The sequence below is a fragment of the Aulostomus chinensis genome, chromosome 20, assembly GCF_037954235.1.
Source record: "Aulostomus chinensis isolate RoL2024-O1b breed Wild chromosome 20, RoL_Achi_v1.0, whole genome shotgun sequence".
NCBI classification, from domain to species: domain Eukaryota; kingdom Metazoa; phylum Chordata; class Actinopteri; order Syngnathiformes; family Aulostomidae; genus Aulostomus; species Aulostomus chinensis.
In genome coordinates, this window is record NC_141339.1 from 23168230 (window position 1) to 23310030 (window position 141801).

General features: G+C 47.4%; 8 protein-coding genes and 3 long non-coding RNA genes across 18 annotated transcripts in view; 5 read left to right on the plus strand and 6 right to left on the minus strand.

Annotated features, from left to right (window-relative positions):
- Nucleotides 1-7777: 7777 nt before the first annotated feature.
- Nucleotides 7778-10668, minus strand: LOC147243304 (uncharacterized). Its single transcript, XR_015110677.1, has 3 exons — nt 10392-10668; nt 8772-9101; nt 7778-8106 (listed from the first exon to the last, which is right to left on the minus strand). It is a non-coding gene; the product is annotated as an uncharacterized LOC147243304 (long non-coding RNA).
- A 2332-nt stretch (nt 10669-13000) lies between these two features.
- On the plus strand, nt 13001-22998 carry plg (plasminogen). Its single transcript, XM_086190005.1, has 19 exons — nt 13001-13120; nt 15180-15315; nt 15765-15871; nt 16221-16335; nt 16418-16557; nt 16828-16948; nt 17032-17150; nt 17491-17653; nt 17778-17902; nt 18063-18222; nt 18994-19187; nt 19265-19413; nt 19511-19604; nt 20299-20413; nt 20561-20635; nt 20714-20854; nt 21606-21712; nt 21962-22107; nt 22461-22998. The coding sequence occupies exons 1-19, from the start codon at nt 13072-13074 to the stop codon at nt 22620-22622; spliced, it is 2418 nt and encodes an 805-aa protein (XP_086046131.1). The 5' UTR covers nt 13001-13071; the 3' UTR covers nt 22623-22998.
- A 2829-nt stretch (nt 22999-25827) lies between these two features.
- On the minus strand, nt 25828-32415 carry slc22a2 (solute carrier family 22 member 2). Its single transcript, XM_086189128.1, has 11 exons — nt 31747-32415; nt 30958-31061; nt 30547-30701; nt 30304-30472; nt 28779-28893; nt 28500-28600; nt 27724-27938; nt 27521-27629; nt 26999-27111; nt 26541-26640; nt 25828-26179 (listed from the first exon to the last, which is right to left on the minus strand). Exons 1-11 carry the CDS (start codon nt 32146-32148, stop codon nt 26089-26091), a joined length of 1674 nt encoding a protein of 557 aa, XP_086045254.1. The 5' UTR covers nt 32149-32415; the 3' UTR covers nt 25828-26088.
- A 1161-nt stretch (nt 32416-33576) lies between these two features.
- On the minus strand, nt 33577-69353 carry igf2r (insulin-like growth factor 2 receptor). Its single transcript, XM_086189674.1, is given in 58 exon segments — nt 33577-37956; nt 39205-39477; nt 39552-39621; nt 39701-39850; nt 39930-40116; nt 40275-40459; nt 40878-41024; nt 41381-41498; nt 41860-41996; nt 42391-42625; nt 43038-43190; nt 43302-43512; nt 43953-44111; nt 44191-44340; nt 44549-44682; nt 44814-44895; nt 45264-45372; nt 45458-45617; nt 46753-46884; nt 47004-47130; nt 47523-47719; nt 48073-48206; nt 48800-48903; nt 49182-49312; nt 49398-49607; nt 49810-49897; nt 50131-50180; nt 50183-50234; nt 50237-50308; nt 50400-50467; nt 50470-50547; nt 51089-51124; nt 51127-51264; nt 51371-51533; nt 51716-51817; nt 51926-52021; nt 52555-52577; nt 52580-52640; nt 52642-52725; nt 52832-52991; nt 53126-53235; nt 53505-53662; nt 53665-53678; nt 53970-54120; nt 54420-54557; nt 54645-54797; nt 54972-55118; nt 55267-55431; nt 56042-56145; nt 56637-56814; nt 58088-58247; nt 58334-58442; nt 58651-58762; nt 58977-59109; nt 59841-59939; nt 62206-62324; nt 67844-67983; nt 69106-69353. Coding segments are annotated over 58 exon segments (7449 nt in total). The 5' UTR covers nt 69240-69353; the 3' UTR covers nt 33577-37797.
- A 712-nt stretch (nt 69354-70065) lies between these two features.
- LOC147243308 (uncharacterized) lies at nt 70066-89867 on the minus strand. Its single transcript, XR_015110616.1, has 3 exons — nt 89063-89867; nt 86580-86692; nt 70066-71096 (listed from the first exon to the last, which is right to left on the minus strand). It is a non-coding gene; the product is annotated as an uncharacterized LOC147243308 (long non-coding RNA).
- On the plus strand, nt 70300-73231 carry LOC147243309 (hatching enzyme 1.2-like). Of its 2 annotated transcripts, none has more exons than XM_086189673.1 (13): nt 70300-70399; nt 70484-70534; nt 70599-70646; nt 70759-70803; nt 70987-71034; nt 71103-71147; nt 71220-71290; nt 71491-71572; nt 71648-71762; nt 72077-72249; nt 72649-72730; nt 72855-72976; nt 73084-73231. In XM_086189673.1, exons 1-13 carry the CDS (start codon nt 70366-70368, stop codon nt 73095-73097), a joined length of 930 nt encoding a protein of 309 aa, XP_086045799.1. In that variant the 5' UTR covers nt 70300-70365; the 3' UTR covers nt 73098-73231. The 2 variants fall into 2 exon arrangements, with proteins under 2 accessions (XP_086045799.1, XP_086045798.1); XM_086189672.1 differs by having other exon boundaries at nt 70301-70399; nt 70756-70803.
- ttll2 (tubulin tyrosine ligase-like family, member 2) lies at nt 73389-78669 on the plus strand. Of its 2 annotated transcripts, XM_086189669.1 has the most exons (5): nt 73545-73581; nt 73882-73953; nt 74458-74692; nt 74948-76275; nt 77094-78669. In XM_086189669.1, the coding sequence occupies exons 3-5, from the start codon at nt 74471-74473 to the stop codon at nt 77413-77415; spliced, it is 1872 nt and encodes a 623-aa protein (XP_086045795.1). In that variant the 5' UTR covers nt 73545-73581; nt 73882-73953; nt 74458-74470; the 3' UTR covers nt 77416-78669. The 2 variants fall into 2 exon arrangements, with proteins under 2 accessions (XP_086045794.1, XP_086045795.1); XM_086189668.1 differs by having other exon boundaries at nt 73389-73581; nt 73737-74692; nt 77094-78646.
- On the plus strand, nt 89190-93628 carry gpr31 (G protein-coupled receptor 31). The gene is made up of 2 exons (XM_086189671.1): nt 89190-90039; nt 91970-93628. Exons 1-2 carry the CDS (start codon nt 89497-89499, stop codon nt 92429-92431), a joined length of 1005 nt encoding a protein of 334 aa, XP_086045797.1. The 5' UTR covers nt 89190-89496; the 3' UTR covers nt 92432-93628.
- LOC147243312 (uncharacterized) lies at nt 93462-104163 on the minus strand. Its single transcript, XR_015110615.1, has 3 exons — nt 102935-104163; nt 94311-94486; nt 93462-93844 (listed from the first exon to the last, which is right to left on the minus strand). It is a non-coding gene; the product is annotated as an uncharacterized LOC147243312 (long non-coding RNA).
- On the plus strand, nt 98703-103998 carry LOC147243313 (12-(S)-hydroxy-5,8,10,14-eicosatetraenoic acid receptor-like). Its single transcript, XM_086189670.1, has 3 exons — nt 98703-99171; nt 100755-101160; nt 103162-103998. Exons 1-3 carry the CDS (start codon nt 99002-99004, stop codon nt 103624-103626), a joined length of 1041 nt encoding a protein of 346 aa, XP_086045796.1. The 5' UTR covers nt 98703-99001; the 3' UTR covers nt 103627-103998.
- A 17648-nt stretch (nt 104164-121811) lies between the features above and the next one.
- msraa (methionine sulfoxide reductase Aa) overlaps nt 121812-141801 on the minus strand; it is a 23502-nt gene continuing 3512 nt past the window's right edge. The window contains exons 2-8 of one of the 6 annotated variants that reach the window (XR_015110535.1): nt 133128-133196; nt 132546-132665; nt 132104-132223; nt 130027-130131; nt 128736-128842; nt 122835-123016; nt 122222-122366 (exon numbers count right to left, since the gene is read on the minus strand). Coding sequence is in view for 3 of the 6 variants with exons in the window: in XM_086188838.1 (XP_086044964.1) it covers nt 122197-122367; nt 128736-128842; nt 130027-130131; nt 132104-132223; nt 132546-132665; nt 133128-133196 (692 nt within the window). In the remaining 3 variants the exon portion in view is untranslated. Of the gene's footprint in view, nt 122368-122719; nt 123017-128735; nt 128843-130026; nt 130132-132103; nt 132224-132545; nt 132666-133127; nt 133197-141801 lie in introns of all 6 variants that reach the window. The other 5 variants (XR_015110534.1, XM_086188838.1, XM_086188836.1 and 2 more) reach the window with 5 other exon arrangements.

Below are 141801 nucleotides of genomic sequence, written 5' to 3' on the forward strand. Positions count from 1 at the left end.
CGTCTCCGTCGATTAAACACTCCCTCCTGCCTCGGGGAGCGATTAAAAAAGACAAAACGAAGCGAGTGGCTCTTTAGACAAAGCCCCGAGAGGTAATTTGGCTCTCCCACAGAACGGGAGCCGTGCTAATTGTGTGAAACAAGAGGGCTGAGGTCAAGGACAAGAGCTGCTCTTTTAATCAAAGCACATAAAAAGATGAAGTGCGTTGATTCATCACTTTATAGAAGTAAGTTACGCCCAATTGAATCACCATTTTGTGCATTTTTAACAGGAAATTTGAGAGCAATTGTTTTCTGAATAGTTTAGGTTTTTTTTCTTAGAAGCTGGAATTTATGTCTTTTTTTTCCTGTCTGTGCCTCTCAGGAAAAAGAAACTGGCAGGTTGACCCTTTGAATGTGCAATTGCCATAAACAGGGCTTTTGTTTTGTTGTTCTGCCTCTCCTTATTTACTGTAAAAACACAAATACATTGTAGTGTAGCTGAGTTTTAGTGGCTCTGTCTAGGAAGTGAAGACAAGAGTCGGACGTCCATGTGACCATGCAGTTTTTTTAATCGAGGAGGTTTATCGTGCGCGCCTTCATCTTCCTCTCCATGAAAAGGATCTGCTGTGGAGGCCAAACATCGCCCACCGTGTCACGAAAGATTAACTCGGCAACTCTTCAAGTCCTCGAGGTGAACGGAGACAGAACTGTTGGAGGACCTCGTCATGTCACTCGTCTGTCAGGTCCCGCTGGCGTGTGAAGCCCGTGAACGCCTCTGAGCTCCAGAACACCTCACTGCCACTTAAACGCTTCTCACGTACTGCGTATTAACAGCCCGTTAACTCCCCACGCTCAGATGAGCCGAGGAGCTGCCAGCTACGTGTCGTCGGGGAGGAGGGACAAGAGGTGAGAGTCTTCGCGCCGCTGGGAGGAGAAGCTCCACGTCCACGTTGTCTATTCACCGGCGACGCCTCAGTCCAGAGGTGAGTGGAGTCCATTTTCTGGAGCCTTCTTTGAGTTTAATCTGTAAGTGTGGTCATCCTGTTCCGGCGATGGAACTGCTGTCACAGTAGAATTCAACACTGACCTTCAGCCTGCCCAGGAGCCTAGAAGACAAGTGTCATCAAAACCGGTTTCACTAAAGTTCTCCCAGACCGAATGCCGATCCAGAGCGCGACGCGTGCCGCCTCGTGGAGCTTAGAGGGGGAGTTCAGATCATGATCAGGTCGAATTCTTCCAGCCATTTCACGCAGGTTTAAGGAATTCAATCAAAAGTCGCCAACGTCCATCACACGTAGACGCTGTATCCTGCTAACGGCCAGTAGCCGACCTCAAGGTCCAAGAGTTAGAGTTCTTAACCCAGATCGCCTCCAGGACCACTTGACTCTTGTAACGTTTCCAATCTTTTAAACACAGAATTCTGGCTTTAAATACAAAATTCTGAGGGGGCAAAAAAACCCAACAACAAACAAACACGTCTGAGTTTGAATTAAGTCATCGATTTAAAGACGTGTTTTTTTTCTTAATCATTAAAACAGGAAAAACTGCGGTTTCTCAAAATCAGTCCATCAAACATGAGTCGCTCTACATTATTCTAGTTGGCGTGTTGGCACCGTCACAGCAGAAGGTTCCACGCCTCCTGAGGTGAAGTCGTTCCGCAGCTCTGCTGAGAGCCCTCTGACCCTTTCAGCGCTGTGTTTTGGTTCATGGCACATTAGCAGCGTGGCTCACTCTCACCACTCTCACCAGCAGCTGGTTCCCTCCTCAGAACGGCGGCTGGATGCGGCGCATGTTCAGACGTGCTCTGCGGCGGTCCAGAGCGTTACTGAGCGCAGGGACCAATCTCAGTCTCAAATATGGAGAAAAAAAAACCCCAACAGATTAGTAATTGAAATAATTGAGTGGTTTATTTGAAAACGACTGATTTTGCAGTTGTACGTCTGCTGTCTTCTTTGTCTGCCAGCGTTTTTGTGTTTGTAGTTTTATAGAGAAACCGTGTTGAAACTGTGGGGGAAAAAAGTGGAGCAGAAGTGATGTTTAGACGGACGGTTCAGTTTCTTCATCTGACGCACAGGACTTCTCTGCTTTGCGCACGGTGTTCGTTTTATGTTAAAATGACAACGAAAAACGTCCCGAGGTTTCTTCGGGGGGGGGGGAGAAGAGAACCGAGTTCACAGCCTCAGTCTATACCGCCGTCTCCTCGCCATCCGTTCCTCGGTCTAAGATCTCCGCCGTTAAAGCAGATCGCAGCTAAGTGAGGCTATCAGATTTCGACTGTTTACAGGAGAGACGGAGCGAAACAGCCCTTTAACAATGGAGAGTGAATCATCGCGCTCTGCTCCACCGCATTCCCCACATTTTTACCACGGTTTGCTACAGTTCCTGTGGCGAGAAGAAAGACATGAGGGAACAAGGGGAAGAATGATGGACATTTTGTTGCAAACAAAAGGGAGAGAGGATGACACAATGAGAGAAAACGAGGCCTGTAAAATCCTCCCTATTAGAGAGAAGGACTTTCCTGGTTGCCTTGAAAATTCCAGAATAATTGAAATGTGACTTTCTATCTTTCTTTTTTTGCAACAGTTTGTCATTGTCACTTGTAACCGAGGGATGATCTTGTGTTGCTGCTGCAGGGTAAAGTTCAAAGGAATAATAAGGTTATTCTCTCATGAAAGGGCTGGTCCAGCAGTTTGGACTCACACTTGGCGCAGGCCGTTCAGTTGCAGTTCAACTAGCATGACAGCACAATTAAGCCTTTAAAATGGAATATTATTAACGGAGTTTGTCCCAGTAAACAGGAACCGCCTCCCTGTTTCAGCTGGTTTCAGTCAGACTTTTCCGGTCCCTCGTGGTGTCACGTACCAAACAGCAGACCTGTGAGTGGAGCAGGACCATGGAGGCAGGAGCTGTGTGAGCGCTGGAATTAAATCTAGAAGAAAAACTTACAAAACGTCAACAACGGTGAGTCCGTCTTTCCCGGGACTTGAATGCCGTCTGGCAACACCGAGACTTGCATCAAGGACTCAGCGACAGAGCGAATTATGAACCGCTGAAAGTGTCTGAAAAATCTCATCAGAGCTCACAATGAGCCAGCCGAAGGTGCGTTACGTCAGATGGAAACACAGCTGCGGTTCTTGTTAGCCGCAGTCCCACTGCCAGAAACGTCAGCTGTAGATTAAAACAAATCCTGGTGGTCAACACGCGCTGACTGAGGAGTGTTTACCTCTCACGTGCCTGATACCCGTCGTCCCAACTGGAGGAAACAGGGCGGACTGAGCTCTGCTGCTGGGACGCTTCAAGTTTAATCCCACTAAAAGAACATTTTCAGAATATCCTTGAATATAAAATGTCACTGTTCCAAAACTAGACCCCAAAAAGACTGAATAACAAGTGATGAAAGGATAACTGGGTTCCTTGATAGGAGGACGACAGCTGAAGATCCCTCCACCACCTCCTGAATGTTCCCAAACTCATCCTCGCATAAACACACGGCAGCGCCGCCGCCGCCGCCGCCGCCTCCCAGCTCAGCTGCCTCTATCTTTCTCACACGCAGCCTCTCGCTGACACGTCTGATCTGGAACCAGAGACAGAGCCAATCAATTGTGGTGATTTTAGTTTCAAGAGAACAAACGCTGCAGCTGAGCGTCTGGTACGGATTCAGAGTTCCTCGATCGCCTGCTGAGGGAGGAAAATACTGAGGTTCACAGGAAACGTCTCACTTTAAACTCTTTTGGAAAGAGTGTGTGTGTGTGTGTGTGTGTGTGTGTGTGTGTGTGTGTGTGTGTGTGTGTGTGTTGGAGGGATGACTGTTTGAGGTACTGTTGACATTTGGAATGGGTGCTACTTAATCCAAGTATTATAGAACAGAGATTCTACTGACACACACACACACACACACACACACACACACACACACACTTGAAATGAGAGCCCTCCATGATGTGTCTCAACCTGGACCTCCAGATTTTGGGAGGTAACACTAAACAAACACAGACTTACCTGGACAGGTAACCTGAGAGGAGACCCACCTTGGCCCCCCCAACCCACTTCCTGCCTGAGCCGCACAAGCATGAGCGAGCCTCGAGCTGTGTGTGTGTGTGTGTGTGTGTGTGTGTGTGTGTGTGTGTGTGTGTGTGTGTGTGTGTGTGTGTGTGTGTGTGTTCCTAATGGAGGGCCTAACAGGTAGAGAATAGACGCAGAGGGGATGAAGACTGATTGTTGAGGTGTGAAGACGAGCAAATCTGGTTGGACAGATGATCAATGGCCGCAGTTGAGAGGGAATAAAAGCAGAGTAAAAGAGGTGTTTGGAAGGATTTGGCCTCTCTCTTGCGGAGGAGACGAAGGCGGCGGGAGCCTAAAGGCTCGTCATCAGAAGATCTCTGGTTCAAGTCCTGCCAATCCCACACCCGGTGAGGAATGTACAAGGATACAGAAAGAACTCCAATATCCTCAGTGAACAGAGACCACAGGATGAATCCAAATCTAGTTGTGGTGAAGGTCCTTCATTGCCTACCATCTGCTTTGTACTACTACTACTACTACTACTACTACAGCTAATATACTACTACTACTACTGTTAGTATTACCACTACCCATTGCATCCAGGCTTCCAGCATCATCAGAGGGTTCATTAGTGAAGATGATCTTGATGAACTCAACCTGGGAGATCATCAACTTCTGTTCACCAGAGCTGATTTACTGGTTCAATCACCACAATCACATGGAGCGATCCTATTGGCTGCTAGGGGAGGAGCCAGGAGATGACCACTTCCTGCTGGTGGAGGAACCAAGAGATGGCCACTTCCTGTTGGACTACAACAATACCTCATCCCTGAAATGATCACTTCCTGTTGGACGACGATAAAACCTCCACCCCGCGGCACTCTGTAGTGTTTTAATAATTTGTCTTTGAAATCTTCAAAATAAAATGATCCTCAACGTACATCAACGGTTGAATACGCTTCATTCAAAGTTCTCTAACTGTCGGATTGTAGAGGCATAAAAGAACCTGACTTCCTGCTGGAATCCCTCCACTGCCAAATGGGAACTTCTTCATCCACTAATGTCAGTGTTTTTTTTTCTTCTGAAGCTTCTTCACCGAGCGGTTAAGACTTTAAATTAGCAGAGATGTCAGGCTGAAGTGGACGACACATTCTACGGCCATCACGCCGAACCTGCAGCCTGAGTCGCACGTGGAGCTTCAGCCTGCGTGAGGACTGTGGGAGAACAGGTGGACATAGTTTCTGTCACGGCGAGGGAGATTGATGGAGCGGGTCGGAGCGCCGGCCGGGGTGTTCTCTTACAGTCATTGCAGAGACAGAGACAGCTGGACTCAGTACATTGGACGCTGTGTGTGCATGTGTGCATATTTGTGCAGCGTTGTATATGTGCTGGTCTATATGGAGATGCATTGTGTTCCCTGAGACAACAGGAGACAAGAGAGGAGGAGCCAAGAGAACGGACTGGGGAACAGGAGAACCCTGTGTGCTAATTTGGGGGGTTTGTCCCAACAAGTCAGTGAATTATTTCCAATTTGTCGTGTATTTTGTCAGATGAGTCAAGTATTCATGTTATGCAGCACGCAGCCTTACTGGACAACTGGCTCAGTCTCATTGCATCCACCTCCAATGTGATGTTTGGAAAAGCAGCATTCAAAAGGACACTGGTTCTCTCGTCCGGGCGACTAAGATGCATCGCGGCTCAAATTGATGAGAACACAAAACCAAACGCGGCCAACGAGATCATTGAACGTCGTCTCCAACTCATTCAGGTGAAGTAAGTGACTCCTGTATTTGTCGGTGAGGAAATTCATCAAGAATTGTAGCATCTGCTGTTTTATACATAAACGGAGGAAAAATACCAACGGAAAATCCCAAATGTATCCAGATTAAACCCGGAACTTCCGCCTAATGTACACCTGAGCAACACCCGCCCGTCCCAGTGGCTTTGACCTTTGACCATCAACTGTTTTCAACTATTTGTAAGTTCAACCTTCAGTCCCAGTGGACATTTGAGCCAAACAGGAAGGAATTCTGTCCCTCACTGTCTCTTAACACGATAGCTCCACGATAGCTTCTTCAAATTTGGCACAAACGTCCACTTGTGGACGAAAGGTGGTCAAACGTAAAGCGAATAGAAAATGAATTTTAGAAATGTTCTGAAACATGCGACCCCCCCCCCCCCCCCCCCCATCACCAAGTCACGTGGTAGGTATTTCTGTCACAAGATGGCGGTACACATGAGGTCACAAAGGCTGGAACCTGAGAGCGCGGGAGAAGAAAACCCTGAAGTGCAACAGGTGGGCCCGTTGTTTACCTGCAAAAAATGGAGGGAACTTTTGTGGAAATTACCTTTGGTTGGACAAGTTGCTCTTTGGGCGGGTTTGTGGTGGACATGTTGCTGCTTCTCCGGAGACAAAGTTTTAGAAAAAACACAAATAAGAAGACGATGGCGGAAGCAGCTGCTCAGCCACGTGTCCAAAATTCGGTATGGCGTTTATTCAAACTAGATTATTCAACCTCATGGGGGGAAAAAAAAAAAATCGCCTTAAGCCTGGTCACATGATCAGGAAACCCTCCATTAATGTTCACTGCTATGCAGACGACACTCAGCTGAACTCATCAATGATCCACATGGAACAAACCAGCTGACTGAACTGGAGGCCTGTCTGAAGGACAGGAAACATGGAGGACCATCATTTCCTTTATTAAACTCTGATAAACTGAAGTTCTTGTGCTGGGCCCAGAACACCTTAGGACCACCTCATCTGATGAGACAGGAACCCTGAATGGCACCACCCTGGCCCCCAGCACCACCGTCAGGAACCTAGGAGTTCTCTTTGACCAGGATCCTTTAACTCCCACACTAAACAAACCTCCAGGACGCCTTCTTCCATCTACGTAACATCGCTAAGATCAGACACATCCTGGCTCAAGAAGATGCAGAAAAACTAGTCCCTGCTTCTGTCACTTCCAGGCTGGATTACTGCACCTCCCTCCTACCAGGCTGGACTAATAAGTCCCTAAAGACTCTCCAGCTGGTCCAGAACGCTGCTGCCACATGTTGACTAGAACTGGTAGCAGAGACCAGGTCTCTCCTGGACTGGCTTCTCTGCATGGCTCCCTGTCAGACTCAGAACAGAATTTAAAATTCTTCTTCTACCATCAAAGTCCTCAACAATCAGGCTCCTTCATCCCTGACAGAGCTCCTAGTCCCCTATGATCCAGCTAGAACCCTTCACTCCCAGGATGCAGGGTTCCTGCTGGTTCCTAGAGTTCTAACAGTAGAACGGAGCCAGAGCCTTCAGCTATCAGGCTCCCCTCCTGTGGAACCGTCTCCCAGTTTCAGTCCAGGACCCAGACCCCCTCGCGAGGTTTAAGAGCAGACTTAAGACCTCCTTGTTGATCAGGGTTATAGTCAGGACTGCTTAGGCTGGCCCTTAGACTGCTGCTATAGGCTCAGACTGGTGGGATCTCCCATGATGCACTGGGCTTCTCTCTCCTCCTCCTGGTGCTGCTGGAGGAGGCTCCAGACCTGAAGAGGCTCCAGCTGCCACCCGTAGCTCCACCTGCTCACGTCCCCGTCTGTCCATCAGTCTCTCCTCCTTTCTCTCCCTCTTTCTCTCTGTCTGCCTGTTTGCTACTTCTGATAAAGAGAATTCTGTGAGGAGCTCTCGCCCAGAGAGGAAGTACTTCCCTTCCCAGCTTGAGGACTTCCTGTCATATCTGATGATCCGGGTTTGCTGGACACAATCCGTTATGATTCACTGACTTTGTCTTTACCCAGCAGCCCCTGTGGTCAGGAAAGAAACCAACGCGGGAGGTCAGAAGTACGAGTTTCACTTCTGCAGCAGCTGGAACATCTGCAGCTACAGGGAGCAGAAAATACCTGATACCTGAGTCTAGTTCAGAGGCACCGCGCTCAGTCGCGCAGCCTTCAAACCCTGGCGCGGTACAATGGTCCAGTCAAGGGCAAGTCACTTAAGTAAAGCTTTAATCAAAGGAAAAATGCACTCAATTTAAGGAACAATGTTGTGGTCTTTAAAAAAAAAAAAAAAGTGTTGTGGTTTGCCATAGTGGCTTCTAATCCGCCGTCATTCAGCTTCCCTGGCCGGGGCTTTCTGAGTCTATAATTGAAAATACACAAAGAGAGGACAGAACAATGAACACACTTTTCTTTTTTTCTATTCCATAACACAAAATGACCATGACATGTTGCCAGGGTTTGATCGTGGTCTCGGCGAGCACAAAAACCCAAACTGATTACTTGGCCAGTGGTCAGATTTCTTAATCAGTGTGATTATTAATACGAGTAGTGGTGGTGTTAACTCCGCTAACAAGTGAAGCTGTTGATCTCTGTGACCCGCAGCGTTAATAAACGCCAGCAATTAGAAAACAAAAAACCTGCGCGACAAGCAGACGTCTCAGGGCCCGGCAGACGTCTGCCGGGCCCTGAGACGTCTGCTGCTCCGGGGGCTTTGCTCTCCTGCAGGATTTCTGGCAGAATCCAGAATAGAAATAAATCATTTTCTCTCATTGACCGCCACAGGTTTCCACCGTGTTCCTGTTCCTAAGTTTTACAGAGCATTCAGTTTAGTTAGTTAGTTAGTCAGTTAGTTGGTTGGTGAGATGGTTATCAACAGGAAAGTTGAATCACAGAGGAAGTGCTCCGACGCCTCCCCTGACTTTAGTGAGGCTCCCAAACTCCGCTTCAGGTCAGTCTCATTATTCGCTCTAAAATCTTTTTCAGTCCAATCAAGGACAACAGTGCCATGCAGGCACTCTTCCATACCTGTGTGACATGACCCTTGACCTTTGACCATGAAAACCTTTTCGGTTCATCCTCGAGTGCTGGCAGACATTAGAATCACATTTGGAGGTGAAAGGTGCTCAAAGAACAGGGCGTCAGGTTCCAGAATCCCATGACACGGATTGAATCCACTGGACGGACGGACGGACCTCAGCTTTACAACAGCGGCAGAAGCAGCAGAAGAGATCTGGAAAAGAGGCATGGAGGTCCAGGTGAGGGAGGCTGGTGGGGGCGCACCGTGGAGGGGAGGATGCAGGCAGTGTCCAGGTGGCGACGCGCCGGAGGTTCACCTCAACACTGGTGGAGTTTCTCCTGCAACGGGAGGTACATGTGTGAACTAATCATGAACACAAAAACAGATGCACAGGACAACGTTGAGTTTTGTAGCAACAATATATTTCTATTATATTCTATTTCTTTCTATAGAAAAAAAAGTGTGTGTGTGGGGGGGGGGGGCTGTGTAAGACACTGAGATATTCCAGGTCATGCTTTCACTTTTTATTTATTCGCGGGTGAAAATTCAACACCCGAGCGGTCCGATTCAAGTTTGTTCATCTAGTTTTGACTTTAAGGTCGTAGTTTCACCCCCAATCCTTAGGCTGCTCTCGAGTGACAGACAGACTGGCGAAGCAGGACATCACCAGAAGGCAGGAGGGGTCCCATAAAGGACCTCAGACCACCCCTAGGGAGGGGCCCCACCCACATCAGGGGACTCTCCCCCTCCTACAGCCAGGGAGCCGGGCTCAGTGACCGGAAGCTTTGTTCAAGCGTTTTAGTTCATAATGTTTGTGACGTTGTGAATGTCAGTGGGGGTGAGGAGGGGAAGAGGGAGGAAGGACAAGATGCATCGTAACCAAGTCAAAAGTACAGGAAATTAAAGGGTTAAATGACCCAACGGGGAACCCTGGGAAGCGGGGGCTTCCTGGCCGAGTGGAAGAAAGTGTTAAAAAAGGGCGTCGGATGCTGTGAGCATCATTCAATGAAACCTCAAAAAAAAAAAAGAAAGGAGCCTCAGGAGAGAATGACAGAAATCCCAAAGGAAAGAAAGGACAGAGAATTCTGTGAAAAGGCCAAGGTAACAGAGAGGGACTTCTAACAATGGATTCAAAACAGCACAACAATCAGGGAAAAATGAAAAACTTTCCAAATTTGAGGAGCCTGGAGGACGACGACCGGTTTAGGAACTGCCAAGTCGGGGATTTCTTCGAGAAATAAAGCCGGATCTTCCCTAGGACAGTGACTGTGGCAGTGTACATAGGGAGAGTGAGTCCTGCGTTGTACCAGGGTCCAAAAAAGAACAGAGGAACCTCTATATTGTTCGTTAGACACGGATGGATGGAAGAAAGTAGAACACAACTGACTGGAGAAGACTGGTTCGACACTTGTGGTGTGCAGCGCACCGCTACCAGCAGGGAATTCTGCTGGAGAAGTGCAACCAGGTCCTTCATTACTCCCAAGACGAAAAAACAAATTCACACCAACACAAGAACCCTGCTGGAGAAGGTGTGGAGAGCAGAACGTGGTCACGTTCTCCGGGAATGTATTTGAACGAAGGGAACAAAGTACGGAGGAAACTGAAAACCACGCGGCGGTGTGACGTACCAACGTCATGTGAGACTCCATACCTGCGCAGTTTGACTAGCAAAAACAGGCAGCGTGAAGACGGGTGTTTGGGGAAAACCCTGTTAGCTGCGACCAGGAGGGGGCAGCGTGAACCCTCCCACTCTGAAGCCCTGGCTGGACGCAGTGGAGGAGATATTTGTCATGGAAGGACTCACGCACGTACGGAGGCTGCGTCCGAATTGCACGTAGCAACCTACGTCCTCCTGCTGCGTCCTACCGCTACAGCCTACAACCTAAACACGGCGGCACCATTCAGACATCCTAGAAGACTGGTGGTGAAGCACGACCTCTGCTGGCAGAGCACAGATACTGCAAATAGGTAGACAGCACCAACGAAAGCCCCACCTGCTGGCCAGACTGTGGTACTGCATTCTCTGTTATTAAGCACATTAACGCACCTGTAAAGGTGTGTTAAGGCACCTTTAGTCATCAACAACGACTATAAATGTTGGTGTTGCATAAGAATGGGAGACTGTTGGTGGCGCAAACTTGGCTTGCGCGTCCACAAGTTTTTAGGGGACGAAGAAGAAGTCCGCGGTGCATTGTGGGCCATAGGTTGCTCCGTAGGATGCACCTGAACCGACCTACAATGTGGGCGTGTTTAGGCTGGAATTTAGGTTGCGAAGTAGGTCGCTACTCGCGCCAGTTGTGGTGTCGGACAGCCTCCGACCTACGACCTGACCTACATGGCAATTCGGACGCAGCCGGAGACTCCAGCGAGCCGAAGCCAACATGAAATGGAACAAAGTGGACAGCGTATAAACCCCAACATGGAGACACCACGGTGGGCTCGGAATGAACCCAGGGATGTGGAGATGACCCGTTAAGGAAATATGGAAACCACTGGCACTGTTCTGGGCTTTTTTTCTCCTATGTTTGAAATTGATTTAAAAAAAAAAAGATATTAAAAAAAACAAGAGAGACACTTTTGGAGAAGTTCCGTCAAGGTGCTCCTGACAAATCAGGCTTATGAGAATGGACACAGCAACTAATTTCACCAGACGTTATACTGAAATCAACGGAGTAGCCATTTATTCTTTAGAATAGGACCGGACCCAGTTCAATTCCTGACCCGACAAACCGTCCGGGGAGCCTGAATGAATGAGTTACAGCTCATTCACAGCTGTGGCGTCGCCCCCAAAACCCTTGAACCTCCCGCCACGCGACCGTGACTCGTGAGTGCTGAGCAGCGATCGTCCACCGACCCCCGAGCAGTTCGTTGTAACGGTGGACGTCAGCAGCAGCTCCACGCCACCTCTCGTTGCTGACACGACAAAAGCTAGAGGCGAGAAAGTGGCGCAGCAGCTCCGAGTGGTGGGTGACCTGTAGCACCCTCTGCAGGCCGCTACCGAGCACTACATGTTTTCTCAGTAGGATAAAAGCAATTTGGAAGAAGTGTAATCATAAACAGACTAAAGGACAAGATACTGTGTTTAGAGTTAATTGCAGAGCTTGCTGGTTTTCTAAAGGTGCCTTGAAAGCAGATTTTACATCCGTTGAATAAATCCTGTGTTGTCAAAAGTTTGAGACCGAACAAATCAAGCTCTCAAAACGGTGGCACTTCTTTTTAAACATTTAGATTTCTTCTGAACAAACGCTTACCAGCTCCTGTCATTGATATGAATTCATTTGTTCATTTTTATTTTTTCTATTTGTATTTCTATATTTTTTTTGTACCGCTTTATGTTGTTTAAAAGTGCTACACAATTAAACTGCGTGTAATATCAGCGATATGTGACATTCATCTTATAAAAAAATACAATAAGGTAGACGTTAACATGTCACAGCAGAAGCAAAGCAACTTTGTTTTTGAGGCACGTGTTTTTCTGCACAGGACAAACAGAAGACCGCAAACACAGAATGTAGAATGAGTCGGATGAGAGCGATTAAAAACACTGAAGTAATCCAAGTACACACGCACAAGAACAGCGTTCTCTCTCCTACCGAGTACTGAGGTCTAAAGTAGGTTCTTTTGTAATCTCGCATGTTTGCTGTGGAGGACGTTGGTCCCTTTGTGGGTGAAGATTAACTCTCTATATTGATCTCATGTTATCCAGATCACATTGCGTTCAACAGTGGCATAAACATCAGCTCTGTAATACAATATCTCACACACACACACACGTCATGACTGAGGAGGACTCAGCTTGTGTTGTGATGACGTCTTCACGCGGGTTAAACACCCTGATGATCAGAAATAATTGGCATATTGATCGGGCAAATCAAAAGGTCACATTGTCTCAGAAGGGGTCAAAGGTCAAGAAAAGCACCCTAAATCTACTGTAGCTGCAGAGGAAGGAGCGCACAACATCAGCGGGCCTGTTAGTGTCACAACACAGACAGCGGCTTCTTCTCCGTTCCCCAGCCGCCGGCGTCTCACAGCTGAAGAACAACGAGTGTTGCACACGTGTGATTTGATGCAACATAAATAATGGGAAGGATGGGAGTCGGCGATGCGGCGCAACATTTAAGGTTTCAAAATCTCCTACAAACAAGGTTTTTGACCCCTCGCCCTTTCGCCGTCCTTGTTGAGCCAATGATTGACTAACAATTGAGCTGTCCTATTTGTCTCCCCGGCGCGCTCAAAGGGACCCAATGATACACCACCAGGCACCTCTGTGAGTCGGTCAGCTATGAGCTGCTAGAGCAAGGCCTCGCCATGGACCCGTACAAAGCAGCTCTCCTCCTGGGAGCCCTGATCTGCACCGGTAAGACACAAAACCACCTCCCAGCTGGGATCTGCTGTAGCTGTGAAATAGTTTCATTGGAGTGGAAGTAAAAATTGTGTCTGCCATCAAGCCTGTGAGAGCGGACGAACTCTTTGCTCAGGAGTACTCCCACAGAACAGACAAAAAGGACGAAAATCTAGTATTTCAACAGGACTGAAGTAAATGTATTTGAATTACTTTGTGTCAAAATAAAAGCAAGTATACCCTCAGGTCTGAACTGGCCTTAATTACTTTTTAATCCCCGAAATTGTGAACCAAACAATATCAGAAGAAATTTGGATTTGAAGTGTAACGTAAAGCAAAAAAAAAAAATGGAGCCAAACGAAAGAAAAAAAAATCTTTTTTTTTCAAAATTCATCCCAAAAAGTATCTCTGCCTTCATAAATTGACCTTTAAACTTCTGAGGGCTTCCAGATTACACCACTGTGTATACAACCGCTTTAGAAACTGCTTTAAAGAGCTCAACTCTCCCTCTATTACTCAACAAAGTAGTTTTGCAGTGATTCAGAGTGTTCTTATGAGTACTACCTTTCAAAAGGTTTATTTGCCTAAAGGTGAACTTTGCCTTGGATGGTGTTTGTTGGCTAATTTACAGATATTTTTGGGAAGATGTAAACTTACTCGGCCAGGATATTGGAATTGGCAGACTTTAAATGTGGTGTACCCCAGGGTTCAATCTCAGGCCCTCTCTTTTTGAATATATATTCATCCACCTGCGGCTGCTCAGTGTGTCAGTAGTTTTTTTGTACAGATGCCGCACAGTTTTGCCCCTGCAGTGGCCGAGTGCGCGTCTGCTGGAGAGTAAAAAACTTCAGAAAAGATCAACAGCTAAAACAGCACAGGCTGTTCATTGTTAACAGGTCCTGCAGCATAAATGTTTCTCGGCATTTGTTTTTGCTGCTTATTCAGTAGAATGAGTCCAAGATTGATCTGTTTTTTCCTTTGGCTTCATCTAAAGTCAAAGGTCTCTACTCCATTTGTCTCCCACATTTCTCTTTCTGTGCCAGTTCGAACATTCGTCCTGGTTGTGTGTCTGACAGCTAGGATTCACCTTTGAATCGATAGTTCAGGGTTCCATCACCGTTTGAGTAACGTTAGTCAAACTGGCCTCCACGGGTTTGCTGGTACCCTGGACAGCAGTGTTACAGATAAGCTAAACCACACACTGTTGCCGTATCATCACACACTGCGTCATTATGTGTACAAAATAGAATGGTTCCAAAAAGCGATTATCATATTTAGTGTTCACTATGGGGCGCCACGGGGGAGCAGTGGTCCTCACTGTGGCCCCCCAGCAAGAAGGTTGTGGGTGGAGCCCCGGCTGGAGCACGGGGTCTTTCTGGGTGAGTCTCCATGTTCTCCCTGTTCCTGCTGGGTTCTCTCTGGTACTCCAGCTTCCTCCACAGTCCAAAGACATCAAGAGGGACCAGGTTAATCCAGACTCTAAATTGACCGTAGGCGTGGCTGGGAGAGCCAATGGTTGTCTGTCTCTATGTGTTGGCCCTGCCATGGACTGGTGATGGACGTGTTCACCATGTAAATCTGTAGCAACTACAGTTCTAGATTTAGTCTTTGTTATTTCATTCTGATTGCTCATAAAACTTTAAGATACACCGTAGTTTGAAGTATAACTCTGGTTATGAGGTCAGTTTGTAGTAGCTGTGGGTTTATCTTGCCTCTCGTTTCCCATCTTTCACTTTCAGCCCTTAATTTGATAAACGTTCCAAATATCAATAACGTGATCTACTTTCAACATCGCCTTCAGTTGGAGAACCGTGGTTCCACTCACAGCCTGTCTGATGCTCCGCGAACACTCCCGCTTATCACTTTGTCTTCATCTCTTACTTTTGAATGAATCACTGTTTTTTTTTTTTGTCGGACAATTCGTCATTCAACATATTTGTCTTTTATATGAAAGATTGTGTCTTGCGACTTGCATTCTGCGGAACACGCAACGCATGTTCACGTTTGACTGATAACTGCTGAATGATTAATGGTGAGTTACATTTTTCTTCTTCTTCTTCTTCTTCGGTTTCAGTTCGTGGCACTGAGGTGGACGGTTACGCGAAAACTGAGGGGGCCTGGATAATCTCACTGCACAAACGAGAGTACTTGGTAAACTCTGTGGAACAATGTGCTGTTAAATGTAACAGCGAATCTGCCTTCACGTGCAGGTGACCTCACTTTCAGAATCCGACTTCAGACATGAAAATTGAATTCGTTGTTTTGAAATAATGTGTTTAGTTCTTGTCATTATTCGTCTGTAAATGTGAAAAGGTGCAAGTAAAAAATACAGGTTAAGAAACACGCAGAACAAATGTAGGCATCAAATTCTCACATTTGATGACCCTTGAAGGGCAAATTTAGTTTATTTCTTTCGCTGACTGAAGGAAAGGAGACACAATGTGAGAGTTCCCAAATGCTTCATAAAACGGAGCAGAGAGGAGAAAAACTGGTTTCGTCTGCCCCTTATTTACAAAGAGCAGGATGTGAGAGACATCAGTGGACACGCTATTTGAAGAGGTTTATGACAGAGTTTATTTCGGCCTTAACAAATAATGAACGGTTCCAGGACTCGGTGTTGGGCTGTCTGCTCAGTTTGAACCCCGATGTGCTTCCTCAGGTCTTTCATCTATGTTGAGAAGGACCAAGAATGTTGGACGGTGGCGGCAAACTCCAAAACAGAGTCGGTCCTGCGCAGAAGCAGCACGGCTTTATATGAAAAAGAAGGCGAGTCCTTTTCTCTTCCAGAAAGCGCTTACGTTCGACTGTTCAACGATGGCAAAATGTGGTGTCTGAATGGTCTTTCCAGGCTTGATTTCTTTCGCCTCCGTTCCGCTGGAGTTAATGTTTAGCTTGTTTTGAAGGATGGCTCACGTTGGGTCCGCTAACACAGTGAAGAGCAGGCAGAGGTTAAACTCTTCCCTCTCAGATTTTGGACACAAGAGTGAGATTAGATAAAAGATTCCCAGGTAGCCTTGTCAAACAGGTAACAAGGCATGAATCTAAGTAGCGCGTGCAGCTGAATGCTAGAACTCCAATGATGCTCTTCTCTTGTCTTTTTCTGAATCTTCTTTAGAATATCTCCTGGAGTGTGTCAACGGAATAGGAACAGACTACAGAGGCACGAAGGCCAAAACAAAATCAGGGAAGTTGTGTCAGAGATGGGAAGCAAAAGTCCCCCACAGGCCCAAGTAGGTTGTAAATTCATGTCGTTGGTGTCACTGTGACCCCGTGTGTGGCTTCATGTAATTCCTCTCCACGTGTCGGCCGCAGCATCACGCCACAGACTCATCCCCGGGCAGACCTGGAGTCCAACTTCTGTAGGAACCCTGATGCAGACAGTGGCGGGCCCTGGTGCTACACCACCGACAGCAACACCCGCTGGGAGCACTGCAACGTTCCCAGCTGCACTGGTAACCTGGGACAGGCGATACTGGTTGTTCTGTTTTTCTTTGCTGAAATCCAGTGGGCTACAGGAAACTTAGAGCATAGCGTCGTAGGGAAGCTTTTGCATTATTTATGTTTTCATTTCTCTGCAAGAGCAGGAAAGTATTGAGAGAATTATCAGTCTCGAAAGATGTTCTGCTGCAGCCAGAAACATCTCTGAACCTTGATAATGACAGCAATGATAATAATTTCATGCAGTGAATGGGCAGACGGTAAGTACAGTGTGGTGTTTGCAGAGGAGTGTATACACTGCAGCGGTGAGGACTACAGAGGTAAAATCTCCACCACTGAAAATGGCTTCACCTGTCAGCGCTGGGACTCCCAGAAACCTCACAATCACGGCTACATCCCCAGCGCGTAAGACCGCCAAACGCCACATGACGTTACCCAAAAGCAGAACTTCATAGGAACACTGTTTATTCTCCTTCTGCATTCTCCAGGCTTCCTGAGAAATATCTGGAGGAGAATTACTGCCGGAACCCTGATGGAGACCCCCGACCGTGGTGCTTCACCACCAGCCTGTCCAAACGATGGGACTTCTGCTCCATACCACGCTGCAGTGAGTCTCACCTGTCGTCATCACTCATGCTTAACCTGGCCTTGATTCACGTGCAGATTTGGGTAAACGTAGAAATTGTGTTGCTCAAGAATGCACCAGCTGGTCATGCTTGTTCTCAGCAGCGCCAAAGTGGACGTGGGAAGGAAACACTTGACTATAACAGGGAGGGTGTAACACGGAGCAGGGTGTCTAGACATGGTTTTTCTGCTTTTGATTATAAAATATAGATTTCAAGAATACAGGGAGTATATTTGATAGCAAAAGACCTGATTTCCGTTGCACTACTCGACTGCTGGTCCTCCACAATCCTTTAACTGTCTGTCTCCTTCTGAATCTTCAGCCTCGGAACCCCCCACCATCATCCCGGAGCTGAGCTGTGCCACCGGTGAAGGCGGAGCATACCGCGGCACGATCGCTGTAACAGAGTCTGGCAAAACATGCCAGAGCTGGTCGGCCCAAACGCCTCACAAACACAATCGCACCCCTGATAACTACCCCTGCAAGTAAGCGCACAAGCGCGTCTGTCAACACAATCGTGCACCCTAAGAATGTTGGATGGGCTTGTGAGCTTGTTGTGGTGTCTCTGCCCCCAAGTGGCCACAAAACAAACTATGTTTTATTTGTCAGAGGACTAGACAACAACTACTGCCGTAACCCTGACAACGAGAGGATGCCCTGGTGTTATACCACAGACTCTGAGACTCGGTGGGAGTATTGTAAGGTGCCAACCTGTGGTAACGCCCCTGGGCCAGGTACTTAATAAGAGACTCGACCATGGTTATGATCTTACAGCTGCACATGAACCTAAGATTATTTACAATCTGTCCCCAAAACTCTACTTTCACATTGCTAAAACAACAATTTTGCAGTAGAATAATTATGTCGTATCTTACTTCCTGTTTGCTGCTGCAGATGAGCCAGTGATTCCCCCAGAGGAAGAAGACTGTTACGAGGGCGATGGGACGAGTTACCGTGGGATCACGTCAGAGACCATCAGTGGAAAGAAATGCCAATCCTGGAGCTCCATGACTCCTCACAGCCACGCAAAAACTCCACTCAACTACCCCACAGCGTGAGTCAAGTGTTTCTAACATTTCTGAACACTTTTGAAAGATAAGGCTGATCAAGCTGCATCAACATTGGCATGACAGCTTGTCACAAGCTCGTTCTGCGTATTTTTGCCTGAATATTGATGGTAAGTTTACAAAGTTGCATGCAAAAGCTGAATGAAATCCTTTGATTGTTCCCAGATTGATTGTCAGAATCAAACGCTGATCGTTTCAATGATTCAACATGAGGATGTTAAAGTTATAAATCGTAAAGACGTTAGCATGCCCAGCTAGCATTGCTAGCTTACCCCAATGGGCCTTTCTTTCACTTCTGGAAAATAATGTTTTAAGATGTGTCAAGACAGTTCAGGTCCTGTTGGGTTGGTGGAGGTTCGGAGAGCATCGTGGCTTCGGTTAAAGTGGACACGCTGTCAAAAAGGACTTGAAGAGGGCTTGGTGTGTTGCGTCTGGTGTTTTTAGGCACCGACCACTGGGCCACCACCATGCAACGAGGCGTCAGGATGTTGTCCGAAGCTATCGTAGCAAACAAACCAGGGGAACTTACCTTCCAACTTGTAGACACACATGATACAGAGAAACATTCCAAATGGCAACAATACAATCCACTTTGGTCATATTTTCTGTTTTCAGGCCCTGTAATTGCAGTTTTATAACTGAGAAGTTAGCAAATCAGTTATTGATATGTTGTGAATGAGTTTGAGGGCCAGCTCTTACACATAACACCTTTAAATACGGACGCTTCGCTAAAGTTCCAGGTCTCTTGTGAAAAACAGGGACCTCAGGAGGAATCTGTGCAGGAACCCTGATGGAGACCGAGCTCCCTGGTGCTACACCACAGACCCCCGAGTTCGCTGGGAGTACTGTAACCTGGAGAAATGTTCTGGAATTCCCTCAGGATCTACACCAACTGTTAGACCTACAACATCCCAGAAGCCCCTCCCCCCCACGCAGAGCCCACCACAGAAAGGTAAGTCATTCAACTTGTTCAACTTTTGCCAGTTTGACCCTTCACTCACCCACCTGCTTGTGTGCTGCTGTATTAAGACTGTAAGATTGGGAGTGGAGCTACATATCGTGGCTCAACCTCCATCACCATACTGGGAGTGACTTGCCAGGCTTGGAGTTCTCAGAGTCCTCACCAGCACAGCAGCTTCACCCCACAATCTCACCCGGACAAGGGTCTGGAGGGCAACGTAAGGCTGGGGCGCCGGACGTTTAGGGGAAAAACATTTCATTCTAGTGCTGAAAGTTGGCCTGAGTTGGATCGAGTCTCTTGCCTTTTGTTGTCAGAGCTGCAGAAACCCAGACAACGATGTGAACGGACCCTGGTGCTACACCACTGACAGGAACAAGAAGTGGGATTACTGCCAGATACCCGACTGTGGTAAGGAGTTAATGTGCCATCAAAAGGGTTCTGAAGTCATTGTCCATCCTTTTTCTCCTGCTTATCCTGTTGGGGAGCTGGAACCAGTCCATGGCAGGGCCAACACATAGAGACAGACAACCATTGGCTCTCCCAGCCACGCCTACGGTCAATTTAGAGTCTGGATTAACCTGGTCCCTCTTGATGTCTTTGGACTGTGGAGGAAGCTGGAGTACCAGAGAGAACCCAGCAGGAACAGGGAGAACATGGAGACTCACCCAGAAAGACCCCGTGCTGCAGCCAGGGCTCCACCCACAACCTTCTTGATGGGGGGTCACAGTGAGGACCACTGCTCCACCGTGGCGCCTGAAGTTGTTGTATTCATTAAAATAGTTGCACATAATGGAAGCAGGAAGTGGTTTTTTTTTAGGCATTAACCTCCTTCCTTTTGCTCACCTTGTCCAAAGTTATTGTTTGTAAAAAGCACTTCAGTCCACGCCCTCTGCACGGGTTTATGTGGCGTTCCCTGGCGCTCACTTGAGATCGCTATTTACAGATGAAACATCAACAGCCTCAGGCAGAGAGGAACAGATTTGTGTTTTGTCAGTGCTTGATTGTAGTTGAGATGTGGTCAAACCAACAGCTTCGTTGTGCTGTGTCATTTACATTTCACCGTCTTTTCTGTTGTGTATTCATGCCTGAACTTCTGTTGCAGCGGGGCTGAACTGCGGGACCCCCGTCACCAAACCAAAGCGATGTTTCGGTCGTATTGTTGGAGGCTGCGTGTCTAAACCTCATTCGTGGCCCTGGCAGATCAGCGTCAGGACCAGGTGAGTACAACAACACGAGAACTTGGTATCAGAACTCAAACTCCCTGAAAAGAGCCTTTTTCGCTGCCACAGCTCAAGAAGTTCATCCTGAAAATGATAAACAACTGCACCCACTTTAATACACCTCCCTCTGTCTCTCTCCACCAGTACGGGAATCCACTTCTGTGGAGGAACTCTGATTCATCCTCAGTGGGTTCTTACTGCCGCGCACTGTCTCGAGAGGTCAGAGGATATAAGAGTAAAAAACACAAAAAGAAACAAAAACTAAAAGAACTAACTTTATAAGTGTGTTTGCTGCAGGTCCAAGCGCCCCTCTGCCTACAAGGTAGTTCTGGGTATTCACACAGAACGAGCCAGCGAGCCGTCCAAGCAGGAGAGGAGGCTGGAGAAGCTGGTGCTGGGACCTAACGGAGCCGACATCGCCCTGCTGAAACTGGAGAGGTCAGTCCTGGAATCAGCCGCGACACAGACAGGCTCAGGTTGAGTGTCACCCACCAGAGGGGGATGACGTAGTTTTGTAGGCCTCCTGGACATTCGTACCATCATGGGTTCCACTTTTATAATTTTGAAAGACGTGGAACTGCCAGTACAAAGTTAACATGGGGTTCGAGATCCTCCCCGACCTTTGTAGTCTCCTACAGATACGAAAGACGGATAAAAGCTTTGAAATTCACAACTGTTTGACACTTGGCCAGTATTTAGTGTTGTAGAACACAAAGTAGTGAGATGTCTAAACCTGGCTTGAGCTGCAAACCTCAGTTCAGGCATTGAAAAGAAAAGCCACCGATTTGGAGACGAGCGAGCGGAGTCCAGGACTGGTTCCTGCACCATCCTGTTACTGCATCAGAGGTTTGGAGTCGGGCTCTGTTCCTCTGCACGTTCCTGACAAGCCAAAGCAGCCAAGATGTTCTAACAATTTATCACACACTGGAACGTTGTGCTGTAATGGGATCGCTCAGGATTCAGTGTTTTACATGGAGATAATTTCCTGTAAGCAGACAAAACAAAACCTCCCCATCAATCAAATATAAAAACCTAACACCTGATGCATCTGAATCAAATCCAGGAACTCATCACCTTCTGACTTCTGTTTGACTTTTGGTACAAACATCCTGAGGATTCTTGATCAGTCTTGCCGTGATTTCTAGATTGCAGAACGTCCATGACTGACGTGGTTCTTGTGTGTTCTCAGGCCTGCGTTAATAAATGACAAAGTCCTGACAGTTTGTCTGCCCGAGAAAGATTATGTTGTTCCCAGTGGAACAGAGTGTTACGTTACTGGATGGGGTGAGACTCAAGGTACGTGAGTGTGTTTGTGTGTGTGTACTTCTTGAGCGCTGGGTTTTTGAGGTCACTGTCATGGTTTACTGCAGCACTGAATGAACTGGAGCCATCGTTAATGTTGGCTTTTCCTGCTTTAAATGACACAGAGACATATTTTAGTATATCCAAAAATAAACCAGTGGACACAAACTGAGACTTCATCCAAATGAAAGCTGTGCTGCACTGATGAGGAGGATGGCTGGATAACTGTGAGGTGTGTTGCAGGTACCGGAGGCGAAGGCGTCCTGAAGGAAACTGGTTTCCCTGTGATTGAGAACAAGATCTGTAATCGTCCGTCGTACCTGAACGGCCGAGTCAAAGACCACGAGATGTGTGCTGGAAACATCGAGGGAGGAACCGACAGCTGCCAGGTACGGAGCCCAAGCAATGTCTGTTTGATGCCAGCAGCGGTGTTAAAGTTTGGAAGGCTAACGATGCTCCTCCTCGAGGTACAAAAATAAATGCGCACATTTGAAATGATGCAGCTGTCCTGTTGGCACAGAAGTGACACAAGAGGGCAGCACTGAGTCAAAGGTTTCTGACCAGAACAAACCTGGTGAAACAGTTCAGTCTGACCACTGATCTTTGTTAAAGTTGTCAGGAAACATCATAATTCTGTTCATAGTTTTGTACAAACTCTCCTCTCCCTGTGTGTGTGTGTGTGTGTGTGTGTGTGTGTGTGTGTGTGTGTGTGTGTGTGTGTGTGTGTGTGTTCTTTGTGCAGGGTGACAGCGGTGGTCCTCTAGTCTGTAACTCCCAGAACAAGTTTGTCCTCCAGGGGGTCACGTCCTGGGGTTTAGGATGCGCCAACGCCATGAAACCTGGGGTCTACGCTCGAGTCTCCAAGTTCACCGACTGGATCGACAGAACCATCACGGCTGGTTAAAACCCTCATAGTTTGAAGATATTTTATGTTTTGTTTTGGGTTTTTGCTCCAACATGGTCTGTCATAGATGACACGACAAAATTGAACTCAATAGTAATAATTCGGTACTTGAAAGTAAAATGTTCTTGGTAAGTAATTTGTACACAAGATACGACCAGAATGAGGTGAAGTCTTGAAGTGTAAATGCGCAAAAGTGGAAGAAAACAATGACACTGACTTATAAAAAGTGTATTATTTTCAGTTTTTGCATTTCAAATATATTGGTATGTGGTTTTTGAGCAGCGGGATGGTGGACACAGTGATATGACTGCCAGCAACACGACATCAGGAACACAGATTTACGAGATGGAAAAATAAAACTGAAAAACACTGAAAATTAAGTTGTGATTTATTCATAATATATGAACTTATATTTTTACGCACGTGTATACATGTGTATATATAAATGTATATATACACGTGTATATATAAAACACGTATGTATATATACAGATGTATACATATATAGATATGTACATACATAAATATGTTTGTACACCCACATTTTTCAAAATGTATATATGTGCATTTATGTATGACAGTAAATATATACACATATACATACATTTACATATATACATATAGATGTGTACATATACAAATATATATACATACATAGATGTATGTATATACATACATAAATACACATATATGTACATATATGAAAACGTACATATACATATGAATACATATAAACATTTATATTAATATATACAGAAACGTACATATGCATGTATACATACATATATAAATACATATATACAGTGTGTACATATGTACATAACCATATACATACATATATACATATACACATTTATATGTATACTATATACACATACATTTATATATACACATACATTTATATATATAAACATATACATACATATATAAACATGTACATATATATTAATACATATATAAATAACTTAAACATACATATATACAATATCCATCGTCGTCATCTTCCGCTTATTCCTACACATTAAGGGTCGTGGGGTGGCTGGAGCCTATCCCAGCGTCAATATATATATATATATATATATATATATATATATATATATATATATATATATATATATATATATGTATATGTATATGTATATGTATGTATGTATGTATATATATATGTATATATATGTATATGTATGTATGTATATATATATGTATATATATGTATATGTATGTATGTATATATATATGTATATATGTATATATATGTATATGTATATATATATATGTATATATATGTATTTTTTCACATATACAAATAAACATACACATATAAATACATATATATGCATATATATATACATAAATATATGCGTCTATATACATGTACATATATACATACATATAAACATATTGATATACACATACATATGTACATAAACATACACACATATTCATATACACACATATAAACATTGATATACACATACATATGTACATAAACATACATACATTTATACATTTATAAACATATATACATATACATACAAATATACATACATGTGTATGTATATATGTAACATACATATATACATATATGTACATATATAAATATGTACATATATTAATACATACATACATATTTATATTCATATATACATAAACATACATATAACATACGCATATATACACATGTACACATATATACATGTACACATGTATATACATGCATATACATAAATATATACATTTATACATCTATATACATACATAAACATACATATACACATACATTCATAAACATATGTATACATATATGCATATATATACATATATAAATCTACATATACATATATACTTACATTTATATGTATACATACATATAAATTTACATATATACATATGCATACATACATGCATATATAATCAAACATATACATATGAATACATATATACATTTTTATATTCGTATATATACATAAACATGTATACATATGTACACTCATATATGCATACACATATATAATCATATACATATATGCATAAATATATATGCTTATATGCATACATACACATTTACATATACATGCATATATACATGTATATATAGATTGACACTCATGTATGCATGTCTATATGTATGTCTATATGTATGTATATGCATGTATATACATGTATGTATGCATGTATATATGCATGTATATACATGTATATTCATGTATATACATGTATATTCATGTATATACATGTATATTCATGTATATACATGTATATTCATGTATATACATGTATATTCATGTATATACATGTATATTCATGTATATACATGTATATTCATGTATATACATGTATATTCATGTATATACATGTATATTCATGTATATGTACAGATGTACACACATGTATATACATGCATATATGCATGAATATACATGCATATATGCATGAATATGCATGTATATATGCATGAATATGCATGTATATGTGTACATATGTATATACATATATACATACACATATATGTGTATATAAATATATGCATGTATAAAAATGTATCTATACATGTATATATATGCATGTATATGCATATATATACATGCACATATACATGCATATTCATGCATATATGCATGTACATACATGTATATTCATGCATAGATACATGTTTATACATGCATATATTTATATACACATATATGTGTATGTATATATGTATATACATATGTACACATATATACACACATGTACACATAAATTTATGCATGTATATACATACCTGTACATATATGTACATATGTATATATGTATACATACATATATAAATATACACACATATACATACATATACAAATATATACATATATACATACATATATATGCATATATATATACATACATATATATGCATATATATATACATACATGCATATATATACAGATAAATACATGTTTATGCATATATATCGATATGTATATTTATTTATATGCATATATACATAAATATACATCTATATATCTATATATATAAAATATACATCTATATATCTATATATACACACACACACACACACACACACATATACACACACATTTATATACACACGCATATGTATATACATATACACATATAAATATATGTGTATATATATGTACGGTCAATAAGTCAGCATCACTCTTATTTTTTTAATTAAATTTTTTTTATTAAGGTAAAGGACACAATATGTGTGCAGTCATATCAACAATGACATGTAACATTTTCCATAAAAATAAAAACAATAATAATAATATTATTGACAATTAAATTTTATACTGTTGCGTTAGGCCACTCATTGGTTGCTTTAACCCCACCCTGTCGAGCTACAACAGGATACATTTTAGGTGACATAAAAACTCAGAAAACTGGGAAAACTGTCAAAAAAGCAATCCGAAAAAACACTTTTCAAACACCATAAATAAATATTCTCGTCAGAGGAGGAGATCAGACAGTAGCTGGATCTTTGTTGGTGGTCACGTCGCTGGGCAGGAGGTTGGCCAGCTGCTGGTTCTTCAGCATCATCTTCTCCCTCATTCTGAACACAAATAGTACAGAAATATCGTCTTTCAGTTCTTTCAGTGTACGTAGGGTTATGCAGAACTATCAGGCTAAATCTTGTAGCGTTTTGATGAGAAATGGGGACCAAAATGATATGAATCATTCCAATATTGAACAAGAACACTATGACCAGCAACGGGGAAATTGCTCCAATTGTGCATCACGCGGCAAATGGACTGTCTTATGCCCCGCCCTCTTTTATTGATCCTCCAATCACAGCCATTGCTTGACTCAGACTCCTCTACTTTCCAGGAACAATGGTGCCCTCGGTTGAATCTTTCAATCTGCGTTCTCCACTGAACCAAAGCTAGCTAGCTAGCAAGTAAGTGGATACTTACTTGTCTGGGAACTCGATGTCATCGATGGTGTCTGGCAGCGGTACGCCCCTGGTCTCAGGAAGCAGCAGCACCAAACCGCCAGCCAGGAACGCTAGAGAACCTGAACATTACAGCACAGGAAGTGTCACACCTGAGCTTAGTGAACGCCACCTCCACTTGGCCTGGATTTTACCTCCATCAGTACATCCACTGATGTCAAGAGATACGCACAATATGACATAACTAATATATATGTTAGAGAAATCGGACTAAACTATACAGCGAAACCTAACGATTCATATTTGTGTCCTTCAGGCCAACAATTAGACAAAAGGGATCAATACAGCTGTGATTTTCACAAAAGTAAAATGACTGGAGAGTTCCTGAGCGGGAGAGGATTCGATTGTGACATAAAAGCAGCAGAGAAGCAAAACATTTATTCAACTCATGATTTATCTTCCTAAAATAATGAAACATACCGAAGATGATGAGTGGCAGCTCCAGCCAGATGACGGCGAGCCGGTAGAGCAGGAACGGCGCTACGATGCCTCCTACATCACACAGAGTCGAGCAGACGGACACGCCCAGGTTCCTGAACGCAACACAACATCTCTCTAAATACTGTGTGTCAACAACAACATGTTGTGTTCATTGATAACAGTATTATGAATCATATGCATTCAGCTATATTCTCTGTTTGATATTCATATTTTCTCTCTGGTGTCAAACACTTTGAGCTGCAATGTTCGTTTGAAAGCTGCGATGCAAATAAAAATGCAGGATTTATGGGCTTTTCTAAATGTTCTTGAAATAAAATTGACATGTGTTATTCAGGATGTAGAAAATCAACCACACAAAAACAATAATAATATCAACATCTGTAAATATCGACCAAAGTCAAGTATCAGCAAGAAACCCAAACATCCTGCATCCGCACCTCCAAGTGGTGGAACATTTGGAGGGTGTTTATGTCAGAGTGACATTAAAAGTTGATATTTTACCTGACAAATGTAGGGTAGAGCTCCGTGTTCACAAATACGACCATCTCAAACGCCATGGTGATGCCCAGCCGGCCCACGCACGCCACCACCGTCTTCAACCACAGCAAACCTGTAATAGGACACGTTTCAGGATGGACTCTCAGGTTTTATCTAAAAAAACAAAACAAAGAACAGCCTAAATCCATATTTTAATTAAAACTCACTGTCAGGAATAAAGGCGGTGATGAAGCAGGAGGCTCCAGCAACTATGTTGGCGGCGGCGAAGGGAAGGCGCCGGCCGATGCGTTCAATGGTGAAGAGGATGAGGAAGGCAGCAGGAAACTCAACCAGGCCTGAGATGAGAAAGTCGATGTAGACGTTTCCCTCCAGGATACCCAGCCTCATGATCAAGCCCTGGTAAACCACCGCGCTGGTGAACCTGGAGGAGACAGAGGAGCGGTCCAGGACCAGTGTGGAGGACTCAGTGCCATCTAGTGGGGAAGGTTGCATTTGCAACTACCTAAAAAACCCCTTTTCAAAGGATGTCGGTGCAGAAGAACCACAGTAGAGTGACCCACCCAAGTACAACCTCAAAGTTTGTCAAAGTCTGACTTCTCAGGTCACTGATAATAAAAAACTCACACAAGCAGTCACTTCCTCCCTGTATGGACACGAACGGTGTGTTATGACCCATTTGAAGCACAAGCACTCCTAGTTTCAGGTCATTATACACTCAAGAAAAAAGAATTATTATCTAAATACTGATTCTTTAAATATGCAATAACAGATCTATTCAATATGTCATCTAGAAATGTGAACAAAAGTATAATAAACCGGCACATAACCATCCCCTTTCTATTTGTCTCAAATGGTCTTTAAAAACAACAACAACTGAGGCACATCTGCACAGTCCAAACGTCTCCAGCAGGTGTGTCCCCTGTAGTACGGAGCTTCGGTACTTGGTTTGCATGAATTCCAGACACACCAGCTGAACACTGACCAGTTGTAGCTGAGGATGAACGTGTGTTTTCTCATTTTTGGAGTCCTGATCAGGTCCATGAAGGAAGCAGTGGAGGAGTCGGCGTTGTCGTCCGTCAGAGTCTGCAGGAGCAAACAAAGCGTTTGATTTATTCACAATAAAAATGCCTTCAGTTTTTCGTCCTTTACTGACTTGTTTTCTCATTCATTTCTGAGTACATCACCATAGTTGTCTGCAGTACTTAATCATGCATAATTCCTCATCATTGATTGCTAGATTTTGTTACGGCCTGGCGTCTACCTCGATGTTCTTGGACAGAGTCTTCTTGTTCTCTTTGGCCATGGCCTCGGTGACCTCCACAGCTTTGGACTTTCTGTTCTGTGACAGAAGCCATCGTGGAGATTCTGGAATAAACCTGCAAATACAAAACTGCCATGAAAGCAAGCCTGACCTGTAGTCTAAAGTTCTTCACTGGCCAATGCTGCACCCCTCAGTCCAGTTTGGTGAAATTCAACCTCTTAATTTTTGTGTAACTCTGCTGACAAACAAACAAACGCTTTACCGGCCCAGAGGGAACCTAAAAGCCTGGTCAGAGAACTGCTGATCAAAAAAAGAACCCCAAACTGGCTCAGCTCATAAAACCTTAGGGCCTCACAACTCCTGGAGGAAGTTAAGTCTCTAACTAGCACAAAGTAGGAAGTACGAAAGTTTTGTCTCGGAAATCTCCAGCGATCCTCTAAGAGATCAGTGCACAACAATCTTTGACAGTCCCACCCTGAAGGGAAGTTCTGCAGGGGTCAAGAACTCTGCTTCACCAGCTCTCTAAGACGGTACGACGTCAAGTCAGGGGAAGCGATCCAAAGTCCTCTGAAGGCTTTGGATCCTTCTGTGGAGCATCAGGTCCCAGGGCATCGTTCCAGCAGGCTGACGAAGAGCAGGACGGAATCAAAGGTACCCTGGAGATGAACCTGACTGTTACATCAGTCAGCAACTAGTCCAGAGGGTCAAAGACCACCATGGAGAGTCAACAGTTGGCACTCGCAGAGTTCATGGAGTACCTCACTATGACCCCACCAATCAGTGTGCTAGCAAGTCCTCCTGGACCACACAGTTGCCTGGTGAGGGATGACGTTCACATCCAGGACATCGCAAGTGCCTGGTGATCCGGGTTCAAGCTGCGTGTTCCAGGGCAAGTGATTCTGCTGACGGCAGGAAAACCAAACACACTTTGTAGAAAATGTTACGAAACTGACGAGTACAGCACATCCGGGAGCAAGTGGAGGAACAGCTGAAAAAGATCTTCAACATTCCGAGGGAGGAGGGCTGCAAACACCAGCAACTGGTCCAGGATTGCTGGGAAAATTCCCAGTCCAATCTGTCTGGAACCGGATGGCAAAACAAGTCGTTTCTTCCGACTCTTTGCTACGGCCTGGTAGGGTTTGGCAAAGGTGGTTCAGGTGAAAATGAGTACCGGTTTGACCAAAAGGAGCAGACAAACTCACCATGGCGGCACGATAACAACAGCCAGCTCCCGGAGCAGCCACATGGCATCACGGTGTCCTGCTCTTTGTTCCTGCTTATACTGACTTTATGCTGCATCCTACTTCCGCGTGGTTGCAGTTATTACAGCCACCAGCAGGCATCTGTCACTTACTCACAAAACGATGTTGACTAAAGCAGAGCGAAGCACCACGAGAGGAAAAGAGCAGAGAAGAGAGGCGGTGACTTGGCCCTGACCTGCCAAGTCCTGGACCAGTCCCAAACCTGAAGAGATTTCATGACCCAGGAGTCGTTTGCTGAAACTGGGTGTGTCAGTGTTGCTCACCAGTAGTAGGACAGGAAGAAGATGTACGGAGCGGTGATGACGACCTGCAGCCAGCGCCAGTCAGTGATGAAGTAGGCGAGTAGGGGGAGGAGGAGAATGCCGACGCTGAAGAACATCTGGTAAATGACGCCAACTGTACGTCTGAACTCCACGCCGACGATCTCAGTGACTGACAGGAGGGGAAGGAGGAGTTATAATCCACCCGTGCGTTGATCAAGAGTAAAGATTAAACGTAGTGCTCACTCAGGACGTATCCGGCCACCCAGCCTCCCTTCACTCCAAACCCGTAGAGCGTCCTGAAGATCAGCAGAGACATGTAGTCCGGAGCCACGGCCACCAGGATCCCGGCGATGCCGTTCAACAGGTTGGACATCAGGAAGCTCATTTTCCTGCCAAACCTGCAGAGACAAAACTCCCTCAGGGACGGCCGCATCCAGACAGTCGATCGGAACTTCCCCGCGTCTGCTGCAGCTACGGTTCAAGGATGTATCCATGTTCATTACAGGATTAGCGACAAGAGAATTCCATCCTAGTGTTTGAAACTAAAGGCCTGATTTCTCCAAATATCCCAGGAAAATAAGACACCCCCCCCCCCCAAGAAAGAGGAATAGGACTTCAAAGAGGCACAAAAACATTTGAATACATGTGACCGACCTGTCAGCCAGGTAGCCGATGGTGATGCTCCCAACCAGGAAGCCGATGTTGAGAGTGGCCTGGAACATGTCCACCAACCACGCGTCAGAACACACCAGATCGAACTGGAACAAACACACAAGCTCTGTCAGAACGTCCATTCACAGCTTTCACGTCTGAACTCGGCCAAAAAAAACTGTTTAACGGCGTTCAGAGTGAGAACACAAGAGAAAAATGAGAGCGTTTCGTCTTTGAATCTCTATCATAAACTGAGGGCATGAGGAGAGGACGGCGAGCTGATATGATGTCATCATGGATCAATTTCAAAATCTAGGTGATCGTCCCTCAACCTGACTCGTAAAATCCAACTACATTTAATCAAAACCCATCAAACCTTTTAATCGTGAAAACGGCAAACTGACAAAAGACACAAAAGAACGACAGGAGCGTGACGATTCGGCCAAATATGGTAATGTGCAGTGAGCAGACAAATGTAAAATCTGCAAAACATCCCTGACTCTGATAGGGATTCTAGTATCCATCCTGCCTCAGCTACTACGGTATCCCAGGATGCAAAGTGCTAGAAGCAGCAGCTCTGGTTCCTGACCACCAACCTCCCGTTAACGCCGTATTGTTGTGTCTCTTTCAGGGACGCCCACTTTTGCTGACTTAGTAGAATTCTGTGCATTAACGTTTCATATCAAAGCTCTTCAGGCTAAACTCTGATTGGAGATTTCAGGCTTTTACTGGTACGACTGGAATGACTGACATCTTGGCGTGCAGCACTCCTCTGATGGCGTCTCCTCTCACCTCAGTAACGAAGGACTGCCGACCCTCGTAGTCGTACTCCCAGCCGTCCTTGCAGGACACCCTGTTGGTTTTACTGGTGTTCAGCTCTTGCGCGTCACAGGTGAGCGTCGTGGCGTTCCAGTCCACCTCGTACTGTTCACAGCTGCTGTGTTGCATCAGTCCAGAGCTGTTGACCAACGGCGCCGTCAGCCTGCGACTGTCAGCCGGGCTCCAGCCACACGCCTGCCTCCTCTCCACCACCACAGAGTCCCGACACCAGTGATCCGGCGTGAAACCCTGGAACACGATACCCACGTACACACCAGCCCAGGGCATGGACACCAGACACAGCAGGGCAAAGATTCGCTTCTGGCTGCGGCCGAACTTCCCAGCCTCCTCCAGGATGTCATCAAAAGTGGTCATGGCTGTGGTGCAGGGAGAGCTGGACAGAGAGTGACTGCAGCACGCCTGTCCCCGGGGTTATAAGAGGACGAGCAGGAGCAAAGGTCCACAGGCAGCGCAGTGGAGCATTAAAGCATGTTTGCTATCATGTTTTCAGACGTCACACCAGTTGTGTCACTGTCGGAAGACCGCCGTGGCCTCTCCAGAGGTTAATTAACATAAACACAGCCCCATGCACACGTGCTGGCTCGTACACTCTGTCTCTGCATCGCAGTCAGAAAACCGCCAGTTAACATTTGATAGTTTGTGGGAGTCTGTCAGACATAGAGATCCGACAGAAACGTCAACACCAGGCCACTTTGGCTGGAAGAAGTAGTTTGGAGTTTTATGGTTTAAAAAAAAAAGAAAAGAAAAGAAAAAAACTCCAAACCCAAGCTCAGCTTTGCAATTGTGCTGCTTCTGTAACCAGGCTTCCCGCATGGCCTTGACCTTTGGCCCCCAATTGTTTTTCAGTTCATCCTTTAGTCCAAGTGGACGGGTTGCATTAACGGGAAGGGACGGACGGATAGACGGCAGTGTGCGTCCATCCATCAATCCGTCATCCATCCATTTTCTACCACTTATCCTGTTAAGGGTCGCGAGGGGGTGGAGCCTATGCCAGCTGACATTGGGTGAGAGGCGGGGTTCACCCTGGATGGGTCACCAGTCTGTCGCAGGGCCATCAGGAGCAGTATCTTGGTCAAGGACACTTTGACATGGTCACCAGGGGAAGTGGGGATGGAACCAGCGACCCTTCGGTTGCTAAACGACCACTCTACCTCTGAGCCACGCCCCCCTGGCTGCAGTGTGTACCAGAAAACATCGTGTCCTCTGGCCTGCAGCACAGCGGCATGAAAGCCCCACCATAACAGAGGGCGTCAAACATGATAACATCGAGACGCTGGTTTTGACAGCTGAATAAATGCTGGTCAGGGAACGTCGCGTCTCAAGTCCTTTGCGGTAAATCCGAATTAATATTCAGACGAGTCGCGTCCGAAACACAAGGTTAAGTCTCTTCCCCTCTCAAGTCCAAGTTGAGTCAGAATCAGAACTTTTGGTTCAGTAACATGCAGGAAGTGCAGAGGAGACACACCATTCATTCATTTACTGATCATCAAGTTAGCAGAGGGCTAACGGGATGTAGCCATCTCTGCCGACGTGGAGCATGCTCAGTACGCCTCCTTCCAGCGGCGTGGGGTTGACACAGGCGCCATCTAGTGTGGTATGTGGTCAACACAAGTTCAATGACCTCTGACTAAACTGTCACGGCGCGCCACACAAGTCGGAGTCAAGTCTGAAGTCGTTTGAGAGTCAAACCCCAAGTCCTGAAATACTTTGGGACCCTGAAAGTCCCCACGTCAAGTTGCTCGGTCCGGGTGGAGATCTTTTAAAGAACCACAAAACAAGGAGCAGTGTATCTCATATTTATTCAAATAATGCAATATTTTTTACATCAACGTTCTTTTAAATAGCAAAACAGGCAAAGAGCTGAAAACGTATCCGACAACATAAATTACACCAACAGAATCATGACCTCCCATTGTACCGAATCATCACACAAAACTTGTGCTTTTTTTTTTTTAAGTCGCTGTTTTTTTTTTCTCCCCTCGACTTCTTTGACTTCTCCTCACTTAACAAGACGAGAACGTCGGCTCGCGTGTTGAGGAGAACGCGGCGCTTCAGTATGTTACCATGCAGACGAGCCTCGCCAACTTTGGTGCTAAATACAGCAGGAACAGACTTCTATGAGGAAAAGACGTCACGCACTGAACATCTGCTTCTCTGGAATGAGGAGAGCTGGGATGTCCCGTCAGGAGAGGTGAAAGTGCCAAACACGAGGAAATGCTGCTCTCGCTTCGAAACTCCTTCTGATAAAAAGGGTCACGAAGTTGAAGTGAAGGCCGTGTCACAGAACGCCACATGCTGCATGTGTGAGAACGTCTCTCATTCTTTAACCTTTGCAGATCCCACAATATTTTTATGATAAATGAGACCTTCTGACAATTAATTTCATCACACTGGTGATTCCAGTGGAAACCTGATCCGTCGATCGAAAACAATGCACATGAAAACTTTATGATTCCCTAAAGACCTCCGAAGTCAACATCTCACACGGTAGACTTCCACGATGAATCCAGATTAAATGGCTGAAGTCTGACACTTCCACTCAGACGTCACCACGAATGGCTTCTGGTGATGGTTGTTTGGTATCAAACAGATATTGAAAGAAAAAAAAGAGAAGCAGAGGAGAGAACGGATGTGTTTATATATCTATAAAAAAAATGTGCTAAATTTCACAATTGCCCGACCCTAAGCCCGCCCACAGTTTATCACAGAAAGAGGGCGGGGCTTAGGGTCAGGCAATTGTGGTACAACCCGAAGTCTTCCGTACAAAATACTTGGGGTCAAAAAACAATAAAAAATATCAAAAATAATGTGCCTGAGGATGTAAATGTACGAGGGCAGGAGCAGTACGTTTGAGAACCAGAGTAGATACTCGTGTTTTTGATGTGGTTCCTACAATTTAATTGGCCAAATGTGAGCGGCGCCATCAGGTTTACTGATACGAGGAGAAAGCTGCAGCACCGGGCTCCCCATCTTAAAATTCCGCCATCATTTTGACGGTAAATTAAATATTTCATCCAGACAACGGCAGAGAAGTTTAACAGACGCGCATCACAATCTCCTACGGCCTGAGGTGGCGTCTTCTGCGTCATTTTCAATCCGACAAAAAAGGTTTACCATCAGGTTAGAGAAAAGCAAGAGAGCCTCTCCTTCACGAGGCTGCGTCAGGAAATATTTGGCATTTTTACTCGATAGTGACTTCAGAGGTTAATTGATCGACATGGCAAGAAAATTACGACACGAGACGAAGAAGGCAGGGAATTCTCAGGTGCTGCCAGCATTTCTACTCTAGGTTAACCAGTTACCCAGCAGTTCCCAGTTAGCGTTTGTTACTGGCTGATCGTTGTTGGACCGCTCGACTTGAGTCAGAACCTCTAACTGGGGATGATGTCACCACGGTACTTTGGTGCAGTCTTCTATCCATTTGGGAGCTTCTGAACGCCTCAAAACTCAAAACCAAACAGCTGTCGCAACCAAAGAAAGAACAACAGACTCAAATACTGTGCGTATTTTTACTGCGTCAAACTACTTTATCGTTTTCCCCTTCAGACTAAATACTGTGGGAGCCGAAAGCTGCAGCGCTGCACTTTTGTCTTCATCTTTATCCGCTCGCCGACTTGGTGTCACAGCTGTGAAACATTCAAGTTAGCAGATGGCTAACAGGAAGTAGCCAGCGCTACCATCAGGGCGCCCTCAGTAATTTAAGTCCATATGGCGAGAAATGAGGAGAATTACTTGGCGGCAATCAGCTCAATGACTGAGAGAACGTGCTTGTTGGGGACTTGAATGGAAGGGAGGTTCTTGTTCCTGGAAAAGTGCTGCACGAGAGCTTTAACTTCAAGAATGCAGCAGGGCTACTTGAGCGCTGCCTCACTACCAACACAGGAAGCAAGTCAGACGTGAGTCGACTGCCCGCATTTCACCGCACAAACTCGGCTTCACGGAGTTAAACTCTGAAAGCAGCGACGCCCAAACTGAAGCCTGCAACCAACAAGAAGAAGCAAAACCAAACTTCCATTCAATCGCGTCAGCAGCACATGTAGAGGGATGGCTTTGGCGTGGGGGAGGGGCTTCAAAACACACACAAACTAAAAACAAAGTGGAGGGGCCTGGGGGGGGCGGCACTGTTGCTGCCATTTTGGACTGCATATGTTAATGAAACCAGCCCAGAATAACAGACAAGATGAGCAAGAAGAACGCATGGAGCTGAAAGTGGCGCTACAGACAGGTCAGCACAGCACGAGTGAGTTCTTCAGTCCAAAATGGCGTTTCATGCGGCGCGCCGACGCTTGCTAAAAGAGTCACCTGACATTTCAAAAAGACCTCGTCCTCATCAACTATCCTTTCACACTTAAGGCCATCGCTACTCTCGCACACCAGGGACGACCTCCTGGCACAGACATTCACCTCAGACGAACATAAATAATCATAAAAACCAAAGCGTGACAAATCACTGGTAAAGACAACGGACAAACAAAGATCCTCCAACCCTATCGTTTATGTACAGCGTCTCTGATCACAACAAGACAAACCAACCAGTCGCTGGACGTGATTCTTCGATGGAAGAGGATTCATCAAAAGGAAGGCATCAGGCTCTTTTCAGGGGGAAAGAAAAGATCTGCTATTATAGCAACTGTAAACAGCAAGAAAAGACAAATGGTGTCTTCATTCCCTTTAGAGACGACACCAGCAACTGGACCGCTCCCCTTTATTTTCTCTGACAGCTTCATTGTTTCACTCAGATGCAAAACTCACCACACGTCGGCTCAGGTTGTGTTCTCACGCAACGCAAAGCGAACACTCACAGGATTCTGGTCAGTGAATCGCTTGTGTTCACGAGTGGTTCAGCGAGCGTCCTCCTCCAGGACACGCCGGAGGACTCGTCTGCTTTTGCTGGACCAACACTGGACATTTCAATCGTCTTTTAGGTGTGAATACAGAGGTTTAAGGCTTTAATCTGAGTTTGTTTTATCGAGATGAATCTAACTTGTTGACCCAGCTGTTGTGGCCGTGGGCTGTGAGCGCTTATCGCTGCTAGCGAGCACCGTGCTAAGTTAGCGGTCTTGCACCTCTCACACTTCATCTTTAACCACCCACCTGGCTAAAGCTACTTTTGTCAGCAGAACATTAGCAACAAAGGCTCAAGTACCTCGGCTGCGTTAGCCGGGACCAACTGTGGTAATCGCACACAGCCACGAATCTCCAAAACCTGAAGTCTACCGCTTTGATCAGCTGGACTCATCCGGGGAGGGTAAATCCACAGGATGATCAGTCGCAGCGATGCAGAAAATTTCTCAACCTGCACGAGTTTGCAAAAATGCATTCTTAGCCCTGACAAAACTGCATATTCACATTCAAGTATGGACTTCTTATGGAATTTACTGGTGTGAATAATTTGCTTCATGTTTGGTGTGAACACAACTTAAGAGTCCTAACAACCCGACGGGCATCAACCATCAACCCCCAAGAAGCCAAAGTTTCCAACTCGCAACAGGAGATGTACACAGTGTCAGTTGATCAATGCTACAATAAAGTGCTAAAGTAATGGCACAGCTTCAATTGAAAACACTAAAAGTAAATCAAAAATGGCATTAATTCAATTTCATTGATGTTTTTACTGAAACGCCTCATTTGTTGCTCAAGAGGCGCTCAGGGCTTCTGGGGTTGATCTGCGGTCTGTTAGGCCTCGGTTCGACGAACGAGACGAGGCTGAATCGTGAAGCAAAGAATTTCAGAAAAGACGAAGGTCGAAAATGACCTGAACACTTTAAATAATCAGCTGTCAATAAATAAGAAACCATGTGCTAGCGTGGCATCGACAGTCTGTAGACGGTGGACTGGACAGAGTCTCAGTGGGCCGAGGGAAGGTGCCGTCCAACAAAATCAATCCCAGAAAGAGCGGAAGGGTTTTCAATATTTTCGTTGTTGTCATGGAGACATTCGCTGAGAGAGAGAAAAGTTCAGACTGGATGGTGTTGGGTGTAGGGCAGGACGGATAAAGTGACATCACACCCTGAGGAGGTCCTCGTCACTGTCGTCCTCGTCCCGTTTCCCATTCACAACAGTGTTGTTACCGTGGTTACGGCCTGAAGAGCGAGGTTTGCTGCTCTTCTTCTTCCTGTCTGACTCGTCCAGGAGGCCAACCAGGTCCTCGTCACTCTCCTCCTGTAAAGGGAAGAAACGACTTTGGATACAGTGTAGATTAAAGTCCCGAGGAAACCTTAAAGTCCAGAGAAACCTTAAAGTCCCGAGGAAACCTTAAAGTCCAGAGAAACCTTAAAGTCCCGAGGAAACCTTAAAGTCCCGAGGAAACCTTAAAGTCCAGAGAAACCTTAAAGTCCAGAGGAAACCTTAAAGTCCCGAGGAAACCTTAAAGTCCAGAGAAACCTTAAAGTCCAGAGGAAACCTTAAAGTCCCGAGGAAACCTTAAAGTCCAGAGGAAACCTTAAAGTCCAGAGAAACCTTAAAGTCCAGAGGAAACCTTAAAGTCCAGAGGAAACCTTAAAGTCCAGAGAAACCTTAAAGTCCAGAGGAAACCTTAAAGTCCAGAGGAAACCTTAAAGTCCAGAGAAACCTTAAAGTCCAGAAGAAACGGAAGGTGTAGGGCTATTTTCTTACTTCAGGCAAGTTTGGCTCCTGGCAGGACCGATCAGCTAACAGGACTGATCAGCTAACAGGACCGATCAGCTAACAGGACCGATCAGCTAACAGGACCGATCAGCTAACAGGACCGATCAGCTAACAGGACCGATCAGCTAACAGGACCGATCAGCTAACAGGACCGATCAGCTAACAGGACCGATCAGCTAACAGGACCGATCAGCTAACAGGACCGATCAGCTAACAGGACCGATCAGCTAACAGGACCGATCAGCTAACAGGACCGATCAGCTAACAGGACCGATCAGCTAACAGGACTGCTAACGCTAGCTGCACAGCTACACAGCTACACAAGCTAACTGTCCTACAGCAGCTCGCTACAACAGGCAACTCTACTCAGACCATCGTGAAACCACCTTGGTTCTGGGCTCCCTTTTACCTAAAGGCCCCCATCACATTCTGAGGTTGTTTTCAGTCTCTGTCCGGCCGTGTCCACTGCGATGAGGCGGCGCAGTAGCGGTTAGCGGTCACTTTAGCAACAAGTAAAGCCCTCAGGACACCGGGGCAGAGGAGCCGGACGACAGAGGAAAAGATTTTCTTCAAAAAAATAAGATCCAGTTTGACCCAAATCATAAATTTGCGTCTTTGTTCAGTTATCAGAGAGGCTCTGCCCCCAGTAACTCTCCTCTCAGTGTCACTGAACTGTCGGCATCCTTTGTTGAATAGATGAACAAAGTGAACGACTTCAAGGTTTTGTTTTTTTGTTGTTTTTTTGATATTTCAACACCTGAGCTGATGAGGAGCGACTCTCACCTGCAGGAAGGCGCTGTGATGGGCGACCGAGTTCCTGGACAGACCGGAGGACTTCACCACTCGCACGCCGGGGACACTCAACACCTCGTCCTCGCTGTCGTCCTCCTGCTCATCCAGCGAGAAGGAGCGCAAGCCATCCGTGTTCACCGGTTTGGTCTTGATGTGACCGTTGCTGTGGTTACTCTTGCCTCGATGGGAGGATGTGGGTGGAGCTTCAAGCTCCTCCATCAGCCACTCCATCTCATCTTCGCCACCTTCTTCGTCCATGTTTACCTGAGGAAGTGAGAGCTGGTATAAACCTGCATCACTCTTGCAGACCCAGAGCTCCCTCCCACACATCCACCTACCTTGGAGTATTTATAGGAGACTTGGTTTCCTCTCCTGCAGCAGCCAGCGACCTTCTGGATCACCAGCTCTCTGGAAATGAACACACACATATGTGTATGTATGAGCTCGAGATCTGTCGATGGGATTAGTAGGATCCACTTATCCTCACCTTCTTTCTCTCTTGTGCAGTAAAAGCCCCAGCAGACAGATAATCAGACCCACCAGCAGGAGGCTCAGCACCACCCCCACCACCTGGCTCCGCCTGGAGAGAACCGGCGCCTCACTGCCGTCGTCATCGTCCGTCCATGCATCAACGGTTCTGGAGGATAATCAAGACAGAGGAGTTGACACGTCTTGCCCGTGCTGATGCTCTGTGGCCGGTCACAGCATTTACTCACATGAGGCCACACACGGCTTTCGTGTGCCACACAAACAGATACTGGCACTCGTCCGTCTCCAGCTTGAACTCTGGGATGCCGACGCCCACCGACGGGTTGCAGTGGAACATGATGGTGGAGGACACCGTTTTGGTCTTCTCTCGTCCGCACTCCGACTCAGAGGGCACCATCAAATCCAGATTTCCTCCTGATGAGGAGGACAGAGGTTGTTGTTGCTTGTGTTTTGGTCCAGTTTTTAAACAGCAGTTTTGTTTCTACTGAATTCAGCACAACTGAATTTTTCATTTTCTAAGTGAAAATCGCAGTAAAATTAAGCTGCGCCTGTCAACTAGTCAGGTACGTTACCTTTGATGTAGTATTTGGCTCTGCTGGAGGAGCCGATCCTCCGTCTGTAGGTGTCATTGAGTTTGACCTGGCAGATGTTGGCACCCAGACAGCTGGGCAGGGAACTGTTGGTGATGCCAGACAGGCGGATGTGGTAGATGTAGCGGTCACCGTTGGGACGGATGTCTCCAGACGCCTGATGGTGGCTGAGGGGAGACAAAACTCTGTTCTTATTTTTCCTCCATCATTCATAGTTTTGTAATCTGTTGTACATCCGCTGCACGCGTCATAATCTGAAGCTAAAATCTTATTTGTTTGCAGCATTTTTGTTTTTTGAGGTTGTCAGCTGATGTCTGATAATTCACGGGAGGAAACCCCTAAAAGTTCAATTTGAGTACATTTTCAAGAGCTGGATCGTGGATACAAGGCTGGTCGAAAAGAGCTCCAGCAGAGGAAACGTTCGACTCATAACGACATGTTAGCACCAGAATCCTCTCCTCGCCACCACTCCTTCTTTACCAAAACGAGCCAGCGGCTCAGTGGGTTCTCTTTTAAATTACTGAATGAGCCCCGTCAGCCCGTTCACTGCTGAGCTGCAGGTGGTGGTGCGGAGGCTTGGAGTACCTGAAGTAGAGGTCCCCCAGGCTGAGGCTGGCTCCGGTTTCAGGGACCTGAATCGTCCCATTCACCATCTCCACCTCACGCTGCTTCACCGCACACGCTGACCGAGTCTCCCAGCCAATCAGGAACTCACAGGACGCCTCATCAATACTGCTCACACACACACACACACACACACACACACACACACACACACCGTAAGGGGAAACGTTAAAGGAACTACAACGTGAATGAAAGAGTCATGACTGTGAATATCATTACGTCCGTTATGCAATGGATCATAATGACGCTATAAGAGCAAAAGTTTAACTTCAAAGACAAACACACTCTTCTGTCATTAACTGGCTGGTAGAACCGGACAGTAAATGAATGATGCTCCACAACCTTGTGTATTGTCAAGTAGCTCTGCAGAAGTTCAAGGCTGCAGAAGAACTACAACTGTGAAACCTCCCTTCAGTAGCAGTAGAAAAACGCACAAAAGCCTCGCGTAGCTGGAGGTGCGTTACCTGACGATGGCCGGGTGTCCCAGGGTGGAGCCGCAGCTCAGCTGGATCACAGTCTTGGCTTTCACACCGTTGCCACAGACATCGTCACCTGCTGAATAGCTGACGGAGATCTTCCCGTCTGTGCGGGGACGGAGGACATTTCACACCGTCAGACGTGTCAGGCATGAATTCTCACTACGGTTCATTCAGTGTGAACATGCAGTTACTGTGGAGCAGCATTCACAAAATGACCCGAAGCTCCGGTGCTTCACAGGGAGGAAACGTTCCGCTCACCGGCAACAAGAACGTCTCATAACAGAGGAACTCAAGCATCTTCTTAACCTGGAGAAACAACTCGTCTTTCACCCGTGAGAAAAAGCTGACACGCTGATGTGAAAGCTCAAAAGTTAACTGTTAGCTTAGCATACACAGGTGTTTCTCACTAAAAACACCCGACAGAACCTGAAGTGCTCCTAAGTATAAATGAGAGGCAGGCCCACCGGCGTAGCTCATCTTCTGGGTGTGGACCAGTCCCAGGGTGTGTGTTGTTCCCGCTGCAGAGCGCCGGCACACCGTTGCTCCCTCCGGACAACCGAGAAGTCCCCCGTGAACCTCCTGACACAGGTTGATGACGTACCTGAGGACACAGAGTGTGGTAGTCCATTTACAGGAAGACAGGTCCTGTTTGATGTGATCGGGACGGCGCCATTGGACCCACACGCGTTAATCTACTGGTGCATGAGTGAGCGCCACTGGCACCTGTGAGGCTCTCATCTATCAACACTGCAGCTAAACCTTCCTAGAAACTTCTTGTTCCTGCGGATTTTAAGGTTTCAAACTCATAACATCAACGGGTACGAATGAATATCAGGTAGCGTCTGTTTGTGCCCGACAAAAACGCTGATATTTAATGCCAGTGTGAGGACATCGTATCACAGGAGGACACATTTAGTATTAATAGACTGTCTAGATTAATGCATTAAACTGTCAAATGTAGAGGACAGAAACAAACTGAGAGCAGACAGACTTACGAATCCCCGCGGTGGCTGAACTTCCACGGCTCGGTGAGGGAGGACAGAGATCGGAGGTCAAAGGTCTGATGCTGGCTGACCAGCTTGCACTGCATCTTCCTGGGGGGGCAAACGACGCTGGTTTTCCAATGAAACGTGGCAGAACAACCGTCCGTTTCCGAGAGCAGCTGCGGAGATCCGTGGCCAGCAGACTGGTCACAGGTGAACAAGATGGACGACTGACGCTTAGCGGTCACTGGCAGAGGAATTCAGGAAACAGGAAACAGAGCAAATTCAAAATGAAGCAGTTTAACTGTCAAGAGGAAATTAATTATACGACCCTGGCTACAAATTAGTATTCATAAATGTCACCAGTATGGAAATATGGATGTCTCCATGAATACCTGAACAAAGCAGGAAAACTGAGATTCACGATCGTGAAAACTACATTTCATTCGCTGCTGGCTGAACTGATGGCAGGAGGAACATTTTAACCACAAGATTCTGAAATCGCATCCAAGCTTAACCCCGTTCGTCACATTCCGCCTCTCTCTCTGACAGGGTTAATTTAGGAAAACAACTCTTCTCTCGTCACTCTCTAAGCATGTGGCAGGCGATGGCGTTCACCACCCTGAAACTGCTCCACGTTTCCTGACACTATCTGTCACCTGGTTCGCAGAATCCCCATTTCTTGTCCTTGTTAAAGTCGGCGGTGGTCGCACACCACTTCCTCCCGTCTGCCTTGCCATCTGAAGTGCATTCTGTATACAGCTTCTTCATGAACGTGAAGGGGAACACACACACCTCCCCCGTACTCGTCACTGCAAACACACAAGAATAAATGGCTGCTGCAGCAATGACCTGGGAGACGCTGCAGACGTTCTCCTGGTCGAAGAGGAGAAGCTTCCAACATGAAAGTGAAGCAGACTCACTGGCAGGGCAGGCGTCTCCACCACCGTACTGCATCAGTATGGCCTGCTCCTCGTGTTTGAAGTCCATGGTCATGACTCTGCTGATGCCGAATGACGATGCGGATTTGTTGGAGCCAGAACCAGAAACCCGGCAGACTGCGCTCTTCTTACAAGCTGGATCCACCACCGAGTCGCAGACGTTGATTCGGTAGGAGCTGGAGCCCACTGGTACCTGTCAAACAGACACTTATCTGTATCACACAGAGGCAGGCCTGCAGCCTGCAGCGACTCTGGGTCCTATGAGAGTGAGTTACAAGTCATGAAGGCAAAGACAACGTTCGTAAGAAACTCTGTTGCCTTGAATACAACAAACATTGAGGTTGTGGTTTGGAGGGCGACTGCTGAGGCGGAGGAGGAAACAAAGCTGTTTGCTTTACTCTCCAGATGGATTTGTACCACAAGTTAAGAATCAGAGGCGGTATTGGGAAGAGATACACTGCTGTCAGGGCTGCAGCAGGACGCAGAAGCGTTCTACACGCTCCATGAACTGCTGAAGAAAAGCAGTGCAGCAAAAAAGACAAATAAAAACTCAGAGAAAATGTAAATTTCTAGTTCAAAAAGGGATAAAAACATAAAATCAGTGGATGTGAGCTCTGTGAGGCTTCAGCTCACCTGCACTTCACCAGTGAGGGCCGACAGGTCAAAGGTGAACTGGAGCTGGGAGTCGGTGAGATGACAGTTGCTGGTGTTGGTGGTGTCGGAGCAGACAACAGGCGTCGCCCACTCAAACAAATAGACGCATTCCTGCAGCCTCAACATTTGTGGAGACCCCTGGAGAGAAGGTCAAAGGTCATCGCTTATTTAGACCATAACACCATCGAAGATGAAGTCGCAGGAAGCACCGACTGACCAGCTCCAAGCCTCTCTGGCAGGTGAAGATGATGGTGGAGGTGTAGTTCTGTGCAGGGTCGGCTGCACACCTGGTGGAGCTGTAGTAGGTGATGGACACCTCACCTGTCACATGGTTGATCTGAGGGCCGCTGGTATTCCGTCCAATGTCCTATCAGACACAGAGAGAGAGAATTAATATGAGAAAAGTCAAGCTGGACTCTTTTTAGTCACGAGAAACTTTTCTCTTTCTTAGATTGTTTTGCAAGTAAGACAGAAACGCTCCGGTGACCTTGGCGAGGAACGGCTGTACAGACGGACGGCACGAAAACATGGTAATAAATCATCACAAAGGCAAATCCCATGAAACCGTGACTCACAATTGGGGGCCCATTGTCTGGGTCCATGCAGACAGCGGCTCCGGGCGGGCAGGTCACTCCGGGGATGGGGTTAAGAGGCAGACAGATGTTGATGTAGAAGTCTGGAGAGCCGTCATCTTGGTCCACAGCCTCATCTGGAGGGAGGAGAGGAGTAAACATGAGGATGATTGGAGTTCCACGGATGAGGAGTTCTGTCACTGCACGGTGAGTTCTCAACACGTCTGATTCCATTAGGAGCTGAGACGCGGAACCTTGTCACGCTGACCTGTTGCTGTGTAGAATCCACTGACGTGAATCAGAGGGGTGAAGTCTATGAGGGAGGAGCCACTTTGGACTGAACAAGTTACCTGACGGATGACATGAAGAAGAGAAGGAAACACAAGAATCAGACGCTCCATCAGACTGCGCTGCTCATGAGTTGCACCTCGTCAAACTTGCTGTCTGATCCAAACTCCACCGAGAAAACAAGCATTTTGAAACGTGTCTGCTTGTCATCTCATGGAAAGATGCAAAAAACGATGAATTCACATTTTCTACAAATCAGCATCATGACATCGGAATTCCGATGTTGTTTTGATGCATTTATTGCAATTAAAATCGCCGTAAAATGGAGACCGCCAACGGCATCGCTCAGACAAACTCAGAGGCTGAGGGCGTCTCCACCGCTGCTCACGGCAGTTTCAGAGCTGTGAAAAAGTGGCGTGAACACACTCACAGGCTGTTCGCAGACCAGGTGTGTGTGTAAGGAGAAGGTATGTGTGCAGGTCTCCGTGTTTGAGTCGATGAGGACGGGCTCCGGGGGGGCCAAGCCCATGCTGGGGGGCCTGTGGAGACACAGCACAAACGTGACTGGAACTGGGGTTTGAGAGCCTTCCAAACCCAATCCTGCACGCTGAGGCGGTGAAGAACCTGCAGATGAAGTGGATGATGGTGCTGTGCCTGAGGTCCTGGTTGGCGGGGCAGGGACTCCCACCCTCATACGTCAGCTCCACCACGTGATCCTTGTAGGAGAGTTTCCTGCTCACCTGACCGCCGTTCACCGCGCTGCTGGCATCCTTTATACAAACAGCTGGAGCACAACAGAAATCAGACAGCTGTTCCACAGATGTTACCCTCAGACCCAATTCACATACCAGAGATCACAATGAAGGAGTTTTTGTTTCAACTTTGCAGATTTGAGGGATGATAAAAACAAAAACTGTCCCTTGATTTGCATATCAAGTGGAGAAGTGAGATCTGATCAGAAAGGTGAGCTCTTAGAGCGCCGCACTTGTGATCCGATCACCCAGGATCCATCAGAACCGATCCTTCAGCAGACGCAACATTCGTGGGTCCATAAACGCATTTACAAGACCTAATTTGCACCAACGCAAAGAAATAAATCTTCACCTGGTGGATCAGATTATTGGAGGTTTTTGTGACTTTGCTCCATTTGTCATTGTGTGTTTTTGATGCAGATCCAGATGCAGGTTGAACATTTCCAAAGATTCACGTAACGATGAGAGCAAACCCGGCTTCGCCCCCCGGCCAAGGAGAAGTTAGTCAGTGATGACGCAGGTCGCCTGAGCAGCAACCAATCAGTAACTCCGAGGCTTAATCAATCACTTGCCTTTAATGATCAGGATCTGATTGGAGGAATTTTAGACTTTTTTTTAACGTTATTGCTTGAGTAATTGGCGGCAGTCGTCTCTCGAGGAGCTGGAGATCCGAGTTTCATCCAGTCTGAGTTTTACTTTTGTGTCAAAATGTCATTTTACACCTACACTTATGTAATTCTGTACAAGGAATTTAAGCATCAAACACCCTCTTCATGTCAACCAAATTAGCAACAATGTTTACTGGGAAACCTTCAAAGTTCTTAAACGTACACGTATGTCTGTACGCCGCACACGCATCACTTCTTGGCCTCGCTGGAGGACTCAGACGCAGGGTTTCAGATGATTTACAGCTCCGACTGGTTAAAGGTTGATGAAGCAGCATGTTTTGAAAACACAACTGCGTAGCTGTGACCGGTCACAGCTGACGACAACGTGCGTAAGCGACCTTTAATGTCTAAAGAATGTCGGCCGGTGCAGCCGAGCCATCAAGTGACTGACAACTGCATGCTAATATCACTGCAACATCCCCCGACACCACCACTGGAGCTCTGCCCTGTTCTCTCAAATCATGGCCACATGACTAACGGCGACTGGAGGATCTCGTACCGCTTCCGGGGCTACATCCAGCGTTGCTCATGTTTCCACAGATGTTCAAGCGGAACATCTTCCTGTGGTCGTCGTGCTGGTACACGGTGTATCCTCCTTCCCGCGTCAGACTGTTCAGGTCAAACAAATGACCTGCAGGCCAGAAATCAAAACCTTTCAATGAGCTTGAATAGAAATCCATGTGCAGCAGAGAAACTGGGTTTGTGCGTGCATCGGAATATCTGATGACGAGGCAGTTCTGTGTGTCTGACCTGTAGCAGGGTTGGTCACCCTGCAGTCGTCATGCTGAGTGACGTTGAGCGGGCAGGCGGCGGCGGTTAACCACAGGAAGGTGTACAGACAGTTCTCGATATTAGAAATCAGGGTAGGCCGGGAGTCCTGGTGAGGGGAGGCAACAAATGTTGGTCTACACTTAAATAAACAGGGTGGTGTTGGTGGTGGAGGAGTCAGTTCACACAAGGGCTGTTGTAGCGGTCAGGAGCTTGAAGGATTATTACTGGACACAGAACTACAGATTGAGACTAAATTCATCTGTGTGATGACTGAGAGCCTCTAGGCAGCAGGAGAGAGAGAGGGAGATCATGTGACTTCACCTCCGCAACCTGAGGACACACCTGATCAAACACATACATCTGAAAACTGACCAGTGGCCTGCATTGTGTTTGCTAATGTTAGCTGCGTGCTAAGTGTGGACGTGGCTGGATTAAACCTGTCCATCGCTGCAGCAAGGTGAGGACGCCAGGGGTCGGCCAACACACGGTGTCACTTACCACTTTGTCTTTGTCACACTTGAAGCGAATGATGCTGCTCCTGTTGCGGCTGCTATCAGGACACGCCTCGCCGCTGGTGTACTGCAGCTTCAGGACATTCCTGTCCCACGTGGGACCAGAGGTCACCTGCCCCAGACTTGAATACTTGTCGCCGACCTTGACGCAGGCTGCTGAGCTGGACGGACACTTCCATGAGCCTGGTACACGGAGAGTAGATGGTTCATAGGCACCATTTCTGTAATAATTCACTTCAAATCAACTTGACTCAAGAGAAACTGAACTTGATGCCAGAGTGCAGGGGTGCCGCTCGCCAGAGGACCACGACATGATGCTGCTATAAAAACACATTTACGATACAGATGGCAAGTTCTTTTTAACCCATTTAACTGAAATTGATGTCCTTAAAATACGAAACAGTTCTCAGCTGACATTTCATTTCATTTGCAGAAAAATGTAAAGGCTTGTCCTTGTCACAAAGACTGAATATTACGATGCTGACTTCCTCCCGCCCTGACACACCGCACACGGAAGCACAAGCGCCGACACTGACCTCCCTGCGGCACCAGTGACCTGCAGACGTTGATGTAGAAGCGTTTCTCTGTGTCGTCCGTAGAGGGCTCCACCTCCCAGTTCTGAGTCTCCATGGCCAGCGAGGAGAGGTCGTACGAGAGACCCTGACCGTCACTGAGGTAGCAAACACACCACAGCGAGGTCATCACCAGCACCGGCTGGTACAGCAAGTACCTAATCCAACACTACCATAGCTCTAGTAGTAATATTTGACAGTACAACAGTGAATCCTGCTTTAACTGTGGTGCAGATGGAGACATTTAAAAAAATACACTTCAAGCACCAGAACTGTGCGAACAAGACTCTTAACAGTACTGCACGTCCCAGCACTTTCCATCCCCCAACGAGATTAAATCAGTTAGCAGTTGAAAAAACAAAACAAAAAAAACGACTGATTCAAAATGATCGTCTTAGATAATGACTCAGAAACGCGTGGCAGGTTATTACAACTACATTAAAACGCTAATTACTCATTTAAGATTCACACATAGGTCACAGCTGGGTCGTTTCAGATTTGCCTCAATGGTTGCCTGATATTTTGCGGTATTTTAGAAAGTAATAAAAATGTATGCTATCATATTATTAGTGCGTTGGTAAAACCACGAGTTCAGCCTGGATGAAATTAAGCTCTACAAGACCGGCCGAGAGATGACGGTGAGCACTGAGCTCATGAGTTGTTATTCCGATTCATGAATTGTTCGGTTTACTTGTAGGAGCAGCTGCTGGTTTTCACTGGGATGCAGGCCAGCGCAGTGGGCCAGCTGAACAGGTAGGTGCACTCTGGAGTCTCCTTGATGAACTCTGGAGCTCCCTGAACACACACACACACACACACACACACACACACACACACACACACACACACACACACACACACACACACACACACACACACACACACACACACACACACACACACACACACACACACACACACACACACACACACACACACACACACACACACACACACACACACACACACACACACACACACACACACACACACACGGTCGTCATCACGGAAATATTCCAGCGTAACATTTTAAGTTTAATACTGAAAAATAACTGCTAAAGCACAAAGCTCACGGGGTGCATGTCAGGGTGGCAAGAGAAGTAGATCTCAGTGGATCTCTGGTAGATCTTGTGACAGGTCTCTCCCTTGGTATAGTTCAGGATCAGCTGGTTTCCCACGTAGCTCAGAACCTGGTTGGCCATCCCTGCCCAGATACACACAGGAGATTTCCAAAGAGTCAGAGGTGAAACCTGAGAGGGGTCAGCCAGGTTGGGGCTGGACATCCATACCTGCGATCTTGTGGCTGGCTCCATCCACCTGACAAGAGGAGACCAGGTCGCTGCCTGAGTCAAGATGGGTGCAAACGCCTCTCTGAAGACCCCCGCAGACCGACAGGTGGTAGGTGTACTTGTCACTCCTGACAGGGTAATCTCTACCCTTCAGGGAGCCCAGGTCGAACTCGTAACCGCTCCTGGGGTCACGGACACGACACTCATCACCTGGGAGGACGATGATGAAACAGGTTCTCAAATCACCTTTAAAGTTTCTTTAACTCTTCAAGTTACAGTCGATATTCGCGGTCAGCAACATCGCGTGCCAGCAAACGTTCGTGTGTCTACAGACGTCAAACTATCATTTATCAGTCATGAGCACAAAGCTCCTGATGCTCCATCTAAAACGTTCCTTGAGTGAGGATTTTACCCTGAGACTTCCTGACGGGACAGGCCTCCGACGTCCTCCAGATGAAGACATACTCACAACCATCCAGGCGGTCAAACATGGGGGAGCCCTGGAAACGCACAAAACCATAAACCACGTGTGAGCAGTCCTCTCATCTATGCCTGCATGCAAAGGGAATTCTCCCTTTTCAAAATAAGCGCATGATGAACTGAAGGAGTTCAGTGGGATCCTACTTGATCATGTCTCTGGGTCAATGGGATCGACTGGGATCACAATTATTCTGATACAGACTAAGAGGTCAGTTTTGGCACCGCGAAACACCTGCGTCTTCTTCACACTCACTGGGTTGTCGTCACACTGGAAGATGATTCGTGACGAGTATCGGGATGAGCTGCACACGGGTCTCCATTCTGGTAGACGATGCTGATAGTGCCGTCCTCCGCCACCCCTGCGGGCTGGACTGGACAAATCCCAGGTTGTGACTGATCCCGCCTATGATGCCGCAGGCACCTAAGGTCCACTGGAGAGACAAGAGAATGCGTGTGACTACAACCTGACAGGAAAGTTAAACGTGGCGGCTGAGGAACAGAACGAAGATGTAGACAAGCCACTGACAGGACAGTCCTCAGAGAGGGGAGGGGTCTGCAGACGTTGATGTAAAAGCTTGCGGGATTTAAACATCTGTATCCATGGCAATCCAAGGGCTGTCCTCTCCATCCCGGATCAGGTGACTCAGGTCATACTCGTTTCCATGGGAATCTAGAGGTTGATGTGTCGTTACATTTAGCTGGAGGAAGCTGAAATAATACACCTACGCTCTTCGTCTTGGAACCAGCGAATTCTGACATACGTCCAGATCAGTGTATTACAGGCTCCAGAATTTTGCCTTCAATCGTTTAGAACGATAACAAAAAAAAGAGTAAGATCATGAGATCGTCTCTGCTGCTGCTCGCTGTCTCACACCATCAAGCGGAGACAACAGGTCGGTGACCTCTGACCGAGATCAGCAGCAAACAACCTCACACAGATCTTTATAATCTTCAGGCGGAGTCTGTCCGTTTGACCCAGACTCTCTGGCATACTTTGGACTACTTTTATAAGGTGTGTCCAGATGCTCAGCTGTTCCACTGTGTCTCTGTGGGGACCACTAAGGGTATTTAAGGACAAAAGAGGCCCAAATTGTAATAATCATTTTAACTCAGGGTTGAGAACGACTTGAGTAAGCTACATTCAACAAAAATACTACGGTGTGTGTTGTGTGTGTGTGTGTGTGTGTGTGTGTGTGTGTGTGTGTCCATACCAATGATCTGGCAGTCAACGGGGGCGGGCATACAGCCAGAGCAGTGGAGAACTCAAAGAGGACATCATGGACCACGTGGCTGGGTAAAGATGTCATTTCTTCCCGCAGCAGCTTCAGTGAGCCAGGGTTGACGTTGGGATCACACACAAAGTTGATGGTGAAGGTGTCTCGAGTCGCTGATGGGGAAGAAGCGCATGAGTTCATTAAATCAATGTCACTCTTTGTGTGATGACAGGATCCCGAGCTGCTAAACGTGACAACATTCCTGAGTAACGCCGTTACCTGTGGAATCGTCCCGCGGCCCCTTGTATGACAGCTGGAGCAGGCCGTCGGTGGAGTACTGGAGGGTCTTCTCCACCCCCACTGGGCTGGAGGGATGTTGTCCTCCCAGCTCGCAGCCAGCCATGCCCTCCCCGCATTCCTTCACGTCTGAACAGATATTCACCTACGAGGAGGCAGGAAGCAGAAATTAGACTTCATGTTTCAAAGACGGCGTTTCTCTGGTACCGAACATCAGCTGCAGATGCAAGAGAGGCCCAGAGACTGTTTGTACCAAATTTTCAGAACCACCCTCAATGCATTCCAGAGATATTGGTTGATGTGAGGTATCAAGGTGGATGTCCTCACCAGGAAGTCCTTTCCATTGGCGTTTGTCTTGTATCCAGTCTTGGAGGCTAGCAGCTGCAGGTTGAACTCAAAGCCAGTGTTGGGGTCCACCACAGCACAGTCCTGAGAACACATGTGTTCATAGACGCGATTACATGTATTCATCATCCACTTTCTCATCAAGGCATGAACTACATTCAAGATGAGGTGAAACCATGAGCCCGAACCCACAGTGTTCCTGGTGGTCTGGATGGCGCACGCCGCCCTGGTCTCCCACATGAAGTTGGCACTACAGTTCTGGTACATCAGGAATCGCGGACCCATCGACTGCACCAGGAGGAACACAAACACACAATCTTAACACCAACAGACTGACAACAGTCATGAATGTGCATAACTGAAAAAAACAACTTGGGAACACAGCAGCGTGTGTTCCAGTTCACACACCAAGCAAACCGCAAAAACAGTTTTTACAATACACACATCGACGTGTGAAGAAGTACTAATATTTCATGACCAGATTGTAACGTTAAGATCTCCACTCTCAGAAAAACTCCCTGTTCAAACAAATGTCCACAAATGTTGGTGACGTTCTTTGATTTTCACTGATTGCTGGTGGGAGCGCACGGATCGCCTGAGGGGCACAGATCAGGTTTTATCAGAGGTCTTTGTGACTTCTGTCCCACATTGATCCTTAACGCATGCTGCATTTAAGTACTGGTAGAAAACTGGGACATCTGGCCTCTTCCTCTTCAAGGAAGACTGGAACACAGATTACACGCAAATCATTGCACACGTGTTCCGCCGAGGATCGTAGAATAGACATGTGACCACTCGGAGTCTGCTCTCCATCAACGTACCAGTGTTCCTCTGGAGCAGACCAGTGGATGCGGGTTGTGTACGTGAGCTGCTGGCCGTCTGACACGCAGGAGGAACCATCGGTGAACCTCCAGCAGCAGACGGTCACGCGCCTCGATTTTTCGGACCTCGCTTAGAAACACCCCCATGGATTTCTTGACGGACACCACCTCCTTGAGAGATTCCAGGAGGGACCGAGAAGAGACAGCAGGAGCTCTCAGACATGACATGTCCAGCGCGTCGTCTAGTGTTCTGACTGTGTTTGGAGGCGATACACACCTGGCCGGACGTGTACTTCATCTGGCACACAGACGCGTTGCGGTCACAGCCCAGCACTGGGTTGAGGGGCCGACATATGTTGATGTAGTACTTCCTCGGGTTGTTGGTGTCAGACAAATCCAAGGCCTTCCAGTTGCTCCCAGAGGTGGTGCGGGACAGGCTGGTGAGGAGGAGGAGGACACTGGTGTTCTTTCATGTTGCCTTTCAGCTAGGTTGCATTATGACTGCCAACAAACAGGTGGACTACATGAATTGACACGATGTGGTCTGATGTGTATCCACCCGTCAGGGTACCTGGATAAGTCGTACTGGTCAAGAGTTTTGGGGTCAGTCACCAAACAGTCATGGGGCCTTTCAGGACACGCGTAGGATGTATACCAGCGGAAGTTATACGTTGTACTTGTCTTCAATCTGGATTCATGGAAGAAACTCACAGATCAACAGGGCTCGTCAACACGAAGAGCACTTCACAAATGTCATCAGTGACTTTTCAAAGGAATTCTGGACACGAGGAATTACATGAAACACCTGAAACCATCAGGGGAAGTCCTGCAGGAGGGCAGATCTCCAAACTGAAACCTCACTCTGAGCACAAAATCTCAGAAATGTGGCGGTTAAATGGACCCAGACAGGAGATCCTGATGGGAACAAACAACATTTAAACAATTGAGGCGTTCACCTGGAATTCGGGTTTCCCAGCACCTGCTTCAGGGTCACAGAGGAAGGAGATGTGTGTGGATCTGAGCGTGTGTTCTTTGTTGTTGTACTGGGAGCCGTTGCTGTAGGTCAGCTGGATCAGGCCGTCGTAGTAGGACAGCCTGGAGTTTGCTTCCCTAAACTCCACGAACTACAATGACAGAAGGTGATCATTGTAAGATGGAAATCAGGATATTCCTCCCCACCTAGAAAATCACGTAAATAGAGGCCTGCCTGAATACACTTGTCCTTTCTACATTCACTGACTGAAAATTCACAGCAGAATAAGGACTTGTAGTCTTAATGAAGACATGTTTCCCCTGTAGATTTATTTCCTATCATCCTAATCTGGAGGCTGCTGCATGAGATTATGGTCATTTGTCACCAGTAAATTTATATAGAAGTTTCTGTCCCTGCTTACATGCGCACAGGTCCGTCTTACCTCTTTTCCACCTGGCAGGCTCCGGCCTTTTCAGGACAGGTAGCAGCTTTGACTGGACCGCAGACGTTGATGTAGTAGTCGTAGCCGCCGTTGGATAGGTTGTAGAAGCCGCCGTCGGCCTTGGTGAGAGGCGATAGGTCGAACGAGAAGCCTGCGGAGACACAGTCCGGATCACAAATCAACCAAAGGCGACATGTCCGGGCTGTTGAGGCAGTAAAGCTTCCTTCAAAGTCCCACGTTGTAAATTTTTGTAGCTTTAAATCCAGAGCAAAGCTGCTAGATTTGACCTTTTGGACCCTGCAAAAAAAACAGAAGCAGACAACTTCTTGTGGCATCTTCTCCAACGATGGAGGGGAAGCCCACAAAACTGATGTCCAAGAACTAAAGTCAATGCAGGACAAATGATTCCACTCTCAGACGACGAGCACGTGTGTTCCGAGCGCTGCGTACCGGCCTGTGGGTCCTCCACCTTGCAGTTGTCTCCTTGAGTCTTGGAGAGGATGCATGCTGCCGAGGTGTACCACTCTAACTCATAGACACAGTTATCGGACGACACTCTACGAAGGACGGGCGCACCCTCCAGGTCTCCTGGAAGAGAAGAGGAGACGCCACATGCTAACGGAGTTGTTGGAATGCAACACAAAACATCAGAAGTCCATTTTTTATTCAACCCACCTGGCTTGCATTTCATGGTCAAAATTGTTTGAATCCTCATTGTTTTGCTGCAGAAATCTCCATCTGTGTACACCAGTCTGATGTCATTTCCTTTTTCAGTCTTCTGAGGAGACGAGCGGAACCTGCCCAGGCTGATGGCTCTCTGTTGCTTATCTGAACCAACAAGACACGGTCAAGAAAACACACGTCATCGGCGTCCTCCACCCCTGGTATGACTGGTTGACGGTGCGACTAAAATGATGCACAACAATCTGAGGAATTCGGTCTGAGTCCAGGTCCCTCATTCACGCGCTCCTTACTAATCTTCCTCTCTGGAGAAGTTCGTACCTACGGCACAGATGGCAGCGTCCTCTGGACAGCCGGCAGCACCTCCTGTCTGCAGGACTTTGTGACAAACGTTAAGGAAGAATCTTTTCAAGCCCGTCTCTGGGGATTCAGCGTCCACCGCCTCCCAGTTCTCACTGACGTCTGAATCTGAACCGACACAGACGGAAGCAGGTTTCAACAACAGGCTGATCTTCAACAGAACTCCTGAAAAGGCTGCTAGTTTTTTAGCCTCGCATAGATTTCTAAAAAACGAGTCTGACTGTGTCTGGAAGATGAACTCGGCCGCCAAACTCACCAGCGTATCTTGTGAGGGACGAAAGGTCGTAGTGCTTGTTGCCATCATGGACCTGGCACAGAAGATCCTCCTTCTCCTTGACGCAGGCGTACACCGTCTCCCAGTCAAAGTAGTAAGTGCAGTCTGTCTCCCCTGCAAAGACTGGAGCCCCTTTCCCACCGTTGGCTGCAGAACACAACAAAAGAAAGTTGTGTTTCTGAATGAATGCAACAAGCTTGAGATTCAGTCAATAAAGGATAAAAAATGAGTCCTAGCCACGTCCCATTCTAGCTCGGTTTCCACCTGAAATATACAGGAGTCTCCATCCATCCATCCATATTCTACTGCTTATCCTGTTAAGGGCGGTGGGGGTGGAGCCTATCCCAGCAGCCTTCCCCCTGGAGGGGTCACCAGTCCATGGCAGGGCCAACACATAGAGACAGACAACCATTGGCTCTCCCAGCCACGCCTATGGTCAATTTAGAGTCTGGATTAACCTGGTCCCCTCTTGATGTCTTTGGACTGTGGAGGAAGCTGGAGTACCAGAGAGAACCCAGCAGGAACAGGGAGAACATGGAGACTCACCCAGAAAGACCCCGTGCTGCAGCCGGGGCTCCACCCACAACCTTCTTGCTGGGGGCCACAGTGAGGACCACTGCTCCCCCGTGCTGCCCTACAGGAGTCTCACTTTGGCTTAATCAAGTTAGTCATGTGCCTTGCTGTCTGCAACAACGTGATTCCTGGTGCTGCCACCAGGTGGCACCACAGTAAAGTGACAGCATGTTATGTTGCTCACATGCGTTCTGGTAGCACACAAAGTTGATGATGGTCATTCTCTGGAAGCCTGTGGAACAGGAGCTGCCGTCCGGGTAGATCAGAGACAGATCTCCATCGGAATAACTGCAGGAGGGAGGGAGAGGGGGGAGAGAGAGGGGGAGAGAGGGAGAAGGAACAGTTACATCAGTTGTTCATAGATCATTGCTAGATGAATTATAAACTCAACTTTCAGAATAATCAGGGAAATCGTCATGTTGAATACAGAGGAAAGCAGAAATTCATTTCCTGTATTTTTGTCTCAAGTTTGAGCTGTTGACAACATCAGGTACTAACTACAAATACAACATCTTGCTTGTTCGCCTCCACAACATCTGCCTGCCTTTAAAATCTCCTGAAGTTTTGACCTAAGTGGGCTATGAAGTGGAATACAAGAAGTTTTATTCTGACGGAGTCCAAGTGGAGGTTGGAGCTAAACTCCCTCGAGGCGTTCCTGAGGTCCCGCGTTCTCGAGAGATGGATGGACGGACACAAGAACAGACGGAGGCTGAAACCTGGTTCAAAGCCTGTATACCATACAAGTGTCCATTTTCCAAACACACACACACACACATTACCGTAGTGTCTGGTTCTCGTATCTTCCCGCCACCTTTACGACGTCCTTCACCTGGCAGGATGACGTGTACTCTCCTCGGTTCCCACACTCATCAGTGGGCACCTCTCCACACACGTTCAGGTAGTAGACGTAGCTTTCATCTCCGCTCCCAGAGTGAGCGTAATACGGGTGGTCGGTAGCTGCGCACGCACACACACACACACACACACACACACACACACGCACGCACGCACACACACACACACAATAAATGCAGAAAAAACATCAGAAACTACAACAGTGGCGCTGGTGCTTTGACCAAAAAATTTGCATCTTGACAAGTCGAAGGATCGAAGAACGAAACACAGAACAAGCGAGGACTTTCCTCACGTCTGACATCCTGGTACAGCCTGAAATCAGCTGCGTCAGACGGAAAATACTGACGTGAACAACCTCTTGTGCTAAAACTAGAGCGTCTCGTCTGGATGCCTCCTTGCTGTTTACGCTGCTCATCATTGATGTGATCCTACTTCCTGGATGCACCTGGCGCTCAATGCCAAGTCATCACTGAAAACAGAGTTTTTCTATCGCATCTGTTTTTCTTACTGGTTCAAAAGGTTCAATACAAGTAAAAGATACAGGCTTTGCACAAAATCACAAATAAAGCAGCAGGCGGGGGGGGAGGAGGGCGACCCGCGGGAGAGGAGTGCAGCGACACTCTGGTCGTCTACATCAGACCGGGGATCAGGAACACTGGGAGGGAAGGAGGGGCGATTCCAGACCCTGCCACAGCATCTCTGCGTAGGACACGAGACACCATCATAATTCATAAATCACCAAAATGCCAAGTCAAATAGTGAAGGTCATTTTTAATATCCAAACCAGGACAAACTTCCTAACATGATCCAACACAATTTAAGAGTTAAATCACCTCAAACTTCCAGTAGCTGATTAAATCCAAACTCCATCCAAGAAACAAGAACTTTGGAAGTTGTTTGTCATGTTTTGCAAAAGCATCTCGTGCTTGAGATAAATTAGCATCTCAATGCAGTTACTTCTGCTTTGTGTTTATTGCTATCAAATCTCAGCAAAAGATAAACTGGGAGCAGCTGCTGGTGGCAGCAGGGAAACTCCTGCTCCGTTCCAGGCACCAGCATCACGGCAGGCATGACAATCAGTGGAAAAGACTTCTTCTATCACAAACAACAGCTGACAAAAAGCGGAAGGTGACTGGTTTAGTCAGGGGGGACTGCTGCTAAAACGAGACGCACAATGAGTCAACAGCCCTGGTGCGGAGGAGGGGAGCGACATGTGGGCTTGGTTTCAGTTCTTACTGAATCCTAATGTTTATAAGTTTACATCCGAGCACCCAGAGAGAGGAAACGCCCTCACAGACGCCCCCGTTTGTCTTCATAAGAACCAGTGCGAGGAATGAGGGCATGTAGGTCCTTAAATGGAACGGGAGAAACTTACAGCTCAAGGTGAGGGGGGAGAGGTCGATGGAGATGTCGTGCTGTTCGCTGGTCAGTTTGCACGATCTGCTCTCTAAATAATCCCGTTGACAAGCGTACTCGGTCACCCACTCCACCTCGTACCGGCAGTTGGATCCGGCCGTCATCTTAGGAGTGCTGCCCTGTGAGAGGGGATCAGCTCAGCCACAGGCCCAGGAGGAACAAACGCAGCACAGCAACCGAAAAGAGCAAAGAGCTTGTGACCTACTGAATGTCTGCGTGACGGGCAGATGAAAGTGATGGTGACGGCGGGGTTGTGTCCATTGCAGATGCCTGGAGGAGCTGAACCGTCGCTCACTTCGTACTGTAACTTCAGACTAGAGAGAGAGGGAGCGAGCGAGAGTGAAGACACCACAGTTCTGATTTTACTCACAGGTACTTTGGTTCCGTCTACAAAAACTTGTCAGGGTACTGGGATCCCCGACCAAGACATGATAAATACGTCATGACAGCAGCAGCTACAGGGACGGTTCTGGCCTCAGCAGGGCTCAGACTCCACGCCAGAGGAGAGTCTGAATCCAGTACCTGTCGCTGGACACCAGCTCTAAGGGTTTCGTAGGAGAGCCCATGTTGTAGGAGCCGCTGGCGGTGACGAGGCAGGCCGCAGAGCCCTCGGGACACGGCTGGTCAAGACCATCTGAGAGACAGCAGGCAAGCCGAATGACGGGAGAGAGAAGAAATGTAGTTTGACCATAACAGGAAACCAGAGAGATCCCAAATACAGTTTCTAGACGGATGGCAGATGATAACCACGTGATGTCACCGCTGGGCATAAAACGACACCTTGGTATATTCACCCATTTGTTTTTGCTCAAATACGAAAGTGCCAACATTGCGCCGTGGCGACTCACTCAGGCTGCGGCATATGTTGATGTAGAAGTCGACGCTGTCGTCGCCGTCGTCCACCAGGTAGCCGTCGCTCATCTTGATCAGAGGGCTGAGGTCGCGCTTCTTCCCATCGGCGTCGAAGACAAAGCACGGCACCTGCGAGCAGGAGACAGGTTCCAAAATGACATATTATAGAGTATTACACACAGTTCTAGTAATATTATGGTAGTAATATCACATGTTGACTTCTATGCTACAAAACAAACAGACTCTGTTTACAGGCCACATTTCAGAAACTCCTGGCGCCGTACGAGAGCAGCAGGTCTTACAGGAAACGCTTGTTGTTTTAAACGTGTTTGTGAAGAGCTGAGGTGAAGCCTCAGGAGAGCGACACCAGGTCACATGACTGGCTGGGCGGAACTGGTGTTTCTGCTTCATCCTGAGTTTTGTCTTTGCATGTTTGTCCACATCATGAGAGCATAAACAACTGGAAAACTATCCTCTGATGCACTTTGGGACAGACATGGAGTCATGTGATTATAAAAAAGAAACACTTAAATAACTGTACGCAATTGATGAGACGCTGATGGGGTTTGAGGGTCTCAGTGACTTTGGTCGAGGTCACGAGGGCGGGGCGAGCGTCAAATTCAAGACTAAACCACAGGAAACTCAGAGGAATTAGAGCAGAGACGGCGTGATGGGGGGGGGGGGGGGTGCATGTTTTCCCTCCTGACTTGTCAGAAGCGGCCTTCATTTCACACATTTGATCAATTCTTCCACGTTAAGCGTTCACACGCTCATTGTGAAACCATGAGACCTGTCCTGCACGCTGACATCAACAGTCAGCAACAGTTCCACCTCATCCAATCACACCCCTGCCCACGTACCTCTCTGTGGGGCTTGAATTTATCCTTCTTGCAGGCGGCGTAGGTCTTCCACTCCAAGTAATGCAGACACTGAGACACAGCCACGAACTCTGGTGTCCCCTGCAACACACACACACACACACACACACACACACACACACACACAATACAGTTAGTGCCATGTTCTGCTCCGGAACACAACCAGACCGCCAGCAGAGGAAGTAAAGGAAGGTTCAGGGCCGTTTCCTGGGAAACGCTCCGACGCCTCTGTTGACTGCGTCGCCATCGCGCTGCCGGCGGAGCTCAGTGGCGTCACCACAGCGCTCCGACAGCTACGATTCAGCTGCTGCTTCAGGGTCACACCTGAAACTCTTACTGGTTCCAGTAAGCGGCTCCCGGTCAGGTTTAGTGATGTCAGCTGGGCGGGAGGAGGTTGTTGGGGTTTTTTTTTTTTTTTTGACTGATTCACATTTTTTTTATTCTTTATGACCAAAATAATCACTTTTATTATTCAAGTTGGTGCTAAAACGACCACTGAGCTTGGATGAAGAGCAAGGAAGAACAGATTTCTACCAACGTCCTCTGACCCAGGAGTTTGTTTCCACCCCCGGAGGACAGGAGTTCTGTCCCAAAGCCGCGTCCTGCCTCGCCGGCCCAGCTGTAGGGTGCAGTCGTCCGCCCTGACTCGTAATCGCGAGTGTTTGTGGTTCGACTGTTTTTTATTTAAAAAGCAAAAATCTAAAGGGGATGTTGAGGATGAATCCAGCCAGAAAGGTGGGTTGTTGTTTTTTTCACATTAGGATTTGACCCTGAAGTTGACCTTTGCTGTTTTTTTGGATAAAATATTTCATCCCTTCTTTATTTTATGATATCAACACTTGATTACATGATTACATGTAGAGTTGACGCGTGTTGTCACGGTGACCTCAATCTCTACCGCCAACATCTTTTCAGTTCATCCTTCGGTCCAAATGGACGCTCGCTAATTGAAGGAGGACGCATGGACAGAGGGAGCGGACGCTGCGGGTCCGTGATGTTACATTTCAGCATCTCACACAAGGAGCAGCCAGAGGGGAAGAGCGGGCGGCGCATCTCCAATGTACACAAATACGCAGGAAAAACCAACGGAATCGTTTTCTCCGAGCGTGATAAGAAAAGCATCCAGTAGGAAGACAGCAGCAGAGACGAGGTTCCCCCATTGGACAGAAAGACGTCTGCTGACACAATGGATGTGAAAGGCATATCAAGGCTGAGTGGAAAACAAAGGTTAAAGGTCATGTTTGTAGGAAGAGCAACAGCTGATCCTCAGCCGACGCTCTCGTTCGCTCAAATTACCTTTCATTTCCCACTTCTGGTAAACGAGACGATCTCCTGCTTTGAAACTCGTCTCGGTGATGTGGTAGGAAATGAGACGTTATTGTCAACCCATCAGCAGCCACACACACACACACACACACACACACAGGCACACACACACAGGCACACACACACCTCCACATATTTCATGTGAATGTCATCATTCCTCATTATTTCCACCTACAGCTTCACTTCCTTCCAGTTACAGACACAGATGCTGCCTCCTGTATCTCTAGTGTCTCAAGTCTCTCTAGTGTCTCAAGTCTCTCTGGTGTCTCAGGTCTCTCTGGTGTCTCTGTTGTCTCAACTCTCTCTAGTCTCTCTGGTGTCTCTAGTGTCTCAACTCTCTCCAGTCTCTCTGGTGTCTCAACTCTCTCCAGTGTCTCAAGTCTCCCTAGTGTCTCAACTCTCTCCAGTCTCTCTGGTGTCTCAACTCTCTCCAGTCTCTCTGGTGTCTCTCTCTAGTCTCTCTGGTGTCTCCAGTCTCTCTGGTGTCTCTCTCTAGTCTCTCTGGTGTCTCTCTCTAGTCTCTCTGGTGTCTCTAGTGTCTCAACTCTCTCCAGTCTCTCTGGTGTCTCAACTCTCTCCAGTGTCTCAAGTCTCTCTAGTGTCTCAACTCTCTCCAGTTTCTCTGGTGTCTCAACTCTCTCCAGTCTCTCTAGTGTCTCAACTCTCTCCAGTCTCTCTAGTGTCTCAACTCTCTCCAGTCTCTCTAGTCTCTCTGGTGTCTCTCTCTAGTCTCTCTAGTGTCTCTCTCTAGTCTCTCTGGTGTCTCCAGTCTCTCTGGTGTCTCCAGTCTCTCTGGTGTCTCCAGTCTCTCTGGTGTCTCCAGTCTCTCTGGTGTCTCCAGTCTCTCTGGTGTCTCTCTCTAGTCTCTCTGGTGTCTCCAGTCTCTCTGGTGTCTCCAGTCTCTCTGGTGCCTCTGTTGTCAAAAGTCAAATAAGTCAAAAGTACTGCAATAAACAAAATCCACTACGCCCATTCTTCAGTCACTTTGTTTCTTCCGAGGCCCCCGATCGTTGGCTCTTACCAGGGTTTTTCCACACTGGAAGCTGATGCTGGTCCGAATGTTGTTGTTACTTCCGGGACATTGGACTGAGCTGTTGAAGTCCAGGACGGTGCCAGAGAGCCTCCGCTGGGACAGCTCGCCTGCACATTCAAGAGGGACAGACAGGACATTAACACGGAGGCCGACTTTGCAAGGTGTTTGCTTGCTGGGCAGGTGTGCAGGATTAATCACTCGTGTTGAATACGTTTGGAAACGAGAACAAAAATCCCTCGAAACTCCCTGGACAAACACTGACGACAACTGTCACACTCGGAGCACGTGCGCACGAGAACCAGGTGATGTCCACCAATCACGGGGCTGGATTCCTCTCTGATACTCAACCTCAGGTAACTTCTGCTGCAGGTCAACATGTTCATGGAGAGCCATGTTGTTGTAGTCCAACAGGAAGTCATTTTGTCAGGGATGAGGTGTGTCTGTAGTCCAACAGGAAGTGGTCATCACCTGGCTCCTCCCCCAGCAGCCAATAGGATCGCTCCATGTGATTGTGGTGATTGAATCAGTAAATCAGCTCTGGTGAACAGAAGTTGATGATCTTCCAGGTTGAGTTCATCAAGATCATCTTCACTAATGAACCCTCTGATGATGCTGGAAGCCTGGATGCTACGTTAGCAGTGCTAAGCTAACGTTAGCCTACGAAGGAACTACACCACGGTCACGACTTCAAGGTCACCACCACTGAGCTCCAGGCTTCTTGTGTTTCCCCTGATGACCTTTAATGACCTCCAGCACCTCTAAACTCTTGTTAGCAACCCAGGTTTTTAAGACTCCACCACTCCAACATCCACCAGTCTGGTGTTTACTGGTGGATCTGATGTAGAACTGAACCTCCAACATCCACCAGTCTGGTGTTTACTGGTGGATCTGATGTAGAACTGAACCTCCAACATCCACCAGTCTGGTGTTTACTGGTGGATCTGATGTTGAACTGAACCTCCAACATCCACCAGTCTGTTGTTTACTGGTGGATCTGATGTAGACCTGAACCTCCACCATCCACCGGTCTGGTGTTTACTGGTGGATCTGATGTAGAACTGAACCTCCAACATCCACCAGTCTGGTGTTTACTGGTGGATCTGATGTAGAACTGAACCTCCACCATCCACCAGTCTGGTGTTTACTGGTGGATCTGATGTAGAACTGAACCTCCAACATCCACCAGTCTGGTGTTTACTGGTGGATCTGATGTAGACCTGAACCTCCACCATCCACCACTCTGGTGTTTACTGGTGGATCTGATGTGGTAGAAACTGAGGATGGTACTTTATAGAACTGCATGTATGATGAAGGTTCTTCTCAGGCTCTGCAACCTTCACGCCTGAACTACATCTACACCCTCCAACCTCCACTGACCTGGACCATCAACTCTAGCACCATAACGTCTCAACCCTGCTGCCAGTGAACACACAGCCACAAGCAGCAGTGGGAAAGTGTCTGCGTGTCTGGTCTCTGACTGGTTTGAAGACTCGCCCAGTTAAACAAATGTCAGTCACAGAAAACAGGATGTGAGGATCTCGTCGAGAGGCTGAAGTCTGCAACGTTGCAGCAATAAAAACCTGACGGAGTGATAGATTCCCTCAGTCCTGGAGATCCAAAATACAACAACAAATGTCAGACTTGACTCACTGAAGCTGAACAGATGTGGATCAATAGTTTTATCCCAGCCCCCCCCCCCGACATTTGGACAATCTGTTTATTGTGCGTTTAAGAGGCACTTTGTTGAACCTCTTACTTCATACCAACCACCACATTCTGAAAGATCTTCAGTTACACAACAATCATATCACACATGAACTGTTGTGCGGTTCTCAGACTACAGTGAGAAAACGGTGCCGTCCATTTTACAGACACTAACTTGACTGACGACATCCTGCCGGACATCAGCCGTTGAATAAACTTACAAAGAAACAAACAGGTTACCGATACCCCTCTCACACTGAAAAACGCGTGTCAACGCCTGTTTTTGCACCCGCGTTTGCTCGGCATCAGGGCTCATTCAAGCTTCCAGGAGACCCGGGTCTGAACTCCCGCTGTGAGGCTGCGTGCCTGTGTTTTTCTCTCTCTTATGTCATCGCACTGTCAACGTCATCATTACACATAAACATGAACCTTAACACAGCGGTAAACAAACGACATCGTGGACGTCGTCGAATCGAACGTTAGCGTTGTCGTTGCGTGCGTTGCAATGTTGTCTCTTTTGCAAAGCGTACAAACTCGGTGCAGACTGGAAAATGTCTGAGCGCTAACGCAGCGAAGGACGATGGAGTTTTTGGCTCGACTGGAAGGGAGCTGAAGAAGCTGCAGGTGAAGCCTGACAGGCGGCACAGTGACAAAATCAGGATGCGCCAGGAAGGTCGCGTGAAACCTGACGCGACATGAATTGACTTTTTCACACTGCAGGCGAGCCGAGCCGGGTCGCATGGCGAGTCGGTCGACGAGAGCCCAAAAATCCGTTGCGTTTTTGGTGCAGTGTGGAAGGGGCTTCAAAGAGTTGAAGGAACTAGAAGATTCTTCAGATTGGGACCACTTTCATATCCAGACTCTCACCCGTGGAGGTGAGCAGGCTTCTGAACAAGGAGCTCCTCTGTTTCCATGTTCCTGCCGTTGGTTCCTGAGTTATGTCCTCCCGCTGATACGGCACGACTGCGGTCACAAGCGCTTCATAAACCAGGAATGTTACAGAACGGTGTGACCTACTAACCCCAAAAACAGACACTACGCACCGCGGTGGTCGCTGGAGCGTTGAGGACCAACGCTGCTTTGATACTTTATTCTCCTCTTTCTGGATTTTTCCTCCATTACACCAACTAGCCCACCAGTGGAGCAGATTTCTGGCAGCTGCTGTGACAGACGTTGCAATTTCAAAGGTCAACATTTACATTCATTTGTTACTGAGCTGTTATTCTTCCAGCATCTACAGCAAAAAAAAAGAGCACCTTCACAAGCATTTGCAGCCTGACGGATGGAGCCTCTGACCACTGAAGCAGGGCATGAAAACACACTGAAATATCACGGTGCAAAACCAGGCTGGTTTATAGTGATATTTGTCTGTGTTTCCTTTCACTTTTTACACTGACACTATTAAAAGTTGATTACATTTTTATATTATAAATATATATATAAAAAAATATAAAACCAAATCACTTAATACAAAATTCTTTAAACGAGTGGCCATAAACAAAGTTCAAGGTTCAATTTTTGATTGATTGTGGAGCCTCTAAAGATTTAGGATTCTTTTATTTGAGGAATCGGTTCAAAAAAATGAGACTGTCCATGTATTTTCACATTTTTACTGTCGAGCAAATCTCACTGAAAGAGCAAAAGCTGCGCGAAACTTCGAGTGTGTGTGTGTGTGTGTGTGTGTGTGCGTGTGCGTGTGCGCTTGCTTCAGCTGATTGCACAACTGAAGCCCATTAATGAGCCATTCAGCTGACTAACGTGACCATAGTTTGTTCTTGGTTGCACCTTCCAGCTGCCGTGAATACCGGCTCGGTTAAAAATAGTCGGCAGCATATTGACTCGCTGCTCTGGTGATAAGAGGAAACATAAGAGACGGGAAAGTCAAAGAATGTGGACGGACCATCTGTCGTTAGTGAGCCGAGCCAAACAAAGAGGCAGAATGAAGCCTGAGGCGAGAGGTGAGAGCGGCTGAGTGTGACACTAGTGCTTCAAGTGGATGATGCGTTCATGGGTCGTATGATAAGTCAGCTGATATGATTATACGCTGACTCATCTGGCCACACCGCTTCATGCTTGCTGTGTTCTTTCACTTTCCACATGTGATTCTGCTCTCAGGAAATCAAAAACAAAGAAAAAAGAAACCTAATAAGTAAATTACAAAATGTGTAAAACAGCGCAGAGCTCAATATCAACCAAAATCAGAGTCAGACGGCGCTCACCGGCTGACAGAAGGTCACGACCCCAATCTGTGGCAGAAGTTGTAGTTGTTGTGAGTCTGAAATAACTCCGCCTGGGAGCTTGACTCCTCTGGAGAGGTCACGGCGAAGGTGACGTAACCCACGTTGGGAAATAGTCCCAAATAGTCAGAGAGGGCATGTGGCGATGAGAGCGAGGAGGGGACATCAACAGGGAAGTGCTGTCTATAACCACTATGTCGTGATCTGTTGGACCGGGCAGCCTGAAATAAAATCTCTGCACAGACGCCCTGGTTCTGACCACAGCTGATTCAGTCTCAGCCTCACGTGACAGACGTCTGGTCAAACCTGAAGGGAGCCTCCCTCCTTCATCTTTCAAGTATTCACAAGAGTGGCGGGGTCAAGACGTCGTGCCCTCCTGCGTCCCTGCTTTGTGTCTCCAGAGCACAGAAAAGAACCACTCGTGTATTTTTGGCTTGATGGAGTACTTAAATACTTAATACACTTTCGGTGAAATACCACTTTCATGGAAAGGAGAAGTGTTATTTAAAAAAAAAAAAAAAAAAAAAAGGAGGGTAGATTGCAAATCCTGAACCACGAAGGACACCACAACACTGTTGCATGTGTAGACGTTTGCCCGGTTTCTCAACGGGGCAGCCTGCAGGCCAGCGATGTGACAGAGACACAAACGTGACCGTCTCACTTCTGGAACGATGAAATCTTTCGTCAGCAGGCCGCGAGACCTCGTTCACTCCACGACGCGCAGCGGGAAACGCTACAGAAGCATTACTGCTGGTCTCCGTCCGCTGCTCGCGTCTCCCACGCTGCCAAAGGTCAGGAGTCACGACATGTTCAATACTTCCTGCCGCTGTTGGAACTGAGGGAGATAAGACCTTCCGCTGATGTCGGCGTCTAACAGCCTGAAGCCTGACATCAGACGCCCACCCGTCTGTGTGTAACAGACGCGCGTCGCATCCTGGACATGATCGAGACCAGACTAAGCTTCCATACGGGACCACAAATCATGCAGATGGGATAAAAGGTCCTCTCCTGGGCTTAAAGGCTGCTGGCATCAAGCAGAGAAGCTCGTGGCCAGGCTGTCGGGGGGGGGGGGTGCTGACAGCAGCAGCAGCCGATTCCACCTCCTCAGCACAGACGTCACGTCTGCCAATGCACCGATGACGATCGCAGGAATCATCGTCACAACAGCGGACGAGGCCTCTCTCAGCCCCGGCACCGCTGGTTAAGCTCCACCGTCGCGCTCCACTGACACTCAGGCGCGTGATGATCTTCCTGCTGACTCCACGTTCAGATGCAAATTTAATTTCATGATCTCACGAATCCGCAAGTGACACACAACACGAGAACCGACGGATGCGTCCCAACATTTACTTCACGCCTCAGCCGTTGTTTTCCGCCCGTCACTGATGAGAACCATCAAAGGAGGAGCCTGCGGTCCTGCTGCCATCACGGCGGCCGATGGCTCTGATGATTGCAGACCCACATCCAAACAGAGCACACAACTAAGTAAGACCCCCGTGGCAGCGACACCACAAGCCCCCGGACAGCACCGGGTTTCCTGTAGCGCCGCCGAAGACCCGTAAAACTGCCCTCTGTCTGGTTGTCACGTGACACGTCCAAGAAACCGTATGAACCGTGCAAGTCGCTGGAACAACCACATGGCCACAAGAACCACAAGACCACATTCTCCAGGGCACGGTACTCACCGACGGACTGGTCTTTGTTGTTGATCAGATCTCGAGCGCAGACCGCGGTGCCGGCGCCGCATCTGGTCAAGGGCGAAGAATCGCAGAGCTTCAGTGTGTAGCTGACTTTGTTATCCTGGTCGATGGCCTCCCACTGGTACCTGTCAGGGCAGAGGGAGCGAGGACGTGAGGCCACGCATCAGAGCAGAAACTGGGGCTACGTCCATGCTCGTAGGCTCGTTGTTGAGGGTCAGGAATCGTAGAGACGCCAGTGTGTGTGTGTGTGTCTGGAAACTACTTACTGGAATATCTTCTTCATCTATGCTTGACTCTAATCCATGAGCTGATGTCAACAATTTATGAGAGTTTACAGGTAAAATATAACAGCTACAGAGATTTACTTCATCTTCCTCCTTCTCAGACAGCAAAAAAGAAGTCACTGAGCACCAAATGGGATCCAGGTGTCTTTATTTCTTTTCTTTTCTTTGTCGGTGTCGGGGAGTGACGTGAGTTCTTCTTGTCGTCTCTGCTGGCCTCCAAACCTGTTAATGTTTGAACAGCAGCTGCCTGGACGCGGCCCCAAACTACACACCCGAGTCTCTATCATCACCACCACGGACGATAATACCGTCACATCGTCGGGATCAGAGCGACGAGTAACGTTTTGCTTGAGTAACCAACATTGCAGTAAATATGTGGTTTAGGAGCGTGTGTATGAACTCTCACACTCATGCTAACTTCTTGTTCTCCCGATTCCATGGACAGGGTTTAATATCGCCGATCAGCGGGGAAAGATCGATATCGCGCAAATGTGTTGATATAAACTGTTGCCTCGTGGAGGGACACTGACCCACGTCACTCCCTGACAATAACAAGCTAACAGCTAGCCAAGTACCTGACAGCCTCCTTGTTATTATGGCAGTTAGCTTGCTACTTTAGCTACAATGAACTGAAGCTCAGAAAAATAATAATAAAGATGACGGCTAACGTTTCATTTAGCAATAAACTAAACATGTCACTTATTTAGCCAGCTCAGCGCGTTCACGTCGTTAGAATAAGCAAACCCAAGTTAAAAGTTAATATCAGAACCGGAACACAGCCATGATTACGCGCCGGGATCCGGAGTGTCAAGGGTCGACTGCTACATTCACGCACGTCAGGTGACGTGCTAATTGTTACACGACACAATTCAAACTAACGTTCATTGTTCGCCTTCAAATGAGAACAGAAAACGCTGCATGTTGTCGAGGTGTTTCTGCCGGGGTGTGTTTATGTGTCTGTACCTGCAGAGGTCCTGGTACCACGGGCTCGCGCCCTCCTGCGCTCCGGACCGGGCCGGCAAACATCCCGAACAAGCCGCGAACCACAGCAGCAGCTTGAGAGGCGAAACGGGCCGCTGTTTATTCCGAAAAATCATCTTTGACTGGGGTGGAGTTTGCCTGAGGAGCCCCACTAAGACGACATGATACAGCAGAGTCGCTCAGATCTGAGGCAAGTCAGTCGGAAGTGACTGTACCACGTGACCTCACATCACATGACTGTCGTAATGCTGGCCCCGCGCTGCGTTCATGGACCGTGGGAAACTATGAACAGAGATGAGTTCGTTTAATTTGCTCAAGAAGGACAATGTACTGCACAAAGAACATTTATAATAAGGGATAATTAAAGCACTCAGTCATAAGCAACAGGCCGCTAACTAACCTGCCAGAAGGATTCATGTTATATATATATTTTTTAAATACAAGTTAAGCCAAAGTACAGCACAGACAAAATAAAAAGAGAGTGCAGTGATAATAAAGCTTGTTACCTCATATATAATGATGATTATATATATAATGATTATTTATTTAGATAAAGAAGCCCGGTGTCCATCTGTCGATGTGACAGAATATGAAGGTTGTTTCATAAGAGTGTGGGATTGAATTTTAACATAGTCTTCAATACTGTGCTGAGACTGCTGCTATATTTGTTTTACAATGATTTTTTTTATTTCTGTGGCACAAAATGGTGAATAAATAACAACAAATAATAAAAAAAAATACTCCATAACAACAACAAAACCTGACATTTGTCTTTTTCCTCTCTACCTGAAGCGTGAGGCAGGAATCTTGAATCCTGGTGTTGGGGTAGCTGAACAGGCCTCATCCCGACCCACCGCTCAAGTGCGACGGTACTTGAACGCGCACAAAACGAACAGTCTGTCAACCCTGCGCAGTGACTCGCAGGTGGATCTCGCTGATGAGGGTATCGGGTTGTCCGGCTGTCGTCGTGCGCCCTCTAGCGGCCATTTAGAAAGGTGCTTTTGATAAAAGTGTAATTCAACAGTGAAGTGTAATTCCCTAAATGTATTTAAAACTCCTGAATATATTTTTACGGCGCTCCATGTCAACATTGGAAACATATCAGCATTTGATGAGCTGACAGCTGAGCAGACGTTGAAGAGGCCTAATCAGGTGTAAGTGGCTTCACCTGCAGGCCGATCGAGGATCAGTTATCTGACCTGTGCTGGCGCTCTCGAGCCTGGCAGCGTTTCCTGCAGCATCATGTGGCTCCTGCTCATCATCTGCGTGTCTACAGGTGCAGACTGGAGCCTGGACTCCACGCGTATAGTGAGCAATGATTGTTATCCACGCTGATCATGAGCTGGGTTCTCTGTTTTAGCTGCTGCTGTTCCCATCAATTCGACCCATGACGCCACTCCTGCTCCCCCAGGTGGGTGCCCTTTTAACACCCCTGGCACATTTACAGCCAAATATTGATGATTTAATTTGTACAGGTAATGTTACCGCAGAGCTCGACGTTCCTCAGCCAGCCACTGTAGAAGGTACAGGTTTAATTCTGGACTGACTTTGTAAATCAAGCAAAGAACATCCATCCAAAGATGATATATTAAAAACATCAGTCTCGTCTGTCTGCCTTGATTTATCTTTCAGCAGGCGGTGTCGCCTTAAATGACACCCAGAATGTGACAGCGGCTGCAGGTGAGTGCTTGAGGTCACAGGTAACCAGACAGCAAAGCTCGATGTGCCCCAACCAGCCACCACAGAAGGGAAACGGGTCAGCCAGGCTGTAGTTTACGAATGTAACGGCATGCAAACGGCCTAAAGAAAAAAACTCTTACCAGCCACTCGTCTGCTGTTCTCTGCGTTTGTCTCCTCCTGCAGGCAGAAACACGTCAAACGTCACCCAGAATGTGACGAGCGCCGCAGCAGGTTGGTGTTTTGAGCGTCGTTGCTGTCGTTGTCTGACAGGATGACTTTGAACGCTTTGATTCCTGCAGGTAAAGGGACAAAGGTGCAGAAAAGCAGTCCAGAAACACAAGAAGGTGCAGTTTTAGTCTTTTAGCACGAGGCGTGTTGAAATTTCACCTCTAACACAACGTTGTTCATCTTCGCAGAGCTTGAAGACAAAATGGACATCCAGGAGGGAGAAGAAATAGACATCCAGGAGGGAGACATCCTGCTTCCTGTAAGATGCATTGCTCTCTAAATGGCTGCAAGAAACCCAGTTCCACTTTTGGATGGGGGGGGGGGTGCTACAAGTACTTTGACTTTTTTTTTTTTTGGGAAGAGAATTTTGTTGCTACAAGAGGGAAAACCTAAGGCCACTCGACAACATGGGCTGTCTGAGTGGTGAATGGGTTCAACTAACGGTCATAAATCTGTTAGGCTGCCCCTCTGGAGGACCGGAACGCCGTACAGACCCTGTGGGCCAACGGCATCCTCTACTACACCATCAGCCCCGATCTGGGTGAGTGACGTTGGATCTGGTGGAGTGGGGAGCTCAGAGGGTTTAACCAGCTGTCCGTTTCTCCCCCCCCCCCAGCTGATCAAGTGCAAGACATCCTCATGGCCTTCAAGATGATCTCGGATTACACCTGCATTCGCTTCCAGAGACGAGCCACAGAGCTCAACTACCTCAAGCTCCTCAAGGGGAAAGGGTGAGCACCGTTCCCCCCGTGTGGAGGAGAGCCCTGCTGCTCGGGCTCTGCCAGCACGTGGTTCCAACAGGGTGGAAGAGGAGGAGGCATCACTTCCAGGAAAAATGAGCCATCTTTGTAGCTCTGTAAAGCCCAGTTGACCGTGACTTCACCACCCAGAACACTTTAGCTATGAAGTGTTAGTTTGTTTCCTCCTCAGCAGGATGGTTGCAGTACACAAACCCGCTCAAAGTACTTGGATCACCTGATCCAACAAAAACAAGCCTCACAGTTGCCCTGCTGTCTTTAGTCTCTCTGGTGTATTTTGTTCGTAGCTGCGCGTCTTTCGTTGGTTGTCGAGGTGGAGCCCAGCCGGTGTACATCTCCCGGACATGTAGCATGGGGAACCTCTGCCATGAGATCATCCACGCGCTGGGACTGCATCACGAACACACGCGCAAAGACCGGGACCAGTACATCACGGTGCAGTGGCAGAACATCATTCCAGGTAGGATGGCAGCTGACGGGAGGGTTTCCTGGCGTCTCTGACAGACTTGCATCACATTTGAGTACAGAACTAAGGGTTGATGAACAACCTCTACAAAGTCGCATCAAGTTGAAGAGGCTCAAAGCAACACCAGAACCGAGAGGCCTCTCAACAGTTCTGCACAATGTTGGTTCTCATTTACGTGTAGTGTTCAGTTACCTTTTGAAAGGTAAGCACAAACTTTCTTCTCTCAGGAAACTGACATGAAACCAGTTGAGTTTGGGTGGAATGTTGATCAGGACAGCCTTGTGTTCTACATTCTTAGAACTAAACGCTCAAAACTGAACAGAACCCAGAGAAACACTGAACGCGGCTTCTATCGAACCAAAATAGCTGACTTTTTTTTTTTTTTTTTTACAGGAATGCAAAAGAACTTCAAGGTGAAAAGTGGCAACACTCAGAACCTGCCGTATGACCTCGACTCCATCATGCACTACGGCGAGTGAGTAACTACTGCCGTGAAACTCCACCGCACTTCGCGCCGCCGTCTCTTCAGCATCTTTGATTTCATGCAAAGGAGCAGAGTTCCTCGCCACTAAAACGTGGACCCGCCTGGTTGTTTTCAGAAACTTCTTCAGCGTGGACGGAAGTCCGACTGTGATTTCCAAGCATCCAGGCGCTCACTTGGGTCAGAGGTCTCACCTCAGCATGCTGGATATTCAGAGGCTGAACAAACTCTACCGCTGTGGTAACCACTGCTACACACACACACACCAGCTGACTCTGGTCTGGAAGCGTGGATGTGAAATCTGGGCAAAAGTAAAGAACGAGACTCATGCCGATTTCTTCCTCCAGGTCAGCGGATGTGAGCTGCTCCCCGTTGGTCCAGGGACTGGAGTTCTGTTCTCGACAAACTTTTGCTTTGAGATTTAAATAAAATGGACTAAACCAGTTTGCGTGTTGCGTTTAACACTCCCGTTCACCCCAAATCTCAGGTATGGAGAGGATTCATGTTTTGCAAGAACTTAAATTGGACTCGGATAAGATGAAGACTTTGGAGGTCAAAGGTCTGTGACCTCACCTGAACACTGTCAAAATATTATTGCTAATAAAGCTACTTTGTGCTTGCTTGACGTGAGGAAACCCCACGCAAAAGCGGTAGTGACCACCTTCTTAAGCTGCTGGACGCACAGCGCCAGCCTGGAGGAAGTTTGATAGACGGCCCACGACTCTCCATCTAGGGGAGGGGAAGTGTACTGGAAGACTTAAAAATATGAACTAGTTGAAGACGGCCTTTATGATCAACATGGGACACAACATGAATTATAACCCATTTGGGTAAAACTAAACACAGTAAGTCGTGCATGGGACATGATGCAGTTTAGCATTATGCTAATGTTAGCATGTTACCCAGATGATTGGGGTAAATATTGTCATATTTAAGAAGGATCTTCCATTTGTGAACAAATATTTTGACACATTTCACCATCTTATTCCACCAAACACAGGGTCCCTCTGTCGTAGTTGCATCTACTCGCGTTAAAGCGGTTTCCTTGTTCAGGGCAGAAGCAGCTGCCTGACAGCCTCCCAACAGCTAGAAACTAAGATGATGTGTGTAACAAAAGCCTCCTGCTGTTTGTGCTTTGACTGGAGGAGGAGCTACGAGGACACACTCGCCGGCGCAGACAGAAACCATACCAGTTCACGTGGACTCAACATCCAGAGGTGAGTAGAATGAATCTGGAATTCCTCATTTGACTATTTTTGACTGATGGAATTATTAGGAGTCTCCAGACTTGTGTGGTACTGCGTATCCACTTATTCCTCCCATAATTATAACCTTTCACCCTAAAGTTGCCAACACAGGAAACGACAATTCCAGCAGTATTAGAGAGAAATTGTTTCCCGTTTGTGCTGATTTCTTTCTGTCGACACTAAAAGCAGCTCTTCTATCCCTCCCACATGTTGTCACACGGTGAGGCGATGAACTCAACTTGATCAGGTGTTGCTAAGCCGGCAGGGTGAAGCGACCCAACAGGTAAAGTTTCAGGTTTGTTTGAATTGCTCAGAGCAGAGAATCCAGCTGCTAAGAGACCAGGAGAGACGCCTTGGAACAGCAGTGGGAGAAGCCGGCACCGTCGCCTGGTCTCGCGTGTTGTCAGCCTTTCAGGTGGAGTGAGCCACAGTTCTAACAGTAACTGATACTCTGTCCATTTTCTGCCCATGAAGCTGAGGACCGTGCATGGCGGCGTCCTTGGTGTTCAGACTACATGGCGGAGGTCCTGAGCTGGTGAGGGAGGTGCTCCTGGAGCGCGGGTGGGAGGAATACGACAGAGGTCGGGGGCAGGAGGAAGACTGGAACCTCTACTGGCGGGGCTCCGCCTTTCGAAACTCAGAGTACCACAACTTGTTGCCATGGCAGCGCCTCAACCATCATCCCAAAACTGTTGGCATCACACGCAAGGTCAGGATCTGGACATGATTCACTCCGCAGCTTTTGGATCATCCAGAACTGGGCCAGGGGTTTACGCTCACGCCCGCAGGAACCCATAACTGGGTCAGAGTGAATCAGTAGTCAGCGACACACGTTCGATTCCTAGCCTCACTGCTATCGTTACGCCACAACACCACACTTTAAACCGGCCTCAAGCACAAGTCAGTTTGTTTTGTAAGCAGAGATGTTCTGGTCCGTAAAGACACATTTGTCCCTCTTTGACAGGACTGCCTGGCACGCAACCTGAGGAGGATGAGAGGCACGTTCGGTTCCTCCCTCTACAACTTCAGCCCCACCGCCTTCATCCTCCCCAATGACTACACTCGCTTCCTGGCTGAATACAACCACCTGCGTCTGGCCGGAGAGCTGCCGGCCTACTGGATCTGTAAACCCGCTGATCTTTCAAGAGGCCGAGGCATCTTCATCTTTGACAGTGTTAAGGACCTGGTCTACGACGGTTCCATGGTCGTCCAGAGGTACATCAGCAACCCGTTGCTGATCTCCGGCTACAAGTTTGACTTGAGGATCTATGCGTGCGTGAAGAGCTTTCACCCGCTGACCGTCTACATCCACCAGGAAGGTCTGGTGCGTTTCGCCACGGAAAAATATGACCTGTCATCTCTGAATAACCTGTACGCTCACCTCACCAACACCAGCATCAACAAGCTCAGCCCCTTCTATAAAACTGTGAAGGAGAGGGTGGGAAAAGGGTGCAAGTGGACCATGAGCGAGTTCAGGCATTTCCTCCAGAGCCAAGACACTGACGAGCTGCTCTTCTGGCAGAGGATCAACAACATCGTGACTCTGACGCTCCTGGCCATCGCTCCCTCCGTCCCCTCCTGCCCCAACTGCGTGGAACTCTTTGGCTTCGACGTTCTAATCGATGTCCAGTTCAAACCCTGGCTGCTGGAGGTCAACACCAGCCCTGCCTTGACCTTAGACTGCCGAGCAGACGTTGCAGTGAAGAAGAGGCTCGTTAGCGATCTGATTGATTTGATGAACTACACCTCAAGGGACAGGTTGAGAGAGAGAGCTTATAGGAGTCAACGGCACCAGACGTTCAGTTTTCATCCTCACCAATCCCTGCACACTTCTATACCCGTGCTGAAGTTTAAGGAACTCAGAGAGAGACGTCTTCAGACTCCACAAGCTAGAACCCTCCCACTGATAAAAGCCCTCCGCCAGCCTGACGACAAGAACCAAAGACGGTCCAGGCACCATGTTTTTGTTGATGGCCACCTGCCCCCCGTTGACCTCAACAAGATATATTCTGCTCAGGGTGGAATAATTAACTGCAACATCCTCACAGCCACAGACAAGACGCCGAACCTGATACTCGGTCCACATTCAAGGGTAAACAGAGAGACACGTCCAGCTCTTGCACGGCACCTGACAGGGAACAGGAGTCTTCACGCGTCTGGGGTTACAAACCATGACGCCACCGAAGCAGAGACTGAGATGGAGCTCTCGGCGCAGATGATACCTGATAACTCTCAGCGGGGGCTGGGATTCCAACGCTCTGCTGCGTCCTGCCACCCACCGAACATCCAGAGGTAGATGACTTCTATATATCTTTCTGTAAAGCAAGGACTTGTTGGAGATGAGCAAAAGGAGTGAAGCTCCCAGCGGTATTTTCTCCAACTGTCCTCCCGTTACCTTAACGATGCTGATGTCCTTGAGTGCAGCCAGCACAGGCCGGCTTGCCTCAACATACACAGACACAAACACACCTTCATTTGATTCTAAACACGTTGATACAAGATCTCCACAGTCTGGCAACATACCTCATCATGCAAAACTGACCAACCAGGGTCAAATGCCAGAGCGTCAGGGGCACTTCACGTAATATAACTTTGTTTCCTGGCAGGGGGGGTCAGAGTTCTCACTGGGTCTCCACGGAAGCTTGGGCTGGGCTCCTCCAGCGCTGGGCTTGTCTGCACCTGTAATTCTGCCATGAAGCCTGAACAAACCACTCACAGGTTTAAAGAATAGCCTCTTGAAGCTGTGCTCAGACAAAAGTCTGAGGGTGAGTCCGCCCTGGGGGGTGGGCTCGAACAGACGCTCCGACTGTATGACTTTTCCTCAATAAGCTTTACTATTTATCCCGTCAGCTTCAAACTTGTAAGCATTGCTGGTGTCCCAAAAGTGTTTGATTGTGAGTTCTCAGTTTTTTGGCCAAAAGATATTTGTTCTATAAGGTTGTCAGCCTGGTGTGATGCAGCAGGTAGTTGCCAGTGGGGGGGAAACCCAATGACTGCCAATTGGCTGCAAGTAGCAGCCTCTTTTGCTTACTAAAATTCAGTAAAAAGTAGTCGTATTTGTCTTCAAAGGTCCAATAATGTAACAAATGAGTGATGTGATCGATTCACAGTGGGAGACTCAAGCCGAAACCAAGGGACAGAACCAGAGAATGGAGCGCGTGTCATATCCCTCCACTCAGAGTTGGAGACTTCATACGGACGTTCCCATTTAACGCAGCGACTCTGGAGGCAGCGCGACACGGACCGGATGTGAAGACGGTGATACAGGAGCTCCGCAAGCTGACCGGTCGACTGGCTTCAAGTCGCAGAAAGAAGAAAGTGAGGAGTGAAGAGAAGTTCACCAACAGTGATGAGGACTTTGATTCGCTGTTGTGGGGTCCGAAGGAACCCCCATTGATTAGTCAGTGCTTGAAGTCGCTTTCACAACTGTAGCTCGGTGCAGGAGTTGCAACGAATTCTTTTTGTTTTTTTGCATTTGGTCATTTCAAACGGAGCTGTGGGTGTTCTTGCCACATTTTAAACATTCCCAAGCGTCACCATGGCTGGCACCTGGCTCACCACTTCTTCCTCCTCCCAAGAGCTGTTCAGACAAACTACGAACTAAACCCCATCAGCTCACCGGTACGAGCCGCATCCTGACTTTTCCTGCGTCATCGCAGTGCGCGAGGTTGGGGAACTCCTCGTCACTTCAGCAGGTTATTGAGGACAAATGTACCTTTTAGATGCATCAGGTTATAAACATGCCACCACAGCTGCTTAGATGTAGGTTGACCTCGCGTAATAACAAGAGAGGACTCGTCTCCATCTACATTGTGACGCGCCTTTAATTTAACCTGCCGCTGTGGCCCGTCAAGGTAAAATCAAGTCGGTGTGGTGCGGCGTGACAGAGGAGCGTATCAACTTGCACCACATAAACTTGTAATGAGGTCAGGCAGTGGTTTGACACCATCTTTTCAGCATCCTCATGAATTATTGCCAAGGCGCTTAAAAACCACTTAACACTGTATTATGAATGTGAAGAATTTGATACCAACAAGATTTACAAACACAAAGAAGAACTCTTGAATTTAGAGTCCAAGAGAAACACACAGGAGCGATCGCAAAAGGAAGGCGCACACAAGCTGCCGGACTGTGATACTGTTGACTCTGTCTGATTCAAAAAATAAACAACAAAAGATGCAGCTTTATGACATCATGACGTATTGTGAAATCACACAAGTCGTGGCCATGTTTCACCGAACAGAGCAAAAATAATCGGGAAATACAATTTCCTGAGGTTTCCAGCTGAAGATGCTGAGTGAGGTCCTGCAGGATTTCAGCGCGTTTGTGTAGAACAACAACTGGCCACAAGATGGCACTGCTGTTTGAGCTGTGCAGCTCCTCCAACTGGTGTCAAAACAGAAGCCTGACACACACACACACACACACACACACACAGAGTTTAGCACACTTATTCTTGTAAGGACTTGGCTTTGGCCTACGTTCCCTCTCTAAGTCTACTTAAAGAGGACTAGAGGTCCTGATAAATTTCATGTTTATACCAGAAAAAGTCCCCTGTAGGTAACTGGAACCATCACACAAGCCCAGTTTTGGGGGTATTTACACAAACTTGCCTTACATTCCTGGAGACGTAAACTAACCACTGCTTGTCTAACCCTCACCTGACCGAGATGGCTCCGCCCTGTTGTTGCTCTGTCTCACTTCTCGTTTTGAAAAACTCAGAACAACTGAGTTGCCTGGAGAAGTCCTGACACCTCAGCCGAGGCTCCGACTGGGGCCCTGGGTTTCGTCTCAGGTGACGCGCACCTTCCAGAATTAATTTGTCTTTGGTTTGTGTTTCTAAAGGTGGTTTAAATCAAACCCACACACAGACAGTCCCACACTAACAGAACAGAACACACACACACAGTCCCACACAAACAGAACAGAACACACACACACACAGTCCCACGCTAACAGAACAGAACACACACACACACACAAACATTGTTCATGTGTTGACTTTAACAAGTGGGAGTGTTTGCAAATGTTTGCACAAGTTCATGCCGCGGTGTGTTCAACGATTTGGAATCACACTTCAGCGATCAGGGATTAGCCTCCAGCTAATCTCAGTCAAAAGTCTGCATTGTAATCCGACGTCCTCCTGGTAAATGGAGGAGGTCGTTCGCTCTAAATGAGGACGTACAGCTGATGATGTCAGCCTAATCCTCCTTTAGTGCAAATAATCATTTTTCTGAGAAACACACAACCTGCTCTCTCCCCTGAAGGGTTTTTTTTTTTAATGATGACAGATGTGATGTCTCAAGTAAAAGCTGCTTTTAATACAACCTGCCAGCATTAATTTTAAAGACGCTACGCTAATCTTTGCACTTGTGTCGAAAAGATTAATGACCGAAGTGGAGGGGAAAGAGAAAAGAACAGAAGGCAGGCAGCAACTTGCCCAGGTCAGGTAAGGAGTCATGTGTGGAGCGATCCGTGTCATCCATGAGGTCAACATGAGTCAGACGACGGCCAGGAATTCCCCACCAGCAACCTGCTGCACATTAAACTTCACCCAGAAAGTGCATTTTGCCTTTTGACTTCGCACAAATATTTGTCTTGATCTCACGAAGAAGTTTTTTTTCCTTCTCCCTCCTGCGTTACTTCTTCGTGACTCCAGAATGCAGAAAGTATCAGCTACGTATACTTAGCTTGAAGCTAATGAAGTAAACCTGGCGTGATCCACGTCTTCGTTGTCCAGCTGTGTGCTCAACAATCCAGTGGCAAACCAACTGGCAGCCAGCGTGTTCAGTTGAGCCAGCTTGTTCACACTTGTTCTACACTGATTCACGGTAGCACCGCACAGGATGAGGTTTGTTTGTAGCCAAAGTCAAAGTGTTTGTGGGTTGCTGATCACACGACTGGACAAAGAAGACGTGGATTATTCCAGAGAACGAACTTGAGAGTTTGTAAAAGGACGACTTCCAGAACAGTGCGTCTCTGTTAGCCTCCGTTAGCTTCAAGCTAACTATACTTGACTGGCTTCTCTCTGCGTTCTGGAAATGAGAAGAAGGGAAAATTGTCTGTGTGAGCTCACAACAAATATTAGTGAGCACTTGAATGGCACGTACACTTTTTGGGTGAAGCATCACTTTGATGAAATCATCTCAGTTAAATCAATACAACAATGCTCACATCATTCAGAGAGATACATCATTTAGTTTCACATCCGCTTCACCGGCTTTGCTGCGAATGGCGGAATGTGTCACCGAAGGACTGAAGCTGGGAAGTAGCACTTGTCATACCAGTTCTGCAACACACTTTGGGAGCCGACGGTTTTTATGGCTCAGCGTTTCACAGGACTTCTGATATGTAGGACAGTAAATCATTGCTGAGCTATGACTCAAGTAACTGTTACAGGAAATGCAGAGGAAGCAGTTGGCGTGAAGCCACTGGACTGTTCGGAGCAATGGGATGTGTGGATGCTGCAGGATGGGAGAAAAGGTGACAAACAGTATCATGATGTCATGGGAAACACCAAAGCAGAGCGTTAAGCAACAACAGCTCGCAAACATTTCTGCAGATTCAAAGATTTGCGGCGTTTATATCATCCAGTTGTTCGGTCTCATGCATGTAACTACGCAAGACCGCTGCGAGAGAGAGAGAGAGTCATTGATATCTGGATGAAGTGAGACCGGGTCGGACCAGAGAAGAAACGATGCCTGCACCGTCAGATAACAGCCGGCCCACACGGAGTCTTCTCTTCTGGAGAATCTCCTGTATTACACAACATAATGTGACACAGCTTGACTTCCTGTGCGATGCCGTGACAAAGTGCCTCAGTCGCTCCACTCATCAGATCATCACAGCATGAAAAAAAACAACCCTTACATTCGTGCCAGTTTCGCGTAATCTGATTTTCTTTGTAGCCGCAGCGAGTGTGTTGAGCAATACCACACAGAACACTACTCAGGTTGTGAGGTTTGCTGTTTATTTTGTCTTATTTTGGTGATTATTATTTGTCTCATTTTGATATTTTAGAATCTGGCCGCACTTCCATACAAACGTGCTGCAAACTAGTTTGAGTGGATCAGTGACTGATGGGCTGGGCAGGGCCAGCCGGTGTTCTGCTCCGTGTGGTACTGCTGCTCCCATGTTGGTACTGCCGCTCTGCAGCAGCCGCCTCCAACTCAATGGCTGGGGCATCTGCCTGGGGGGGTCCTGGCTACGAAGTGATGCAGCTCCTTTTCCACTCTCTGATTTCTCCCCTGCTGCACTACAAGTGCGTGTTCATGAGCAACGAAGAAGTGAGAAAGTTCCAACCTTTGAGGTGAGACAACCCTGGAGGCCTGTCACACAAGCAGGAGTCCAGAGATGCAGGTCTGTAGTGACCCCTGACCCCAAAGTCAGTCCAGCTCTTCGTCGGGGTCCCAGCTGTGCACACAACACTGTTGCCGTCAATCGGATCAACGGTTGTTGGGATCCTTGATTTTGTTTGCCACTCGTCTGTATTCTGACAGCAGGAGGAGGAGGAGAAGAAGAGCAGACATTCGCAGGAACACGTCTGAATGAGAACGATATTCATCGGGAAAGACTTTCCCACAAAAGAACTTTCCCACTTCCCAACAGTTTGAGCGCCCTTGTGCCTTCAGCTTCTAGGACCCTCTGTTGCAAAGACCCACCCAGTTTGTGCCAGTAGTCCCTGAACTGGTCCCAGAGGACTCCAGAGACCATCTCCGCCCATGTTCTTTCTCAGTCCCTTCCCTCCCTGGCCTTCCCGCAGACCTCCATCATACTGGGAACGAGTGCCACCCCAGCGTCCCGCGGCAAATCCTCCTCTCACACCCACAGAGTCACGGGAGGCCAAACGTAGAAACATTTATAATCATTATTATATCTTACAATTCTAGTAGAGGCTTTGCTCTTTCATCTGACGTGTTCAGGTTTTGTGGCAGGGGAAATGTTGACATGGCACTGAGGAGCTTGATGAGGACTGTGAGACAGGACGTTCATTCATATGAAAGTACGATGCACTAGCGCTTCAAATGTGTCCAAACATAAATAAAAATTGGTTTACGGCATTTCTGTCGAGCCTGCCAGATCGTTGTTGGGGGACCTGAGCCAGATCCAAAGAGCCAGTCCTGGTTTGGGATCTTGGGATCTCACTGGTCTGAGTTTAATGGTAATCCTGCAGGCCTTACAGGGACAACGAGAAGGGAAACTGACCTCCTCACTGCTACTGGAGCCTCCAGTGGAATGCCTGGGAAGGTTGCACATTTTATTAGGCGCTGAATCCCGGCTGGTGTCGATCGGTGCTGTTTTTGTTGTGGCTTGTTTCTGACCTTTGCTCTGTGTGGCCTCTGTTGCTTCCTGGTCTTGACTTACTGCTCAGACAGAGCTGGAAGTGTGTTTTTGTTTCATCAGCGCGTATGGATAGAGTTTCAAGCTTGAGACTCTTTCTATGTGGTCGTTCACTGTCCTAAAAACTAACAATAACTTCCTGATTTCCACAGGCCCGGGGGGAACTCACTGGGGGTGCGTTTGACCAGAACAGATATGCGAGTGGTGATTGTTCCCATCCTTTGAGGTGGCACCAGCTGGGGCCACGCTTTTTTTCCACGAGGTCCTACGTCTTCAAACTGACCTTCGCCTCGACTTCGTCGACATGTTTGCTTTTCTAGAGAAAAACTTAAAAACTTTGGTTCCAGTTTGATCCAGTAGTCATTCTGAATCACCTGTTCCTTTGTAATTTGTTTGACCGTTGAGAAAGAGATTCCTCATTCTGACGTGTGAAAGGTTGGAGTGGTTGAGTGGAAGGTTGGGCCTGAAATGGGTGTGTTCTTGCCTCGGGATCTGGCAAACACCCACAGAGAGAAGCGTCTGAGGGTAATATGAACGAACGCGGAAGTCTTGTACGGCCTCAAACTGAAAGGTCAGAGCCAGGAAGGTTTCAAGCTGTGTTCCTTATCTTTTCGGGCCAGCGACGGGGCAAAGCAGTGCCCATGGTCTCCAGGACTCCTCATGCTTCCTGCTGTGGGGGGGAAGACGTCTTCTGGAGCTCCTGCCGGACATTGACCTTCAGTGTATTTCTGTCCATCCTGGAAATGTCTCCAAAGAGAAATGTTTCCCTGTAAAGCTCCACACTGATGTGAGACAGAGAAAATGAGCGTACTTGCATCTTTAACATAAATAATGATGAAAAAGTTCAATTCCTCCTTTCAATTTTCAATGTACAAACAATAAAATGTACCAGCAGCTGTTACATCTCGTCCCAACTCAGCTGCAGTTCTCCAGAACAGCCGATTTAATCAGGCTTTGCATCCACACAGTCAGGAACACCAGCGAAGGAAGAGAAACACCAAATCAAAGCACAACGGATGCGAATTTACACTGAAGTATTTCAATAAGAGAGAAAGGAACTGGGAGAGAACTCGGCAGAGTGCGTCCATCTCCACTGAGGTCTCTGTAATACCACCTGTAGTCAGGTGTGGGTGTAGTCCGGTGGTCCTCTAAAGGAGATAATTGCTCTCTTTGAGTTTCTCCTGAGTAAATAAGGTTAAAAAAAGAAGTGCAAAACAAATTGAGCTGCATAACCTGTCATGAAATGAAGCGTGACAAGTAAACATGAGGAGTAAGACGATGCAGAAACATAGAAACTCTCAAAACTGGGAACAAAGACCAAACTCCTGAAACATCAAACCGCTGTTGGTCTGCAGCAACGACCAACTCCAAAACCAACAACCTCACAGTGGCTACGTGATACGGAACAAGATGATCCGGCCAGCTGGAGGCTCTCTTAGAGGATCTTAAAAACCCCTCGTTTGACCCGGTACGCTGGCCGCAGCAGCGCTTGGGGGCCAGAGAAGTCCTGGTCTGACCCAGATCAAGTCAGCTGATGCAAAGAGACATGAGAGCAGCAGAGCAACACTGGAACATCGAACACGTGTTTGTGATTTGTTTGAAATTTACAGTTTGGCGCATCAGCCGGGCAGTAAATACCAGGCATGTGATTTATTTCTATTACGTAACAAGGAAGATGGATCAAAACCACGATGGAGTGTGACTGTCGACTTTTTTTTTACACAAACCTAATAAAAGTCTCTTAAATATAACTCAGTGGTTCACAAGCCACCTATTAATCTGTTGTCAATTATTTATGAAAGCCAAATCATTCACAGGGTCGGACCGTATTTATGGACGAAAGCTTCGCCGTTAGCCGGACGCTGGAGCACGCGGGTGGAGGTGAGCCAAACCTGTCCGTCCCCTGTGAGATTGGGAGGATGAGGGAAAGTAACAGTCGACACCGCTGTGATTTATAATAGCAGGTACGACTCAAGAGAGGCTTTTCCTGTACACGCCGTCTCCACTGCAGGACCTGGATTGTCAATCTGTTTGAGAGGCTGCAAATCTCCTCTCTTCTCCAGATATCGTTTTAAAAAAAAAAAGAAAAGACATGATCACTTTTTCCATTACAACGATGCTTATTTAGTTTGTTAAATGTTTACTAAAAACACAAGAACCACAAACAAAAACCAACAAACAGGCAAATCCAATTAATTTTAAAACTAGAGGGACAGGAAATCAATAAATAGCACATATCAAATGCCTCCCAGTCACAAGTGGGTCAAAGTCTCCGTCGGAAAGAATACCAGAGTTTCCAGGGTCTCTAGAAATGGTTGGATTTAAGATTGAGATTATAAATTAGAGTGAGAGAAGAGCCAACATGTTGACCGTGGGAAGCAGCGCAGCTAAATACCTTTGAGTCAGGAATAAACGATCGTGTCTCAAACTGTCTTCTAGCTGAATGATTCAACTGGTTTAAATAGTTGGATGGAAACCTCCTGGATTACAAAAAAAAACCCTCATTCCAGAGTGTCTAGATGTGATCACGTGACCTATATAAGAGAATAAAATAAATTTGAATGCTGTTAAATGTTAAAAATAAATAAACGTCTTTCCTTGCCCAGGAAAAGATGAGTGAGACTGATGGATTGTCGGCGACAAGCCTCAGAGGTGCCGACACCTGGTTTTTATGTTCTTCTTGGTGGAAATTCTGGTGAAGCATTAAACTGTAAAAAGTCTCTCATAGTGCAGAGGAACCGGATGATGTTCTGATTTTGAAATTTCCATCGGTAACTGTGTGCTGCAGAGCTAAATCTTACCCAGAAATCAGACTGAGGGAATCAGGCGCAGCAGTGGAACAGAGATCTCTGAGATTGCTCCTCGGAGAGATCCCGCTGATGCTTTCCAGCTCTGACCGCAGACCTAATTCTTCTTCAAAAGAAACTATGACGTGGCAGATGCGGAGCACCTTGAGGTGATCTTTATGGTGCTGAATGTTTGAATTGGGTTTAATTTGTTGTCGATTAACAACCAAGAATCAGGTCAGGCGTGCAGGATCCACATGAACCAAAAACCATCCCGGAAGGTCAGGATCAGGAAGAGCGAAGAGAAACACCAAGGGGGAATTACACTGTTGCACATGCCTGATCTGCGTTGTTGATGAGGGAGGAAGTCGGAGCATTGCTGGGCTCAGAACCAATCCAGTTGTTAAACACCACTTCTGAAACAGAGTTGACCAACTTCCACGGTCAGAATAAGATAAGAAGGTAAATAAACGAACAGCTTGTAACTGAGGGTGTTGCAGCAACGACTACAGGCGTGGCTACCGGGTCTTCTACTGCCCTCTTCTATTCATGCAGCTTTAATGGCTCCAGACCTGCCCTTTGCTCCCCTGCAGACAATAACCCATTGTCTGAAGAGGTAGATAGAGAGAGGAGGTCAAAGGTCAGGTAATAACAGCAGTGAAGAGCGTGGAAAACGTTAACGGGTGAAACCAGATAGATTAGATAGGGATGCTGATGGACCACTCCATTAGATCCATGCTAACTATTGCATAGATCCTGTGAATCAGTGAAGCAGCAAGCATTCAATCACCGTAGCGATGATAACGGCGCACAAATGAGTCCTAAAGCCCAGAGGCATTTGTTAGGTTCCCTGGTCTCAAAGTCAGTTGGTTTCTGGTTAAACGCCTGAAATAAGATCGGTGGTTCACACGAGCTAGAGATGAATTAACGTTTTATAAACAATGCACTCGTAAATTTTGAAGCATTTGAGTTAATCAAACAGAAACTGCCAACAAGTGAAGACTACAGAGGTTGAAAGACACGTAAAGCTTAGCTGTGGTGAGGTCATGTGTCTGCAGTGTTGTTCGTTGGTAGCGTAACGTTAGCTTCGTACTTATAGCCACTGAATTTAGAACTCAAGTCAGAAAGTTCTTCAGAAGAGGAGCTCGTTGAACGAAACATCTTCTGAAGTTTTGTTCACAACAGGGCTGATTTTCTGCAATAATCCAGAATCCAATACAACCATTAGCTTTTGGTTAACGCTAACTTCCAGGTTAGCCTACAGGAACACGTAATTCCTCAACCCTCTATGTGTTAACTGTCTCTCAGCCTACCAGGCAACCAACTCATGTCAAACACTCACTGTGGCTCTATTGCGGTGACAATTTGCATCCTTGCTCCAGCCTATTAACATCCGTCCAGTCAGCAGCCAGCAAGGAGGAAAGATAATTTGACAAAGTTGTGATTCATGACCTCCAGGGACAGATGTACCTTACGGCCGGTGTTAGCCCTGGTGTCATTGCTAGCTTCCAACCAACGTAGACGTCATCTTCTCACCCGTGTTGCGTAAGTAGTAAATGTTCCTGCACCCGTTTGTGTGGCCCCTAACGAGCAGAGAACGTTAGCAAACATTAGCCACAGCTGCTACTGATCTCAAAGAGAGCGTTTTAATGTGACATTTAACATCTAAAGGGTGTCATTATCATTTAAAAACAAAGTGTTCCCATGACAATAAAACTTACGAGACAAAAACATGTCAGCTGCAACATTCTGAGAAAGTTCAGGGGACTTAAATCAACATTTCATTACTAATCAGTCTGTCTGCCTCAACAAATATTTTTAGAAAAAGAATTTTTGGTGAACTTTTTCCTGCCTATTTGAAGAGCATTCTGGGAACGAATTGGAAATTTTTTTTGCCAGAACACTGCATGTCATATTCTTGGCACATTTGCAGAACTTCAGATTTCTGGCTGGGGACGAGTGTGTTTATTTTTTAAAAAAAAGAGGTGTGGTTAGACGTAGCGTGCACATTCCTATCTTGATCAAAGCGTTTGCACAGAATACAGGAAATGCAGAAACATAACGTTCACATTGTGGCACTTTTCCTGCTATTGATTGCATCAGCAAAGGCTGGTACACAACAGCACAGTCAGCACAGATTAAAAAACCTACAACATTCTAATGTGACTTTGTGGCTCCCCAGGGAGCCTCTGGAGCGACGCTCTCCTCTCTGATCGTTCCTGATGAGCAGGCTGCCACCTTGCATGGCAACCATCAGAGTGAGAATGTGAGAGTGAATGAGGGGAAAAAAGTGGAAATACAATTAGGACCTGTTCACAAGTGTGTTGAGGACTTTGATGTTTCACAAGTTTTACAACAGGGATCTAGCAGGAGGTCCGTTCTGCTGTGACTCTGAAATGTGTCGGCGGAGAAAGTCTGGCTTTGAATGAGCTGCCTGGACTTGTTGGGGTGGAGAAGGAGTTTGAAGCATGCAGAGTTAAGTGAGAGGCCGAGGTCGAACCCCTCCCTGAAAGATATCCTCCTCCCTCGGGACGCAACATTCCACGCAACTCCATTGACTTGTCCTTACATAGAAGTCCATGTCCTTGTGCCTACATGTAAGTCCATCAATTCCCAGGGTTCCAACTCTATGGAGAATATTTCTCTGAATAACCCTCGCTAGCATCTGTTGAGGAGTCATCCCCACGCAGAAGCTGCCAATCATGAGAAACTAGAGGCTGTACAGTAGCGATGTGGGATTACTGAGCCCCCAGACCCTTAACTCTCACAGTGAGCGCCAGGAAATCTGCTAATATCTGCCTCGGTGACCAGTCTGAAACCCCAGCAGTGACACCTAGTGGTGCTTATCACAATACGTTGCGATATGGTAGAAATGCTGGGAACTGGTATATCAATAGGGCTTTACGGTGGTGCAGTGGTCAGCACTGTCGCCTCACAGCAAGAAGGTTCCGGGTTCAAGTCTGAGATCTTTCTGTTGCATGTTCTCCCTGTTCCTGCGTGGGTTCTCTCTGGTACTCCAGCTTCCTCCACAGTCCAAAGACATCAATTGGGGACGAGGCTGATTGATACTCTAAATTGACCGTAGGTGTGAATGTGAATGTGAATGGTTGTTCGTCTCTGTATGTTGGCCCTGCGGTGGACTGGCGACCTGTCCAGGGTGAACCCCGCCTCTCACCTGTAGACGCTGGGATAGGCTCCACCCCCCCGCGACCCTTGATAGGAATAAGCGTAAGACGATGGATGGATGGATGGATGGTCTATCAATACAGTATTGAGGAAAGGAATATGATGATGTGTTGCCGCACTGATTTCATTGCATATCCTATGAAGGAATGAGTCCCAAAACCCAGGAAATCAGTTAGCGTCCTTGGACTTGAATAAAAAAATAAGAACTGTCGTTAACGCCAGTTTGAGATATTTTAAAGTTTTTTTTCTACGCCATAAAACAGTTGGTAAATACCACACTTGTGAATTTTTTTTTAAAGTGTGTGTGTGGTTTTTGTTTGTTTGTTTGTTTGTTTTTTCAATGGCAGTTGCTAGCAAGTGGCTAAACCGGACCACAGAGGTCGTTGTGGAAATTAAACGGCCTCATTCAAGCCAGCTGTGGTGTCGCTGAAGTCACGCGTCCCTGGTGTGGTCCCCTCATAGCACAGCCAGAGTGTTTGTTTGATTGCGTTCACGCTTCAAAAATGTTGCCGATTTTCTGTGGAGATCCACAATCAAACTACTCGTGGCGATTTACTGAACACGATTTTGACTTTAATTCCATGATTCAGACGAAGAATGCATTGTTACGAGGAATAGATGAGTAATTAAGCTTCATCTTTTTTTTTATCCGGAAGGCCCTTGAGAGCATCTGATTGCCTTATCAGAATTATTTATCCTGTCAACTCTAAAAATCAGCTCTTCTGATGTATTAGTACTGATGCTGTAGCAGGACCCAACACGCCCACCTTCAGACGGATCCAGTATGACCACAAGAATCATTTGGGCTCTTCTGCTTCACGCGGTGCGCCGTCCTATTGGTTCCAGGGAGGCAAAGCAGCTGGTGACTCACCTCCTCAGGCTATAAGGAGGAGCTAAGAGAGTGAGCAGCAAAGCAAACCACAAGAGGCTGATCTGCTCCCCACACTGAGAGAATTACTTCCAGACCTCGCTCGCCAAGCAGGACAGAAACCTGGGAACAGACGCGCTAGAGGACTGAAGTTTTAAAGATTTAACTGGAAGAAACTTGCCTGACAGGATTTTTGAAGTGATCTGAAGATAAGAGGTCTCGCTGCAGCACGTCGGTTGAAACCTGAGTTGTGACTCTTATCAGGACAGACCGCTGTCTGCATGCGCGCACTGATCTTTTTAGTTTGCAAGTCCGTTTTTTTTCCAGGGGAAAATGTTGACCTCAAACAAAAGTCAGCCGATTGAAGACTGCATCGCCTCAAACTTGGGGCTGTACAAGTTCTATGCAGCTGTCATGATCATGATTTTCATCTTGGCTCTGCCTCTCAATGCATCAGTGATCCATCTCTTTATATTCAGGCTGAAGTTCTGGAAATCCAACACCAACAACGTCTTCCTCTTCAACCTGGTGCTGGCTGACATCCTCTTACTCTTCTGTTTACCCATCAAGGCCTACAACTTCATCCAAGGAGAGAGGAGGAGTGGGAATGACGCTGTGTGCAAAGCAATGCTCTTCATGTTGTTTTTGAACCGAGGCGCCAGCATCGCCTTCCTGACAGTCACGTCTATCGATCGATATTTTAACGTGGTGCACCCGGGCCGAAAAAACCTCCTGAAAGCTCTGAAGAAATCCCCTCACATCTCGATTCTCATATGGCTGCTGCTGCTGCCGCTCACCATTCCCACCATGCTGAAGAACTTTGAGTGCTGCAACAGCCACAAGAGCGAAAAGGACGACCAAGACACTCTCATCAAGGTACTGTGACCGCTGCCCCCCTGCTGTGTTGTTTCTGACCGGCAGCAGTTCTGATGCAGCACACGAGGAAACCTGAAGTGACATGACAGTTCTGAATAGAAGCGCTGTTAGCATGTAGCGACACGCCGCTGAGGGCCTCCCCACTGAGTGAGACCGCATTCACGATACATCTTTATTCTTCTCCTTCCACGCCTTTGTCACAGCTCTCAGAGGTCGTGAGCATTTTTCGCGTCTTCTCTAAACATAATCAGCTGTTTGCCCTTTTTTTTCAATGAATAAGAAATTCTAAATTTCCGTCTCTTTAATCTCACGCTAACAAGTGCATGCAGGTTAAACTAAAACAATCTCTAACTTCCTGTCAGCCCCGAAGTCTGCAGCATTCATGGACAGATAAGTAAATACATGACATGATGTACTCGCTCGGAAAAATTCTGGTGAAAAGTACACATGCAGACTAGAAAAATGATTTCAACTTCTTCTTTTTTTTGCAGACAATGCAATGACAGCTGTCAGCTCAAAGAAATCACTGAAGCAGAAACGGCTGAAATGCAGAAAAAAAAAACCCAACCAAAAGCTGAAGATGTAAGAGATTGGAAGGAGATGAAAGCTGAGATTTAAAAAAAATAGCAGTGGAAAATTATTGTAGAATTTCTCTTTCCAAAAAAAAAGGAGCATAAAACCGTTTTGGGAGAATAATTAAGTGTGAACAGCGTTGAAGTCTTTGTGCTGGGTGGAAGCACTCAGAGCACAGACCTCGACCAAAGGAGCTGCACGAACATCGTGGCGATATTTGATTAAAATAGGCTCAGCATTTTTGGATTGATTGACCGTCATCATATGAAAATAATTCTTCTGGGTTACGGATCAAATTCATTGGAGGAGATTTCCAAAAACATTTGTGTTTCGATCATTTCACACCGACTCCAGGAGTCCTGTGCAGTAACAGCAGCTACAACGGCCGATGGTTCTGAAGCACCTCGAATTTGTTCCCTGTCGCCTCCAACAGTTCCCCACCTGTCCCTGACAAGGTCTCCCACCAAGTTTCATTCATGCTAATAATCACACAAACAAAGGCAGCGCTACCGGTGATAGCAGGGTTAGCAGGTGAGCAGCAGGTTAGCTTGCGTCCCCGAGACAACAAACTGGAATAAAGACACAGGAACTCATGAGTTGATCATGAGGATTGATCGAGGGTCAACTGTGCCCCCCCCCCCCCCCCGGGAGGTGCTGATGGTCATTATCTCTCCCAGAACGCCGCTCACACGCTCATCGAGCTATTTTTACTATCACACATGCAGCGCTGAGGACGTGTCGAACCTGGAACGTGTCAAAATGCACCAGCAACCAGTTGTGTCATTATGCTGGAAACCAAACACCCAGCGAGCGGGGAACGTTCCCACAACTTGAAGAACGTGATGAATAAGGGTTCAGATCAGTGTTTTAAGGGTTAAGACTAAATGAATCAACTAAAACAGTCTGAGGATAATTTGGAGTTTTTGCTCTAATATTTATTGCCTGAACCAACATTTTTAAGACACTTTTGGAGAACGATCACGATCACGTCATTGTAATAAAATTAAAAAAAAGCTCTTCCATGGAATTTTCCAGAATAGAGGCCTCCTGTCTATTTTGGGACTTCTCAGGGTTCATGAAGGTCTTTAACATCATCACAACTTATTTAAAGGTTGTGACTGAACCGAGGTAACACATGCAGACTTAAGTCGAGCTGTTGGAGGAAAAACAAGGCAGTGATTCTTCCACCCCTCCCATTCTTAGTGTTTACAGCACCACCTCGTGGCCACAGTCCGTCTCTCACTAAGCACTCCAACGTTTGCTGTGGATTTTCATCTAGGGACGCTTGAACCGACCAATCAAGAACTGACTGAACTGTTGTTAGGGTTTGAGTTCATCTTCTCTCCTCTGGTTTCAGGACGTGGTGGACAGCATGAGGGAGGCCGTCTTCTTCACCCAGATCATCATCCCCTTCATCATCCTGGTTTACTGCACCGTGCACATCGTCAACCGGCTCAGGAAGAAAACCATCGGCGACAAGACCAAGCTGAGGAGGGCCGTCTTCCTGGTGACCGCCGTCATGGTGGTCTTCTCTGTCTGCTTCCTCCCGTGCACCATCGCCAGGGTCATTCTGCTGATTGCCCGCGTCCAAGAGTGGAGGGAGTCCTTCCAGACAACCGCTGCGGCGGCCTTCGACGGCCTCATGGTCCTCTCCTACATGGACTGCCTGCTGGACCCGCTGGTCTACTGCTTCTGTAGCACCAAGTTTAAATCGCTTTATCTCTCCAATTATTTCCCGTTCTGCCATAAACAAGAAACAGAGGTGTTGGAAAGCTCAACGGGGAACACGATAAATACCCAACGCAACAATGTCATCTGAAGGTCGTGGAAGTTTGTGATGACACACGGAACCCAACAACATTCTACCTGAGACTGACAGCGGAACCCAAACCGGAGGGCTCAGCAGTCAACAAGTGCCATGAAGACGAGATGCACATCCTCTTGTTGTTTTGTCTTAGGACTCTGAACTGAACTCTTCAAATGTTAACAGATGTTATAAACAGGGAGGACCCTTACGGTTCACCTGAGGCGTGTCACGTGTTCCTCCGCGTCGGTCGATGCGTCTCCTATTTGTGGAAATCTACGGCCAACACACCAACACTGAAAACAGACAAAACACAAGCACGTACAGAGGATGACCAACAGAAATGCTGCGTCTTCTGTCCAGCCACAGCTCCAGTGTTTCCAGAGGAGCCTGATGCCCAGGTCTGAAAAGGCTCGTGGCTTTTTGTTGCCTTTATCCTTTTACGTTGCTTGAGCGTTCTTGCGAAATGAGCCATCGAGCAGTAGTCCTCCTCTTCCTCGCTTACAATGTCGGCCGTGACCGGTCCTACTCGTCGCTCTCCTAGTTGTCAACAAACGTCTGGTTTTGTTGGACAAAGTCGGCCCAAAGCAGTTCCCCCTTCACATCTGATTCTAAAATCACAATCTCGTCCTTTTAAATTCATGATGAACCCTGGAGACACATGTATGCTATGCTAACACATCGTTAGCCCTGTGTGTTCAACTCTCAGGGTTACAGATAAAAATGATTATCAGTGATGGATTGTGAAAACTCCTCTCAAGGCCTCAGAGTTTAACGTGATCAGGAATTCCATCTGCTGAATCCCAGCGTTCCCCCGCAGTCCTTATCTACGCCTCCACACCCAAACAAACGCTGGTTCGGCTCCAATGCTTTTGAATCTCTGCGAACGCATCGATGTGAAGCTTTACTGTGGTGCAGGTTTTCAAAATAAAGGCAAAAAAAACCCCACTCAGAGAGTACTCAGATACATGGTTTTCCTGGATATAAAAAAGGAGTGACCATAAAACCGACATAAAAGGCCATGTAGTGGGACTGCTGTTACGTAAGACTCACAGGAAGCTGATCAGCCTGTTGTCTTACTGTCTTGCATGACTGTTTATATTGTACATAGAGAGAGGCTGATATAATTACACTGTACATATTTCTTGTCTGGGATATTTTCATGTGAGTTCATTTATAATATATAATGACAATAAATAAATCCCTCGTTGAGATGGCGAGCCCTCTACGTACGCGTCATGCTGTCAACCAAACAGAAAAGTTCTCGGGAGCTGTAAACTAAGAAGACATAAGTCAACCTTGAACCAGACGACACAAAACTTTACTCACATGAACTCTGTTTGACCAGGTGAAGTCAAGGTGGTTGTGTTACACAGCTTGGTGACATCATCACGAGTAACGGCGGTGTCGGCGTCTGGTGTTCACCGTCTGTGTATAAATAGGAAAAAGAGCTCATTTACGTGTTCAAACGACTGGAGTCTGAATCATCCGTGTGTCAGAGCTGCAGGGACCGCGGCGTGAACAAATGAGAGCAGAAACCCCTCAGCCTCCTTATCACGCTGCGTTTATCAAACAGTCCGATGAGTCACGAGCAGACGAAGCCTGACCACACTTGAGTTTCAGTGAGAACACGGCATGCTAACGAAGGGCAGAGCTGGTCAGAACGGGAACGTGAGAGTCGAGACACATCTGCACTGGAACCCTTGAAGGACTTCTGAGCTTATTTTCTGTTTTTATTGATGACTAATGGTCAAAGAGCGTTCGTTTATTTACTGGCAGACCCTCTTGAGGGGTCCTAAGCTGTCAAAGCGTATTGGCACCTGTGTCTATTAGGAAACATATTTAAGATTATCAATATTAACAATGTGGGGGGGGGGGCAGAAGTGTTGCGTACGTGCTCTTTGTGGTCCTGTTGGCTCTTGATAAGTGAGTAAACACACACAAATGATGTCGCAGCAGCTGGTTGAGACGTGTCTGGACGAGTCCGCCGACCTGCTTCAGTCTGGTGGAGGCGGTGACCTGCAGGGACACGCACAGGGCCACGAGACGGAACGACGGCAGATGGATCATCTGATGGGAAAAAGAAGATATTATTTTAGCAAGAGTTCAGGCGGAGAGGCCCAGTCGGACTGACAGGGAGGGGGGTCTCTGTCGTCCATCGTCTCCAGAGCCACACAAGACAGTTGAGACACTCCTCTGTGCTTCAATTGGGCAGCTGAAGACCCACGCTAGTTAGCTTAGCACAATGCATGGTGATGGATGGGAGGTCTTAGCATACCTTCATCAAAAAAGATTGCTTTGCTCGTCTAATTAGAAAAGCAGCATGCTTGCTTTTACATGTTGCATTCCAGGAGTCCAAAGTGCTCCCCCATGTGGCTCAAAGGTGTAGTGCAGTTTTGTTTTGTTTTGTTTTGTTTTTTTGGTGACCCAAATCAAAATGTCAAGCGTCCCACAAGTCTGGGCCCCAAACCAGTTTTTGGGTAAGGATGACCCCTGGACTTTTATTGTTGAGAAAGGAGAAAGAACAGCAATAATAAGAATGATAATAAATGGACAGAATAATATCAAGCAATGAAATAGAGCGCGTCCTCAGTATCTATCTGAGTACGTCCACAAATTGGATGCGTGGTCATGAACCTTCAAGAGAGAGACGAAGATATCGAGGAAGGACGAAGAAGATTAGATAATGGATCATGATTTCCATTTTTTTCTGAGCTCAAGTGCGTGAGAGCAGCTCCAAACCACAGCCAAGAAACATGATACACTCACAGACACGCTCACAGCGCCGCACTCAAAGCGTGTACTTATCTTAGGGACTGTGTATCACTGCCATCACTGAAGGTACTTGACAGGAGAAAACCTGCAGCTACGAGACCTGATGCATGGGTGCAGGGAATCACCGATGGATATCAGGCTTTACATGATCGATATGTGGTGCACTCTTGAAATGACATCATCCCTGTGGGCGTCGTCCTCTCTCAGGGAAGTAGGTCAGCCTTGGACACAGGAAATGCACTTGAATAAATTCAAGGATTTGTGGTTTTGTCACCATATTTAAAGGCACTGTGCGTAAGAAAGGGCAGCGTGGCTCTGAGATAGAGTGGCCGTCTGGCAACCAAAGAGTCGCTGGTTGATCCCCACTCCCCCCAGTGACCATGTCCAAGTACTGAACCCCTCCTGCTCCTGATGGCCCTGGGACGGACTGGTGACCCGTCCAGGGTGAACCCCACCTGTCACTCAATGTCAGCTGGGATAGGCTCCAGCCCTCAACAGATAAGCGGAATAGAAAATGGATGGATGGAGGAATTGGTCAGCTGTTGAATACACAAATATTCTACACTCCAAACAACAGGGGGCAGCACATTCCTTTTTTTTTTTTGTGTGTGTGACAATTAGAAAGATGGCATCACGGTGGAGCAGTGGTCCTCCCTGTGCCCCCCATCAAGAAGGTTGTGGGTGGAGCCCCGGCTGCAGCACGGGGTCTTTCTGGGTGAGTCTCCATGTTCTCCCTGTTCCTGCTGGGTTCTCTCTGGTACTCCAGCTTCCTCCACAGTCCAAAGACATCAAGAGGGACCAGGTTAATCCAGACTCTAAATTGACCGTAGGCGTGGCTGGGAGAGCCAATGGTTGTCTGTCTCTATGTGTTGGCCCTGCCATGGACTGGTGACCTGTCCAGGGGGAAGGCTGCTGGGATAGGCTCCACCCCCACCACCCTGAACAGGAGAAGAGGGGGAACATGGGGGGATGGAATTAGCAAGAAAGCAGCCACAGCAAAACTGAGCTATCTGAAATGTGGGGATCCTGACTGATCAGGTGGGTTTGGAACAGGTTGGGTCTGGCAGGCAAGCTGACTTTTCGCTAAGTTTAGCTCAGAGCTAACGGTGGCAGTGACAGCGACAAACACACAGTAAAACTGCCCAAAATACATCTTTTAAAGCAACATTTCCTTTTACCTAAAGAACAGCCTGCACTCTGTACTTTAGTCTGCATGTGTCTCTTTACAGCATTGCCTCATCACTCTTTCACACGGTTGTGCAAGCAGACAGTTTGCTCAAGGTAGAGTGTAACATTGTGGGTACTGTATTGCACATTTCCCATCCTACTAATAACAAAGAGGAGTCTGGGTACTACGGTCCCTGATAGAGGCAAACATCCCCAGACTTGCCTTTTTTGTCCCTGTAATGTTTTTAAAAAAAAAATCAAAATAAACACTGACTCACATGAAGAATCCCCTCCCACTGTCGCCAGGAATCGTGTTCTTGCTGACACCTGCAGAGCAGTGCAGGCAAAGGATGAGACAAAAGAAAAAAACAAGGCTCATAATTTGCGGTTTCCTCCTGTGTTGAGTAACAAGAAGGGAAGTGGTTTTTAGAGAAGTAACCTGCTGTAGATGCAGATATTACAACAACACAGCATCTCTCGTTAAGGCTTTAGGTGCTGTTCAGCTCCTGATTGAGCCGGAAGTCCAGGAATGTTTCCATGCGGCAGGGAAACCAGGCGATTGCCGGAGGTCCCAACCTGGAAGGAGGCCTCCAGTGACCTTAAAGCCCCTTCATTCCTAAGCCTGGTCACGTGGAGGAGAGTGGAAATGCACTTATGAGCCCCAGTGCAACTGGCTTGGCGTTGTGGTGACGAGTTTGGTTTTAGGCCCGGAGGTCAAAAATAGTGATAAAATCAAGCCCAGAACAAGAGTGGCTGCCACTCGATGTTACTTTGCTGAATCAGGTCTCCACCACAAAAGAACGCTCATCGCCTATCAATTGACGTGCTTTCCATGGTACTGACACAAATGTGGTGTTCACGGTCACAGGTGTGTTCGTGGTCATTTCTAGTGCACAAGTCGCCTCACAGGAACTGATCACGTTACAACGCTTGAGTTCACGGTGTTCAGGTGCTTCCGGCTCTCAAGTTTGACATCAATTAGGATTCAACTTTTCCAGAGCGTTGAAATCCAGCTCAAACACAACAGTCGACTTCTTTACTGGTAGATGGGTTTTTTTTTTGTGCTGCATTCAAAAGAAGAGTCTTGACGACAGCGCGTCAGGTTAAAGCCGGTCAAACATTAAAGCGACCCGAACCTTTCAACCGACTGGCCTCTTCCGTTTGTACGGAGAAACAACAACAACCTGACAAGTTACATGCTGATGAATCTAAACTCATAAACTCGGAGGAACATCCACTCACTAACGGACTTCACTTTCCTGCTGCCAATCATTAGCCCCTGGCCATGTTCCCCCAGTGGTGATGTAACTTCACTTCTGTTGACCACAAGAGTGGAACTCTGCAGTCTTCTGGGTTGTTGTACGTAAGCTCCTTCTAAGCCGGAGCGGCTCATCCCGTAACAGGAAGCTTCCTGGTGTGAGTCTCCCCAGGTATCGCCTGCCAACATGGGGCATTGTTGCGGTTGATCGGGACGCGATCGGTCCTTATGCCCTCAATTCCTGATCCTGTGCTCGTTTAGTTTGTATTTGCGCTCTCATGATTTTGACAGCTATCTGACGCCATATTTTGCATTTCAATGAGAGACTGGCGCCAAGTCCTGGTGCTGTGACACAACAGCTGGTGTTGTCGAGCCTCTCATGTATTCAAGAGGCTCAACAACGCCTGGACTATCATTTTATCTATTTTTTTTAACTTCTAGCACAATGCAGTAAAACATATAATTCCTACTTTTTAGATCTGTTACACAGACATCATGATGTTTAAAGGGTGAGTTGTTTTGCAATATATCGCAGAATTGCTGAATCGTGATACTATGATGATCAAAGTATTGCGTTGTACTTGGATGTTCCCACCTCTACCCTGTATTTTATAATACGCCATCTACTGTTTGGAGTCAGATTAAACAGTAATGACAGCAAGAAGCACGCTAATGTTCTCTGTAAATCGGTCTGTAAAACAACCCTCCATCATCTACACAACGCCACTGCAGCATTGATCTAGGACTTGGAGAGGCCGTTTACCACAGCTTTCCCCCTCTGGTCATCATCAACATATGGAAACATAAAGCTCGACATGTGCAGGCACGGTGGGTTCTCACGGACAACCACCTGAGGAATTTCACAGGCATTTTTCCCAAACGACTGGGAAGCACCTTGAACGGCTCGTTTCCAGAAAAACCTTTCCACCCCAAACCGAAACTCTGTCCGTCATGTCATCACTCCTGATGGGATTTGATATCTGCCTTCACGCTTGTTGCGTCAGGAGGGTTCTGCTGCATCCTCGTGCTCAGTCAGAAAACTCCTCTCTTTAAACCACACCTCCAGCTGACTATAAATTCTTCCTCTCTCAAGAATCAGAGGCACAAACGGTTCACAGACACACTGGGAGAGGCTGGCTTCACTCCCCCCCCCTCCACTTTTTCAGCGTTGCCTCAGAATGTTTTGATGTAGACAGCCAACCCTTGACAGGACTCCAGAATCTCCGTAGGGCTCTCGGAAGGGGACTGTTGAATTTGGCGGATCATAGTGAGAAGCGAGTGAAGATTTCTGGGTCAGAGGCAGATGCAGCCATCTCCGGGACGAAGGACTTAACTTGAAAGCGACTCTCCACCAAATAAAACCTCTGCTGTCCTGCTGTGGCGGTATGACTACTACAGTAGAGCACAGCACGCAAAACATGACTACAAACTCATCGATCGACGACTGCCTCACACAGAGCGATGTGACATATGTAACCCTTTCCTGCCTGATGATTGGAGAATTTGTCCTGGGTCTGCCTCTCAACCTGTCTGTCCTCTACATCTTTGTCTTCAGGTATGACAAAACACAATCCCTACTACTCCCTGTTCCTTACGCGTAACAAGTAGACCAAGAAAATCTTTCAACTTCTGTGTGCAGTCGGGCTGGGATTCACAGACTCATGATTCTTTGTACACAGTAATGATGAAAAAAAAAATCACAATTCATAGATCCTGAGATAGTTAATATACCATGAGACATGGTGTTTATGTTCAACAGAGCAAAAATAACCATAAAAAGGCAAAAAGCAGGATTGGTTCCCAGTAGAGACTCATCAACTTGACAGCTAAGATGAAACAACAAAGTGCAGAGTCGTAGCTCGGTGCCTCCTTCGCGATGTCCAACACAACAAGTGTCTTTTAGGAACTCACAATCAGATGTTTTTCTCGTACAAATCAAGCTGAGAATGTAGTGGTGGCCAAGACAAGCCAGAGATACCATCTTGATAAGTGATGATGCGTGACTCATCCCCACATCAGCACTTTCCTGTACATCTTAGTATGACAAGTATCATTAAGGTCGAAGTTCCCTTTGACCTACTGGTGCAAGTACCTTCTCTCCCCTGCAACATGATCCAACAAACGCTGCTCACATGTGGAGCTGGTGATGTTCCCCCTGATTAACACAAGTTCAAAGTCTGATGGAGTGAATCATGCATTCAGGTACACTCATAATCAGCAGACACTCAGAGCTCTGCTCGGCCCTGTTGACATGCAAAAATATGCAGCACATTCCGTTTCAGTTTTGAGTTTCCTTCCAGGATGAAATGCTAATCGCTGCAAACATCTGCTCCAGTACTGGAGGCAGGAAAGCGTCAATGCACGGTTTGGATCTAAAGTGGTAGATTTTGTCACACCAGTGACGACTAACCAATATCTTCTGTGAAAGATGTTAACTCACCAGAAATGAGACAAAAGCAAACCCCTGCTACCCCCATAAACCATCACCGAGCACCGAGGGTGCTTCTGACCTCACAACAAACAAACAGGCAGACAAACGAGCCGACGGTCAAATATGAGAAGCAGCTGACGACCAACAGCAGATGTCTCTTTGAATGGTCAATGGGCTCGTCATCTAACAGGAATTCTAATCTGGGCGGTGAGTCCCACACGTGCCCTCCCTGATCCACAGTCACCTCAAAGACTGCAGATGAAACAGGAACTTGAATGAGATGCTGATAATCGTCTATAACACCGGACTTTCTGCTTCTCAAGTGTGAACGTAGAAAAAAAAAATACAGGTCATACTTTGAATTAATACAACGAGACTGTCAAACTTTCTACACACCCCAAACAATGGAGTTTTTGTACTTAAAGGTACACTTTTGAAGAATGTACCCTCAGTGGTACATTTGTCACCTCAAAAGTATAACATTGGTCTTCAAGAGGTCAGAAGAGCCTCTTCAGACTAAGAGAAAGGAGGATGACCCTGCAACTTCTATTTTTGTGTTTCTAAAGGGTTCCCTACGCTTCATTGTCCTCGTAGGTGCAGAGATTGTGATGGGGTAAAAGTGAAGCTCTATGTCTGCACCTCTGATCCTTCATGATGAACACAAACAGTGAATCCATTAACAGCTTTGCCAATAACTTCCTCTTAAGGTTCAAGTTCTGGAAGAAAAAAAGCGTCTTCCTGTTCAATATTGTGGTTGCTGATTTCCTGCTGGTGGCGTGTCTTCCTGCCAAGGCCTACCACTACCAGCACGGCGAGCGCCGAAGTTCCAACCAAGTGGTGTGTAAGACCATGCTCTTCATGCTGTTTCTCAACCGGGGGGCCAGTATCGCCTTCCTCATCACCTTGTCCATCGACCGCTACTTCAGCGTGGTCCACCTCGGGAGGAAGAATTTTGTCAAAGCCTTGAAGAAGTCGCCTCAGATCTCCATCATCATCTGGTTGCTCCTGCTGCCCCTCACCATACCCACCATGGTCAAAACCTTCGAGTGTTGCAACAGCCACGGCCGCGAGATCGAGACTTACTACCACGATGTGACGGACACCTTCAGAGAGGTAGCGCTTCGGCGTCAGTTCCTTTGATCTATGACACAGACACCCAATGTCATTCAGATGGGAGCTTGAACAAAAGGCCTCAGGACACAGCAGGTGTGGGTTGGGAAGCCCAGCGGGTCACAAGATAACCAGAAGTGAGCAGTTTTGATGTTAGAAAACATGAAAGTAGTTGGTAAAACACAATTCAGCTCTGGTGCACTTGAACATAGAGTAGCTGGCGGGGCTCAGAGGTTCCAGTGACGATACGGAGGCCGTGAAAGGCCGCGCTCGTGACTACTTTTTAAATGCCATTATCTTGTGATAATTACGAGACAATTGATCCATTATCACAATGTAAGTGCATTAAAAAAGCATTTAAAAAGGTGCAATAAAATGACAAATAATTAGTTGTGATTAAAATCTTGGGCTCTCAGGAACCAGGGCTAAGAACAACGACCGTCCTGTTGTGGTGCCTTCTCACCCTTTGGCCACACTTCCCTGAGAGTCAAAGTAAAGTATGAACAATGGTTGCATTTGTTTGCTTTGATAGTTAATCGAATAAACTCATTTCCTGAATAACAGCCCGTCATTGGCAGAAAAACAAAGTTTTTCCAGGCATCACAGCATCTCGTAGTTTTAGTTTCCCTGCAGAAAAATGCTTCCTCGTGCAGGGCAGAGCGCTCCACCCGTGCAGCGTCAACCTTTACGCACTTCTACACAATGACATCACACTTCTACCAGGACCTGTTTCTGTCGTTAAAATTAAACTTCACACACATTGCCAGAGGGTCGATGAAGCTTGAGTTCTAAAAGTTTTGTTTCATGTTGACATTTTATAGGCCGAGGTTTTTACAAGGGCAGTGTTCTCTGTATCACCCTATAAATCAGAATAACACCGTCAAGTCATAACCCTATAAATCTATCTTCACCCTAATTTTCATAAAATGTTATATAATTCAGGAAGCAGATATCAAACCAGAAAGTTTGGTGTCAGTGAGCGGACCTCAAGAGGAGGTTGCTGTCTCTAAGGGTGAAAAAAAAACACTCCTTGTTTGCCTTTTAATCAAATTCTAATGAGTTGCTTTGCAAAACAATTCTGTTATTCTTCCTTATTGAACATTATACCAGTTTGGTGAATTTCTGGAGGAATGGCAATGGCCCGAGGGCCTCAATACAAAACCTGAAGAGTGTCGCTGATGTAACGGCGGGATTGCATCATGCGTCGCATTGCATGTTTACACCTCGCAATAGCGTGACAGATGGAAACACAAAGCCTGAAAAAAAAAGAGAGCACTCTCTGGACAGTAGGGTTTTTAATTTAAAGCGATCTGAACAGGAGGAACAAAGAATGGTGGTCCTCTGAGATGCCAGCACACAAACACCTGAGAGTCCCAAGGAAGCTATCAACAAAACAAAAGAGCCCAAATTGCAAAACTGCTCTGAGTTTTTCTTGGTGTGTCTCCAGCTCGGCATTTTACCTTCCCCACTGCAGGCAACTGGGCCATCCTTTTTGTCAAACCCTGAGTTGTAGTCAGAAATGTCAAATATTTTCAGCTGCTGTTTAAATGTTTTTTGGTGAGCAGCAACACAGCTACCACAAGAGTTAGCCCAAACCCCAAACATTAAAAAAAACAAAAAAACATCAACTTTTAGGGAAATTCTCTCATTGCCCATCATCCTCAGAGCCAGAAAAGAAGATAGAGACCCTTCTCTTCTTTGTGCTAGCATATGGAGCTAAGACCCACACGAGTTAGCTTAGCACAATGAATGGTAGTGAATGGGTAGGTTAGCATACCTCAGTTTTGATCACATCGCCTCCTCTTTGTATGCTGGTTTACACAGGATTTTAGTTTGTCCAGAAGTAGTCAGCCATGATCAGCACCTGTACAGAACGAACACTGACAGAAGGTGAACGCTGATGGGTCCTTCCATTGCCACCAGGTCACAAGTCAAACGATCATTTTGGCATCATTGAATGATGGATATTGGTGATTTTAACTCTGACCAATTTTTCCTGCCAAGGTTGTCTTCTTCTCCCAGATCATCATCCCCTTCATCGTGCTCGTCTACTGCACTGTGCAAATTGTCAAACGGCTGAGAAAGAAGACCGTTGGGGAGAAGGCCAAACTCAGGAGAGCCGTCTTCGTGGTCTTGTCTGTCGTGATCGTCTTCTCCATCTGCTTCCTGCCCGCCACGATCGCCCGAGCGGTGCTGCTCTATGTTCGGCTGCATGACTTGAGCGTTGCAGAGAACATCGCGGTTCAGGTCTACGACAGCCTCATGGTCCTGTCTTACATCGACTGCCTGCTGGACCCGCTGGTGTACTGTTTCTGTAACTCAGGCTTCAAAGAAGCCTACATCTCCACCTTCTGTCCGGCGTTTCTGCAGAGGAAACTGCTGAATACAGACTTTGGCTTGGGAATGACAACTACTACGACAACAACCTCTGGACCTAGAAGAGTTTCTTTGCCAGTAGGGGACAAGTGACGTGTCCTCTTTAAAAATGTCTCTCTGTGGGAATATCAGGAGTTAATTCAGCGGTGAAACCACTGGTCCGCCTACACTGGCTTTTCGAGCTCATCTAGTTGAGTGCATGTGGAGAAATTGACATTTAGAAGTTCACCAAGCCTCTCTCAAGGGTGACATATGAAGCAAGACTGCCTCAACCAGAGGTAGTCCTCTGTTTGAACATCCACTGTGTCTGCTTATTCACTTCTCATATGGGTTATTTTAAAACTATGTGTTTTTATGGACTAAAACCAATTATTCACATGAAGGTCGCACTCCAGCCGAATACTGTAGCAGAAAAAAAGGGCATTGTTGTGTTTTTTTTGTGTATCATCTAAAGTGTTTGTCATTTTAATGCTGCATTAAAAAAACAATTTTTGTTACTTTTGTTTTTTTTTTTTTACTGTTAAAGAAACTACCTTTTAAAAAAACTTTTATTATTTAGTTGGTGTTCTTCAGGAATGGTGGATGCTGTGCTGCCGCGTTCCAACCTGAAACTTGTATTTTGTAGGTAATTATTAATTAACCTGGAAGGACACTGGACAATATTTAAAACCAAGCACCCCCCCCCCACACACACACACACACACACACTCATTTAATAATCCACTAGCTGCCTTTGGCTTACAGCTAGCATTAGCATTCAACAACTCCCTAGCTCATGTTGCAGTGAAACTTGGCACACGATACGCTGGGAGAAGAGTAAGTTGTGTCCGTGGACCGGAGGTGAGGGAACATGACACACGAGTGTTCAAGTCAGCGTCATGTCACATCATGTTGCCATGTGAGCTCTTTCTTGTTGTGTCGAGTGAGAAAACACCCAGCAGCGTTGGCGAGGATGGTCGAATGCTAACCTTAGCTGCTGGCTGAAGGTAACCGATGAATCATGCGGTCCAGTGACGTGTGTTTGTTCGTTAGCAGGGATCCCAGTCTGACCTCTGGTCCCTTCAGGTCCCTCAAACTGAGAATGACAGATTTACAGCTGTGCCATGTCTCCAAACCCACGTGTACAGCCTTAAATTATACTCATGATATTTGATATAAAGATAAAAAATGTCAATGCCTTTCTACTTACTTACTTACACTTTTATATATAATAACAGTTAGTGTTTCCCATAATTTTACTCTCTTCTTGTTGTTGCATCTTTATTTTGCAATGGAGTGGAAATAACCGGCATACTGAGAGTGTGCGTGGAGTGAGTACCGCGGTTGACGCCGCCACACTCCATCCCAGTGACACTTTTGACCAATCAGAGCTGTGGCAGGAAGCAGAAGCAGGACTGGGGATTGCTGGGCAACACGAGCAGAAACACATCGTTGATCCCGAAAGTCCAAACTTATCATGTACAAATACACACAAATACAACATGAGTAAATTTACACGCTCACAGGAAGTGGAAAAAAGTCGAAGATTCGCGTACATTTACATCAAGTTGAAAGAATCTGAGGCGCTTCCTTTGTCTTTTTTTTAAATGCCTTTCAGTCTCAGAGCCCTCGTCGTCACTCGGCCAGGAAACCCGGTACCATCGGGACCTGAAACCAGTTGAACCCGTCGCCACCCAGCTGTAACCAGTCCACCACGGCTTCAGACCTCACTCAGCGCTGCACTCACCAAACAGCTCCCAGCAGCTGGAGTCTCTCAATGGTCGGAACAACACTCGCGCAACGGCGGATGATTCATGATTTCTGCTTCCGTGATTGTCAGTGGTCTGAAGAGGCCTGCGCACATTTTTGAGATAAGTTGATGATCGAAACTGAAGTACTTGTTTAGGCCAGAGATGCTGAGGGAAGATATTTGTATATGGCTACTGTGAGTACACAGGATGCAGGTGATCGCGTGAAGAAAACTGCCTCAAACACACAATGTTCTGTGAAAATACACACCGGGCAACCACAGCCAACCCCCCCCCCCCCCTTTATAGTGAGAAAATGTAGCCCAAATAAGAACAAAGAGCCTCCAGAACCATGTTGGAACCCGGCGCCTGCAGTGACGGCGTTGTTGAGACAACTGGTCAGATTCGCTCTTCTGATCCTTTTGAAAGCCTAGAATTAAACGAAACGATCACAAAAGCGACCACGTCCCAAACACTGAATCCCAGCATGCATCTGTGAATGCAGCGCGACAGAGGCCACGTCAACAGAAACGTGGGGTCTTTCTTTCATGGGCCCTGGTTCCATGCAACGCTCTGGACGGCAGCGTGTTCCCATGGAAGCAGAGAAAAGCCAGGACTTATGATTATTTTTCTAGTGTTGGCACAACGAGATGATGAACTCACAACGGCTTGAATACCTCAAGACGAAGAGTTAAGTATCTTGTTACGAGACAATGAAGAAGAATCCATCTTAGATTCGAAACAGTGGAGCTTTGGACCGGCTTTAACCTGCTCTGAATGGAACCCACGTCAACCAGAGGGACACAGTGTGTTCCCAGAGTGCTGCCCCGCTGCCGACTTCACCTGTGTGTGGACTTGGATCACCACTTGGTCCCTGATTCACACCGTTGACGCAGCCACATTAAAAAAGAACACTCTGAGGCGTCGAGGGTCTTTCGCTACGACGGAGTCTTGTGGCTGGACCGCCGGGGGAAGCCTTCATACCCCAGCAACCACAGAGGAGAGAATCATTGTTTTGCTCTGGATGTTGTCCTCTGAATAACATCTGTCTGTTTAGCTCCTGGAGAATATGGAGGATGAACTTGACCTAAATTTAAAAAAAAAAAAACCAAACAAACTTGACCAAAAGAAAATTAGATGCTGTTCAGGATGAATCTGGTGTGCTTCTGCAGCCTAGTGGCAAAGAAGAAGCGGTACAATTAAAAATGTGGGATAAAATGGTTTTAAAGAGAAAACCAGTCTTTCCTCTCTAACGTGTCCTTGGTACAGCCAAATTTGTGTCTTCTAAAGGGCAGCAGGCAGCAGACGGAGTCAGGAGTCTCTCTGCACGACATCGGGGATGGAGCTATCTTCATCAAGCAACAAATATTTTGTTATGATTGTGAAAAACAAAGTTACAGAAAAGAACCTTTCTAGCTTATTTTAAGGACTTGTAATTAAATTTCATTGTACAGCTGCACGATGACGATGAAGACCTGACCCCCCCCAGCAGCAGATTCTTCTCTGAGGAGCTCATCGCCCAGTCCTGCAAATATTACGCTGAAATGGAGACCCCCAGCTGCAGCACGTAGTTTTTGTAAGAGATTGCTGCCCCCGACCGCCCAAACATCTTCGACGAGGTCTTTCCCTCCACAGAATGGACCTGGCAGAGCCAAAATCTGTCTGTGCTTTTACAGGTAGTCCAACTCTGACCACATGTGGTGAGTTGGGTCTTCTGGCAACCAGTAGAATAGATTAGCGCAACAAGAGTGAGTGTGACATCGACTGACCCAAGGGTGTCAATGGGGGATGAGCCAGATACTCTGATGAAATGAATATCCGGTACAAATACTGCAGTTGTGATTAAAGGTGGTCAAAAAAATATAAATCCTATCGTAGAATTAGTGGGCAAATCCACGTCCAAGACCTCCAGAGCCTTATTTCATCACAGCAAAGCGGCCCCCTCAATGTAAAAAGGGGGTGTGGGAGGTAAAGGCTCTTGGAGGTGGGGAATGCGTCCTCTGCTACACATACAACCCTCTATGCCAAGCTAAGGCTTTCATTCCTTTGTCCTTCATAAAAATGGTGATGGACCATGGAGCAGGACGAGGGTCAGTACTGGCTCAGCGTTTCTGCGCTGGTCTGAGCTGAAAGGCCGAAGGAGGCTGTGAAGCCATGCTAACGTTTGCTAACTAAAAATGCTGTTTGCTGGAGTTACCAAGTTGGGCCTCTTACTGGTTTGTGTTGTTACTGTCAGCGTGTGACAAAATTACAGAAATGTTCACCGTCCACACTCAGGCAGGCTGAGGTCTCCTCACTCCTCAGTCCTGGCCCTCAGCTCTGGGGCCCCCCAGGGTGTGTGCTGAGCGTTTCCAGGGCAACGACAGAAAACCTCACTGACAATCAAGATGAAGGCCTGGCCAGTGGGTCAAGATGACTGGTCAGAATGCAGTCAAGGAGGTCGACAAAGAAAGAACTCAACGACTGAATCGACTTCAAGGTTTTCTAGTGATTGTGAGAAAGAAGGTTGGAGAAGAGAATCTAACAAAGTTTGGAAACGGTTATTTTCTCTCGAAACAAAAGAAGACATCAGACCCTCATAAGAAGACTTGAGTGTGAAGCATGTTTCACCCAGAAGAGGCGGTTCCCCACTTGGGCACATGCAGACCTGAAGAGGAGCGCCCCCGCTGCAGCAAAGCCTTCACTAAACAGCTTGTTGCTGAGTACTGCACTTTATTCCCGAGAGAGGAGGCCTCCTTCTATTGGACATATTTCTATGGAGAGGAGACCCCCCGCTGCGGCACGTATTTCTGGGACGAGATTGCTGCCCCCGACTGCCCAATCATCTTTGACGAGGTGTCCCCGTCCCCCTGCAGCACATGCTCACCTGAGGAGGTGACCCCCCGCAGCAGCACGTCCTCCTTGGAAGAGGAGTCCCCCGGCTGCAGTTCATCTTCCTCTGAAGACCTGACCCCCCCCAGCAGCAGATTCTTCTCTGAAGAGCTCATCGCCCAGTACTGCAAATATTACGCTGAAATGGAGACCCCCAGCTGCAGCAGGACACAAACGCCTGAGGGGGATGCCCCCCAGTACTGCTCACACATCTTTGACAAGGTGTCCCCGCCCCCCTGCAGCTCTTCCACACCTGAAGAGGTGCCCCCCAGCTCCTGCGAAGTCACCCCAGAAGATGCGGCCCAGGATGTAGGATCTCCGTCACCAATGAAGGTGTCCCCCTGCTACGAGTCCCAGACACCACCAGAGGTTGTGAGCAGCAGCTCCACATCCCAGACATCTCCAGAAAAGGAGAGGGAAATAATGACAAATTATTTGATTCAGTCTCTCATGTCAAAGTTGTTCAAGCGACTCTCACGCAAATCCAGACGCTCCTTGCTGGTGGAAGATTTTGACCAGATAGTCGTTCGTCTAACGCGCACGGTACCAGTGAGAGTCAGCAAACTCCTCAAAGTGAGCCGGCTTCTTAGCAACACGGAACGCATTCTGGAGACGGTCCTCAAAGACCTGCTGGAAGAATTCGGATCCCCAGGAATTCTGCTCAAAGCTGCATTGGCATCCGACGCGTCAGTGTTTGATGAGGCTGTCTGGCGAAATTTAAGCATCCACCTCAGCACGCCCGCGGAGGTTCTGCACCAAAAATCCTCCTTCTTCAAAACGCTTTCATCAGTGGCCAAATCCATAACCAAGTCCTTCAGCAGCATGTTTTGTCGCAAAGTGACCCCCGTGACCCCAGCCAGGATGTGGAGGTCATGTTAAGAGGAGGACTCAGGAGTCAGCAGACCTCTCCCGCTCAGAAGGACCGTGATGGCAGCTCTGCGCCTCCTCAGAGTGCCACACGCCAGATCTGATGTCGACCTGATGAAGGTTATGGAGCTCATCAGGTCACACGTTCACACGTCTCGCCATGTCCAAAATGAGCAACTGGAGAAAAGGAAAATAAGCACCTCCTTCAGCTGACTGACTGGCCTTCGCTGATCGTCACAAGGAATTCTGTTGACAATAAAGAACTTGACTTCCTTTCCACTGGAAAAAAGAAATTACTGCTCGTGTTGTTTTTTTAATTTCCCTCTTTGAGTTCGGTTCTGATCAAACTCCTCTTCTGTATGTTGTCAAATGAGACCTCTCCGTCCGCTAGAGGGCGACAGAGTGTTAGACGTCTCCCCCGCGGCTCCACTCAGGTTCTCCTCTTGCTGAAGACGTCGGGGTCAAGAGATGAGGTGTGTTCCTCCGCCATCACACCCCTCAGACTGGACCACAGTGGAGAGGGACTCACCTGTTTGACTTCATCCTGCTTCCTCTGAGCGTGGAGTCGCTGTTGATGTTCTAACACATATTTCTGTCCAACTTGTTCCTCACTTATGTTCTCTGTGTTTGTTTCTTTATTGTTATTTTAACCTGCTTGAAGAAATTCCTCCATATTAGAATCAAATAAGTGTCCAACATAAAGTGTCACCCTGTTACCAAATTCATGTCTAGGAATAAAAGGTTCCTGGGATCTTCCATATTTGAAGAGCAGTCACATGAACGTCTGTACAGACTCTGTGACCATCAGCTCTACCGCAGAAATAGTGGTCAGATGTGGCCCGGGGGAGTCCAGATCTGGCGGCGGCTCAGAATCAATGTTTTGCTATGGAGGTTTTCATTGAAGAAAACGTCCATCTGTTCAGCTCCTGTGGAACATGATGGCTGTACTCCACACGCTAAATAATAAAACTTGACCGGTAGAAGATGCAGTGCTGTTCAGGATTAATCTGGCGCGCTGCTGCAGCCTAGCGGGAAAGAAGAGGTACAAGTAAACAGTTTTTTAACTGGAGGAGGTCCACTTAGTTTATTTCTCACTCACTCAATCAAGGCAACTTCACTCATCAACCACTTTTTCTATCACTGGATGACTAACTGACCCTTTCTAGCTTATTTTAAGGACTTGTAATTGAATTTCATTGTACAGCTGTACGACGACAATAAAGGCATTTAAATCAAAAAGTTAATATTGACAGATTTATTAACTTTGCTTCATGATGTCATTGTTATAATTTAAAGGTGCGAAAGATAGCAATTTGAAGAAAAGGTTCAGGCTTCCTGAGCCAATAGCTTGAAAATGTTGATATCAGGCCTCTTTTCTACCCGACAGGAAGGCTAACGTTTGCTAACTAACAATGTCGGTTGCTCGAGTTACCAAGTTCAGCTTCCTCCTCGTTGGTGTGGTTACTGTCAGCGTGGGACAGAATCACAGAATGGACCTGGCAGAGCCAAAATCTGTCTGTGCTTTTACAGGTAGTCCAACTCTGACCACATGTGGTGAGTTGGGTCTTCTGGCAACCAGTAGAATAGATTAGCGCAACAAGAGTGAGTGTGACATCGACTGACCCAAGGGTGTCAATGGGGGATGAGCCAGATACTCTGATGAAATGAATATCCGGTACAAATACTGCAGTTGTGATTAAAGGTGGTCAAAAAAATATAAATCCTATCGTAGAATTAGTGGGCAAATCCACGTCCAAGACCTCCAGAGCCTTATTTCATCACAGCAAAGCGGCCCCCTCAATGTAAAAAGGGGGTGTAGGAGGTAAAGGCTCTTGGAGGTGGGGAATGCGTCCTCTGCTACACATACAACCCTCTATGCCAAGCTAAGGCTTTCATTCCTTTGTCCTTCATAAAAATGGTGATGGACCATGGAGCAGGACGAGGGTCAGTACTGGCTCAGCGTTTCTGCGCTGGTCTGAGCTGAAAGGCCGAAGGAGGCTGTGAAGCCATGCTAACGTTTGCTAACTAAAAATGCTGTTTGCTGGAGTTACCAAGTTGGGCTTCTTACTGGTTTGTGTTGTTACTGTCAGCGTGTGACAAAATTACAGAAATGTTCACCGTCCACACTCAGGCAGGCTGAGGTCTCTTCACTCCTCAGTCCTGGCCCTCAGCTCTGGGGCCCCCCAGGGTGTGTGCTGAGCGTTTCCAGGGCAACGACAGAAAACATCACTGACAATCAAGATGAAGGCCTGGCCAGTGGGTCAAGATGACTGGTCAGAATGCAGTCAAGGAGGTCGACAAAGAAAGAACTCAACGACTGAATCGACTTAAAGGTTTTCTAGTGATTGTGAGAAAGAAGGCTGGAGAAGAGAATCTAACAAAGTTTGGAAACGGTTATTTTCTCTCGAAACAAAAGAAGACATCAGACCCTCATAAGAAGACTTGAGTGTGAAGCATGTTTCACCCAGAAGAGGCGGTTCCCCACTTGGGCACATGCAGACCTGAAGAGAAGCGCCCCCGCTGCAGCAAAGCCTTCACTAAACAGCTTGTTGCTGAGTACTGCACTTTATTCCCGAGAGAGGAGGCCTCCTTCTATTGGACATATTTCTATGGAGAGGAGACCCCCCGCTGCGGCACGTATTTCTGGGACGAGATTGCTGCCCCCGACTGCCCAATCATCTTTGACGAGGTGTCCCCGTCCCCCTGCAGCATATGCTCACCTGAGGAGGTGACCCCCCGCAGCAGCACGTCCTCCTTGGAAGAGGAGTCCCCCGGCTGCAGTTCATCTTCCTCTGAAGACCTGACCCCCCCCAGCAGCAGATTCTTCTCTGAAGAGCTCATCGCCCAGTACTGCAAATATTACGCTGAAATGGAGACCCCCAGCTGCAGCAGGACACAAACGCCTGAGGGGGATGCCCCCCAGTACTGCTCACACATCTTTGACAAGGTGTCCCCGCCCCCCTGCAGCTCTTCCACACCTGAAGAGGTGCCCCCCAGCTCCTGCGAAGTCACCCCAGAAGATGCGGCCCAGGATGTAGGATCTCCGTCACCAATGAAGGTGTCCCCCTGCTACGAGTCCCAGACACCACCAGAGGTTGTGAGCAGCAGCTCCACATCCCAGACATCTCCAGAAAAGGAGAGGGAAATAATGACAAATTATTTGATTCAGTCTCTCATGTCAAAGTTGTTCAAGCGACTCTCACGCAAATCCAGACGCTCCTTGCTGGTGGAAGATTTTGACCAGATAGTCGTTCGTCTAACGCGCACGGTACCAGTGAGAGTCAGCAAACTCCTCAAAGTGAGCCGGCTTCTTAGCAACACGGAACGCATTCTGGAGACGGTCCTCAAAGACCTGCTGGAAGAATTCGGATCCCCAGGAATTCTGCTCAAAGCTGCATTGGCATCCGACGCGTCAGTGTTTGATGAGGCTGTCTGGCGAAATTTAAGCATCCACCTCAGCACGCCCGCGGAGGTTCTGCACCAAAAATCCTCCTTCTTCAAAACGCTTTCATCAGTGGCCAAATCCATAACCAAGCCCTTCAGCAGCATGTTTTGTCGCAAAGTGACCCCTGTGACCCCAGCCAGGATGTGGAGGTCATGTTAAGAGGAGGACTCAGGAGTCAGCAGACCTCTCCCGCTCAGAAGGACCGTGATGGCAGCTCTGCGCCTCCTCAGAGTGCCACACGCCAGATCTGATGTCGACCTGATGAAGGTTATGGAGCTCATCAGGTCACACGTTCACACGTCTCGCCATGTCCAAAATGAGCAACTGGAGAAAAGGAAAATAAGCACCTCCTTCAGCTGACTGACTGGCCTTCGCTGATCGTCACAAGGAATTCTGTTGACAATAAAGAACTTGACTTCCTTTCCACTGGAAAAAAGAAATTACTGCTCGTGTTGTTTTTTTAATTTCCCTCTTTGAGTTCGGTTCTGATCAAACTCCTCTTCTGTATGTTGTCAAATGAGACCTCTCCGTCCGCTAGAGGGCGACAGAATGTTAGACGTCTCCCCCGCGGCTCCACTCAGGTTCTCCTCTTGCTGAAGACGTCGGGGTCAAGAGATGAGGTGTGTTCCTCCGCCATCACACCCCTCAGACTGGACCACAGTGGAGAGGGACTCACCTGTTTGACTTCATCCTGCTTCCTCTGAGCGTGGAGTCGCTGTTGATGTTCTAACACATATTTCTGTCCAACTTGTTCCTCACTTATGTTCTCTGTGTTTGTTTCTTTATTGTTATTTTAACCTGCTTGAAGAAATTCCTCCATATTAGAATCAAATAAGTGTCCAACATAAAGTGTCACCCTGTTACCAAATTCATGTCTAGGAATAAAAGGTTCCTGGGATCTTCCATATTTGAAGAGCAGTCACATGAACGTCTGTACAGACTCTGTGACCATCAGCTCTACCGCAGAAATAGTGGTCAGATGTGGCCCGGGGGAGTCCAGATCTGGCGGCGGCTCAGAATCAATGTTTTGCTATGGAGGTTTTCATTGAAGAAAACGTCCATCTGTTCAGCTCCTGTGGAACATGATGGCTGTACTCCACACGCTAAATAATAAAACTTGACCGGTAGAAGATGCAGTGCTGTTCAGGATTAATCTGGCGCGCTGCTGCAGCCTAGCGGGAAAGAAGAGGTACAAGTAAACAGTTTTTTAACTGGAGGAGGTCCACTTAGTTTATTTCTCACTCACTCAATCAAGGCAACTTCACTCATCAACCACTTTTTCTATCACTGGATGACTAACTGACCCTTTCTAGCTTATTTTAAGGACTTGTAATTGAATTTCATTGTACAGCTGTACGACGACAATAAAGGCATTTAAATCAAAAAGTTAATATTGACAGATTTATTAACTTTGCTTCATGATGTCATTGTTATAATTTAAAGGTGCGAAAGATAGCAATTTGAAGAAAAGGTTCAGGCTTCCTGAGCCAATAGCTTGAAAATGTTGATATCAGGCCTCTTTTCTACCCGACAGGAAGGCTAACGTTTGCTAACTAACAATGTCGGTTGCTCGAGTTACCAAGTTCAGCTTCCTCCTCGTTGGTGTGGTTACTGTCAGCGTGGGACAGAATCACAGAATGGACCTGGCAGAGCCAAAATCTGTCTGTGCTTTTACAGGTAGTCCAACTCTGACCACATGTGGTGAGTTGGGTCTTCTGGCAACCAGTAGAATAGATTAGCGCAACAAGAGTGAGTGTGACATCGACTGACCCAAGGGTGTCAATGGGGGATGAGCCAGATACTCTGATGAAATGAATATCCGGTACAAATACTGCAGTTGTGATTAAAGGTGGTCAAAAAAATATAAATCCTATCGTAGAATTAGTGGGCAAATCCACGTCCAAGACCTCCAGAGCCTTATTTCATCACAGCAAAGCGGCCCCCTCAATGTAAAAAGGGGGTGTAGGAGGTAAAGGCTCTTGGAGGTGGGGAATGCGTCCTCTGCTACACATACAACCCTCTATGCCAAGCTAAGGCTTTCATTCCTTTGTCCTTCATAAAAATGGTGATGGACCATGGAGCAGGACGAGGGTCAGTACCGGCTCAGCGTTTCTGCGCTGGTCTGAGCTGAAAGGCCGAAGGAGGCTGTGAAGCCATGCTAACGTTTGCTAACTAAAAATGCTGTTTGCTGGAGTTACCAAGTTGGGCCTCTTACTGGTTTGTGTTGTTACTGTCAGCGTGTGACAAAATTACAGAAATGTTCACCGTCCACACTCAGGCAGGCTGAGGTCTCCTCACTCCTCAGTCCTGGCCCTCAGCTCTGGGGCCCCCCAGGGTGTGTGCTGAGCGTTTCCAGGGCAACGACAGAAAACATCACTGACAATCAAGATGAAGGCCTGGCCAGTGGGTCAAGATGACTGGTCAGAATGCAGTCAAGGAGGTCGACAAAGAAAGAACTCAACGACTGAATCGACTTAAAGGTTTTCTAGTGATTGTGAGAAAGAAGGTTGGAGAAGAGAATCTAACAAAGTTTGGAAACGGTTATTTTCTCTCGAAACAAAAGAAGACATCAGACCCTCATAAGAAGACTTGAGTGTGAAGCATGTTTCACCCAGAAGAGGCGGTTCCCCACTTGGGCACATGCAGACCTGAAGAGGAGCGCCCCCGCTGCAGCAAAGCCTTCACTAAACAGCTTGTTGCTGAGTACTGCACTTTATTCCCGAGAGAGGAGGCCTCCTTCTATTGGACATATTTCTATGGAGAGGAGACCCCCCGCTGCGGCACGTATTTCTGGGACGAGATTGCTGCCCCCGACTGCCCAATCATCTTTGACGAGGTGTCCCCGTCCCCCTGCAGCATATGCTCACCTGAGGAGGTGACCCCCCGCAGCAGCACGTCCTCCTTGGAAGAGGAGTCCCCCGGCTGCAGTTCATCTTCCTCTGAAGACCTGACCCCCCCCAGCAGCAGATTCTTCTCTGAAGAGCTCATCGCCCAGTACTGCAAATATTACGCTGAAATGGAGACCCCCAGCTGCAGCAGGACACAAACGCCTGAGGGGGATGCCCCCCAGTACTGCTCACACATCTTTGACAAGGTGTCCCCGCCCCCCTGCAGCTCTTCCACACCTGAAGAGGTGCCCCCCAGCTCCTGCGAAGTCACCCCAGAAGATGCGGCCCAGGATGTAGGATCTCCGTCACCAATGAAGGTGTCCCCCTGCTACGAGTCCCAGACACCACCAGAGGTTGTGAGCAGCAGCTCCACATCCCAGACATCTCCAGAAAAGGAGAGGGAAATAATGACAAATTATTTGATTCAGTCTCTCATGTCAAAGTTGTTCAAGCGACTCTCACGCAAATCCAGACGCTCCTTGCTGGTGGAAGATTTTGACCAGATAGTCGTTCGTCTAACGCGCACGGTACCAGTGAGAGTCAGCAAACTCCTCAAAGTGAGCCGGCTTCTTAGCAACACGGAACGCATTCTGGAGACGGTCCTCAAAGACCTGCTGGAAGAATTCGGATCCCCAGGAATTCTGCTCAAAGCTGCATTGGCATCCGACGCGTCAGTGTTTGATGAGGCTGTCTGGCGAAATTTAAGCATCCACCTCAGCACGCCCGCGGAGGTTCTGCACCAAAAATCCTCCTTCTTCAAAACGCTTTCATCAGTGGCCAAATCCATAACCAAGCCCTTCAGCAGCATGTTTTGTCGCAAAGTGACCCCCGTGACCCCAGCCAGGATGTGGAGGTCATGTTAAGAGGAGGACTCAGGAGTCAGCAGACCTCTCCCGCTCAGAAGGACCGTGATGGCAGCTCTGCGCCTCCTCAGAGTGCCACACGCCAGATCTGATGTCGACCTGATGAAGGTTATGGAGCTCATCAGGTCAAACGTTCACACGTCTCGCCATGTCCAAAATGAGCAACTGGAGAAAAGGAAAATAAGCACCTCCTTCAGCTGACTGACTGGCCTTCGCTGATCGTCACAAGGAATTCTGTTGACAATAAAGAACTTGACTTCCTTTCCACTGGAAAAAAGAAATTACTGCTCGTGTTGTTTTTTTAATTTCCCTCTTTGAGTTCGGTTCTGATCAAACTCCTCTTCTGTATGTTGTCAAATGAGACCTCTCCGTCCGCTAGAGGGCGACAGAGTGTTAGACGTCTCCCCCGCGGCTCCACTCAGGTTCTCCTCTTGCTGAAGACGTCGGGGTCAAGAGATGAGGTGTGTTCCTCCGCCATCACACCCCTCAGACTGGACCACAGTGGAGAGGGACTCACCTGTTTGACTTCATCCTGCTTCCTCTGAGCGTGGAGTCGCTGTTGATGTTCTAACACATATTTCTGTCCAACTTGTTCCTCACTTATGTTCTCTGTGTTTGTTTCTTTATTGTTATTTTAACCTGCTTGAAGAAATTCCTCCATATTAGAATCAAATAAGTGTCCAACATAAAGTGTCACCCTGTTACCAAATTCATGTCTAGGAATAAAAGGTTCCTGGGATCTTCCATATTTGAAGAGCAGTCACATGAACGTCTGTACAGACTCTGTGACCATCAGCTCTACCGCAGAAATAGTGGTCAGATGTGGCCCGGGGGGGCGTGGGGGAGTCCAGATCTGGCGGCGGCTCAGAATCAATGTTTTGCTATGGAGGTTTTCATTGAAGAAAACGTCCATCTGTTCAGCTCCTGTGGAACATGATGGCTGTACTCCACACGCTAAATAATAAAACTTGACCGGTAGAAGATGCAGTGCTGTTCAGGATTAATCTGGCGCGCTGCTGCAGCCTAGCGGGAAAGAAGAGGTACAAGTAAACAGTTTTTTAACTGGAGGAGGTCCACTTAGTTTATTTCTCACTCACTCAATCAAGGCAACTTCACTCATCAACCACTTTTTCTATCACTGGATGACTAACTGACCCTTTCTAGCTTATTTTAAGGACTTGTAATTGAATTTCATTGTACAGCTGTACGACGACAATAAAGGCATTTAAATCAAAAAGTTAATATTGACAGATTTATTAACTTTGCTTCATGATGTCATTGTTATAATTTAAAGGTGCGAAAGATAGCAATTTGAAGAAAAGGTTCAGGCTTCCTGAGCCAATAGCTTGAAAATGTTGATATCAGGCCTCTTTTCTACCCGACAGGAAGGCTAACGTTTGCTAACTAACAATGTCGGTTGCTCGAGTTACCAAGTTCAGCTTCCTCCTCGTTGGTGTGGTTACTGTCAGCGTGGGACAGAATCACAGAATGGACCTGGCAGAGCCAAAATCTGTCTGTGCTTTTACAGGTAGTCCAACTCTGACCACATGTGGTGAGTTGGGTCTTCTGGCAACCAGTAGAATAGATTAGCGCAACAAGAGTGAGTGAGACATCGACTGACCCAAGGGTGTCAATGGGGGATGAGCCAGATACTCTGATGAAATGAATATCCGGTACAAATACTGCAGTTGTGATTAAAGGTGGTCAAAAAAATATAAATCCTATCGTAGAATTAGTGGGCAAATCCACGTCCAAGACCTCCAGAGCCTTATTTCATCACAGCAAAGCGGCCCCCTCAATGTAAAAAGGGGGTGTAGGAGGTAAAGGCTCTTGGAGGTGGGGAATGCGTCCTCTGCTACACATACAACCCTCTATGCCAAGCTAAGGCTTTCATTCCTTTGTCCTTCATAAAAATGGTGATGGACCATGGAGCAGGACGAGGGTCAGTACTGGCTCAGCGTTTCTGCGCTGGTCTGAGCTGAAAGGCCGAAGGAGGCTGTGAAGCCATGCTAACGTTTGCTAACTAAAAATGCTGTTTGCTGGAGTTACCAAGTTGGGCCTCTTACTGGTTTGTGTTGTTACTGTCAGCGTGTGACAAAATTACAGAAATGTTCACCGTCCACACTCAGGCAGGCTGAGGTCTCCTCACTCCTCAGTCCTGGCCCTCAGCTCTGGGGCCCCCCAGGGTGTGTGCTGAGCGTTTCCAGGGCAACGACAGAAAACATCACTGACAATCAAGATGAAGGCCTGGCCAGTGGGTCAAGATGACTGGTCAGAATGCAGTCAAGGAGGTCGACAAAGAAAGAACTCAACGACTGAATCGACTTAAAGGTTTTCTAGTGATTGTGAGAAAGAAGGTTGGAGAAGAGAATCTAACAAAGTTTGGAAACGGTTATTTTCTCTCGAAACAAAAGAAGACATCAGACCCTCATAAGAAGACTTGAGTGTGAAGCATGTTTCACCCAGAAGAGGCGGTTCCCCACTTGGGCACATGCAGACCTGAAGAGGAGCGCCCCCGCTGCAGCAAAGCCTTCACTAAACAGCTTGTTGCTGAGTACTGCACTTTATTCCCGAGAGAGGAGGCCTCCTTCTATTGGACATATTTCTATGGAGAGGAGACCCCCCGCTGCGGCACGTATTTCTGGGACGAGATTGCTGCCCCCGACTGCCCAATCATCTTTGACGAGGTGTCCCCGTCCCCCTGCAGCATATGCTCACCTGAGGAGGTGACCCCCCGCAGCAGCACGTCCTCCTTGGAAGAGGAGTCCCCCGGCTGCAGTTCATCTTCCTCTGAAGACCTGACCCCCCCCAGCAGCAGATTCTTCTCTGAAGAGCTCATCGCCCAGTACTGCAAATATTACGCTGAAATGGAGACCCCCAGCTGCAGCAGGACACAAACGCCTGAGGGGGATGCCCCCCAGTACTGCTCACACATCTTTGACAAGGTGTCCCCGCCCCCCTGCAGCTCTTCCACACCTGAAGAGGTGCCCCCCAGCTCCTGCGAAGTCACCCCAGAAGATGCGGCCCAGGATGTAGGATCTCCGTCACCAATGAAGGTGTCCCCCTGCTACGAGTCCCAGACACCACCAGAGGTTGTGAGCAGCAGCTCCACATCCCAGACATCTCCAGAAAAGGAGAGGGAAATAATGACAAATTATTTGATTCAGTCTCTCATGTCAAAGTTGTTCAAGCGACTCTCACGCAAATCCAGACGCTCCTTGCTGGTGGAAGATTTTGACCAGATAGTCGTTCGTCTAACGCGCACGGTACCAGTGAGAGTCAGCAAACTCCTCAAAGTGAGCCGGCTTCTTAGCAACACGGAACGCATTCTGGAGACGGTCCTCAAAGACCTGCTGGAAGAATTCGGATCCCCAGGAATTCTGCTCAAAGCTGCATTGGCATCCGACGCGTCAGTGTTTGATGAGGCTGTCTGGCGAAATTTAAGCATCCACCTCAGCACGCCCGCGGAGGTTCTGCACCAAAAATCCTCCTTCTTCAAAACGCTTTCATCAGTGGCCAAATCCATAACCAAGCCCTTCAGCAGCATGTTTTGTCGCAAAGTGACCCCCGTGACCCCAGCCAGGATGTGGAGGTCATGTTAAGAGGAGGACTCAGGAGTCAGCAGACCTCTCCCGCTCAGAAGGACCGTGATGGCAGCTCTGCGCCTCCTCAGAGTGCCACACGCCAGATCTGATGTCGACCTGATGAAGGTTATGGAGCTCATCAGGTCACACGTTCACACGTCTCGCCATGTCCAAAATGAGCAACTGGAGAAAAGGAAAATAAGCACCTCCTTCAGCTGACTGACTGGCCTTCGCTGATCGTCACAAGGAATTCTGTTGACAATAAAGAACTTGACTTCCTTTCCACTGGAAAAAAGAAATTACTGCTCGTGTTGTTTTTTTAATTTCCCTCTTTGAGTTCGGTTCTGATCAAACTCCTCTTCTGTATGTTGTCAAATGAGACCTCTCCGTCCGCTAGAGGGCGACAGAGTGTTAGACGTCTCCCCCGCGGCTCCACTCAGGTTCTCCTCTTGCTGAAGACGTCGGGGTCAAGAGATGAGGTGTGTTCCTCCGCCATCACACCCCTCAGACTGGACCACAGTGGAGAGGGACTCACCTGTTTGACTTCATCCTGCTTCCTCTGAGCGTGGAGTCGCTGTTGATGTTCTAACACATATTTCTGTCCAACTTGTTCCTCACTTATGTTCTCTGTGTTTGTTTCTTTATTGTTATTTTAACCTGCTTGAAGAAATTCCTCCATATTAGAATCAAATAAGTGTCCAACATAAAGTGTCACCCTGTTACCAAATTCATGTCTAGGAATAAAAGGTTCCTGGGATCTTCCATATTTGAAGAGCAGTCACATGAACGTCTGTACAGACTCTGTGACCATCAGCTCTACCGCAGAAATAGTGGTCAGATGTGGCCCGGGGGGGCGTGGGGGAGTCCAGATCTGGCAGTTTGTCTCCATAGTGTATCAGGTTCAACACAGCCCGGCGCTCTGCCACCTAGAAGGAGGCTGATCTCTTCCTCGCCGTACTGTTTCCTCCTCATCACCACAGCGAGGCCAAACTTTGGAGGGTCTGGCGTCTCACTCTCTCTCTCTCACAATCACACACACATACTCCTGCTGCCCGTGTGTGTTGTTGCATGCCGTTTGATCAAAACACACATTTACTGGTCAAACACACGCATGCAGATCAACAAAAATGGCAGCTGAGTCGCAGGGAAAAGCCTGGCTTCAGCCGAAGATCAGAGCAGGTTTGGTTTTGCAAAGTGAGGTTTCATTTGTTGGTTCTTGCTCTGCGTGTCTTTGCGTCCCCTCCAGGGTTCTACACCATCCAGTATGATGCCAAGAACCTACGACACAGCTTCATCCATGGCTACAGCTTCACCAGCAGGTTTTTTTTACTTTTCTTCCCAAAATTGCAACTTGGGACAGATGATCGGCTGCGTCTCGTCATGAATTCACTCAATTTCTTTCATTTTTGCCCCAATTAAGTGACTAAAAATGCACCCACCTGATCAAACCTACGGTTCGCGTCCTTAAACCCTCACGTTCCAACACTGTCCACTTGTTGGCTTCAGGATTACTTCAATCAAGCAGTATAGAGGCTTTGTAGTGTTCTAAAATGTATCTACTGTATTTTTTAACATTTTAAATTGGTTCTTAAAGGAGAGACGTGGCTCAGAGGTAGAGTGGCCGTCTAGGGTCGCCACTTCTATCCCCACCTCCCCCGGTGACCATGTCCAAGTGTCCTTGAACAAGACACTGAACCCGTAATTGGTCCTGATGGCCCCGCGTCCGACTGGTGACCCGTTCAGGGTGAACCCTGCCTCTCTCCAATGTCAGCTGTGTTAGGCTCCACACCCTCCGTCTTTAACGGGTAGGTGGCACAGAAAACGGATGGAAATTTGTTCTCCATTCACTTCAGCTGTTTGGGTTTTTGAAGTGCTGAGTGGACCCAGGAACTTCCCGTGACCTCCCATCAGCGTGAGGGTGAGCAGGTAACGGCTGAGTCTTCTCTCCTGGGCGACCTCTCCCTTTAATTACCGGCAGGGTTGCTTCCGTTATCGGCAGACGTCTGATCGGTCAGGAGGAATGAGAGCAAAGTTTGAAAGCAGAAGCTTTTAATGTGTTGGATTCCTGACCAGCAAACATCAGCAGCTGCAAAGCACACACTCCTCATCTGCCACTGTGACTGGGATCAGTCACCGGAATAAACCTGAGCATCAAAAAACACCACAAGACACCACTAAAACTCTTGATGTGCGTGTAGTTTGAGGTGACACACACACACAATTCTTCCCAGGTGATTAAAGAGGGGTTGGGATTAAATCTCCACATCTCTGAATCGTTCCCCACAGCTCTCGTCTGCTGAGGCTTAAACATTTAATGCAGCATAAAATATCTAAAACCTTCAGGAGCATCTCAAACCTCAGGCACGCTTTGATCCAGTCCTCAAGAACCAGAGGTGATTCTTGGCTGTGATTGGCTGCCTAGGGCCGGTTCTTGATTCCTATTGGACAGGAGACTCCAGTCCCGCCCAGGCCACAGTAGCCGTTGGGGTTTTTGCTCAGATATTGTTGGTGGTAGTCTTCAGCGTAGTAGAACTGCTTCCCATCACTTACTTCAGTAGTAATTGGACCAAAACCTTCCTCTGTTAGTACCTGAGGAGAAAACACACACACACACGCACACACACACACACACACACACACACAGCAATGATTATGATTATCGTTTTTGGACCCAAACCTGCACTGTTCTTTCACAAGGTGCAAAACAGCGCCCTCTACCATTTGACAGTGAAAACACAGATCACCAGAAGTTTATGTCACCGGCGGGTAAAGGGTAGAATGAAGGGAATCCTGTTACTCCCAGCGTTACTCCACCTACGTGTCGTAGAAGCTGCTTTGTTTGCCATCTCACAAGGTGTTGGCGTAGCCGCAACCATAAACTCGTTAAACTGGGATCTAACACACAGAAACAAAACGGGACCAGGAACCCTTTGACACCCACCTCGTCCAACGTCGGCATCAAACGACAAGAACGCAGACCCGTTAAGTCGTGACCCACACATTCGCACCATCATGCCTGGTTACGAACGACGTGACGAATGAACGAACGTCTTTGTCCTGTGCGGCGTGCGAAACAATCCGAGATAAGTGTTGAGGAATCTGGGGTGTTCTTCTTCTAGTGTGAGGCTCCTTGCGAGGGAACGAGGGATGCAGCCGTTGCTAGCGTCAGGTGGCAAAGGTTTGTGGCCCTTATGGAGCTTCCCCGAGGGACGACCGTGACAGTGCTGAAGGGTGACAGCTGGCGGGAAACAGCAGAAACACTTCAGCAACCTGGTGAGTAGCTGGTTAGCTCATTTATGCTACGCTATGATTCCCAAGTAACGTTAGCACTCAACTGCAGTAGCATTACGTTACACAGCTGCCTATTTTCTCTCTTTGGAGCACAAACCCGCCTGAATGAGTGACAGTATCTTGGCCCTTGGCCCCTACGACCAGAACACCCTCAAAGTCGCCGCCCAGTTTGACCCGGTGTGGTCCGATCCAAGCATTAGCGACGTTAACCTTCCAGCATGTTCTGCCTGGTTATACTCGTTGATGGGTTCATTTGCAGACACGTTACGCCGACAATTTTGCTACATAGCAGTAGGTAAGAAAAAAAAAAGACTCAAACATCAATTTGGAACATTTCATCCAGAGAGACAAAAACAAAGTCAGTCGAGCAGTGGGACCAGCACCACGCGGTAGCACACCAAGAACACGCGCAGCTGCTTCGGAGGACGGCTCACAGTCAGAGATCAGTGTTTGTGGATTACTGAGTTTAGAGCTGGATAAGAAGACGTGGATTATTCCGGATGATGACCTGGAGAGTTTGTAAACAGACATTTTTGGACAGTTTTGCTGTTTTTCGTGATTGATCTCCGTTAGCTTCAAGCTAAAAATAGCTTGCTGCTCTTCTCTGACTCCTGGAATCACCAAGAAGTCACACAAAAGGGGGAAACATCTCTGTGAGTTCAAGACGTCCGACTGCGAATTATTGGAAGGCAATGTACACATTTTGGTTGAAGTGTCACTTTAATGTGCTTCCAGTTTGAGAGGAGTGAACTCCTGAGGGAAACACAAAAAAGTTAGCCGTTTATTTTTAGTCCAGAAACAATCACACTGAAAGCTGTGCTAATTTCACACATTGCTGCCTCTAATAGTTAGCAAGAGGCAATTGTTTGAAAACCATTTCAACTTCATTGACGTCACTTCTCGCAAGTTTACGAAAATGTTGGGACTGAGATGCTTTTACAGCAGAAAAAGAGACAAAAGAATCAAACGTCTGCAAGTTCAGGTTTTAATTGAAAGAGTGTTTGCTCCCTGCTGTTTGATTAATCACTTCCTGACATCACAATTCAATTTGGGGAAGTAGGGTGGAGGTGCAACTCAGTGGTTGGTCACTCTTTTCTGTTGCAGCTGCAATTCATAATTCAGGATGGAAAGAAGGAGTTTGTGTACAACATTCAAAGGGATTTCCATGAGGAAATGCATCCAAAAAAGCATTTAAAAGACGACGACAACTCAACAAAAACGGAGTAAATAAAGGAAGAGAGTGCAGTAAAGTAGAAGTTTAACTCCCCCCCTCGGTTTTGATGATTTAGAGGCGTATTCCATCGATTGCGGAGTGTCTGCTGACACTTTATATTTCAAACCTCAAGTATTTGTAGTTCTTTTGTCTTTGGTATAAAAAAAAAACCCCAAAAACAAAACCCAACCCCCCGCTCAAGACCGATGCTTTTGCCAAGTCTTGACTTCGATTCAGGTTCCTGACAGACACTTTCTCAATTCCCATTAGAAAAAAAATCAACGACATTTTGTAACAAATCTTTAGTTTAAGTTTCAGCTCCTCAGCCTTTCACACTCGTAAAAAAGTTCCACCGTGAAAATAGAAACAATTCACCAAAACATGGTTGAACTGAACTTTTTTTTCTCAAGTCTTGAGCTTGTTTCACCATGTTGGCATTTTACAACCAGGAACTTGGAGTTTTACTCCTTAGATATCAACGTTTGACGATGAATGATGCGTCATCTTCTACCGTCCAGTCTCAGATTTCAATAGCCACCCCCCGCCCCCCCGGCACTGGGGAGAACCGTGGCACTGAGACCTGAACTGCCAGGACAGTAAGTTTAATTTGGCTGTACGGCTCTGTTCTGGGACCACCCTGCATGACAGCTGAAGGCAGGGAGAGCAGCAACGACCCCCCATAGGCTCCAGAGCAGAGAGGAAACAATAGGAGCAGAGGTGACGTTGATGGACTGTCCAGCGCGTCGAGGAGGAGGAGGAGGAGGAGGAGGACTGCAAATGGCTCCTAATGCTGCCTTAAAGCCGTACTTCACCCAAACAGTGCCATCTGGCTCTCAATGGTTCTCTATTGGACAGTGGAGGAACTTCTTTTGCGCAATTTACAATCAACCAGCACCAACCAAAATGTCTGCCTGCCCCATGATGCTGCTGTGGCGGCATCCTCAGGCGCCCTCCCCGCCTTCTTGTCCCGCCGCTGCCTTCGCGTGCCGCCGTAAATGCATAATTCACGGCCATTAATTTGCATGTCAGAGAAGTGGATCGCTCATTTGGAATGCAAATGCCTTGATTGCTCTGGTAAAGCAGAGAAACGTGAACCACACTGATAAGCACCCTGAGACGGAGTGAGAGAGAGAGAGAGAGAGAGAGAGAGAGAAGAGAAAAATGGAAAGAGAGCAGGTGATGTTGGAGGAGGGATTTCATAGATGAGGAGGAAAGAAAAGCAGCTGTTTGTGTTTATGAATGTTCATGACATGTACCCAGAGAGGTGTATCAAGACGGCAAGAGCTGCTGGAACAAAGAGTGCGCATGCACGCACGCACACACACACGCGCGCGCGCACGCACACACACACACACGCGCGCGCGCACACACACACGTTTACCACTTCCACCTGCCAATTTAGACGCAGCGCACAGCCTAATGATGGGTAGGAGGCGAGAGAAGAAAAGGGAGGCTCCTTTCATGCTGCAGACGACCACCACTCGCCTGCGAGGTTATTTTCTGCAGTGCCGTTGTTCCCTACACACACAATAACGCACACAAAATTCCCCCAATCACTCTGGGCATGAACAACACAATCAAGCCAGGCGGCGGATGCTCAACACGCTGACACCAAATGAACCTCCTGGCCTGAACTTTCTCTCCTAGTCTGTCTTTGGTTTCCACTTCTGCGCACATGTGGAGGACACCAGAGTCTCAGGGCCAGAATTCAGTCTGGCAGATGCATCCTGGGAAAATCCTCTGATGTTTAACGTGAACAGGAGAATGGACGCCGGTAGACAGCAGCACACGGACACCGACTGGGAAGACTCCGCCCCAGATTTTTGGGAGCACAAATGTCTAAATATTTTACAGGTGGTGCTGCACAAATGCAAGCAATGAACAACGCATGGCGGCGAGGCAGGGAAGCGTTAATGTAAAGACCACAGGCTCTCAAAGCAGGCGTCCCTTCCTTGTTTAAGCATTTTAGTTTTGCGACTAAAGCGATTTTGGTGAGGACAGATTTAAGACCCAGATGGTTTGGCATGGAGTGTCTCCGCTATAAGCCAACTGCTCACACACACACAGATGGGAGAGGGAGGGGAGGACAATCTGGTGAGGGGAAGAAGGAAAAAAAAGAAGAGACCAAGCAAGATTTTGATAGAGAGATGGTGGATCCATCTATTCTTCTGTCAACGGCACAGAAAACCGCCGTGGACACGGAGGAAGGTGTGTGTTTCAGCTGGAACGCACACGTTACACTGATGTGTACACACAAGCAATATTCCACCCTTGTTGCCATGTTTGCACTTCTGAAGATTCCAACATGACCATGGAAAATTCAGGTTTCACTAACAAACCTGTTTACAAGCAGGAAGTGATGTCAGTGTTGCTCTGTACGTATCTCAGGACGTAGCCTGGTAACAGTCAACACTACGTTTGCAAACAGAAGCGCCAAGTTAGCTAGTTAGCAACCCACGTGCTGACAACGGCAGAAAAGTCCCACCTGTCTGTGGGTGGATCTGAGGATGTGGCTTTCACCTGACGCTATTTTCCACTGGTCCTGCTGCTGCAACCTGTGCTTGGCTCCGCCCACAAAGATCATGACTGTCTCACATCTAAATAAGCGCTTGTTTGTTTTTCCAGTGTTTTGCCGTGACAACAAATTTGTGTTTCCTTGAGCTAAACTCACTTGCACATGTCAGCTACTTGTCCAGCTTCTGTCCACCAAATGTCCTTCCTCAGTGGAGGAACCTGAACAAACCGGATTTGATTAATTGAACCTGACAGCCTCAGACTGAGGAGCCAGGACGCCGCTGCTGATGAAGCTGTACATTAAAGACACATCAAAGCCACTACCTGATTAGAATTGGAAGTGTCTGCTGCTCTCTGTTCCCGACATTGTTTCTGAGACTAACGAGCACTTTGGTGGCTGCACACGAGCAAATAAAGGCATCGCCGCAGCCACGAGGATGCAAACGGCCGCCCTCAACTCCAGAGAACTCCCATCGCGCTGCAGAGGCGGAACTCGCTAATCAGCTGCTCATGTGACCTATGGACCCCGAATAAGTGCCAGCTATTGGTGCTCCTACTTTTACTGCATTTACCTGCCTCCTATAACGTACATGAGTATTTCACAGCAAAAAAAAAAAAAAATCATTTCTGTATTCAATAGCTTTCATGTCATGTGACCTCCAGACCCAAATATTAACCCTAGACCTGACGTACAGGAAGAATGTGTTTTTATTTATGCACGGTTTTATTTAATCTTCATTTCAACTTCCTTGCAAAATCAAAACGCTTCCATCCGACCAAACCGGGGCGGTTATTGTCCGTGTGACTACGTCCCACAAGGGAAAGAAAAAATTAAGTGAAGTGTAAAAAATGGACATAATATAGCTTTAAATTGCCAGTAAAATTACTGAAATGATTACAGGAGTAAGAAAAGAGGGGCGGCTGAAAAACTCCACCCAAATGACTGGTCTAGCGTTTAGACTGGGGCTAGAAGAAACATGGTGTGAGAATGAAAAGAGGGATGAACAAAAGGAAGAATACGAGAGAAAATGAAGCCCGGGCCAGACTAGAATGCAACAGAGTAGAACAGAATAGGACTCCTCATCAGTTTCCATGACAACAAGCACTGTTGGTGGGATGATGGTGCAGAAGTCTCATCAGGAGTGAGCTCAACAGAGAGAAAGAGAGAGAGAGGGAGAGAGAGAGAGAGGGAGAGAGAGAGAGAGAGAGGACTTTGGAGGTAAAAAGGCAAACATTACAAATGTTTGTGATAACACAACATAGCTATAAGTATTTTATTACAGAATTCAATTCAGAAATGGACAGAGATGAAGGAGGGATGAAGGAAGGATGGAGTAGGGATGTTGGAGGGATGGAGGAGAGATGAAGGAGGGATGGAGGAGGAATGAAGGAGGGATGGAGGAGGAATGAAGGAGGGATAGAGGAGAGATGAAGGAGGGATGGAGGAGAGATGAAGGAGGGATGGAGGAGGGATGAAGGAGGGATGGAGGAGGGATGGAGGAGAGATGAAGTAGGGATCGAGGAGAGATGAAGGAGAGATGAAGGAGGGATGAAGGAAGGATGGAGTAGGGATGTTGGAGGGATGGAGGAGAGATGAAGGAGGGATGGAGGAGAGATGAAGGAGGAATGGAGGAGGAATGAAGGAGAGATGGAGGAGGAATGAAGGAGGGATGGAGGAGAGATGAAAAAGAAATGAAGGAGGGATGGAGGAGGGATGAAGGAGGGATAGAGGAGAGATGAAGGAGGGATGGAGGAGAGATGAAGGAGGGATGGAGGAGGGATGAAGGAGGGATGGAGGAGGGATGGAGGAGAGATGAAGGAGAGATGGAGGGATGGAGGAGGGATGGAGGAGGGATAGAGGAGAGATGAAGGAAAGATGAAGGAGGGATGAAGGAGGGATGAAGGAGGGATGGAGGAGGGATGGCAGGTGGTTGTTTACCTTCTGGTATTGATCTTTGGAGGCCAGCGCCTCCTCCAGCTGCTGCTGTGTGGAGGTGTAGATGGCAGAGCGGTACGTCGTCCCAGCGTCGTTCCCCTGACGCATCCCTGAAAACACACACGCACGCACGCACGCACGCACACACACACACACACACACAATCAATATCCAGATTTCTGGCGCTTTCATCCACACTTCTTGGCGACCGTCACATCACAAAACAACAGCTGACAGCGTTTCCGAAAATATGACTCGTCCTTCGGTGACTGGTTGCCGTTTATGACGCATCTTTTTATCACATCAACATCGATCTGTCGCCAGCGACGGCCGCCGAGTTCCAGACGTGGAAGCTGGTCAAAGTACAGCCAGAGATTAGAGAACCCCTGTCCGCTTTGACACTGGTTTGGCGGGTAAATGGACTCTGCTTCCAGGAGCGGCTGACGGGGGAGAAACGGCAGCTCGCCAGAAACGTGTGAGGCTCCCGTCAGCACTCACGTAAAACCTGGGACTGCGTCACCATCGACGTCTGCCGTCTCCTCCTGGCGTCTGGGTTCAGTCTTGTTTTCTGTCCCTATGTGTTTTGAATAACTGGGCAAAGGCCAACAGACCAACAGGGCTGCCGCCATCTTAGTCTGAATAACATCGACAGAAAAGAGGAAGAGGAAGAAGAAGAAGAAATCCTGGAGTCACAAGTTCCAGGGAGCGTTGGCTGCATCTGGTCTCCTGACAGTGAGGAGCTTCACTGGGAGGATGGAGTGGGTGAGACCATCCCGAAAGGTGCCGCGACTGACCAGAGGAGGCGCTAGAGCAGTCACGCACCCTCCTTCTCATTCCCCACCTGCAGGGAATCGTACCGGCGACCCCTGCGTTGGGAGACTGCTACAGTGCTGCTTCCTAGTTTTGTCTATGGAGGTTTTGCCTGCTGCGTGGCAGCCCCAGCGGGCCGCTGAACGCCTCTAGACAGGTGGTGATGCTTCCCACAGGTACGCTCCTGCGGCTGCTCCAACAAATATCTGAGATGAGCGAAAGTGAAATAATTATGATTAATCAGTCAGGCAGCAATTTGGTGCAGCTGCAGTCAAAACACCGGCCCGGCTGAAGGTAATGAAATCCCACTGCCATGATCCCAATGATTATCTTTAATGGTGGTTAATAAAATTGGAAAATTGAGGACAAACAGAACTGAGGAGGGAATCGGAGCTGCCTGTGTTATCAATTAGCACAAATATGACACGACGTGGAAAAACAACAACAACAACTTGTGCTTGCTGGCGCGGGGGGGGGGGGGCACCTTGAGTCGGGTCATGGCTTTCCCAGAAAACCTTGAGCAGGCTGGAGAAGCCGATCTTGTCCGGGTGGAAGACGACTCTCACCACCTCGGTGTGGCCCGTCATACCTGCAGGGGACAGCGGCAGTCAGTCAGGTGGCCCCCCTGTTGCATACCCATGATTCATTGCAACCAAGTGGGAAGTTAGGTGTTGATTTGTCAGTATATCGTTTTTACACGTCACGTTAACTTGCATATGAGCGACGTCATCCGTCTGAGGACGGCAGAGTTCATTCAAATAGAAGAACCGCCACGAGCGGTGGTGGCGCCGAGGACGGAGGTGAAAAATATTTGATTTGAATCGGTGCGGAAGCTGAAACCCCCGGAACAAAGCGGACTTCCAGTTGAAACAGTTTAATCCAACGCTTTCGCTGAGTCTTTACGAACTCTTTCACACTGGTGTTTATACCTGAGTATCCCAAAGTCAGGTCCTGTCCCCAGAAGCCCGTCCTTTACTGAGGAGCAGAACCAAAGGCTCCCGCAGCGGCGCGCCGGCCGAGCAGCTGGCGCTGGTAATGAGCGTGACCCATTACGCTGCACCTCATCTTCTTTCCGTTTCTCATTCTGCCGCCACTCTTATCTCTCACTCTGTCTTATTACTTTTTTAATATCAGGAGGAGTTATGGATTCCTACGGTAGATATTGGCGAAGGGAGACAAAGCGGGGTTCAATATTAAATTAATGCCTCAGTGGGCCAATCTCAGAGGAATAAATTCATCTTGGACACGAGGAGAAATGAAGTGGTGGTCGGCACCAGGAGGGAATATAAAGCAGCAGAGAGACACATGGCGTGTATTTAAGTGTGGAATGATGTCACGGCGGAAGGACAGCTGGGTGCTGCTCCGGATCCTGAAAGGAACCACGACAAAGACTGGGACATCTTCAGCTTCAGCTGATGGAGTTCAATTTGGGAGTCTGGTATCTCAACGCTGCTGTGCGCTGACAACTGCTGGGTTCTGGCTGACTTATTTTGCTGGTCTCCATCTTTGGAGAGTCCAACGGTTCAAAAAGCACACGCTGAAGTAGGGAACTATTGCTGTTTAGCCAGCGGTTGCTATGACGCATTAAATCAGAGGTAAAACCTGCGGAGAACTTTGGATGAAGTGACAGGCTTTTGTGGTCGAGGGATCTTCTCCTGTTCTGACAGGACCGATGTCCTAGCAGCATCCGCCTCTGCAGGAGCCGCCGTGGTTGGTTTGGGCCAATGGTTGCTTCTCGCCGCTGTCACACCTGAACAACTTCACCGGCTTGAGTATCATTGTGTCACACACCGCTGGGCCTGCCCGCCTTGTCTCTGGCGCCGGCTGCTGCTCCAGGACCCCCCACGGTTTGGCTTGGACCCTGAGGTACCCAGCGATTGGGCGAGGCTGCGAGTGGCTGCGCGTATCCAGGCCTGTGTGACATCACTACGCCAGTTTATTGTTTGGTTGATGCATCAATCAACTCAGTAACAAGCCTGCTGATGGAGCGTGAGATACATTCATTCCTGCTAACAATGCAACTTCTTACACATTTATTGGCGGTCGCTGCGTCCACACAAACAGCAGAACACACCAGCTTATCGATGAAGAGGCCGAGTTGGCAGCGCATCGCTGACGAAGCCGTGCAGAGGGTCGTTAGTTTCTTGCTAAACGTCTTGAGGACTAAAACTAAGTTAGAAAGAAGAAGTGACAGGTGGTGATGCAGATCTAATGATGGCTACACTCCGTCCTGGCTGGCTGGATGAATCACTGGGAGGTCTGGACACACACACACACACACACACACACACACACACACACACACACACACATGTACATACATAAACACACACACGCGTACACAAACACACACACGCGTACACAAACAGTGGTCAGGCATCAATAGCAGCCTTATCCGTGCCCTGGTATAATGGGGCCTGAGGGACATGATTCACTCCTCGTTTCTGTGTCTCTCCGTTTCCACAATCTATTGACTCTCAGTGGACAACACAGAGTTCAGTGCACTATGTCAGTGTGTGTGTGTGTGTGTGTGTGTGTGTGTGCGTGTGTGCAAAGTCTACCTGAGCAGACTTCATTGTAGGTGGGGTTTGGTGTGAACCCTCCAGCGTAGCCCACTTGAGTGGAATAAACCCCTTTCTGTCTCCAAAACTTCCTCTCTGCGCCCCAGAAGCAGCCCATCCCTTTGAGAGATCACACACACACACACACACACACACACACACACACACACACACACACACACACACACACACATGTACATACATAAACACACACACGCGTACACAAACACACACACGCGTACACAAACAGTGGTCAGGCATCAATAGCAGCCTTATCCGTGCCCTGGTATAATGGGGCCTGAGGGACATGATTCACTCCTCGTTTCTGTGTCTCTCCGTTTCCACAATCTATTGACTCTCAGTGGACAACACAGAGTTCAGTGCACTATGTCAGTGTGTGTGTGTGTGTGTGTGTGTGTGTGTGCGTGTGTGCAAAGTCTACCTGAGCAGACTTCATTGTAGGTGGGGTTTGGTGTGAACCCTCCAGCGTAGCCCACTTGAGTGGAATAAACCCCTTTCTGTCTCCAAAACTTCCTCTCTGCGCCCCAGAAGCAGCCCATCCCTTTGAGAGATCACACACACACACACACACACACACACACACACACACACACACACACACACACACACACACACACACACACACACACACCAACTGTGAAGAAGCACAAATGTGTGTCCTGAAAACCAAATCTAGCCTGACCCTCCAGCGTGTCGTGTCTTTCTGGTTAAACTCCTTGTTAGCAGGTGGAAAGACGCAGCTGATGAATCCACGAGATGGGAGGAAGCATGTGGTCAGAGGGGGCGGAGCAATGGACAGGACAGCTCGGTGGGGCGACAAAAAAAAAAAAGAACCAAAAAAAGGTTGTACAAAAGAGGGAGAGCCACCAGGAGAGAATCCATCCTCAGGACTCAGAATCATAGTTGAATAAAACTGCGTCAGAACTCATCGAGTTTCTCACCCAACTTTGACGAATCAAACTTCCTTCATTTCCTTGCGTGTTGTGAGGCAGGAAACACTCACCGAACATGGCCGTCTCTGTACCCTCAGGAAACGGCGGGACGGTCCTGTTGCCGTTCACATCGTGTTTGACTGCGTGACACAGAGGGAGAGAAGTCATGAGCAACAAACGCAGAAATAAGGCGGCATGAAAAACGCCCATCAGACACCTCGCCTGAGCCGCCGCAACATCGCTTCTATCTGCTTCCATGTGTTCCAAAGGTCAAATTTGGTAAATAATCATCAGTATGTGTTTACAGCTTCAACACTACCCAACACACAAGCACGGGAAGACAGGAGGAGGTTTATTCAACGAAGGCATTTGATATAGAAGCCGTCGTCAGGGCAGCGTCACGTGACACGCTGGGTGCTGTGGCTAAACCGCCTTTGGTGTGATTGCTCCACGAAATGACACAAACACTACATTTACAGGAAAGGCACTCGCATAGAACACACACACACACACACACACACACACACACACACACACACACACACACAGTGACCCACTTAAAAACTGTGTTGAGCAGCTCTGAATAATTTCATAGCAGCTGCACTCACTCCAATCAGCAGAGAGCCAGAGGTGCACAAGGACCCATCTGAGGCCACCCAGCCACCTGGCTGAGCTAACACGCATTAGCATTAGCATGCCAGGGGCTGTGATTGTGTGTGTGTGTGTGTGTGTGTGTGTGTGTGTGTCTACAGGTGGCTTGTTGTAAGGGAGGAAGGCAGATTAAGATAAATGGGAGAAGGAGAATGAACTCAACATCTGGAGCTGCCCTCCTTATACCCTCCCCAAGCTTTACACACACACACACACACACACACACACACACACACACACACAGTCTTCATGCATGAAAGCCTAATTTTTGTTGGAGGGTAAAATGCCTTCAGACAAAAGCAGCCAGATGGATACAGCAGGCCAATCAACACACACACACACACACACACACTCTCTCACACACACACACACACACACACACACAGCCATCAAAAAGAATGTTTGCACTCTGAGCAGGTCGAAATCCCAAAACAGCGGCGATGGGAGGAGCTACTTCTGCAGGTGACCCTCAACAATAACAACAACAATACTTATAATAATAACAACAATAAAAACAACAATACTTATAATAATAACAACAATAACAACAACAATACTTATAATAATAACAACAATAAAAACAACAATACTTATAATAATAACAACAATAAAAACAACAATACTTATAATAATAACAACAATAAAAACAACAATACTTATAATAATAACAACAATAAAAACAACAATACTTATAATAATAACAACAACAACAATACTTATAATAATAACAACAATAAAAACAACAATACTTATAATAATAATAACAATAACAACAACAATACTTATAATAATAACAACAATAAAAACAACAATACTTATAATAATAACAACAATAAAAACAACAATAATGGTAATGAGAGCCCAATTGGCAGTAAATTGACCTCAGCAGACCTCAGTCGATCACGTATGTGTTGTCTCTGCGTGACACATATGTGCTGAGGTCAACGACCCCTGTGACCACACCTCTCCGGCGCTGCTTCTGATTGGGCCTCGTCTGTAATCTGGCCCTTGATCTTCAGATTATTGTCACATATAATGGACTCACTTTCCCGCGCTCCAAGGTGATGTCATCAAATCTATTTCAAATCTAATTATTTCGTCAAGTTGCTCTCGTGCAGCGTTCACGGATGTCCGTCCGTCTGTCCCACGGACGCCTGCGGAAGGAATTTCTTCAAATTTAGCACAGACAGACACTGGGACTCCAGGATGAAGTGGAACGATTTTAGGGGTCAAAGGTCACGGTGAAAGGTATTACATCGCAGAGGCATACAGGCGCAATGCAGTACTTCTGCTTTGATTTTTTTTTTTTAATCCGTCAATTTATCAATATTGGCACCAATAATCCAGCGTCAGTCGGACCAGAGATGAAGAGCGAACCTGCATCAGCACAAATGTACGAAACGCCACCTCCTCCTCCTCCCACATTATCCTGTGTGTGCTGGTAATGGCTGCCTTCAGGGACCAGCAAAGGCATGTTCATTACTAGCCACACACACACACACACACACACACACACACACACACACACACACACACATAAACAATTTAAATGTAAATGTCAGCGGGGAAAGACAATAAATCCAGACAGAATACTAATGAGTCTACCGGCTAAGTGCCCGTGTGTGTACAAGCATGGAGACGCGGAGAGCAACTAAAGAAGAAAAAACAAAGAAGATGGAGATCAGCGCCGTCACGTTTCACACAGTCGCTTTGTCTCGGATAAAAGCATCGGCGCGCACACACACAGAGCACAGACACACACTTACAGTTACTCCAGGGGGCAGTCGAAGAAGAGACAGCGTTTTTATCCACCTTTAAATTCACACCAATTTCAAGAGGCAGCTTCCATCTCGTCTGCTGACTGAGGAAAAAAAGGTGCATCACCTGACAAGACGCCATGTTTGCTTTGACTGCATTTACGGTTTGCAGCAGGTTGAGCTACAATAGTCAGCCGGCCTGTGAGGTGCTGGGGTCCGTCGGGGTTGAGTGTCGACCCGAGGACAATTAAAGGCGTGGACAGGAGGGGCCGAGGTTCAAGGCCCCCCAGGGGAATGGCGTTGAGGTTCCAGTGCCGCCGATACGACGAGTCTTTACAGTAAAGTTTGGATTTGTCTGCCAGACGTGACCTCAGAGGGTTAGATGTCGTCTAAACTGTGCAGCTGATCTTGAGCTGACCATCAATCACTACACAATGACACGTCATCTGATTCCTGCGCAATGAGGCCAGTCGATATGCAGCGTCAGCGGCGTGAACACCATCTGGTTGACACGGCGATGTATGCTGGTCATCCTCGGACACGCCTGCACTGGACTGGATTCTCAAGTTCAGCCTTTAAGAAATGGTTCTCAGGAGGACTGAGGATCAAACCAGCGACCGTTAAGCCGCCCGTGATCCTCGCCATAGCAATAAGACAAAAACGACACGAAGCAGGAAGTGAGCGCTTGAAGTAGCGGCTTTCACGACAGAAGAATGTCAACGCAATCGTGACGATTTCTTCGAGATGACGATCCTCCGCGTCTGACACAGTCAGGTGTGTCCTGACCACGACCGTCTCTCACAGAGCAGCTGAGTCCGTCATTCTCACGTTCAAAAACGTGGTCACGTCGTCAACTTTTGTCTCAGACAGCCTGACATCACTTCCACACCCAAACAGCCACTGATGCCGACTCACCTGAAAGGTAAGTTGTGGTCAAACCCCTCAAGTGGCCTTTGTGGTTGTCACGTTAGCGACATTAGCATGTTTATGCCAGGCCAACCTGGCAGTCCTGCCCATCCTCCATCCAATGACTGGTTCTTCTTGTCCTACATGCATGTTGGGAACCCTGGAACACGTCCACAGGTGCTGAGAGCTACCGGGTCTACCAGCTCGGGGGATTTTGCCCCTTCGCCATTTTAACGCATTAAAACTTCGACTGAAAACCCAGTAAAACTCCAACTTTGTATTTCAAACACAGTTTAGTCTTTGATTTGTCCAGAGCAGCAGCAAGTAAATAAAGTATAAAGTGGAATAAAACACAGACTATGAAGCCAAGACTGGGGATAAATAATTTCCCAAACACAACATAAAAAAAGACAGAAAATGAATTCTCTTTCAAAAACATTCATTAATATTCTACGTTTATCTCTTTGTGGACACACACAAACACACACACATGCAGAGACATTTTCTGGAGACTAAATTATTCTACGCGGCGCTCCTTTGAAAAGCCTGTTCTCTTGGTCGGCGTTATCTCACGGGAACGATAACAACGCTTCTTGTTGATTAATTGAATTCATATTCTTGTGCGAGGTCGAATGTAAGTGTGTGTGTGTGTGTGTGTGTGTGTGTGAAAGAGATGCTCATGGGTATATTGTATTTCCTCGGCATGTTTTAAACTCGCAACTTGCGTCCTAAGAAACTCTCTAAACGCTCTCGTTCCTCGCGCTGACCGTTCCTCGAAAATTACCACATCACTCCGGCGTGATAAAAGCTGCCATTCAAATCCAGGAAAAAAAACACAAAACCATTGTGGAGTTTTGTGTCCACAAGCAGGATTTTGTTTGTCTCAACTGTTTGTTCACACTGGGAGCAAATGTTCTTTCACGTGCAGGCAAAGAGGAGCCACTTCTCATCGAACAGCGAGCCTCTTGATTTCCTGGGTGTTTTTCTACCTGAGGTCCACTTTGATTTGTAGGCCGAGCGAAAGGACGAAGGGCCGTCTGAAAGCTGAAGGGCTTGAAGGATAATTCCAGTGTTTTTCCGGCTGGGGTCCAGTTCACACATTTAGGTCTAAATAACTGATAAGGACCACAGTTACTACAGATTTTCCCAGAACTGAGCAAAAGGATCACAACCACAAATGCCTGCCGTGCAACTGAGACCTGCTCAGATCTGCACGCTCAGCATCACAATCAGCCATGAAAGCAATAACGATGGAAGAGGGGGCAGGTTTACATTCAACTGCAACCCATTTTCATGAAGCCAGAGCTAGCAAGCTAAAGCTAGCAGCAAGGCAAGCTAAAGCTAGCAGCAAGGCAAGCTGAAGCTGGCAGCAAGGCAAGCTGAAGCTAGCAGCAAGGCAAGCTGAAGCTGGCAGCAAGGCAAGCTGAAGCTGGCAGCAAGGCAAGCTGAAGCTGGCAGCAAGGCAAGCTGAAGCTGGCAGCAAGGCAAGCTGAAGCTGGCAGCAAGGCAAGCTGAAGCTGGCAGCAAGGCAAGCTAAAGCTAGCAGCAAGGCAAGCTGAAGCTAGCAGCAAGGCAAGCTGAAGCTGGCAGCAAGGCAAGCTAAAGCTGGCAGCAAGGCAAGCTGAAGCTGGCAGCAAGGCAAGCTGAAGCTGGCAGCAAGGCAAGCTGAAGCTAGCAGCAAGGCAAGCTGAAGCTAGCAGCAAGGCAAGCTGAAGCTGGCAGGGCATTCGGGGTCTATGAGGACGACCTCCAGCATCTCTCAAGACGTCCGAGCTGGTGGTGAACTTGGGGATGATTTGGTGGCGTGGGGCTGACTGCAGCTAGCGCACCTGACCGGGCGCCGCGCTAGCTGGGGCTCACCGGCTGTCTCCACCGAGGTCATTGTTGCAGATGGTCTGCAGCCGAGGAGAGCTACACGTGGGCGGATCAAGTTTTGGTGTGGCGCTGGCTGGCAGCAGCCGCTCCAACAGCTTAGGTCAGCAAATCATAGGTTTATTTAGATTTGAGAAAAGGAGACGGCGCTCGCTGCTCTTGCTCCGCTTCAGTCGGGTCTTTCTTGAAATACTCTCGACTCCCAGGTTGAAAAAGACCACTCGGTGAGGGTATTTGGGGGGCAGTGTGACGGTGAAAAGATCTCCATATTTGAGAACATAACTGTGTTTACACACTCAGAGTCTGAGGACGTGAACTCCTCTTAGAGACAAAAAGAAATAAATCATTTAATTTTAGAGTGGAGACTTGTTTTTAGGTTGTGCGCACCCTCCCAGTCTCCTCCCAGGCTCCCGAAGTCCTGCCACAATAATGAGTCCGATCACACAGCAGTCCTAAATCCATGATGACATCTGTGGTGCGCGCACACACACACACACACACACACACACACACACACACACACACGAGCGCATTAGTGCTGCTCTATTTCAGTTCAGGCCTACTTGTGTGTGAAGGCAGGCAGAGCTGCTCCAGGATCAGCCAATCGCCACTCGGTACGCTCTGTTTTATCTTCACATCCTCCGTCACTTTTTAATTTTCTGGCATGAAACCACAGAAACCCAACAATTTGATCTGATGAGGATCCAAAACCGTCGCCCGGGTTTTTGCACGACTGAACTGCACACACAAGACTGACATCAGCCCCTCGATGGTGGGAAAGGTGATGTTCAGGCAGCCTCACAACATCCCTGCTGGACAAACTCTAAAAAACAAACACAAAAAAAAACCCCAACATTTTCTGTCACCAGACAGCTGATAGCGAACAAAATGCTGAGTCAGACTCCTGCCTCATCAGCCCCTGCTGCCACTTCATCATCCTTCATTTGTCCGAGTCAGCCGAGGAGACCATCCAGCTTGAACTCTTCCTCTCCGTGGTTGTCGCTGGTGTTTGTGGGTCACGGCAGGGAGAACCCAGCCTTTACACAGTCGACGTCTTGGCCAGCACGAGGCCTCCAGGGATTTATTTCATTATCAGCTAATGTGTTAGCTTTTTTAATTAATCAAGGAACTATTTAGTCTTGGAAATGTCAGGAAGAATTGATCAGCGCTGACCTTAATTTCCCGCAGTGACACCACGAAGGTGCTAGAATGCTAATGTTTGGCATTTTGCTTGAATAATTTAAAAAAAAACGATTAACAAATGTTCATTTATTTTCCGTCCATCAACATATTAAATAATTATTTTGGTACTTAATTCTGGTGACGGATCTCTGAACTCCTGCTGGCTGGTGAGTATCGGCTCGTGCGGTGTTTCCATCGCCTACATTTCTCCTTCTTCCTGCTAGCAACGTCAGCCAGGCCTCACAGCAGGACCCTGGGCTGGAGAGGAGCTCTAGACTAGCCTGAAGGTCCCCCCCCCCCCAGCTCCAGACCTGACAGTGATAAATGAAGCACTGCAGCTAATGTCTAGTGAAAGGAGATTGGAGTGTACACACACGCACACACACACACACACACACACACACACAATTGCCTCAACTGCACTGCAATTAAATCTACAAAGTAACCTCCCCCACCTCCTCCTCTCTCTGTCTGATTGCTTGGTTTCTTCATCTTCCTTCTGCTCCCCCTTTCTTACCGTCCTCCCTCCTCCCCCCGTATCCCTCCCTCCATTTGTGTCTCTCTGCCGTTGTATCTCTCTCTCCGCTGCTATCTGAGCCTCTCAATCACCGGCTCTGATTGCCATCGTCGTTTTTATGACTGCCCATCATTACAACTTTCCGCATTAGCCTCATTGTTCTGCCGCCGGCTGCCTCCCCTGCTTGTCTTCAAACACACACAACCCCCGAGGAAGCCGGGCGGGACGCACACGTACACTTGCTTTGCTTCACATCACTTCATCAGCGCATTTCCAAAACAGACCCAAAAAGGCATCGCGGGGCGGAACAGGAAGAGGGTTCTGTGTTCTGGACGAGTTTTTTTCTTCTTCTACCGTCTTTCTTTCGGGTCCCTTTGTTCCTTTTCCTCCCCGGCTGTACGTTGTTCCATTATCCGGAATCTAAACCTTTGTAACAGATGATTGACAAGTGCGCGTGGAGTGGTGGGGGGGCTAAGGTGTCCCCACAGGGCATATGTGTGCGAATGTGTGTGTGGCTGTGAGAAGGTTCAGTGTTGGGGGGGTTTTACGTTCGAGGTGACAGTTTCGGGATGGGGGTCGGACATTAAAGCATCAATAATCAATACGTCTTTCTAATAACAAAGTGTCAGTGACGGCGTGTAAAGTGAGACGTGCCGCTCGCAGCAGAGAGAACCCTCCGAGTCTGGTTTTTGTCAATGACTGTCCTCACAAGAGTAGACGTACAAATGTGTGTGAGCTCCCCGCAGGATTTAAGTCGATCAATAACCCAGAGCCATTAGGAGCGAGACAGTGTGTGGTGGGGGGGGGGCAGGAAACAGTACTTAATGCACTTCGCACTTAAAAGACTGAATGGACCCTTTCAGACATGAAATCTGTAAACCTGCAGGCTGGTCCTCCATGTTAGAGTCGCGCTGGTGCTCACATGGACGCGTCTCAGCTCAAGAAAATGTCCCTCGTGAGAGAGAGAGAGAGAAACACTCGTGTTCCCCCGTTTACTTCCCCAGAAACACGCCGCCCTCATACAGGACACGTTGATGTGCAGTTGGTCTCTGACAGGATCCGGGTCAGGATCTTCTCTTCATCATCCATCTGTTTAAAACCAGCACACGCCTGCATCTCATGATCTGTAGCGGTTTCTCAGTGTCCAACAGTCCAGCGGCTCCGATCCACTGGCTACGGGTCCAGCGCTCTGCCACTGAGACCCAAGTCCAAACAGAACCCTGCAGCTCCACTGCGGCTGCGAGGGGAGTCGACATTCTCCCCCCGGCTGACCTCCTGTCAGCGGCGTCCCTGGAGCTGGACTCAAGTCAAGTATTCTGCCCCCTGTAGGTTCCTGGTATTTGGACCACATTTGAGGGCTCGCCGTCCTTCATATCGGACCTGGATCGGTCGCAACCCGCTGCAAACATGCAAATCTGATAGCGTTCATTGTGCTAAGCTAGCTGGCGGAGGTTTGAGCTCCCTGATGCAGCACAGAGGAGACAAAGGTCTCCGTCTTCTTCCCTCCTTCTAGGACAATGGACAACAAGACATTTGTCTCCGCCGTTCAGCCTCAGCGTCCCTGATCTCATCTACCTCCATGCCTAAGACGATCAAACTGCGGTTTACACCGTACGCTCCACAATCCCCCGGGCCATCGGGGGGGCTGACACCATATTAACATGGAGTGCAGCGCGCCAACACCTCTTCACCTCCCTCCGTCTGCCTCCTCAAACGTCTCCTTCATTTGTTATGTCTCTCACACTCTCCTCTTAACGGCTTTCATTCCGCCCGTCAAGGTTATCAGACCATTGTGTAAACAACAAAGAGCTCTGCTGATGGGCTGGCACGCTCAAACACCTTCGTTCATTTATTGGAATC

Excerpts from the sequence above, each read along its gene's own strand:
- plg (XM_086190005.1), top strand. The coding sequence starts at position 13,072 with ATGGACCCGTACAAAGCAGCTCTCCTCCTGGGAGCCCTGATCTGCACC. Across the intron at positions 16,558-16,827 it reads CAACGTTCCCAGCTGCACTG|AGGAGTGTATACACTGCAGC; the intron begins GTAACCTGGGAC and ends TGGTGTTTGCAG. Across the intron at positions 17,151-17,490 it reads CTGCTCCATACCACGCTGCA|CCTCGGAACCCCCCACCATC; the intron begins GTGAGTCTCACC and ends CTGAATCTTCAG.
- slc22a2 (XM_086189128.1), bottom strand. The coding sequence starts at position 32,148 with ATGACCACTTTTGATGACATCCTGGAGGAGGCTGGGAAGTTCGGCCGC. Across the intron at positions 27,939-28,499 it reads TTCATCCTCAGCTACAACTG|GTTCACCAGCGCGGTGGTTT; the intron begins GTCAGTGTTCAG and ends TGTCTCCTCCAG. Across the intron at positions 26,641-26,998 it reads GCTGCCACTCATCATCTTCG|GTTCTCTAGCGTTCCTGGCT; the intron begins GTATGTTTCATT and ends TGTAATGTTCAG.
- LOC147243309 (XM_086189672.1), top strand. The coding sequence starts at position 70,366 with ATGTGGCTCCTGCTCATCATCTGCGTGTCTACAG. Across the intron at positions 71,148-71,219 it reads CAGTCCAGAAACACAAGAAG|AGCTTGAAGACAAAATGGAC; the intron begins GTGCAGTTTTAG and ends TCATCTTCGCAG. Across the intron at positions 71,573-71,647 it reads CACCATCAGCCCCGATCTGG|CTGATCAAGTGCAAGACATC; the intron begins GTGAGTGACGTT and ends CCCCCCCCCCAG.
- ttll2 (XM_086189668.1), top strand. The coding sequence starts at position 74,471 with ATGGCGGCGTCCTTGGTGTTCAGACTACATGGCGGAGGTCCTGAGCTG. Across the intron at positions 74,693-74,947 it reads CTGTTGGCATCACACGCAAG|GACTGCCTGGCACGCAACCT; the intron begins GTCAGGATCTGG and ends CCTCTTTGACAG. Across the intron at positions 76,276-77,093 it reads CACCCACCGAACATCCAGAG|TGGGAGACTCAAGCCGAAAC; the intron begins GTAGATGACTTC and ends ATCGATTCACAG.
- gpr31 (XM_086189671.1), top strand. The coding sequence starts at position 89,497 with ATGTTGACCTCAAACAAAAGTCAGCCGATTGAAGACTGCATCGCCTCA. Across the intron at positions 90,040-91,969 it reads ACCAAGACACTCTCATCAAG|GACGTGGTGGACAGCATGAG; the intron begins GTACTGTGACCG and ends CTCTGGTTTCAG.
- LOC147243313 (XM_086189670.1), top strand. The coding sequence starts at position 99,002 with ATGACTACTACAGTAGAGCACAGCACGCAAAACATGACTACAAACTCA. Across the intron at positions 99,172-100,754 it reads CTCTACATCTTTGTCTTCAG|GTTCAAGTTCTGGAAGAAAA; the intron begins GTATGACAAAAC and ends CTTCCTCTTAAG. Across the intron at positions 101,161-103,161 it reads TGACGGACACCTTCAGAGAG|GTTGTCTTCTTCTCCCAGAT; the intron begins GTAGCGCTTCGG and ends TTTCCTGCCAAG.